Genomic DNA, 144,179 nt, shown 5'->3' on the forward strand with positions numbered 1-144,179 from the left:
ACGAACGAGGAGTTGCTCACTGCGGCGAGATCGCTCGATACAAAGAAAGCCCCGGGGCCAGACGGTATTCCGAACGTAGCTCTAAAAGCGGCTATAATGACAAAACCGGACATGTTCAGGGAGGTCATACAGAGATGCCTGGACGAGCGTATGTTCCCAGACATTTGGAAAAGGCAAAGATTGGTACTATTACCGAAACCTGGGAAACCCCCAGGGGTATAGACCAATTTGTCTGATCGACACTGTCGGTAAGCTCCTTGAGAAAATCATCCTCAACAGGCTAGCCCCCTTCATAGAGGAGGCAGGAGGACTGTCCAGCCAACAGTACGGGTTTCGCAAAGGCAGGTCGACGGCGGACGCCATAACATCGGTGGTAACCACGGCGGAGGTAGCTATACAGCGCAAACGACGAGCAATCCGCTACTGTGCGGTAGTAACGCTAGACGTTAAGAACGCGTTCAATAGTGCTTGCTGGGCAGACATTGCTGATTCCCTACTTCGACTAGGAGTACCGGAAGGGCTGTACAAGATTCTGGAAAGCTACTTCCAGAACCGAGTATTGCTCTACGAGACCGACGAAGGCACACGTAGCACTCCAATCACGGCTGGAGTACCACAGGGATCTATCTTGGGCCCGATCCTGTGGAATATAAAGTACGATGGAGTACTGAGTTTGAGGCTCCCTCCGGGTGTCAAGATAGTCGGGTTCGCGGACGACGTCACGCTGACAGTCTACGGCGAATCCATCGAAGAGGTCGAACTGAGTGCATCACACTCAATCTGCTTGGTGGAGGACTGGCTGCGTAGCAACTCGCGCACCACAAAACAGAGGTGATGGTGGTAAACAACCGCAAATCGGAACAGGAGGCGTTGGTACACGCCGGAGATTGCGTGATCCCCTCCAAGAGATCACTGAAGCAATTGGGTGTGATGCTTGACGACAAACTCAGTTTCAGCAAGCACGTTGAATACGCCTGCAAGCGTGCATCAACAGCGATCGCGGCGCTCTCCCGTTTGATGGCCAACAGCTCGCCTGTGCGCTCCAGTAAACGAAGGTTACTGGCAGGAGTGGCAGTTTCGATCCTCAGGTACGGCAGCCCGGTATGGGCGTCGGCACTAAATGTGGAACGCAACGCACAGATGCTGGAGAGTACGCATAGACTGATGTGTCTTCGCGTAATCAGTGCATATCGCACTGTATCGAGGGATGCGGCCTGCGTGGTTGCAAGTATGATGCCTATCGGTCTGATAGTGAAGGAAGACGCGGAGCGCTATAGCATGCGAGGAGACAGGAACGCCCGTAGGGCCTCCAAAGCCACTTCTCTACGCAGATGGCAACAAGAGTGGGACAGCTCAACCAAGGGCAGGTGGACACATCGGCTCATACCTAGGGTCTCGAGTTGGTTAGATAGACCTCACGTAGAAGTGAACTTCGGCCTGACGCAATTCCTCACAGGTCACGGGTGCTTCAGATGATACCTCCACAGGTTCGGCCACGCGACATCCCCTGTATGTCCTGGCTGCCCAGACGAGATCGAGACGGCTGAACACGTCTTGTTCGCATGTTCCCGTTTCGCGGCTCAAAGGAGTGAGCTACTGGAGGCATGTGGCATGGACACCACACCGGAAAACCTGATCCAGAGAATGTGCCACTGCGTAGAGAACTGGAACGCAGTGTCGACCGCGGCATCCCAAATTGCGAGCATATTGCAGCGGAAATGGAGTGCGGATCAACAACAGGCAGCCGCGACCGCTAGCCGCGTGCAACCGTAGTAGGCTCAAGAGGGATCAGCGAATAAACGTCGGTCCGGGAGAACCTTCTTCGCCGGGAAGCTCTTCGTCGGAGTAGTCTAGATCCATCGTCGGGGACTAGACGAGTAGTACGTAAAACTGCTAGGATCGTCAGGGCGCCTGTGAACCGGAAGTTACCCTCCAGCCGGAATCACTGGACCGACCTCGTCATTCAACTGGTCGATCCCTCGAGAGCAGGATGCTTATCCCCATTCTGCATAAATCTGGGGAGGCCTTCCACCCCGAAGTAATACCTAGCGGTGGTGCCGGGGAGGTAGGGTTGGAGATCCAAGGTGTTTTAGTGGGAGTTCCAATCAACAGTTGGGTAGTCCTGTGGAGAGTCCTACACTCCGTGCGTAAATGCATTTCACCTTGTAAAAAAAAAAAGACCACCCTTGCTTGGAGGTTGTGTTGTGCTGTGTGTTGTCGTTGACTGCACGGGCACGTACGCGGAAAATGCGTTGTAAACATATACGGTACACGCACCACCCGAACGCATGCACACGTACGCACTCACGGAAAGTGATTGTGTTGTGTTGTGTAAGTGTGTGTTTACTGTTGTTTACATCGCAACAAGGATATGGTACCACTGAATGATAAACAAATGAGGATACATACGAAACAGGTGAGATTATTGTCGGTTGCAATGTGATGCCACCCGGCAGTGTGGTCCCATGACCAAGACCGAGTGCCATGCAATCAAAGAGCGGGCCACATGCACGCTGCTGCCTACGACGGGGTGGTAGGTCAGCAGTGCACAGTGGTATAGTGTGCAAACCGGGTTACTTGACCAAGTTCCCATCTGTTGTTGATCACATCGACTCAGTGAAGTAAAGTTTTGGGTAAAGTATATGTCGTAAAAAAATATTAAGTGCACAAGTGTTTAAGGTATTCGATTGAAATTGGTGGTGGTAGAGGTTGATTGGTTGGTTGATTGAAAACGTATCGATGGCTAACAATACCTAGCAGCGTTGCACATACAGCAAACCGTTTCCGTATACATGCCCGTAGTTAATGTATACAGTGTGTTAACCGTTAACACATATCGATGCGGGCATAGACAGCGAACCGCCCATATACGTCTCCATGGTTGATGGTTCGTACCGAGAGGCATTTTTTTAAATCGTTGTCACGGCTTACTATGGTAAACGAACGTAACGACACATGGTGCGTTTTGGTAGTTTCGGGACGTACTTTCACAACGTGAAGTCCGTTTTGGAAAATCTGCGCAAAAATTTTTTGCTCCATACAAATGTGACCAAGTGGCAACCGGCCAACCAACGGCTGCATCATGCACGTGCAAAAGCAGCGGAACCACCTTCTACGCTACCATGCTAGGGTTCGCATGGAGGGGTGCCACAAAATGTTCTCGAATTTTTGCAAGATTCACATCCGAATATCAGATCGACATGAAATTTTAAAATTTGGGTAGACCTGAAAAAAAAATTTTTTAGCTGTTAGAGAAAAAAATTTTTTTTTTGGTCCGACATCATCGACATCATCAACAGTCACGCAGTATATATGTACCGTCGGCCGGTGTGCCGTGTCACGTAATGAGACTGGTTAACGCCTATCCATGCAAACACAAACCTCGTAACCGTCCATAGACGTTCCCATAGATCGGCTGCATAGAATGAAGGAATAAAGGAAACAGAAAAAAATTAACCCCCGTCACGCATGCACATCCATGGTACCGTACAAGGCGGTTCGGTCTCTAGCGTACACATCGCTTCGCATTGCGGACGCAGTGACGGAACCGTAGTGTACGTTTCGACTGGTGTGCTGCGTGTGATCGCATTATTTTTTCTCGCTACCTGATAAAGTCGGCCAGTTTTGGCCACCAATCTACCTATAGGGAAAGTTTTGGGTAAAGGTGGTCAGGTGTGTCAAATGTTAACTGTTGACTGTTGTCATATATGCAGTGGCTCGAAAACACCTAACTCACTCGGAAGGCGGTATTTTGGAATTTTTCTTTTCGAATGCCTGCCTTGCAAGCGCCAACCACGGCACGGTCCACTACGTGTCCGTAGGGTGAGCTCGCATCGGGTGGGTACGCCAGCCGAGCCATGGGACGGTGCACTACGTGTCCGTCAGTGGGCTCTGGTCGAGGGGATAAATTTTCGAACTAGTAGGTCGATGGTCGATCGGTTGGTTACGGATGAAGGAAGCGTGTTCCATCGGTTACGGATGATGGAAGCGTGTTGGAGCCGTTGCATGGGATTATCGTACAATAATTTTGGAATATCTTCTGTCTGACCCATATCTGGGAGCTCAAAATTGGACAGAATGTAGATCAAGTATTACAGAATAAGAATTTTTATATGTGGAGAATGTGTTTTTTGTAGTCGCGAACAACTTTTTTCCATCCACTTATTCGTTCCCATGACCACCTTCACTGATTTCATATTGATCATCGAATATCTTCCGTCTGACCCATATCTGGGAGCTCAAAATTGGACAGAATGTAGATCAAGTATTACAGAATAAGAATTTTGATATGTGGAGAATGTGTTTTTTGTAGTCCCGAGCAACTTTTTTCCACCCACTTATTCTTTCCCATGAACATATCCACTGATTTCATATTGATCATCGAATATCTTCCGTCTGACCCATATCTGGGAGCTCAAAATTGGACAGAATGTAGATCAAGTATTACAGAATAAGAATTTTTATATGTGGAGAATGTGTTTTTTGTAGTCGCGAACAACTTTTTTCCATCCACTTATTCGTTCCCATGACCACCTCCACTGATTTCATATTGATCATCGAATATCTTCCGTCTGACCCATATCTGGGAGCTCAAAATTGGACAGAATGTAGATCAAGTATTACAGAATAAGAATTTTGATATGTGGAGAATGTGTTTTTTGTAGTCCCGAACAACTTTTTTCCACCCACTTATTCTTTCCCATGAACATATCCACTGATTTCATATTGATCATCGAATATCTTCCGTCTGACCCATATCTGGGAGCTCAAAATTGGACAGAATGTAGATCAAGTATTACATAATAAGAATTTTTATATGTGGAGAATGTGTTTTTTGTAGTCGCGAACAACTTTTTTCCATCCACTTATTCGTTCCCATGACCACCTCCACTGATTTCATATTGATCATCGAATATCTTCCGTCTGACCCATATCTGGGAGCTCAAAATTGGACAGAATGTAGATCAAGTATTACAGAATAAGAATTTTGATATGTGGAGAATGTGTTTTTTGTAGTCCCGAACAACTTTTTTCCACCCACTTATTCTTTCCCATGAACATATCCACTGATTTCATATTGATCATCGAATATCTTCCGTCTGACCCATATCTGGGAGCTCAAAATTGGACAGAATGTAGATCAAGTATTACAGAATAAGAATTTTTATATGTGGAGAATGTGTTTTTTGTAGTCGCGAACAACTTTTTTCCATCCACTTATTCGTTCCCATGACCACCTCCACTGATTTCATATTGATCATCGAATATCTTCCGTCTGACCCATATCTGGGAGCTCAAAATTGGACAGAATGTAGATCAAGTATTACAGAATAAGAATTTTGATATGTGGAGAATGTGTTTTTTGTAGTCCCGAACAACTTTTTTCCACCCACTTATTCTTTCCCATGAACATATCCACTGATTTCATATTGATCATCGAATATCTTCTGTCTGACCCATATCTGGGAGCTCAAAATTGGACAGAATGTAGATCAAGTACTACAGAATAAGAATTTTGATATGTGGAGAATGTGTTTTTTGTAGTCCCGAACAACTTTTTTCCACCCACTTATTCTTTCCCATGAACATATCCACTGATTTCATATTGATCATCGAATATCTTCTGTCTGACCCATATCTGGGAGCTCAAAATTGGACAGAATGTAGATCAAGTATTACAGAATAAGAATTTTGATATGTGGAGAATGTGTTTTTTGTAGTCCCGAACATAATTTTTCATTTTTGATTTGGTGGGGGAAATCCGGCTTAGTTAAAGAAATCACAAGAAGATGGCGTTTCGATAGAGCCGTTGCATGGGATTATCGTACAATAATTTTGGAATATCTTCCGTCTGACCCATATCTGGGAGCTCAAAATTGTACAGAATGTAATCAAGTATTGCAGAATAAGAATTTTGATATGTGGAGAATGTGTTTTTTGTAGTCCCGAATAACTTTTTTCCATCCACTTATACTTTCCCATGACCACCTCCACTGATTTCATATTGATCATCGAATATCTTCCGTCTGACCCATATCTGGGAGCTCAAAATTGGACAGAATGTAGATCAAGTATTACAGAATAAGAATTTTGATATGTGGAGAATGTGTTTTTTGTAGTCGCGAACAACTTTTTTCCATCCACTTATTCGTTCCCATGACCACCTCCACTGATTTCATATTGATCATCGAATATCTTCCGTCTGACCCATATCTGGGAGCTCAAAATTGGACAGAATGTAGATCAAGTATTACAGAATAAGAATTTTGATATGTGGAGAATGTGTTTTTTGTAGTCGCGAACAACTTTTTTCCATCCACTTATTCGTTCCCATGACCACCTCCACGGATTTCATATTGATCATCGAATATCTTCTGTCTGACCCATATCTGGGAGCTCAAAATTGGACAGAATGTAGATCAAGTACTACAGAATAAGAATTTTGATATGTGGAGAATGTGTTTTTTGTAGTCCCGAACAACTTTTTTCCACCCACTTATTCTTTCCCATGACCACCTCCACTGATTTCATATTGATCATCGAATATCTTCCGTCTGACCCATATCTGGGAGCTCAAAATTGGACAGAATGTAGATCAAGTATTACAGAATAAGAATTTTGATATGTGGAGAATGTGTTTTTTGTAGTCCCGAACATAATTTTTCATTTTTGATTTGGTGGGGGAAATCCGGCTTAGTTAAAGAAATCACAAGAAGATGGCGTTTCGATAGAGCCGTTGCATGGGATTATCGTACAATAATTTTGGAATATCTTCCGTCTGACCCATATCTGGGAGCTCAAAATTGTACAGAATGTAATCAAGTATTGCAGAATAAGAATTTTGATATGTGGAGAATGTGTTTTTTGTAGTCCCGAATAACTTTTTTCCATCCACTTATACTTTCCCATGACCACCTCCACTGATTTCATATTGATCATCGAATATCTTCCGTCTGACCCATATCTGGGAGCTCAAAATTGGACAGAATGTAGATCAAGTATTACAGAATAAGAATTTTGATATGTGGAGAATGTGTTTTTTGTAGTCGCGAACAACTTTTTTCCATCCACTTATTCGTTCCCATGACCACCTCCACGGATTTCATATTGATCATCGAATATCTTCTGTCTGACCCATATCTGGGAGCTCAAAATTGGACAGAATGTAGATCAAGTACTACAGAATAAGAATTTTGATATGTGGAGAATGTGTTTTTTGTAGTCCCGAACAACTTTTTTCCACCCACTTATTCTTTCCCATGACCACCTCCACTGATTTCATATTGATCATCGAATATCTTCCGTCTGACCTATATCTGGGAGCTCAAAATTGGACAGAATGTAGATCAAGTATTACAGAATAAGAATTTTGATATGTGGAGAATGTGTTTTTTGTAGTCCCGAACATAATTTTTCATTTTTGATTTGGTGGGGGAAATCCGGCTTAGTAAAAGAAATCACAAGAAGATGGCGTTTCGATAGAGCCGTTGCTTGGGATTATCGTACAATAATTTTGGAATATCTTCCGTCTGACCCATATCTGGGAGCTCAAAATTGTACAGAATGTAATCAAGTATTGCAGAATAAGAATTTTGATATGTGGAGAATGTGTTTTTTGTAGTCCCGAATAACTTTTTTCCATCCACTTATTCGTTCCCATGACCACCTCCACTGATTTCATATTGATCATCGAATATCTTCCGTCTGACCCATATCTGGGAGCTCAAAATTGGACAGAATGTAGATCAAGTATTACAGAATAAGAATTTTGATATGTGGAGAATGTGTTTTTTGTAGTCGCGAACAACTTTTTTCCATCCACTTATTCGTTCCCATGACCACCTCCACTGATTTCATATTGATCATCGAATATCTTCCGTCTGACCCATATCTGGGAGCTCAAAATTGGACAGAATGTAGATCAAGTATTACAGAATAAGAATTTTGATATGTGGAGAATGTGTTTTTTGTAGTCGCGAACAACTTTTTTCCATCCACTTATTCGTTCCCATGACCACCTCCACGGATTTCATATTGATCATCGAATATCTTCTGTCTGACCCATATCTGGGAGCTCAAAATTGGACAGAATGTAGATCAAGTACTACAGAATAAGAATTTTGATATGTGGAGAATGTGTTTTTTGTAGTCCCGAACAACTTTTTTCCACCCACTTATTCTTTCCCATGACCACCTCCACTGATTTCATATTGATCATCGAATATCTTCCGTCTGACCTATATCTGGGAGCTCAAAATTGGACAGAATGTAGATCAAGTATTACAGAATAAGAATTTTGATATGTGGAGAATGTGTTTTTTGTAGTCCCGAACATAATTTTTCATTTTTGATTTGGTGGGGGAAATCCGGCTTAGTAAAAGAAATCACAAGAAGATGGCGTTTCGATAGAGCCGTTGCTTGGGATTATCGTACAATAATTTTGGAATATCTTCCGTCTGACCCATATCTGGGAGCTCAAAATTGTACAGAATGTAATCAAGTATTGCAGAATAAGAATTTTGATATGTGGAGAATGTGTTTTTTGTAGTCCCGAATAACTTTTTTCCATCCACTTATTCGTTCCCATGACCACCTCCACTGATTTCATATTGATCATCGAATATCTTCCGTCTGACCCATATCTGGGAGCTCAAAATTGGACAGAATGTAGATCAAGTATTACAGAATAAGAATTTTGATATGTGGAGAATGTGTTTTTTGTAGTCCCGAATAACTTTTTTCCATTTACTTATACTTTCCCATGACCACCTCCACTGATTTCATATTGATCATTTAATATCCTCCGTCTGACCCATATCTGGGAGCTCAAAATTGGACAGAATGTAGATCAAGTATTACAGAATAAGAATTTTGATATGTGGAGAATGTGTTTTTTGTAGTCGCGAACAACTTTTTTCCATCCACTTATACTTTCCCATGACCACCTCCACTGATTTTATATTGATCATTAAATATCTTCCGTCTGACCCATATCTGGGAGCTCAAAATTGGACAGAATGTAGATCAAGTATTACAGAATAAGAATTTTGATATGTGGAGAATGTGTTTTTTGTAGTCCCGAACAACTTTTTTCCATCCACTTATACTTTCCCATGACCACCTCCACTGATTTCATATTGATCATCGAATATCTTCCGTCTGACCCATATCTGGGAGCTCAAAATTGGACAGAATGTAGATCAAGTATTACAGAATAAGAATTTTGATATGTGGAGAATGTGTTTTTTGTAGTCCCGAACAACTTTTTTCCATCCACTTATTCTTTCCCATGACCACCTCCACTGATTTCATATTGTTCATTGAATATCTTCCGACTGACCCATATCTGGGAGCTCAAAATTGGACATAATGCTGATTAAGTATCATAGAATGAGGATATTTCTGGGTAGAAAATATTTTTTTAATGGTAGCGGGCGTATTTTTTCACATTAACCTTTTTTTTGTTAGGATTAATACATTTGTTTGCATACTTACCGATAAATTTGCAACATCTGCGAAATTGAAATAACGAGTAGGTGTCATACAATATTGATTAAATGTGATTTATTATCTTTCTATTATACGGCACAGTGAAACTGCGAATCGAAGTATGTTCGTACGTATGGTAGATTTATAAAGTTATTAAATATAAACACGCTTGTAGTTATGTTTATTTACTCGAGAATTTATTTTCTGGTTTTAATAATTGTTCAACATACTGATAAAATTCATTAAAAGGACCATTAGGTGGCGCATCGACAACGATTTAAATTAATTTTTACTGAATACCTCCCTTAGCTGGTGGGGGAAATCCCAGCTTTTATTTATCAGAGGTAGGTGGCGCTTCGGTAGCTGTTTAGCAGGTATTCTCCTGAAAAGGTTCTTGTCTCGGACTGGTGGTTCAGCCAGCAGGTGGGCCGTTTCACGGCGGTAGCGTATACCAGTTTTAAATTTGACAGTAGAACTGTTCGAATAAATAAAACTAAAACGGCTTGCTGGGGATTCGTTTGTTTCAGTTTCAGTTATATTATAGACCAACCCATATGAATCGTGCAGCTGCTGAATTTGCTCTTAGGAATTCGAATAGTTTTAGTCAATGTCATCGTATGAATCGACTTACTACTTATCAGTATATTTCCCGTAGAAACCTAATTAGAAAAGCGTTTATCTTTTTATTTTATCATTAGGAAAATGCCCTAGTCCGAGAGACTCCAGCGCCCGGTAACCATTGTCTCCAAAAATAAACCTACTTATATCTTTGTAAAAGCATAAGCAACTGCTTGTAGACTACCTCGGGTGCGTCATTACCCCACAGGAAATCGACGTGATTGAAGTTGTCATTCGGTACCCGGAACATACCGATCGAGGTTCGTGACAGCCGACTGAACAGGTTTGCCACATCCATCGGACCGGCCAGCCAGTCATTGTTGGCGTAGAATAGGGCGATCGGAGTAGTGATGCTGTTCAGGTCGTAACTTGGAGGTTTTGGCTGCCCGTAACGCCGTTGGTTTTCCGCTTCACCATAGTCAAACTGCTGGAAATTCCCGTTCTCATGAATCTCCTGGGCGTAGTGTACTACCGTTTTGGTTGACGTTCCGGCCGGGGTGTGACCAAAAATTACCGGCATCAGAGTGGCGTTGTATTGTTCCTTATCGAAACCGCACAACACAAACACGGTGTTCTCGCAGATGTACTTTTCGGCCTCGGTAAGCTCACAGCCGTATTTGGCCAGGTACCGGATGATTTTACTCTGCGGCAAGAACTCGTTGCTTCCGAAGAATTTCAGGATCATCTGTGGATGACGGGGTATGCAGCAAACGAACCGTTTTTATTCATACGAACACAGACGGGATGCGGGATGGATCAGGGTTTATTCTTTTGTACCGTAGCGAGCTCTAGTGTGGTTCCGTTACCAATAGAATAGTAGTACCTAAGTTACGGGATTGTGAGTTTTTTTTATAGAAGAATGGAAGAAAATAGATCTGCAAGTCATCAAGTCACCAGCGTGGGGATAGGAAATTGTGAGACAGCGAAGGTAGTGTTTTGGTTTTCTTTTTTCCTATTATTACAGAAACGAACTCACCAACAGACGCAACGATAGCCGCTTGAGGATATCGTTTGCGAACCCGTCTACCCAGTTGGGAATATGAAGACTTGGAAACTGATCAAGTGGTATCTTCAGGGATGAACGACGATGATGATAGATCGAGTGGGTGAGTTGGAAAGATGGATGCGGTTATCATTGTGTGTGTGTTTAGCGGTAGCATTTGAAAGCATTTGATTGGAATTAGAATTACCTCGATATCGTTGGAAAACGGAGCAAGTAACCGGATGGGACTTTTCACGTGTCCCATGAATGCTACCGGAGCCATGGCAAATACGGCCTCTATTCGGTCGTTGTACTCCGGTCGACTGGAAAGCAAAACAAACGCCATAGTGGTTCCCATAGAGTGACCAACGTAGAGTAAATTCCGTGCAGTGTAGTTATGTTCAAGCTCTGAAATCGAATCCAATGATTGACCACCAATCCCGTAGTTTACAGTTCCGGAATCTCACTTACCCTTCATACTGTAAATGAAATCAATTTCGGCCGGAATGTCGAACAGTGCCATCTCATGCCAGCTAAAGTCCCAGAAGGCCGTTTCGTCGCTGCTCATCGAGATGTGCTTCCGCGAGTAGGTGTTCCCTCGGGCATTCCCCAGCCAAACGTCGTATCCCGCGTCGGCCAGCATGAACGCTAAACCCTTCTCCGGCCCACTGAGCAACCAATCAGCCGAACTGGACAGTAGTCCGTGCTGTAGGAATATGGGCTGACCGGTTCCCTTGCCACTGCCCGTACAACCGACTCGGCCACACGGTATTCGGTGCAACGTTAGCAGATAACCATCTGCCGTTCGGAGCGTGTGAGATTCCGCACTGTATCCGTGGCGGACTGCGATTTCCGGCTGAAGGGAAAATAGAAAAAAAACAGTTCAGTGGGGTTTTGGCCTTGTCAAGAATAATTCCTAAAAAAAATGGAAACATGTTTTTGCATGCTTTCGAATTATAATAGTCGTGTTGCGTGTTCTGGAATGAGAATGGCTATTAATTGTCAAGGTCAATCACACCGGATACCGTTCCAAATTACCGTTTTCAAAGTACCCTGCACGGTTGAGCGTAAGACTGTGTACTAAATTGCCCCCCTCCAGTGGCTATTGTTAAAGTACAGCAAGGTAGCACAAAATTTTCCCACGTTCGAAAGATGAAACGAAACCGATTGCAGAATAACTAAATCGATAAACTGCATTAAAAATGTACAAACCAGTTGTCCTGGGTAACGCGTGTTTAAGCTGTTTGTAAACAGTGCATTATGCACAACTTCATGGCTTACTAGTACCGTTACCATAGTCTGGTTCCATTTCGTTGAAATGAATAGTAATCAATGTAAATCGGAAAAATGTAACGAAAATTCATAACCACAATTTTATTCGTCTGAGACAGTAAATTTTCGTTGTGCTGTCAGCAAGCAAATTGAACAGTTATCAGAATTTATTGCAATGGTTTGTTATATGTCTTGTTGGCTACTAGCAAACGGTGCCAGTGACCTTGTGCGACACCCGTTCCCCAAGGCGCAACCCGTTGCTGGACAGGAACCTAAGTTTCTTTTGCTACTAAACCACCCGACAGTTCTATTTTTATATTCGTTTTGCGTGATTACGACCAACAGGCAGACACACCAAGATTGTGTGCTACTTAGAAAACCTCGGAATGGGTTTGTTTTGTCAACTTTCGCTAGACTTCTTTACGCCACTGTTTGGCGTCGTCAGTTCCTGAATGGATATTTATTTCTATCGTTCGACGGGGAAGTGCTTTCAATTTAAATTGAATCATCGCACAGTGGGAAAAAATCTATGAAAATCCGCGAAGAACTCTGCAACTCATGAACTAATTGAGATAGGTCAACAAACTAAACCGTTTCTTATGTAAAAATGCCGAAGAAATTCAATGGAATGGTTTACAATGGCCGCACGAATCGCAATCCTGCTCGTTTTACCCCAAATGTATAGCAGTTTTGGGGTTTCCTATAACATTCGCTCTGTAACATGAATAGAAGTCGAGTGCGATATTCTGGAATAGCCTACTTTCATGTAAAAAAGTCTGGAGAATCGATTAGAAAAACCCACACTGGCCGCACGAAACGCTAACGGTGGCTATTTTACCCCAATTCCTCCATTTTATGAGATCCTTATTGTAAATCGGTCTTAAATCATGGTAAATCTTATTGGAAGTTTGCTAAATCTTGCTTATTTTATGTAAAAAAGTCTGTAGAATCGAATGGAAGAACCTACACTGGACGCACGAAACGTTTTGATGACTATTTTACCCCATTTCCTTCATTTTATGGTATTTTATTGTAAATCGGTCTTAAATCATGGAGAAACTTATAGGAAGTTTACTAAATCTAGCGTATTTTATGTAAAGTCTGTAGAATCGAATGGCAGAACCTACACGGGACACACGAAACGTTTTGATGACTATTTTACCGAGATCTAAGGACGATTTACAATAAGATATCATGAAATGGAGGAATTGGGGTAAAATAGCCACGTTTCGTGCGGCTAGTGTACACTCTTCCATTCGATTCTTCAGACATTTTCACATAAAATCAAGCTATTTCAGTAGACCGCACTCGATTTCTTTTCAAGTTACAGAACAAATACTACAGAAAACCCTCAAACTGCTGGGTATTTGGGGCAAATCGAGCAGGATGGCGAATCGTGCGGCCATTAAAAACCATTCCATTGAATTTCTTGGATTTTTTTACATAAGAAACACTCTTGTTTGTTGCCTTTTTCCATGGTTCCCAATTTCTTTGCGGGTTTTTTCCCACTGCGCATCGGTTTGAATCATACGAACGTGGAAATGTTACCCGAGTAGAAATCTACACTAACGTTGTTCTCACATCGGAGTATAAATTTGAAATTAAAATAGACTTTTGCACGGTTTCATGTCGATTGGAAAAAAGGCGAGTAGGTAATGCCACAGACATAACTGGAGAACGTGAATATACGAATAGAACTGACATGCTTCTTTCACATTTCCGAATATAGATAGTACTAGCTGACCCGTCGAACTTCGTCTCGATCAAAAATTATTTGTTCGAATTTGTTTTTGAACAGCAAAGTTGTCAAACGACTAAGTGGTTAACGTTTATCTCCATAATTTTTCTGATTACTAAACCTACAATCAAAAGAATTCGATACACATTCGCTTTAGCCCAAAAAAGAAATATCACCAAAAATTAATGTGATAAGGAGAGGGCTATTCTCACACTTCAAATCTGATTTTCTCAGAAACGGTGACGAATATCAAAAAACCCAACTGACAATCTATCATAAAAATAGTTTAGATTATTCTGTGAAAATTTCAGAACGATTCATTGGCTTTAGCGGTCGGGAAAGTCTGTTTTCTGAAGGAAGAATTGCATAGCTGAAAACGCCGTTTTTCAATTTATTCAAAGAATATCTCGCCTTCAAGGGCATGCATAAAAAATCTATCCTGACAATGTCTAGATAATTTAATTTAGATACGATTAGTGTATGTTGTCGCGATAAAAATGAAGTGAATGTTATTTTTGTGAAGGTAAGTCAATTTCTATGGCGGCGCCATTCTTTCTGTTCCAGTTTCCTGGTAACGTAACGAAACAGAAAGGCTGTCAAACAAGCGGTAGCTTTATTGGATTTTATGTGATGTAGTCAAATTTGTAACCGAAAATATCAAAACTGTCGTGGCTACCTGGCCCATCGAGAATCATTTTGCACATATGCGAGAGAGCAGGGAGAGAAATGTAATACGCAGAGCGAGCCACGTGGATGGTTTACAATGGCCGCACGAATCGCAATCCTGCTCGTTTTACCCCAAATGTATAGCAGTTTTGGGGTTTCCTATAACATTCGCTCTGTAACATGAATAGAAGTCGAGTGCGATATTCTGGAATAGCCTACTTTCATGTAAAAAAGTCTGGAGAATCGATTAGAAAAACCCACACTGGCCGCACGAAACGCTAACGGTGGCTATTTTACCCCAATTCCTCCATTTTATGAGATCCTTATTGTAAATCGGTCTTAAATCATGGTAAATCTTATTGGAAGTTTGCTAAATCTTGCTTATTTTATGTAAAAAAGTCTGTAGAATCGAATGGAAGAACCTACACTGGACGCACGAAACGTTTTGATGACTATTTTACCCCATTTCCTTCATTTTATGGTATTTTATTGTAAATCGGTCTTAAATCATGGAGAAACTTATAGGAAGTTTACTAAATCTAGCGTATTTTATGTAAAGTCTGTAGAATCGAATGGCAGAACCTACACGGGACACACGAAACGTTTTGATGACTATTTTACCGAGATCTAAGGACGATTTACAATAAGATATCATGAAATGGAGGAATTGGGGTAAAATAGCCACGTTTCGTGCGGCTAGTGTACACTCTTCCATTCGATTCTTCAGACATTTTCACATAAAATCAAGCTATTTCAGTAGACCGCACTCGATTTCTTTTCAAGTTACAGAACAAATACTACAGAAAACCCTCAAACTGCTGGGTATTTGGGGCAAATCGAGCAGGATGGCGAATCGTGCGGCCATTAAAAACCATTCCATTGAATTTCTTGGATTTTTTTACATAAGAAACACTCTTGTTTGTTGCCTTTTTCCATGGTTCCCAATTTCTTTGAGGGTTTTTTCCCACTGCGCATCGGTTTGAATCATACGAACGTGGAAATGTTACCCGAGTAGAAATCTACACTAACGTTGTTCTCACATCGGAGTATAAATTTGAAATTAAAATAGACTTTTGCACGGTTTCATGTCGATTGGAAAAAAGGCGAGTAGGTAATGCCACAGACATAACTGGAGAACGTGAATATACGAATAGAACTGACATGCTTCTTTCACATTTCCGAATATAGATAGTACTAGCTGACCCGTCGAACTTCGTCTCGATCAAAAATTATTTGTTCGAATTTGTTTTTGAACAGCAAAGTTGTCAAACGACTAAGTGGTTAACGTTTATCTCCATAATTTTTCTGATTACTAAACCTACAATCAAAAGAATTCGATACACATTCGCTTTAGCCCAAAAAAGAAATATCACCAAAAATTAATGTGATAAGGAGAGGGCTATTCTCACACTTCAAATCTGATTTTCTCAGAAACGGTGACGAATATCAAAAAACCCAACTGACAATCTATCATAAAAATAGTTTAGATTATTCTGTGAAAATTTCAGAACGATTCATTGGCTTTAGCGGTCGGGAAAGTCTGTTTTCTGAAGGAAGAATTGCATAGCTGAAAACGCCGTTTTTCAATTTATTCAAAGAATATCTCGCCTTCAAGGGCATGCATAAAAAATCTATCCTGACAATGTCTAGATAATTTAATTTAGATACGATTAGTGTATGTTGTCGCGATAAAAATGAAGTGAATGTTATTTTTGTGAAGGTAAGTCAATTTCTATGGCGGCGCCATTCTTTCTGTTCCAGTTTCCTGGTAACGTAACGAAACAGAAAGGCTGTCAAACAAGCGGTAGCTTTATTGGATTTTATGTGATGTAGTCAAATTTGTAACCGAAAATATCAAAACTGTCGTGGCTACCTGGCCCATCGAGAATCATTTTGCACATATGCGAGAGAGCAGGGAGAGAAATGTAATACGCAGAGCGAGCCACGTGGATATTCACCACCTGCTGGGCTTCGACGGGCAAACACTAATGCAACTCGTTATGCGCCAAATATCTATCGATGATCTAGCAAGCATAGGCGACTTTTTCAACGGAAGATTCCATTGTCCATACAAAACAACTTTATGGATTTTTCCGGCAAATTTTTCTAATTTTTTTAGTGTGCGAACCCGGTAGGGGTGAAAACTGATCGAACAAAAATAAGAATCATGTAAATCCGTCCATCCGTTCTTCATGATGCGATTACAAAGGATGACCTCTGCATTTTTATAGATAGATATTGATATAGATATACAGATAGATAGATAGATTACACTAGGGGAGACCGGGGCTAAGCCGGAGACTTCTGTAAAATTCAAAAAAGCATTCATTTCGCGGTTTTACCCAATTTATCGATACTGTTGTGTAGCTTTAACCTTCAGTTACAATTGCCAAATAGTGGTTTGGAAAAATATGCATCAGTTTTTGTATCAAGTCATCATGAAATGACCAACCCAAACTCCAATATTTAGGAACCGCGGGACTAAACAAATCTTAAGATAACTTAATGATTGAAGACTATTCGATTGTGTCGCTACATATTATCAACGTTTTGATTTAATTTATAGTAAATCTAGTTTTAATAAAAGATAAGAAGTAGAATTGAAATATAGATAACAATAATTAGGTATGTTTCAAGAAATCGTTACGAATTTAAAGTCGGAAGATATAGGTCCGATTGAGTCCCACTTTTGACGTAAAATTACCTTACTCTTTACTATACGGGGCTTGGTGTCAATTAAAAGTTTCTAAAATAGCTGCGTTTCAAAAATAGCCAATCACATTCGCAGTCACAGTGCGTCAATGATGTCATCCTCTCGTCCGATTTGCGCAGTATGAACTATCACAGAAAAGCAAATCTATTTGCCTTCTAACGACAGTTCGACAAATCGAAAAAAAAGTTCAAACGATGATGTTTTCGAATGAATCTGTCAAATAGAATATAGGAATGTTTTTGGTCCAGTGAATTTTCTTTATTTGCGGTTGAAATTCGAATGATCGAAGAATAACAGTTCGGCTGAAAAGTTCGTATCGTTTAATAGAAACTAGTGATGGGCGAGCGCTCACGAGCCGTTCATTTGAGCCGACTCGTAGCAATGAGCGAACGAACCACGGCTCTTCAAAATTGAACCGCGGCTCTCAAGCAGAGTTGTCATTTTAAAATCTGCGTTCCAACTTGGAAAATCTGTGTGCCTGTGTACGCCCAAATTTGTTTGCGTTGTGGTTAAACGATGATGTTTTCTAATGAAGCTGTCAAAAATACATAGGAACATTTATTCAGCAGTGAATTTTCAAAGAATTCTGTCGTAATAGAAGAAAAATAGATTATTTTTCAAATGGAATTTCAACTTATTTATTTCAATATCCCGCTTCCTCGCACACAGACATCTCTAGTGGTGAAACACAATTTTAGATCGCCCATACCGCTCATGCATTTCCGTGGCTCTCACACTCACTCTCTCGAACCGTTTCTCCACATTGACGTTTATTGAAAAAGAGCCAATGAGCCGTTCAATTGAACCGGCTCTTACGAAAGAGCGTTTGGTTCAGATCCGCTCATTGAAAAGCCGTATTGCCCATCACTAATAGAAACACACATTTTTTTTTGCCAAAATTCGTTTTTATTATTCAACATAATTGCCATCAGAGGCGATACAGCGATTATAGCGATCTTCCAACTTTTCGATACCATTTTTGTAGTACGATTTGTCCTTTGCCTCAAAATAGGCCTCAGTTTCAGCGATTACCTCTTCATTGCTTCTAAATTTTTTACCAGCGAGCATTCTCTTGAGGTCTGAGAACAGGAAAAAGTCACTGGGGGCCAAATCTGGAGAATACGGTGGATGAGGGAGCAATTCGCTCAATTTCAGCATGGTTTTCATCGACTTGTGACACGGCGCATTGTCTTGATGAAACAAAACTTTTTTCTTCTTCAAATGAGGCCGTTTTTTTTTAAATTTCGTCCTTCAAACGCTCTAATAACGCTATTATAATAGTCACTGTTGATGGTTTTTCCCTTTTCAAGGTAGTAGATGAAAATTATACCATGCGAATCCCAAAATACAGTCGCCATAATCTTACCGGCCGATTGTTGAGTTTTTCCACGCTTTGGGTTCGGTTCATCGCGTGCAGTCCACTCAGCTGACTGTCGATTGAACTCCGGAGTGAAGTGATGGAGCCATGTTTCGTCCATTGTTATATATCGACGAAAAAAATCGGTTTTATTTCGATATAACAGCTCCAAAAACTGCTCAGAATCATCAATTCGTTGTTGTTTTTGATCGATTGTGAGCTCACGCGGCACCCATTTTGCACAAAGCTTTCTTATATCCAAATATTCGTGAATAATATGTCCAACACGTTCCTTTGATATCTTTAGGGTGTCAGCTATCTCGATCAACTTCACTTTACGGTCATTGAAAATCATTTTGTGGATTTTTTTCACGTTTTCATCGGTAACAGCTGTGTGGGTGCAAACGAGTTTATAATAACTAATGTATAGTATGCCATGACAAATTGCGGTAGACATCATTGCACCAGGTCAAGCGAGCTGTAACAGAATTGCTTTGCACATTTCACCACGAACAACCTTACAGGTAAGAAGTGTACCGCTCTGGGTGATTCCGTTTCCGATTAATAGTTATAAAATGCACAATGGCGATCCTGCCAGGAGTTGCAATTCAAATAGCATAGTTATTAAAAACGGAAACGGAATCACCTAAAGCAATAGAAAATTATTTTTTTTTGTTTCAATTATAGAGGTTTTAACATCTTAAGGTCATTCGCCTCTTCGGACCAGAAAATCTTTCTGGCCCTATGTGCGGGGTTGGGAATCGAACCCAGGCGGGCTGCGTGATAGGCATCGACTATCCCATCACGCTATACCCGTCCCCCAGAAAATTATTCAAATATTTGGCACAAAGATTTTCATTTTCAAATGAAAAAAAAAGAAGCGTCGGTGGAGATTACGTAACGTTGAAAATAACTGGAACAAGCGGATCATTATGGTCGCGCATCATAAGCGGACCAGGAAGGTCGCGCATCATAAGCGGACCAAGAAGGTCGCGCATCAAAGCGGACCAGGAAGGTCGCGCATCAAAGCGGACCAGGAAGGTCGCGCATCAAAGCGGACCAAGAAGGTCGCGCATTAAAATACATTTAAAAAAATGTTGACGATTTTTTTTAATTGAAAAAGGCGGATTCATAAAATCGCGCATCACATAGCGGATCTGGAAGGTCGCGCAAATATTTAAATATAAACGAGCGAACCGAAAACGTCGCGCATAAAGGGAGCAGGCAACGTGGCCGTGCAAATGAAAAAAAAAAAAGAAAATTAATGAGCGGATTTTCAATAATCGCGCATCGTAAAGCGGATCGTTAGATCGCGTACATTTCAGTTATAAGTTATCTCACGCATATATTTTTGTGTATAATTCCAGACCACAAAAAGGCGTTAAACTAAAGTAATATGGCAAACGACGGAAAATATGTCCGATTGGGCAACTCAAAATATATACCAATATTCGGCTACAATCGTACTATCTGGTACGCAGATTTTCTCGTTCAATTGTGAAACGAAAATGGCCGAAGAGAAAATGAAATGAATGAAAAAGCGGATCACTATGGTCGCGCATTATAAGCGGACCAGGAAGGTCGCGCAATTTTAATAAAAATGGCGGATTCTCGAAATCGCGCATCACAGAGCGGACCAGGAAGGTCGCGCAAATATTTAAATTTAAATAAGCGGACCGGAAACGTCGCGCACAAAAGGAAGCAGGCAACGTGGCCGTGCAAATAAAAAAAAAGCGGATTTGAATAATCGTGCATTGCAAAGCGGATTTTGAGATCGCGCACATTTGCTTCGTAAGTAATCTTACGCGCATATTTTTGCGTGCAATTCCAGACCACAAAAAAAAGTGTTAAAAGCAAGATATATGGAGAATAACGGAAAATATGTCCGATGGGTCAGCGGTACGAGCAATGCAGAGAATCAGACGACATTTGACGCATCTGTTGATCAGACTGACGAGGAGTCAACGATTTCAGTAACGCCGTGCAATTTGAGCATGTTATGCTTCAGGTAGTGAAATCGAACTCGAAAACATGTTGACAATGATTTAGAAAATGTACAAACAAATAATGTAGGAGTTTCGCTTCGCCATCATGATACACCCACACAACAGCCTCTTTTGGACGTCCACTGCGTTCATCGTCTTCGGTGCTCATATGACCAGTACGAAATTTTGCAAACCACTTACGAATTGTTGCTTCGCCCGGTGCAGAGTCTGGATAACACTCATCAAGCCATTTTTTGGTATCGGCGGCACTTTTTTTCATCAAAAAGTAGTGTTTCATCAACACACGAAATTCCTTTTTTCCATTTTTTTCACAATAACAAAAGTAGCTTCACTCAAAATGCAATATCTCACAAACTAATAATCAGACAGCTGTCAAATTTATACACGTATCTTTTGAAGGTTGGTACTAACTGAAAATGGTATGGATTTAATTCTAGTGGCGCCCTCTCATAGAAACGATACGAACTTTTCAGCCGATCTGTTGACATTGATTTCTTTGAATTAGAATTTCAATCAATTTATTTCAATAAATAAATAAAACTTACATTTAAATGAAAGGTCTCTCGGTCCCATGGGGTTCTATTGAATTTTATCCCCATTCGAACTTCTGGTTCCGAAATTACAGTGCAATAAGTGAACAATTTTCATTTTCATGAGTATTTTTTCACAAACGATGGCGAAACGAGGTGCAAATTTTCATAAAGTTTACTGGTAAATTAATCTAGTTGGCAGATCTTGTTAGTTAGTGGATATATCACGCGTTTTTTTTATAACGGCCAATAAGCGACCTGTCAACTTCCACCTTCGGAAGAAATTACAGGCGACCTATGAAAAATAGAGTGTTAAATTTAACACCAGACGAAAGAGAAAATTTTTCTCTGCCGTTTACTATTATGACTTACTCTTAGCTAGAGTGACTATAATCAGAGTGGCGACAGCTGCTCGTTTGGAATGACAGCTCCCAGTTCCAAACGAGCAAACGACCTGTCAATTCAATGTAAAGCTAATGGAATGTTTCGAATTGTTGCCAAAATTACGGATGAGATGTCGTCACTCTGGTTATAGGCACTCTACTCTTAGCAAGTGCCGAGTCATTCGAAATTACTCTTCAAAGTGAATGTTGATGGATGGCTTATTGGCCGTTATAAAAAAACGCGTGATATAAACCTACTTTGGGACTACTAGTTCCCGGTTTCCGCTTCCAAAAGTACCGATAATGGTAAAAAAAAAGTTCAAAGAAAAAACGGAGTTTTTTCAGAAAATTACTCTGAAAAGAAACTCACTCAATTTTCTCAGAGATGAGTTGATCGATTTTTACAAACTTATGCTCAAATGAAAGTTCCTATAATCTCATAGATTGCTGTTCAATTTTATCCGAGTCCGGTTCAGGAGCTATAAGGTGAAGTGTGTTTAAAATTTCAAACCGCCATTGTGCGATGATGCAAAATGTAGAAAAATTCTTAACTTGACATAACTGTCTACAAATTGAAAAGATTATGTTATTTATACCCTAAGAAAGAAAAATTCTTCACTTCCAGGTAAGCTACCTACAACACCTTCCTTGAACCAATTATTTCCAATCCAATTAGTAGGACGAAATTATAGTTTACTTCTACTTCAACAGTCAGCAACTCGTTTTACCGGAAGAACACATAACACAAAACTCTCTCTGGAATATCTCAAAACGATAAAACTGGAAAACCCCTTTTTGTGATTTTCGAAAATCGTTACTGAAAACTATTCAAAAGAAACCTAAATCGTTCCGAATTTCTTCAGGATGGAGATTGTGGTGCATCTTTCATGAGCCAGTTCCAGTCACCTCTGGCTAACTAACAATGCAATGTGTCTCTCTTGTAGAGATGGGCAATTCGCTCCTGAGCTGTTCCAGTGAATCGAATCATTGAAGTGAGCTGACAGCTCACAGCTCTTTTCAAAAGAACCGCAGCTCACCAGCTCACTAATGTGCTACCGAATTCACTGTATTATGACGAAGGGAACACGCAACGAGCTGATCGGATCTTCGGCTCTTTGAAAGATTCAATTTAGTCGACATCAATTAAAGATAAATTAATTCGCATTGCATTCATTGCATCATTGCAAATCAATGATTCAATTTCGATCATGCATATGAAAGAAAACCGGTGCATAAGAAAAACGGCGCACAAAATGAACCTTAAGTTCAAACTAAAAGAGCTGATGAGCTGATACATCGAATCGATTCCCTTTGGTGAGCTGATCGGTTCGGAGCTGTTCACCAAAATGAGCTGTTATGCGCACCTCTACTCTCTTGAGACAACACTTATTTTTTATCAGATTATGTCCCCTCGCGGGGCTGTCAAAAATTGCCATAGCGGACGGTATTTCACGTCCTCAAGGCGGGGTATTGGTATTAGTTTTCAACTAGCAATAATCGCACCTCGGTTGTACCTCATTGGTTACGATATCGCCACTGCGCAAAGCTAACGAGTCATCCGCCGTTGAACGCAGTACCGCTCGACACGACATTCTACGCTAGCGATACATGCATGAACGAGAGTAGCAAAGAGCAACATCCCGAATATATACCACGCGGGGTAGAAAAATAATGCGTCTTTTTCTCACCCTCTTCTTGTAAACCGAAATAAAATCAGCAATCAGCGCGAGTCCGGTCCGTTGTGCCGTAAAAGCGGGGTGGCTTCTTCGTTCTTTTCTAATGGCGTTTTCGTTTTTAATTTGCACTACACCGGTGCAGTGCTACACTGAGGCATAAATAAACGAACAAAAATGACGAAAACATAAACAGTAACCATTGACTACAATACACGATTCCATTGCACAGAGCTACACCAAACTTTTGATGAGTGCTACACCAGTGGTATCGGTGCAGAAAAAGTGTAGCACTGGTGTAGTGCAATTGGTAAAAACGAACGGTTTCAGTGCAGCTTTCGCTACACCAGTGTAGTGCAATTTAAAAACGAAAACGACATAAATTCTCACCATGCATGACGACGGGTTTGTTTGACTCATGCTGTCCTTCCAGTGTAGCCAAAATTTTGCTTTCTGCACAAAATGTGTTCGTGAATTTTTTTCACAAAGCCATATGAAATGGATAAGAAACGATTTTTCGTCGAATGTGAATGGTGCTAAGACATTTAACAGATTAAATTGAGTATGTCTTTAAACTAGCTTTTCATTAATTTCAGGGATACTTTCATCACAAATAAGACAATTTTGGTGAACTGATGAACCATTTTTTACCATTTCGAAAGTCTGATAAAAATTTTAAAAGTATTTAATTGTAACTATAGTTATGATACTTCACAAGATATGGACAACAAATCACATTCTATTGTTGGTTCCCCCTGGTTTTATTTGAGTTACATTCCGGCTGACCGGCCGTTTACCTGCGGCGCTCAGCGTTGCCAGGTATACCGATTTATCGGTATTAATACCCATATTTACCCTCTATCCAGTAATGTGCTCCTAAAACCCACTGAGAAAGCGGTTAGATCAAAGATAAGATTACAATGTCACATACGAATTATTGAAAAATGGTGGGGTAGTAATCGTGAACCAGTAAGCTCAGTAATCATGTAATTCAACCGACCCTTCGTTAATAAGCGTCGACTAGTTCAGGCAGAATGCCGTGGAAACAATACAAGTTAGAAAGGAGCAAACATATGTTTACATTCAGCACATAATGATTTCTTGCCACAACTGACTTTAATGGTTCATAGGGATGAGGCAATAACAAACTAAATAAATTCTAGGCAATGGTTCTAAGTTGTTTCTACTTACTTATTGTAAGAATCACTGGATATAAAGCTAAATTGCTCAATATCGTTCATACTGTAACTTAATATTTTTCCAAACATAAACAATCATTGTCATAGTTACGACGCATCTAGGGATCAGACGCTTATTGTTTTGATTCAAAAGACTGAAACTGACAGTGAACCGAGGGGTCCTATTCAAATCATACATAAGAAATCGCAGACTACTCTATCTTTGGTTAGATCTTGTTGGTTGTGGAGCGTTTGTTGAACGACATACTAAACCAAATACCGTTCAGTTTGTGGGAACGATTTGTTGTTTTCTTTCCCACAAAAATAGTGTAAAAATTGAGTGTTTTCTTCATAAAGAAAAGAAAATGTGTTGTTATTCTACGCGAATTAGAAGCAAATGCAAATTATAATACGGAATGCTTCGACAAATTGTCAATGACACATTTTACAACGTGCGGTACATTGTCGAGGTACACTGTAAGAGTGACAATGTACTTCAACGAATTGATTATTGATTTTAGAACTGAAAAATAGCAAAATTTCACAAAGAATTTTGAAAAGGCAACTTGAAATTATAAAACTTCAGTCGAAATAACAGATAATTGAAAAAGTTTCAAATGAATTGCATCAGCTTTTCATCATTTTTTAAATTGCTTGCACGCTGCGGGGTCATGACTTTATACATTAGGTTTTGTGATGAAATAATAATGAGTTGAATACATTAAAATGGGTATTATAACAAATCGTTCATTTTCTAAGGTAACTGATGTTTAAAATGCTAGTAATGGTCAACTCTGTTCAGCTCAATGCATTAATGCTGCTCTGTGTTGTAACTTCATATAAGAGATATTACTTCAGGTTGTAGCGAAACTGAACCTAAACAGGTAACTGAATGAAATGAATACAAGTCAAGTATTATCATTCATTTAGAACATTCATATAATCTGGTGCCAGACTCACAATTCAAAAATACATACGTTTATGTAAAATGTCCATTACGAATCAATAAGAGCCAAAATAACGTGTGCTAAGCCAACTGTGCTCAATCACAGAAAATAATCCTGGTTTCTATGTGTCGGTTTTTCCTGTTATGCTTTGTGCGACGATTTGGTCAACTCAAGCAATTGAGGATCCCAAACAACTGAACAATATTCCAGAGTAGAGCGAACGAGTGAACAGTAAACATTAAATATTCGTAAAATGCTTAGCCATTCTTATCACGAATCCAAGACAGCGAGAAGCTTTAACCACAATGTAGTTGGTATGTTGCTTAACTGTTCGTCAAGCAAAACGCCCAGATCATGGATCCCTCAATACAGTATTCGAATTTTAAAGGCACTTTTTTTCTAGCAAATGTAAAGATCGAGTTAGGTGATTCTATTTGCACCAATCCGAAAAGATTACCATTCGTCGCTGAAAAAAAGTAACATCCTCCTAGCTGCGAAAAACTTGGTACGCCTTGAGGTCATCTTTAAAAGATATCCGCGACGTCTTTAAAGTACAGCAAGAGAATCAAAGGGCCAAGATGGCTTCCCTGCGGAATTCCAGCTGATGCAAAATATTCTTCTGAAACACAATCGTCAATTTCAACCACAATATATGATTGTATCCATCGAGGGACGTTTGTACCAAAACCAAATCAATCCAATTTTGCTATTGTGATGTCATGGGAAATTTTATCGAAGGTGGAGTAAAGATTCGTCCGCCTGAAAACCATTTGACATGGCGTAGGTCACGTAAGATGTAAAGAATAAGAGATTGGTGGAACGCTTAGGCATCAACACGTGTTGGGAATCATCTATATACTGCTTGCAATGGTTGAAAATTGGAGTCAGTATTACTTTCCCGGACAGCTTGGGGATAACGTTCATACAAGTAATGCCACGGTAGTTGTTTATATCTATTTATATTTTTCTTGTGGACCGGAAACATAAATGAAGCTTTCCATACGTTGGGGAATACTCCCGTAGCTAGTGACATATGAAATAAACGGTAAAGGTGAGCAATTAACCTGCAGAGATGGAAACCTTCATACCAACGATTGCTGTTTGTATCAATTTCTTGTCTATATCGATCGAGTGCAAAGCATAATTGAATACAGAAACATTGATCGCCGCGCGTTCTGTTTCTTGCAGAAATAGAAAAGCTCGCGAGAACACTTGCGAACCTTTCCGAGAACAGCTGGCAAATTTCCGGAGTAGACGAACCAATACGATGAACTCTTCCCTCAATGTTTCAATACTCAGTTGCAATATTTAAAGCCCCGAACGCTTTTTTTTTTTTGAAAAATGCAGACTCAAGTTACCAAGCCAATTGGATTGACGGTATTGACATTACTTCGGATTTGGCAATAATATTAGGGCAACTATTAGGTGAAATCAAAAAAGTACAGGTGTGTAATGTCAGAGACATAACTGGATGTCGTGAATACTAATAAAACTGACACTCTTTTTTTATACTTCCGAATATCAATTAGTTGTTCGATTGTGTGAATTGTGCAAGTTTTGCCCTTTTACACTACTAGAATTTGAAACGATACACCTAAACTACAGTACAGATTAGTTACATTAAACATTCTGACACACAAATATTACGAAATAACCAGTATAGTTCTTTATGATAAAATAATGGTGGTTCTGAAAAGAACCTTTTATGAAGGCGTTCGTGATGGAGAGTGACGAGTTGAGTTCTACAGCTACAACTGGTTGAAAAATGGGCCGTATACAGTATAGTGAAGTGAAATTTCGCATAATTCTTTGGGTATGAAATTATGGTTCTAAATGGCATCGTAGAGAATTTTGATGTCGATTATTTCATTTCGGATTTCAAAATTTTAGTAAAAGAAATTATCAATCATGTACGGGATTAATTTCTGGCATCCCAGAACGGCCAAATTGTATAATTCTTTAAGATAATAAACACTGGTTGGATAAAAACGATTTTATACACTGTTGAGAATTTAGAACTGTGAAAATTGCAAAAAAAACTGAATTTGATCATTAGATTTGCACTACACTGCTCATTTTAATTTTCGATTTACAAAGAAGCAATCTTTATAGTTCTTTCAGAGCCATTAGAAGGCCTGATTTTGCATAATGTTCCACATTGTTGTCCATTTTCCGTTGTATTTTGCTCCAATGCAAAGACCACCAACGAGATGATGTAATCGATCTTCTTCGAAGGGAAACTGGCTCTGCGACCTGAGCGTTTGAGGTTTTGTACAACGCTAAAGGTCTGCTCTCATTACTGGCGACAGCTCCACCTGACGACCGAAGTCCAAATGAATGCATTGCCGACTGCTCCACCTGACGACTGAAGTCCAAATGAGAGCACGACCTGAGCGTTTGAGGTTTTTAACCACGCAGAAGGTGCACTCTCCGAAGCTGCTGGTTGATTAAATCATTCCCACGACGTCTGGTTCCATCCCAACGCACAAAAAAAAATGATCGATTTTCGACCACGGTTCCCCTTTTATACGCAGTCAGTTGAAGATATGTGCCTGACTACCTCAAAATCGTCGTCCTTGCACGAAAAAGCCAGGCAAAAGTAAAGAGTTTTCAAAGTTTGAGAAAATTTAATTTTTGAGTTATTTGTGGTTATCTCACACTGTTCAAAATATTATCCTAAATTCCTGATCATATTTTTGATGAAATGGTGAAAGAATTATGTTGCTGCCGTTAATACAGGTCGAGATATTCACGATTAAGTTCTGCCCATTCTTCCATATGGTTAATTTTGAAAAGGCACCCCATAGTAAAGTAAGTCGTATTCACGACAAAACTAAGTATCTTCTTTTCATATTTTAATTTTTAGTACCCATTCCCAGTTAAATTTTTGTCGACAATTTAGACAATAATTGAGAGTTATCAAACTTAGGATTGCCGAGGTTCTTAGGTGGCCAAAAATTGCTGATTTTTAATTTTATTTTTTTAAGCCCTAACCCGCACTTACGAAAGTACCCGTGCAGCATCAATCATTGTAACCCATGAGTCAGCAATCAAAATTTGACAGCTCTATCAGTCTCAGTATGGCAAACCATAAGTTTTGAACCGATGGAGAGGTCAATCCGACTCACGACTGATTTTAAAAAAGGGCATATGTAAATCTTCAACGAGAACTTGAAATTTCGAATATATCTGCAAATTGTTTTAGCTGTAACTTCTTCATTTTTCAAAAGGCACGGATGAGATAGCCATCAATCTGTAGGTTTTAATAACAGCTTTAAAATAAAAATTATCAAAAAAAAATTAAAACCCTGATTTTTTTTATTTAACTTTTTCGGATTATTTTGTAATTATTGAAAAAAAATTTTTTTTCCAGTGTATAATTTTTTTAGAGTGCCCAATCGATTCCCCACAACTTCTACTTGAACGCCATTTTTGTAAAATTAACGATTTCCGAGTTACAACGATTTGAAAAAGGATTTTTTTGTGAAATGCAAACATACATACGCCCTTTTTAAAAATCAGTCGTAAGTCGGATTGACCTCTCCATCGGTTCAAAACTTATGGTTTACTATACTGAAGCCATGTGCAAAGGTTCATCCAAATAAAACATGCAGTAGATTACTTGAAACCCCAATTTTATACAAGTTACAAATTTCACAACGATTGCAAAACTGTCGAGCGGAATTCAATTTAATTAACTGTTTTTTTCATGTGCCTTCAATCAAAATCTGTTTATGAAGATATAAACAATAAACAATGAAATAACCCTATGTTCAGAATGTTCAAAATTAATCCAAGAAGAACGATTTCTCAGTATTTTAAATTCATATACCATGAGAATTAGTGAAATACTCGTAGTTACGATCAGTGTTGAAAAAAAAACACAGCATTTGACAGCGAACTAGATACGTCACTGCAACACTTTTCCAATGGTTTGAAATCAAAGGAGAAAATTAAAAATCCAACACCCAAATCTCTTTTCAAATATTTCACAGTTAGGGATGTCAGAAATTTCGAATTACTCGATTATTCAATAATCGAGTATAATTTTGAAACTAATCGATTGAAATTTATTCGATTATCTGCGTTATTATTCGATTACTCGATTATTCATTCGATTATTACTATGGGATTTTTAAAATTATTCGATTATCTCAATAATCGAATATTAGTTTTATGCTATTCGATTGAATATTACTCGATTATCTGGGTTATTACTCGATGCTGTTTCTATAGGATTTCGTAATGACTCGAACCCCAGAATTGCAATTTCTACTCACCGTAGTCAAATCTGTATCCGGATTGTACGGAATCGACACCGTTCGCGGTTTCAGCCAGTTGAACGGATTCCAGAAGGGTTTGGGTTGTTCCGCTGCAATCGTCGAACCGATGGCCTTCGCAGTGCCATGCCCGACCAGTGGCGATCCGGTTGTCACTTCCGTTGTTTCGGCCGGGTCCTTCACATCCCGATCGCTGTAGCTATCCAGGTAGTTTTTTGCAGTTTCCGCCGTCGACACTAGACCCGAAATCAGATTATCGAGAATGCTTTCACCTCCCTCGCCGCTGGCCGTCACGGCCGCCGTTGCGTGGCTCGATTGATCGGCAACTATCAGCAGCATAAGTAGGCCACTGATGGTGAGCAGCATCGCACAGCCGGTTGCTTTGACCAAGGTCATGGTTTTATGCAGTCTTGCTTTGGTTTTTTTTTCGGCCGGGCGGGGGGACCGTGAGACCGGTTATTTTCTTTTACTCCTCAATAAGCCGGTACCACGCGGGGCTGTTTTTGTTTTTTTTCTTTATCGGTCCGGTCTTTCGGTACTCTTTGTGTTCGCGCGAGTTATTGTTTTGTTTTTTTTTGTCTGTGGAAAGAAGGAAAGTCGTTGACAAGTGTTTTGGAATAACGGGAAATGCTAGGCACTATTCAAAACGAATGTTGCCTTATATAGGCTAGCAGGTCGATCTTTATGGTCTGCCAGAAGAGTTTGATTACTACAAATGAAGCTGTTACACTATCAACAACACAGTCTTAGTCATTCATTCTACATTTTAATTTTTTGCGATAACCTTTAACAGCTTCACAATAAAAAAAACGTGACCCAATGAATCATCCTATATCAGTAGAGCTTCTTTTGTTTTCCATGTTGAAGTTGATTTAGCTTGAAAACGGTTATCGGCATGTTGTCATGCGTCATTCACCAGCATCCCGTACCAAAGTTCAACATTTACGTTCATATCGGCTAGCAAAACAAAAAAAAACTGTAAAAAGCAATCTAACAAATCAAAACAAGCCAACATTCAACCAGGTTTAAGGTGAAAACTTTCATTTCTGTCATCCGTATATCACTCAAACTGGGGATATCTTCTAACGTTGCTGCCACCTGCGGATTGGCTCTGTACTTGGTGTGATGATACTTTGACGGAATGTGATAAATGACACTTGAGCTTCGTACACACGTTTCACTTGTGTTATTCGGTTTATAGTTTAGTAACAATCAAAGCAACCCAGTCCAGCAAAACACGTTGTTGTTTTTTCTGTGCACAAAACTGCGTCACCGCAACATTCAGCGGATGAAATCGCTCAGTAGGCATTGAATCGAACCTAGCCGAGATATTTCCGATCGTAAAATATATGGAAAAGCACTGTTTTTTTTTTCAAGACTGCGTACCTTCCAGAGAATTGAATGGTTCGCCCTTACACAAAATCCCGCACAGTTTCAACCGGATTCACCACCGTCCGTCTTCTCACGTTCGTATCTCGGAACCAACTAACTGGAAACAGGGTTGCCACATTTAAATCTGCATTTTTTCAGAAGAAAAATCTGTAAATCTGTATCGGGAGCTCAAAAACCTGTATTGAAAATCTGTATATAGAAGTGATAAGAAATCGAAGCACAACGGAATGAAAAAGTCTTTAGAACCCAAATTTAAAGAAACCAAAACTTTTCTTAGTCTGAATTTTATGATTTTGTAGTTGAAAAAACGCTGGAAGATGTTTTTGCGTTGGAGCCTTTATTAGCAGATAGAACATCTGTATTTACTGTCCTTAACATACTTTTTTATATTTAGTTTTATCCTCTTTTTTTTTAATTAACACACAATCAGGATAATGTTTTCACTTTCAAAAAATAATCAATACCATTATTTAATAATCTTTATCCATTTTTTAATCCACGCTATCAAAAATCTGTACAAATTTGTATTTTTTGCCAAAAACCTGTAATCTGCATATACAGAATCTTGGTCACAAATTTATCAGAAAAATCTGTAAAATGCAGTTTAATCTGTATATGTGGCAACCCTGACTGGAAAATCGAGAGCTTCTTCATTCAGGCCGATCGGTAAGTTTCGTTCGGTCGTGTGTCCTGGCCAATGAACATCCCATTCATTTGACTCGGTGGAATCCTAATCGCACGGTTCGATTTTGTCCAACACAGTGTCGGCCGTTTGATTCATGCCGTATAGGGAGAGAGGGAGCTGTTTCTGTGTTAAACGCCGAGAGAAAGTTGCGTGAAAAAAAAACTGAGAGGCTTTCTCCTGTTATCGGTGTATGTTTGTTTTGGCCAAAGGGCGTATCTCTTAGGCGAAGACTGTTCTCTAGTGTGAAAAACTCACCGACAACGCTTTTGGACTCTACCATAAGCAGATCGTTGAAACATCTGAATTCGAACTGAATCTTTTGATTAAACTAATGGATCGGGATGTGCGCGTACGCACGTCCCGACTACCAAAAATTGCGCATACGAGTTATCCACATGAGGGATAATCGCAGAGGTCAACCCAACCGTAGTGCAATGGAAGGGCCTCGCCCTGGGGGAACCGCCTTTTTGATCACGGTAACCCCTATGTAGGGATGTCGCAATATCGATCGATTAATCGAGTAATCGATTAATAACCCAGATAATCGAGTAATATTGAATCGATTAACTTAAAACTAATATTCGATTATTGAGCTAATCGAATAATAAAAAAAATCCCATAGTGATAATCGAATGAATAATCGAGTAATCGATTAATAACCCAGATAATCGAATAAATTTTAATCGAATGGTTTCAAAAATATACTCGATTATTAAATAATCGAGTAATTCGAAATTTCCGATATCCCTACCCCTATGCCAGGTAAGTATTAGAGATGGGCAATTCGCTCCTGAGCTGTTCCAGTGAATCGAATCATTGAAGTGAGCTGACAGCTCACAGCTCTTTTCAAAAGAACCGCAGCTCACCAGCTCACTCATTTGCTACCCAGTTCACTGCATTATGACGAAGGGAACACGCTACGAGCAAATCGGATCTTCGGCTCTTTAAGAGATTCAATTTAGTCGACATCAATTAAAGATAAGTTAATTCGCATTGCATTCATTGCATCATTGCAAATCAATGATTCAATTTCGATCATGCATATGAAAGAAAACCGGTGCATAAGAAAAACGGCGCACAAAATGAACCTTAAGTTTAAACTAAAAGAGCTGATGAGCTGATACATCGAATCGATTCACTTTGGTGAGCTGATCGGTTCGGAGCTGTTCACCAAAATGAGCTGTTTTGCACACCTCTAGTAAGTATGCTTTGCTGACGTTCGGTCGAACCTCCAGATCAAAGCAGGCTCTGTCGTGCTAGCGATTGCCGGTACCGGCATTACTTGATGCCGGCAACAAGCCGCGTACAGCAGGAGAACGAAGAAGAATGCGAGAAACAGCGATGTCAGATTCACGGAAATCTCCGTATGTCTACTGGTTAGAAAATTTTCCTCGGATGTATGGATTCGTAGATAAAACGGAAACTAGAATATTTCTACGGATATCTACGGAAATTGGTATTTTTATACGGAAACAGTTTTCCTGACAACCAGAAAAAAGTAGTTTCAGAGGATAATGTCAATCTATGCAAACGACACTACAACTCTCTGGCATCGCTGGTGAGAAAATAAAATTCATCGCTCCCTCGTGTTTTCAATTCACGGTCAGGGTTATTATATCCGCATGTTTTCATGGAACGAAAACTTTACTTTCATTTTAACTTTTCAATACTAGTTATAAATTCGTTTTTCACACAAATTATTTCCAGCTTTAAAAAGAATTTTTATATTTAAAATGAACATTTATGTATGAAGTTAAATGAAATTGAAGAAAAAAAAGTTTTTTGTTTGGGTGGAACTGATTGAGGTTAGGTTTTGTGATCATAACTTTACACAAAGCAGTTTTGCATTTGTGGCTGTCAATGAGCAGTCAACATGACGCCAAAAAGAATGTTTTATTTGGTTCCCTGAGTGCTGGCTGTATACAATTGTTTCACGCTAAACGCATTTGTGCAGACGGGAAGAAAATCTGTTAAAAGCTACTGCATGCAAACAATTCTTTAGATGAGCTTTCTGCAGTGATGCCAGTTAGTTGTAGAGTGTCATTTCCGTTGATCGAAATTCTCCTCGCACGGAAAATAAAAACTACCTATTATTTGACTTCTTTTTACTTAATTTTGAGTACTTCCTTTCATTCGCTCCTTCAATTGTTGTCAAAATACAAAGAGCAAAACCACCCAACAGCGAGAGTTTCGTTCAATAAGCTAAAATTAAGTAAACCGTATTAACTTGCAATTGAGTCAATATGACTCAACTATAGAGTAAATATAACTCATCTTTGAGTATTTTTTGCACGTGTCTTACGAAAACTACCTAGAGCCACTTTACCTAAAATTAGGTTATTGAACGAAACCCCCAAATTGGGTGGAATGTACTTAAAATTAGGTTGATTTGCGGTTCCGTGCGGAAACTCTTATGCCCCGTTTACACTTCTGCTGGCTGCCAGCATGCTGGTGTCAGTGTACTGCCTTCTTAGGAAAAAACGTTCAACTGTGGTCCAATGATCCAAAGTATTAGACCAACAAAGGACCACCGTTGAACGTTTTTTTTCCTAAGAGGGCAGTACACTGACGCCAGCATGCTGGCACCCAGCAGAAGTGTAAACGGGGCATTAACGGTGCAAAGCAGGCAACGACTTTTTCTGGTCGTCCCGCATACGCCTGGCTGCCAGATGGCTGACTAAACGCTGCCAGCTGGAAAAATATGGCTGGCAGACATTCTGGTCACCAACTGCCACACCGCTGCCAGATATACAACTCAAACGATACAACCGTATCCACCAGGATTTTTCCACATTGAAATCTTTGACATTTCCAGCGAAGGTGAGAAGATGAAAACGCTCGGCTAACTTAGATACAGGCGACTTTGTTTTGTCAAATTGGATTTGACAACCGTCACTGAATCAATTTTGGTAGCCGTCTGGTGGCCATGGGTGCACAGGTAGCCAAAACGCTATGCGGGGTCAGGTAAACAGTTTCCGTATAAAAATATCAATCCTCGTCAATATCATCCGTAGAAAACCTCCGAAATCGTAGATCTACGGGGATTTCCGGAGATTTTCCGTAGATCTCGGTGGCTTTCAGTCTTGATGTGAGTGTTTTCTTTCTGGTTGTAAATTCTGACTGGATTTTTGAAATCCACGGATAGGGATGTCCAATTTTTTTAAATTACTCGATTATTCAATAATCGAGTATAATTTTCAAACTATTCGATTGAATTTTAATCGATTATCTGGATTGTTAATCGATTACTAGATTAGTTATTCGATTATTGTTATAGAATTTTTCGAAGTATTCGTTTAACTTAGTAATCAAATACTAGTTTCTAGCTAATCGATTTAATATTGTCCGATTATCTGGGTTATTAATCGATTAATCGATCGATATTGCGACATTCCTACCCACGGAGTTAGTTAAAACCGGAAATTTTTTATGACGTAATGTAGATTGGGTTGACCGGCTCTTTTTGCCAAAATTTTAGTTTTCTATGTGACGTAGTTTCTAAGAAAACAGTATAATTAGTTACAAACCGCTCTCTGATGTTAGGTTTTCGTGCTCCATCTTTTATTATCATTCAGTTATGGATTATATAACAGAAATTCCGTATATTGTTTTACTTAAATACGAATAAAATGGATTGTTGAACTGATCATCGAACCTACACACTTAGATTTTTTCCCGAATCTCGGCAAACATTAAAAAGCGAACTTATCGGTGTTCAAGCATGTGAGCTAATGCCGATATTTCAAACAATCAATTGAAATAAAATTTGAAATATAAAATAAATATGTTCCAGTTAAAACTCAATATCATTGATTTATTTATTTCTACATTATGTTGGCTGTTTAGCTAATAGGCTAGGAAATGCACTGATCTCAGGAACTGGATTCTGGGCGGAAGCTGAATTTTAGTTACTGAATTCCGGTCCAGGATTCAGTTTTAAACTCGGATCCAAAATTCCGCGCCGAAATGCAGTTCTGGAAACCAGATTCGGAGCTTTGTTCAAAGATCTTCAAAATCCAGCTTAGGAGTTCAGTTACTCTTCTAGAAATGTGAAATTAAATTTTGGAACCAAGTTTTAGACCGACATTCTGAAGTTGATTTCTGGAATGCATTTTAGAACTGAACTCTGAGAATCCAACAAAATGTTGTTTCTGAATTCTGGTCCTGGATTTCAGTTTTTTGTTCTCAAACTTCAGATTCAAAACTCAGTTTCAAAATTCGGAACCTGATTTCTAAATCTGAATTCCGGGCTGAAATTTTGGAACTGAACGAGCAACAAGTCCATTTCTAAACAAGCGGATTGGAACCTCTTTTGACAGTTCAAACATGTCTCCGCTGATCTCTGGTTGTAGGGTCATTAGTTAAAATGGTTCATGGCTTCGATGAATCAAACGAAAGTTTAATTAATTGAAGATTGATCATTTTTAATACCCCCATTGGGTGTTTTTATGATTGAATCAATTTGTAGTAATGATATAAAATAAAGTATCAGTGTTTTCATCGGTGTGTTTCTTTCACGAGACCTAGTGCTTGTGTAATCAGTAAGGTTCAGCGATCACTTCAAGGTTGTTGATCGTATTTCCGGGCATTGATATACTAAAATGCACATAAACTATGTCGATCGATCCACAGTGGAGCAAATGAAAATGACCTGAGGCCGACGTGAACGTCTGTTCTCTGTGATACTAGCAATTAGTGCAATCATCTCTATCTATTTCGTCGATCTGAGTACTTGCATCTTTTTCTTTCTGTATAGCGATGCCCGGTACAGAACGCAGAGGATTCCATAGAACGTGTCATTCGATGTCGGCTACTTACAGTTAATCCTGAATCCCCGGAGCGCGTGGTTCGTCGAATGTTCGGTGGAGAAATGTTGCTTACAATGTTTGGTCCGGTACTGCTGCTGTGTTCAGTTGTTCCATTTGTTCGATCTATCGGGAACAAATCGCATTCGTTTCTGGTTGATGATGAGGACGCTCTACTGACGACAATGAATTGACGAACCTTGAATCGGTTAAGTGATATCGTATTGATCCAAATTTCTGTTCTTGCTAGCCTCAACTGATCAGGAAATATGGTTACGAAGTGGAAGAGCACGAAGTTAGAACGGAAGATGGCTACCTTCTTGCGATGTACAGAATTCCACCGCGTCACCTCGGTTCACGACGATATCCGATTTTCTTGATGCACTCATTGCTCAGTACCAGTGCCGATTGGGTGTTGATCGGAAGGAATCACGGTTTGGCTTATCTACTGGCGGATCTCGGTTACGATGTGTGGATGGGAAACGCTCGAGGTAATCGCTATTCGAGGAAACATGAACGATATGCCATCACTTCTGTAGAGTTCTGGGATTTCACCTGGCACGAAATTGGACTGTACGATGTACCGGCTTTTATTGACTACGTCCTGAAGCAGACGGACTCGCGGAAACTCCACTTTATTGGCTATTCCCAAGGAACCATCGTTGTTTTCGTAGCGCTGAGCGAACGACCCGAACTGAACGAAAAGCTCGTACAGATGCAACTCCTTTCGCCAGCCATCTATTTGAAAGAGTTCGATAGCTTCCTTTTGAAACTCATCGTAATGTCCTGTGACGAAATCGTAGCCAGACTTACTGCCAGCCAAATATATGAGTTTACTCCATACTTCGAATACCAATACTTCTTCTTCAAAAGGCTGTGTCCTTCACCGGCCCAAAGAGTGTGTCGACTAGTGATCTTCGATGTGGTTGGTGGGTACCCGGAGAATTTGGACGTGGTGAGTTTCTGTCAGTAGGGCAAATTAGCCATCAAAACATTTATTGCGTTATTGTGCTACAGAAATTGCTCAGAATACTACTGGGACACTTTCCGGCGGGTGTCTCCGTCAAGCAGATACATCATGTGTGTCAACTTTTTCGGGATGGAATCTTCCAGCAGTATGACTACGGTAATCCGGAGATCAACTTGCAACGGTACGGCAGTACGCAAGTTCCCAAGTATAACGTGTCGCGAGTCAAAGCTCCGGTTAGATTCTACTACAGCTACGGAGATCGGGTGGTCAATTACCGGAATGTTCTACAGTTGCAACAGGAGCTATCGAATCTGGTCAGCAGCTATCCGGTGCCGGATAAGCTATTCGGTCATGCTGATTTCGCCTATGGTCGAGATGTAAAGGAAGTTTTGTACGAGGAAGTTTTGACTAATTTGGAACAGGCTGATGGTGCTGAGTCGTTCATTTCTTTAGAAATTTTGGTTCCTTGGTAACGAGCTATTTAGTAGTGAATGCCGTAGACTTTTTTTTGCAGGTGTTTAAAGTAGCAATCATTCACTTTTGTGCAGTTTTTCAAAGGTCACTGAATGTATACAATTTCTACTGCAGAACCTCTTACAAACTACGACCGTTTCGAAATATACAGTTATGAATTCATTTTCTCACAGCATTCAACAAGTTTTATTTCTTTTCCAAAGGCTAAAGAACTGTCGTTCTTCAACCAGTTCCAGACGAACTAGTTCTTTTGCACCATCTTTAGTTCTACTGGACAGGTATAAAAGGTAAACTTTGATTGAAGTTCGTTCATTTTTCTAGTGCTACGCGAACTTATTTGTCTTTATTCGATGTCATCACAGTCGACTAAGTTGTATTATACATTTTTGAGAATTGCCGTATTAGCAAACATCTGCAAAACATAATTATTATGTCACATTCGTTGAATATCTGTAAAAGTGGCATCCCTAGCTGTACCTTAGCCTACTGAGTTCGAGGTAAGATTTCTTACTCACGATGTCTCATTTGATCCGTCAAAGAAGGCAAGATGCACGTTTGGAAGAACGAACGAATGTACGTGGCTGCACCCATTTCTTCACGTTTAGAAGTCACTCTTCAAGATCCGTTAAACTCGTAGCAAGGTTCCCTTCTTCACAATGCGGTGAACTAAATAGCAAATAAATGAGCTGTAGCTCTTTTAAAAAGAGCTGTAGGCCGTGAGCAGTGATGCCACTTTTCCATGAGGTCAAATCCGTAGATTTGGTTCCAAGTGTACTTATAGTACTAGTGGACTTAACAGCTTAATTGAAATATCATTAAAATTCATTCCCGTTCCACACTATTCATTTTACTCTATCACAAGCGCAATCAGTTTTTTCATCGCTAAATTTATATATAAACAGGTTCATGTGTGATTTTACACCTGAAGAAATGCGTTCAGAATAATTTGACTGGAAAGGTGCTGCTACCAGCTGATAACTTTGGTGGTGTGACACATATTTTTCCATTACAGCCGGCCCCCTGTCACGACGCCATCTTGATGAGATCAAAATCGGAACTTCAGAATCAGCTGATTGCAACGCAAACAAACAAAGAATAATGCATTTGTTTAACGCGTTTACCTTGTTTAGTGCACGAAAATTAGTGAATTTTGTGTCGACTCTCTCACAATAACTTGTCGATTTACCTAAAATACAGCAGACAGTGTTTTAGGCAGCCATCTGACACCGGTATGTGAGCACCAGCCATTTGAAAGTATACCGATTACGTTGAGCCCCTCGCGTTTCGAGCCCCAAACACTGCGATGTTTTGATACTCATGGCGACTCTCAAATTGAGAAAATTATCTCCACTTAATGTCCCAAAACACTGTCTGCTGTATTTTAGGTAAACCGACAAGTTATTGTGAGAGAGTCGACACAAAATTTATTAATTTTCGTGCACTAAACAAGGTAAATGCGTTAAACAAATGCATTACTGTTTGTTTGTTAACGTTGCAATAAGCTGATTTTGAAGTTCCGATTTTGATCTCATCAAGATGGCGTCGTGACAGGGGCCGGTTTTGGGACATTAAGTGGAGATAATTTTCACAATTTGAGAGTCGCCATGAGTATCAAAACATCGCAGTGTTTGGGGCTCGAAACGCGAGGGGCTCAACGTAATCGGTATACCTTCAAATGGCTGGTGCTCACATACCGGTGTCAGATGGCTGATTACAGAAAAGTACACAGCGATGCCAGATCGTGCGCACTGAATTTCAATATTCCATCTAGTGTCGGGGTGTTGGTGGAGGAGAAAAAATCTGTATAAATCCTTATAACTTATTTTACACCGATTAAATCTTTTTTATAACAATTATTGCGTAATTTATGAAAGGTTATTTATTATTTAATACGAAAAAAATAGTTTTGTGTACGCTATACGACCGATCATCATGACATTAAAATGCAATTTTTAAACTCTCCCATTAACATATTTAAATTTGAAAAATAGACAAATAATTGTGGAACATTATGTAAGATTATTTCTTTATACTTCTCCGCCCAGTTTTTTCCAAATTTATTAATTTATTTATTCGTCAAACAAATGTAGACTACAGTCAAAAAAAGTAAAAAAGGTTTCTTATTTACTATACATTATTTCTACGATTTGGTCTCAATTTTTCTGTTATTTGTTTCCTGGATATGATTTGATATTTTTTCCAAGGTTATTTGACGACTCCTAAGATGACGGCTAGGAGAGTAAAATATTAGTTGTGAAAGCAATGATTCAGTACTTGTTGAGAAACAATGTCGTTGAGAAAATAAAGCATTGTAGCATTGCGACGTTCTTCGAGTGTTTGTAAGTTTATGAGCTTACAACGCCCCTTATTATTGGAAGAGGAAATGTAGTCCAGTTGAGTCTACCAAGCGCATACAGTAAAAATTGTTTTTGGACCGATTCGATGCGTTCTTCGTGTACGGATGTACATGTTCCATACTTTACTGCAGTATTCCAAAATTGTGTATGTGTCCTGAAAATTATGACTGAAACGTTTAATGAAGCCTAACATACTATTTGCGTTATTGACAATTGTATTGTAATGCTCCACGAAAGTAAGTTTTGAGTCTAAAATTACGCCTAGACCTTTAATAATTTTACATTTTTCTACTGGTTGGTTTTTCAAATATATATCAAATTGGACATGGTTTTTCTACTAAACGATATTGAACTAAAGCTAATTTTAAGAAGTTAGAACCTTCAGTTACTAATACATCATGAATTGCACATATTTATGAAAAATAAGTATCTATGATTATCTTTATAACACATATTTAAGCTGAGTCCATTAGCAAGCCACCGTTTCGCTCGAAATTTGAATTTCTCGTATACGCACGACCCCATCGACAAATCAATTAATTTTTAAGTTACAATATTCAAGCAATGCTTTCGAATCAAGTTAAATGTGGCAAATCCATCAACAAATCACCGAGATGCAAGCGCTTTAAATTAAGTACGAAATATCTTACACCGATAGTTCTAAATTGGCCTGCTAGTTACTGAATAATCAACAGCTGATCGGTATTCAATATACTCAAGCGAATACGCAATGCAGCAGACGTGAAATGGCATCCATACAGCGCGTAAAAGTGACTATCCAGTGAACGAATGGATGTAATTCTGTTTTGTAATCCACTCACTAGACAAGCTACGTGTCTCGTTCGCAGGCAGCCAGCGACTAAAGTTATTAAAGGATGACATCATTTTGGCATGCTGTGATTGGCACGTGTAAACATAGATCAATTCAAACCAATTTACTTGTTGTTTACTGTCAATTTGTCAATCCCTCGACAAATGACTTAGTTATTATCGTTCAAAATTATGACATGTACTACAAACTTTAGGTGCATTATGGAAGTTCAAAAGTTAATTAGCTCTACTGAGTTCAACTTGCGTATATTTTCAATGATTTAACCCAGTGAAATTTGTCGGCCGGAATCGGTCCGATTGTCCAACCGATTATTCACGTTCCTCTATCATCATATAATGGAAAAACAGACTTCCTTAAAAATCTGTATGAAATCAATAATTTTTTAGAAATACGTATAAAATTCAGTAAATTTTACCAAATCAGTAGAATCCTGAAAAATCCGTACATTTGGTAATCCTGCACTTACACTCCGAATTTATATGTTCAGTGCAACCAGTTTATCAAAGGCGCGCTTACAACTTAATTTCAAACATTCTATTTTTTTTCCATAATATGTGCTCAAACAAATGTAAGACATGATTTCATATTCAAATTTTATTTTGATCAATATTTCGTCGATATTTGATGGAAAATTGCATACATTCTTAATTTTCGATTTTTTGTTACATATTGCTACACTGCTTCAGTGTATCTGTATTGGATTGCGCTTTACAAAATAAAGAAAAATGAACATGCTTTGTGAAAAAGCGCTTTTGCGAAAGAACAAAAGGATTTTTTCAACAACATACCGCATTTATTGCCTTTGGCTTTTGCGAGCAAAGGTTTCTAGTTCGCTGGAATTTTAATAAAAGGTATATAAATCTTTATTTTGAAGTGAAATCTAAGAGAGAAATGTGTTAGTTACTAATGGAGTATTTGGTAGTACAAGGAAACTGAAATTATTTTTCACTAGCAGTTTTCAGCAAAATGGAAAAGGTTTCGTTCAAAGTTTCTACTTTTCTTGAATCGCCAGTCCAGGCAAAAACAACTGATTTGTTTCATTTCTAACTATTGTTTTATCTGATCGAATTCGGAAAAAGATTATGGAACTCGTTTTTACGCACACATTATTGACATTACCTAGGTGTCTTTAGACATAAAATCCATAAAGGCAGGCTTCCAACGATGATTGATTGGTGCCTAATAGATGCATGATTACTGTTCTAATTGGACAAGCAAAAAAAAAGGGAGATTATATGGAGTTGATGCAACAATATTTAATTATTTTCCATTGATATCTAGAGATATAATGGGGGTTAAAGGTGCACGATATTCCGGAAGGAGAGACAAATATCATATCAATCTGTTTCGTATCGGCAGTTTGATTGACTTAGCACTGATCGTCACAAGTCAGGTGACTCCTATTTTTAGCGGAATGAGGAGGAGGATGCGTGCAGAGGTGATACATCGGAGACGTCTGGATAGACATTGCACTTCGGTGCAAAAAAAGTGCGTTGTAAATAGCAATGACTTTACGTCTGCTTGGCGGATTAAGTTGATCCGCGAGGTGGCATTAGCAGTCCAACATAATCTGCTAATGCACTGATGGGCTGAATGCGAAACGTAAAACAATAAAGTTTAATTGGGAACTAAAAGATTCCTAGCTTCGATAATGTAACGATTCAAATTATCAATTGCTGTGTCGATGTCCGCAGAATTTTCTAAAATAATTTCATGATCCACATGATTTTCAATGTCAGATCTGTACTCAAACCAATTAGCTGTATGATATTTGGATAGAGAACTAATTGGAATAATTATAGCTTCGTTGGAAAGTCGGAATGTTACAGGAAGATGATCTGAGTCAAAGTCGACATGTGTAATCGGTTCATTACAAATGTGACTTTGATATGTTAGAACCAGATCAATTGTAGACGGGTTTTTCACGGAAGAGAAACAAGTTGGATTACTAGGATAAAGAACTGTAAAGTAACCAGCAGTGAGTTGATTATGAAGTGTGTTTCCATTACGGTTATTTTGCCTACAATTCCACTGGACATGTTTTGCATTTAAGTTCCCTATTACGAAACAAATCGGTCGATATCTTGTGAATTTTTGTAAATCGCCATTGAAGAAATTTAATTGTTCGCCGGTGCATTGGAATGGCAAATATGCTCCAGCGATGAAATAAATTCCATGAATGGTTTCAACTTCGATTCCCAAGCTTTTAATAACTTTAGTATTGAAAGAAGGTAAAATTCGATGTTTAATTTGCCGTCGGACAAAAATGGCAACACCACCACCCATTCCAGTAAACCTGTCAAATCGATGAACCACATAATGTGGATTGCTTTTCAATTTGACATTTGATTTCAGAAAAGTTTCTGTCACAATGGCAATATGAATTTTGAGAACTTTGAGAAAATTAGAAAATTCATCTTTGCTCGATTTTAAAGATCGAGCATTCCAATTTAAGATGCTTAAATAAATATTAGCCATCATTGTTGAATTTCAAATTCATGATAATATTATTGACGAATCGCCACCCACTTCGAAATGTTTCAAAAAGTGATGAAATCGAGTTCATTGGGATGATCATTTGAAAAAGCAGATCTTGTAGGTAGGTATCGTCTAAATCGACTTCGTATAAAGAAGCGAATGGCATTGATGGAATACTGGTAGATAGATGTCTACCTGTTACGCTAGCGTAGCTGTCATTGAAGGAAGATGATGAAGTAGCCGATCTACTTGTTAATAAATTGTTTTTTTTTCTTTTAGAAGACGAATTGGAAGGCGTACCTGTTTTTTGTTTTACATTCGAAGAAATAACAAGACTTAAGCGTGGTATTTGCATCGTCTTTTATTTTCAGGTGTGTTCTGTAAATTTAAGGTCGTTGATTTGACTTGAAAGCGTCATTACTAAAAAGTAATGCCATTTTTAATGAGCGAGTGAGGGTAGTAATGATCCACTTATCAGCGGAATCACGCCGGAACTCTAATCATCAATGCTGTATCAATGGATTTACGCCGATGAACTAATAATGAGTCCACAAAGAGTTTCTCTTCTATTGAAAAAGTTTCATCGCAATGGATTTATCGGACCACTAAACATCTTTGACTCATGAAGTATGTGTCATGGTAAATTAAAAATAACCATTCTGCTATGGACATTAACAGTAAAATTTGTAACTTGAAGGAATTAATGAAGAAAATTTTATAACAAAACCAGGTGGCCATTGTATTAGCCTAAAAAAATATATTGTTAAACAATGAAAAAAGAAAAACATACTGATGAATGCTACAACAAATTGTGCGCTAGCGAACCCCTTAGAAAAAAAGTACGGGTGTGTAATATCAGAGACATAACTGGACGTCGTGAATACGAAAAAAACTGACACAATTTCTTTACACTTTCGAATTCGAATTGATAGTTGATTGATTGTGTGAATTGCGAAACTATTCCCCTTTTCACTACTAAAATTTTCAACGATTTTTGACGTCGATTAACTAATTTCGGATTTGCATATTTCATTGAAAGAAACTATCAAGGTGCTGTACAGGATTCATTTCTGCCTTTTAGAAGGACGAAATTGTGGAATTCTCTACGATATTTAGCATAGTTCGAAACATTTATCTCGAACGATTTTCGCACAGCGAAAAGTGCACGAAGCAAATCAAATTATTTTGGATTTTTACTAAACTGATGATTTCTACCTTCGATTTGCAAATAAGTAATCGTAATAGTTCTTTAGATAACATTTAGAGCCATTAGAACGGCTAATTTTATATAATGCTGTCCACTTTTCGTTTCTTGTTTTCTTTCTCTCCGATGCAAAGCACCAGCAGCTGATACAATCGTTCTTGCTTGAATTGAAACTAGCTTTGCGTACAAACCGACACATCCGCACGCAGTGCCAAATGATGCAAAACAGGTTTAATGCGTCTTCTCGCGTTGACGACCGGAAGGCGATTGAGAAATACGACCTGAGCGTTTGAGGTTTTTAACCACGCAGAAAGTGCGCTCTCCGATGCCGCTGTTTGAATGCGTCTTCTCGCCCCGACGTCTGCTTCCATCCAACGCACAAGAAGAAATGATTTATTTTCGACCACGGTTCCCATTTTATACGCATTCAAAACCCAAGCGAAAGTAAAGTTTTCCGCGTTGTTTTCAAATTTTAAGAAAACTTAATTTTATAGTTGTTTGTGGTTATCTCACACTGTTCAAAATATTATCCTAAATTCCTGATCATATTTTTGATGAAATGGGGAAAGAATTATGTTGCTACCATTAATACAAGTCGAGATATTCACGATTAAGTTCTGCCCATTCTTCCATATGGCTAATTTTGAAAAGGCACCCCATAGTAAAGTAAGTCGTATTCACGACAAAAAGTGACAAGTGGCGATATGTACTAAAGTACTTTAGTTTATTAGGATGTTTTCGAAAATGATCACAATTCATTTGTTGAACTGAACTGTCTTAACTCTCGAATCGAACTGTTCGTGAGATCTGACTACCTGACCCTAAACTGTTGTATCAGCGGTTATCCTGTCCGAACAGTTCGAAGTCGTCGATGCGACCTGGTGGTTTCAGCAGGCGCAACCACGATGGCCGGATGTCTGTGTAGGGTTGTATCGACGACACGACCTGCCATTCGCGATTCAAAACTGTATCGCAAATTTAACTACCCCTCAGTAACTGGTAATGTCAAAACGAAATTGCTTAAAAAAAGTTTGGAACTGGCAACACAAGTTGATAAATTGTTGATTTTGAATAACAATTACTATAACCTTTGTTACAGTGTGTTAAAGGCATGAGAAACGTAAACAAAACAAATTCCGAATCGTTTTGCGATTCGCGGAAAATTAAATTTGGATTTATCAACTACCTCGAGTGGAAGTATTCTCATAGTACTCTAGTCATGGGAACTGCGCTTATCATTGTCGATTAATATGGAACCCGTTTGAGGCCACTCACTCTAAACCCACTCAAATCAGTGGTAGAGTGCTGGGGTGAATCTGGTTAGTTACAAATAAAGAATAATGTAATACAAAAAAAAATACAAAGATGTAATTCATTGAGTAGGTAATATTGACGGTATCGTATTGCGCGGAAAAAATGAATCTTTGATTGCCACGAAATGTTTTCAGTTGGACGTTAAACTGATATTTTCTCACTAAATGGAACCACTGAGTGCAGCTGCTCTGCCGGCAAATACTAAATTTACCCTTTTAGGAAGCTCTGAACCAAAAGCACCAAAATGACTAACTTTGTATGTAATTAATAACTCGATCGAATTACAGAATAGGGGTGATTACAACTATCCTTAAAACACTAATCAATTGATTCACTTTTCAAGCTAGTTATGCAGACATGTATCTGTTGCTCTATAAAATTATAGTTTATTTATTCACGGGCTCCATGGTAACTTGTTCGTAGTAACTTGAACAGTGTTGCTCGAGAAGATTATTTTGATCATTCTCGAGGGGTCGCTATATTTGTGTTATACCATGTTCACATTAGCGCTGATATCACTTGATATACCGAGATGATATGCATATCATGTCGAACTGTTCACATATGATCGGAATGATATCGTTTGACAATCAAGTTGTCATATTAAATGTTCCCATTAGGAGTAAGATCAATAATATTGCTTTTCTCTCCTACAATTCATTCAATAATTGAAGTTTCCCTTTTATCGGTTTCCGAACGCCAATATTCGTTGATAAAATCAAAATTATAATGATTGTTTATTGTCACTCTCAAAGTGACGTTCATAAATGAGTGCGTTCAATGCCATTATCCGTGTTGCTAGTTGCGATTTTTGACAACTCGACATGATATCGTACATGATATCCCGGATATCATGCTAAAATGGTGATACGCGTTGACATCAAATTGTATGGGATATCAAGTGATATCGCACATGATATCATCGGATATCAAGTATATCCCTATATCACTTGATATCAGCGATAATGTGAACATACTATTAATTAGCGGTGAATCGTTACCGGACAATTTTAATGCCGATTTTTCTTCGGATTACCTGGTCGTGTCGTCGGTTGTATCGTGAATAATATTAATGATAGTAACGATGATAATAATAAACTGAACGAATTGAACTCGAAACAAACGCTATTATATTCGTGAACAAAGAATAGAAAATTCTTATTTCAAAAGAAGAAAAATGTCTCTGCTGGACAATATTTATTCATACCTTATTCAGCTGGAAATAAACTAGCGTACGTAGCAGGCGAACGATGCATATTCTACGGTTGCTGAGGTAACCAGAACGGAAAAAGCTAAGTAGTAGTACGAGGAAATCGAACTCATTCTAGCTAGGACAGGACCAGACAACTGGCTTCTTTTTCCAGAAAAATATTTCTCTTCTTATTCCGGTAAATTATAAATGCCTCGCGATCACTGTTGCCAGTAGAGATAATTATTCATTCTGAAAACTTTCTCCCCTTATAACATGCAATTATTTATCATTTGAAAACACTTAGACAAATGATATATCGGTCAAAAATATTGAACAATCCAATCAGCGTGGTCACAACGAGATAGCGTTATGGTGATTGTTTTGACATATCCCATGTATTTAGAAAAATTTTTGAACAATTTTGCAATTTACTTGAGTTTAAAAGAATGCAGATGGAAAAACCTTACAAATATGGGTAAGAAAAACGATTATTCACGTGTTGTCATCAAATATATGATTTCAAATTGTCCTATACTCTTGACAATCTCGGATGAAATTTGAAATTTTCAGTTCACATACAGATTTGATTAAGATGGTAAAACATGAGTAAATAGACTAGTCTTAAAACTTTTGATCATAATTTATCAATTAATCTCAAAATCCAACCCAAAAAAACAAAGAATATCCCAGATATGAACCCAACCTCACTCCTTCGAATTTGGTATTTCATGTTACGATTTCTCCATAAATATCAATCAAACATACCACGGAAAGTTACTGAATCATAAATGATCGATTTTTTTACCAAATTTTCACACGTTTTTGTATGTTAGTATTCGAATCGTAAGAAAAAAAATAAAAACCCTGCATTTTGTTCGAATCTTCAAGCAAAATCTGAAAATTATCACCATCGCTTAGTTCAAAGCTTGCCACTCGGGCAGCGCAGCGATCGCAAAAGAGTTGGTTGGATTCTTCAATAGCTCTGGATTTATTTTGATCAGATGTTTGTTTTGAAGAAAACGTTTAGTTGAAACAGCTTAATAAAATTTTTCTAAAACACTCAATTTTGGGTAATTAATTTTTGCAGCTTCATTAACTAAAATATTCAACATATTCTATTTGAGAAAAATAATAACATACAGAATGATCCAAAGATTCGGTGCTATTCTCAACCAACATAATCAATATTCTCGTCCATATCACACTTCGTGATTTAAGGCTTTCTCTTTGTATCATCCAGTGATTGTTAAATGTACTCGTATACTTTCCGCATTGACAGGATTTAAAAACAAATTGAACTTAAATCCTATTGAAATTAATAATTTGATTGACCCAAAAAATAAAATATCCAATATCATGCTACATTGTTACCGACGATACTGACAACACTTTTTCTACCACCCTGCAGTAATCTTGATTTCAACAACTTGTACTTGCTTATGTCAATTTCAACCAATCACGAGCTGGTCCGAAATTGGTCCTAAAAGTGGATTAACAATTGTCAGGTCCTGTCCTAGATCTCTACATTCTACATTCGAACAGTGAAACGAACGGACCCGCATAGCGTTTTGGCTACCTGGGCAGCCATGGCCACCAGACGGCTACCAAAATTGATTCAGTGACGGTTTATCAAATCCAGTTTGACAAAACAAAGTCGCCTGTATCTCAGTTAGCCGAGCGTTTTTATCTTCTCACCTTCGCTGAAAATGTCAAAGATTTCAATGTGGAAAAATCCTGGTGGATACGGTTGTATCGTTTGAGTTGTATATCTGGCAGCGGTGAGGCAGTCGGTCACCAGAATGTCTGCCAGCCATATTTTCCCGCTGGCAGCGTTTAGTCAGCCATCTGGACTGGACAGCAGCAGAAAACACGGGAGGGCAACTGGATCAACAATGCATTCCGCACGATCTAGTTTTCTGGTGCGCGGGAATCAGCCACGTTGCTAGGTGCAACCGCGCGTGTGTGATCGACGAAACATTCAGCAATTGTTTTCATTACTTGCATCGATATTCGAAAAAATATGCTGATGGACTGGTTAGTAAAAAAAAAGTATTTATGAGAGATTTATTTCATCCAATATCATCTTTCGATAGACGGTGTGATTCGTGAAACAGATAACGGTTCATCATTGTTACCCAGTGATGTATGTGATCCGCGCCAAAATATCAAGGAATACGACAGCGGTTCGATAATTGGAGCAACAAGCCAATTCGACAGTCCCACGACCGAAGGGCCTAACTGCAAATGAGTGCCTCTCTTCGTTTACTTTTTTTCTTGATTATTACGGAGCATGTTACTGGTAATCAAAAGTTTGTGGTTTCAACTTGGATGTTTTGTGAAAAGCAGGGCGTCAAATATAAATTCAATTTTTTCATGGGACTTGCGAATTGTAATCAAGCAGAATGGAACCGCTTTTTGACAGTTTAATTGTAATTATAAACATGGCTTCGCTGATCTCTGGTTGTTGTAGGGTTACTAGTTCAAATACGACAGCTGTCATCGATGAATCAAACGAAAATCATTTAAACTCTCGAAATTGAGTGTTTTGATGATTGAATAAATTCATAAAATCATTCGAAACCGTATCAGTAGCAAACTTTCTTCTTTCTCAATCGTAACCGTATTTGCATCGGCGTATTTCATTCGCGAGACTTAGTGCGTGTGTAAGCTGTAATCAACGATCACTTTAAGGTTGCTGATCGTATTTTCCCGTCTTTGATAAAGCACCCGTTGAGAGTGAAAAGTGTACTTGTTGTTGCACGTGACTTGAGGCCGACGCGAACGTCTGTACTCTGTGATACTAGCAATTAGTGCAATCATCTCTCTATCTCGTCGATCTGACCTGCATATTTTTCGTTCTGTGTAGCGATGCCCGGTACAGAACGGAGAGGACTCCAAGAGAACGTATCATTCGATGTCGGTTACTTACAGTTATTCCTGAATCTCCGGAGCGCGTGGTTCGTCGAATGTTCGGTGGAAAAATGTTGCTTAAAATGTTTGGTCCGGTACTGCTGCTGTGTTCAGTTGTTCCATTTGTTCGATCTATCGGGAACAAATCGCATTCGTTTCTGGTTGTTGATGAGGACGCTCTACTGACGACGGTGAATTGACGAACCTTGAATCGGTTAAGTGATATCGTATTGATCCAAATTTCTGTTCTTGCTAGCCTCAACTGATCAGGAAATATGGTTACGAAGTGGAAGAGCACGAAGTTAGAACGGAAGATGGCTACCTTCTTGCGATGTACAGAATTCCACCGCGTCACCTCGGTTCACGACGATATCCGATTTTCTTGATGCACTCATTGCTCAGTACCAGTGCCGATTGGGTGTTGATCGGAAGGAATCACGGTTTGGCTTATCTACTGGCGGATCTCGGTTACGATGTGTGGATGGGAAACGCTCGAGGTAATCGCTATTCGAGGAAACATGAACGATATGCCATCACTTCTGTAGAGTTCTGGGATTTCACCTGGCACGAAATTGGACTGTACGATGTACCGGCTTTTATTGACTACGTCCTGAAGCAGACGGACTCGCGGAAACTCCACTTTATTGGCTATTCCCAAGGAACCATCGTTGTTTTCGTAGCACTGAGCGAACGACCCGAACTGAACGAAAAGCTCGTACAGATGCAACTCCTTTCGCCAGCCATCTATTTGAAAGAGTTCGATAGCTTCCTTTTGAAACTCATCGTAATGTCCTGTGACGAAATCGTAGCCAGACTTACTGCCAGCCAAATATATGAGTTTACTCCATACTTCGAATACCAATACTTCTTCTTCAAAAGGCTGTGTCCTTCACCGGCCCAAAGAGTGTGTCGACTAGTGATCTTCGATGTGGTTGGTGGGTACCCGGAGAATTTGGACGTGGTGAGTTTCTGTCAGTAGGGCAAATTAGCCATCAAAACATTTATTGCGTTATTGTGCTACAGAAATTGCTCAGAATACTACTGGGACACTTTCCGGCGGGTGTCTCCGTCAAGCAGATACATCATGTGTGTCAACTTTTTCGGGATGGAATCTTCCAGCAGTATGACTACGGTAATCCGGAGATCAACTTGCAACGGTACGGCAGTACGCAAGTTCCCAAGTATAACGTGTCGCGAGTCAAAGCTCCGGTTAGAATCTACTACAGCTACGGAGATCGGTTGGTCAATTACCGGAATGTTCTACAGTTACAGCAGGAGCTATCGAATCTGGTCAGCAGCTATCCGGTGCCGGATAAGCGATTCGGTCATTCTGATTTCGCCTATGGTCGAAATGTGAAGGAAATGTTGTACGATGAAATGTTGGCTAATTTGGAACAGGCTGATGGTCTATGAAATGTGTGGTAATAAATCATGTGCCAACAATCCCATGAAAAGTGGGAAGTTTATTTGAAAAAAAAATAACAACTTTTAACGTGAATAAGCTTCGCCCTGCGAAAGAAAGGGTAGAACTTAATCGTGAATATCTCGAGGTGTACTAAACATAGTAACATAATTTCGTTTTACATGCCATCAGAAATATGATGAACAATTTGTGATGTGATCTACTGGATTCAGACGCTCAGGTCGCATTCCGGACTACTCCATATTTTGAAAATGATAATAAACAACAAACACCAATCAATAATAATTACCAAAGAACAATAAATATCAATAATGAGCAATATTTTAGTAAGTGATAAATTGTTTCGACAAACAAGAAAAAACAATGAAATTTAATACCTATTACGAAATAACACGGTTTAATTAGTTAACAAAAGGTTCAAATCTGATACGCGCATGGGGGTGTGAACCCCCGTGATCTAACACGCCATCGCGGTGAATCGATTAAATTAATTATCGGTTAGATTTGAATCTTCGGGGCACCTCAGCTCTGGAACTACGAGCAGGCGTTCTAGGTTGAAGTCGATCAGGTTAATAATAGGTTAAAAATTAACTGTCTTGGTAAGGGCCAGTGCTCTATTTCCATACTATTAGTACAAACAATGAGTGAATGAGTTCTGAGTGCTAGCATGACGGACGATAGTGAGAAATTATGGTTACCAGATTCCAAGATTTTTCTCTTCGTGATCTTCTAGTTCATAGGAACTAGTTCCGCGTTTGTCTGACCCGGTCTGTTTACTATCTGGTGCTTTTCTACACGGTTTCTTGTTTGACTGAATTACTACGGCGACACGACGGAATAAAAAGTGTTCATAAGAGATTGACCACCAATAACCACAGTATTGAGTGTTCCCTTGAAAATGATACAAATAATCTTTTTGAGCAACACTGTTTTGGTTGCTACGAAATCACCTTCGTCGCCATGCGCCTCGAATAAACAAACAAGCAAGAATGGAAGTGGACCTTCAGGTAAAAGTTACAATTATTGCAATAATTGTTTTAAATAATTTAACATTTTACTTATTTTCTTGCCAATGTTCTTACCGTTTGTGCAAATATTAATCTGCTCAGTGACGGAATATTTCCGTCACTGAGCAGATGTCTTCGTTGGAATATTTCCAACAATACGTAGTGGTCTAAGAATACGATGATGAAAATCTGTGCTTATAGCTTGCGAACCACAATTTTGGTCTTGATACGATTAGCAATAGGAATAAAGTCGACATCATGAAATGGATTTAGGTTGGGAGTAAATGTAGATAAATTGCTCCTCTGCGAATCCATTCCTAGCAAATCCACTGGTTCTGTTCTACCTGAAACCGGTACTGAACTTAATCGAACTCTTCCGTTAGGTCCTGGTATCCTTCACCTCATTACTTTGAACATGAATAATATCTTACAGCGTACCTGAACCAAACTGTGAAATGTTTTAAAATGATTATTTAAGCTATTGTCACAGTTTCCTATTGAAAGAAATGGTTTTAAATTCTTCGGTTATTGTTTTTTTTTCATTTAAAACAAACTCACTTTTCAATTTAGGACACATTTTCGGCTCAAGACTTTCAGTTCGTCATGTTTCTGAATATCTACTGATCGATTCGTCTCAAGACATGATCACTAGTTCGCACAATTACACTACTTTTGAATGCTGGATGACTTCATAATTAGTAAATGATCACTTGCCACTTGTTTAATTAACGATTAAAAACTACCCGACAAGCAATAAAAGTTTTTAAAAATATGAGATAAAAGTTTTTCACTTAGTTCACTTGATTGCGCTTTTTTTCATCTCATTTGGTTTCGTAAAGTTGCCAAGTTTTTCTCATAATGTTACAAAAATAAATATTTTTTTTTCTTTAAATTATCATCAACAAGTTCTTTTTTGGTATCCGTGACATTAGTTTAATTACATTATTGATATTTTTATTTCAATAAAACTGTTTCAGCTTCGAATATTACCAGAAAGAGCGTGTTGAATACTAATGAAATAACCGTTATGGCAAATCTAGTAGCCCTGGTTTCATTCCGCTGTATGTCAATATAATGCTGTTAAGTGTGTGTGTGTTTTATCGGTTGTGGACAGAGATGCCAGGTATTTTTAGAGAAAATATGCAAAAACAGTCTATATTTACTCTGTCTGTTTTCACTAATAAAATGAAATTTCGATGATAAAATGATGTTAAAAGTTACTTCTGCATATCTCCCTAAGTTATTACCGCACTCACTAGAATATTCAACAAGGAAATTTTTTATCAATAACAGTTGAAAAAAATGTGTTCATCATCAAATATCTGCACAAAAGATTTCCATATTAACATGTGATTTGTCCGTTGATTAATAAACTTCTAAAGAATCACTGCAATCAAATACTAATAGATACTCAGAGAGAGGAGTCTAATTTTTTACTTCACACCTGTTCAAATCTTTATTAAATTTAGGAAATCCATAGAAAAACTGTACTCTGATACAAATCAGTATGCGAACGCAACAATCTATACAATACATATAAATCTGAATGAATGGTATCTCTGGCTCTGCATTTTGTTTTTAGAAGGGCTAGCCTGAATGGTAACAATTCCTTTTTTGTTTTTTGTTTGTTTAAAGTTTACCAAATTAACTTTACAGTACAATTTTAAATTTAAAACGAAAGGAAACGAAAACGACCGAAAAATTTTTAAACGTCGAAATGATTCCAAACTGGTTCTAAAAATATCGTGTGTTGTCCCATAGTTGGCATTAGGCCCTTTTTAAGAAAAATTTAGATATTTTGAACCTAAGAGTGTAATAGTGCAATATTTTGTTTTGATTACTGTCGCCATTGCTAATTTATAGGACCAACGATAGGATGAATAAAAATCCATTGAGATGAAATTAGGAGTACAGTAGTGAACATATCAGAAGTGTTTTTTAGCGGAACTTTGAATACCAGTTTGATTTCTAACAAATGTGAATCAATTTCCAATGTGGAGCAAGGCGAATTAAGCAGAAATGTGAAATAATTTTAATGATTTTAGTGGCGAAATCTGGTTTTTGAGGTAACGTCCCTACAAATGAGATGAAATAGGGTGCCGTTACCCTATATTTCAGATTTACTTACCCATTTTCCACCGATTTCAATCGTCCGTTTTGACATTTTCAGCGAAGGAGAGAGGATGAAAACGCTCGGCCAACTAAGATACAGGAGACTTTGTATTGCGAAATTAGATTTGACAGCCGTTTGGTGCCCACGGCTAAGGTAGCCGTGCGTATATTGTATATTGTATACAATTGACTTGAAATGTCAATCTTCTAAGATACATTCCGTGAGCCTTTAATTCAATTTCGAAACAATTAAAAAATACAACCTAATCATCACAGTACAAGTGAAATAATAAAAAAAATGAAAATTTTCGATGTTTTCATCTGATAATAAACTCTTCAATTTAGTACTAAATTAGTGCTCATTCCGCAAGCGGCTCATTCCACCGGGTAATCAGTTCGATGACGCGGTCATACAGCAAACTCCTGGCACTGATGGCGTACGTAAAATCCAAATGATTCCAACGCGCGTCGGGAACTCGAAACAAGCCAGCCGAGTTTCCGAGTTGTCGCTCCAGCTGCTGGACATCTTGGACCGCCGCCAGCCAATCGTTTTCGCCGTAATGCAGAAAGACGGGTACCGTAATGCGTTCCAACGGGTAGCTCGGTGGAGACCACGACCCGTAACGGCGCAGGTTTTGCATCATACCGTAGTCGAACTGTCGGAAACGTCCCGAGTTTACACTTTGAGCGTAGTGAACAAACTGCGTGACCGAAGCTCCCGCTGGAGTGTGTCGCAGAACCTCGGGAAGGACGGTTCGATTCATTTGCTCCGAATTGAATCCAGCGATTAGAAAGAGTACACTGGCACAGACCTCCTGGAAGCGGGACTCGTCGTTGCAAGCCTTTTGTCCTCCAAGAACCATCATTTCGCTGTTCGGTAGGAACTCGTTGATTCCCAGCATTCGCATCAATCACTGAAAATTGTTGAAACACAGGATATTAGAAAAAAAAAGTACAGGTGCGTAATGTCAGAGACATAACTGGATGTCGTGAATACGAATAAAACTGATACTTTTTCTTTATACTTCCGAATATCAATTAGTTGATCGATTGTGTTAATTGTGCAAGATTTCCCATTTTCACTACTAGAATTTGAAACGATACACCCCAACTACAGTACAGATTAGTTACATCAAATATTCTGACACACAAATATTAGAAAATAACCAGTATAGTTCTTTATGATAAAATAATTTTAATTTTCGATTTACAAAGAAGCAATGTTCTTTAGGTAACATTTGGAGCCATTAGCAGAGCTGATTTTGCATAATGTTCCACATTGTTGTCCATTTCCCGTTGTATTTTACGCCAATGCAAACGACCACCAACAGGGTGATGTAATCGATCTTCTTCGAAGGGAAACTGGCACTGCGACCTGAGCGTTTGAGGCTTTATACTACGCAAAAGGTCTTCTTTCATTGCCAACTGCTCCACCTGACGATCGAAGTCCATATAAAAGCATTGCCGACTGCCTGACGGCTGAAGTCCAAATGAGAGCACGACCTGAGCGTTTGAGGTTTGGTACCACGCAGAAGGTGCACTCTCCGAAGCTGCTGGTCCCATGACGTCCGCTTCCATCCAACGCACAAGAAGAAATGATCGATTTTCGACCACGGTTCCCCTTTTATACGCAGTCAGTTGAAGATATGTGCCTGACTACCTCAAAATCGTCGTCCTTGCGCGAAAAAGCCAAGCAAAAGTAAAGAATTTTCCGCGTTGTTCTCAAAGTTCTAGAAAACTTAATTTTTGAGTTGTTTGTGGTTATCTCACGCTGTTCAAAATATTATCCTAAATTCCTGATCATATTTTTGATGAAATGGTGAAAGAATTATGTTGCTACCGTTAATACAAGTCGAGATATTCACGATTAAGTTCTGCCCATTCTTCCATATGGCTAATTTTGAAAAGGCACCCCATAGTAAAGTAAGTCGTATTCACGACAAAAAACTATTCTAGATGAAGTAACAAGATGCCCGACTGACCTCGATCTGGTTCACAAACGGAGCCGTAGCACGAACAAACGGAGACTTCAGGTTGCCCATGAAGGCCACCGGAGCGAATGCCTGCATCGAACGAATCTTCGGGTTGTACTCGGGTCTCAACGAGGCCATAACGAAGAATGCCGTTGTTCCCTGCGAATGTCCAACGTAGTGCAGAGAAACTTCACCGGTCTTACCTAGCACATAATCGATCATGGCCGGAAGATCGTACAATCCGATCTCGTTCCAGGTATAGTCCCAGAATTTAGCCGTAGATGGATCGTCTCGAATATGCTGCCGCGAGTACGTATTTCCTCGAGCATTTCCTAGCCAAACGTCATAACCGGAATCCACCAGCAGGTACGCCAAAGAGTTCTCTGGACCCATAATGATCCAATCGGTCGACGAGCAGAGCAATCCATGCTGAAGGAAAACCACAGGTTTTCCCTGTCTCGGTGGATTCAGCGGACTTCCGGCAATGCGAAACACGGTTAGAACATATCCATCTTCGGTGACCACCGAGTGTTGTTCCGCCAGGTATCCGTTCCCGGTAATTAGATTGGCTGTAGTTACGTTACTTGAAGCAGCTTCCACCAGGATCCGGCTACAAGCGGCGCAAAATATCAGAACAGCAATCGCTCTTCCGTGCATTCTATGGACCGTCCAAATCATTACTGAATTACCGACCGAGTTGATGACCATCGGCTTATCGACACTCTCAGATAACGTATCGATTCTGAAGAAGTCAATTGTTATTTGACGGTCGTCATCCACATCGGTTTCGAACGAGATCCGATCAACCAATTTACGGTTTGTTTTTGTAATTTATTACCTAAACCTATCGGCGATTTCTTATCTTGTTAGAATTTATAGGATAGGCTTCCGGATAATCCGGATAGTTCCGTAGCAGAACAAATGGCATTGGCCTTCTCAGTTAGCCTCCTATTCAGACAAGGTTGAACAATGTACGTTTGTTTTTGTATCGATTAGAGGCAAGATAACATCGAGTGTCATGCAATTGAACACTAATTCAACACTTGGACACAACGAGGTATAGAGTACTCAGAGAGCTATTTTAATGACTGTAGGTAAGATTTTATGTGGCGAAGAGCTAATTGCAACCACAGTGACGAGTTCTTAACTTCCTCGAGACATTCAAACCACGCTTTCTGTCAGTTTGCAGCAATGCAAGAATCCAGTCAAATAAATCTAGTAGTCTGGTAATACAGAAATACAGCAAGGTTTGCAAAAACGAAAAACGAAAAAGATGTAAACATAAATAGTATCCCTTGACTACCAATACCCTTTGACTATCAATGACGATTGAATCGGTCTTGGGCGCGCGAAGGGCAAAACACTCGAAAAGGTGACATAGGGGAGAGTAGACAGCCAATTATATTAATTTATATAAATTTGCCATTCTACTACTTTTTCCTTTCTTATATAGAAAGGCTATACAATCCCTATATAATTCTACTTTGAGACTACTAGACCCCGGTTTCCGCTTCCGAACGCACCGGATTTTCACAAATCTTGATTCAAATTAAAGCTCTCATTATCTTAAAAGGTAGTGTACAATTTCACCAGATCCTACTTTCTGTAGTGTGGGACTTTGTATTCGGATTTTAATAATCTTAAGACACGTTGACAATCCCGTTTTATTAGGCAGCTTAATTTCGCGTCCATTCAGCCTTTATTTCGCTATACGCAGCCAGTCGTTTTCTATCGGCATAAAAGGCTATCCGCATCGGCATAAAAGGCTATCCGCATGTTGTCTGGAAATCTTCTTATATTTTTTCCAGTGCACAATAAAGGAGACAGGGAGAATATCGACAACTTTCGCTGTATTACCTTACTTATTGCAATTCTTAAGTTGTTCTGAAACTAATTTTTAATCACTGTAAGCAGTAGGGTAACAGAGGTATTTTGGCCCGCTTTAGGATCGATTTTATTTTGGCCCACTTTGTAAAAATATCCACCAAATGTTTTAATATCTTTGAAAAATCCTTCCGCAATAGGTAATTTAATGTGATTAGCTTCAAACTGATGCAACATGGGTTACCTAAGATCGATTGAATCCATATAGTTTGTTAGGTGGGCCAAAATATATGAAGTGGTCAAAATACCTCTGTTACCCTACATCGTAGAAACTCAGTACGGATTCATGCCGAAACGCTCCACCGCTACAAATCTATTAAGCTTTACGACGTTTATAACAGATGCTATGTCAAATGGTCTTCAAACAGACGTTTTATATACGGACCTCTCCGCTGCTTTTGATAAAATAAATCACGCTATTACCAAATACAAATTATAATACGGAATACTTCGACAAATTTTCAAGGACACATTTTGCATTGTGCGGTACACTGTCATGATACACTGTCAGAGTGACAATGTACTTTAAGGAGTTTTCTATAAAACTAGCAACACTGAAGGGTAAGAACAAGTTCACCATAGTTACTGTTTATTATAGTGAAAAATAAATAAACAAACAGTTTTTATCTGATAATCAAGATCACAAGCGAAATGTAAGTTAAACAATAATCTAGAATGGTTAAGCCACCATGAATATACTGCTAGCTGTATTGATATTTGTAGATTCGTGGGTGTTTGTGTTCATTTTTTATCTTTTGTGCTAGTGCAGGTAATATTTAGACTGATGGTTACAGTTTAACACAGCAACGATAAACATAAACAAACAAGTTTGTTTTGCACCGTAGCAACTAGCATAAAGCGTTGCCAGAAATTATCTCCTTCCACTTTTTCAAACTATCGCAATGAAAGGGAGTAATTTGCTAGGCTTACTTGTTCAGGCTGTGAACCAAACATTGGCGGTTCGTTTGTATGGGACTTAGGGGTATTATTATTTGTATTTGGTGCTACTGCGGAAAAGGAAGGAATGTTAGTCCGATACTCGTTGTTTCTAGAGACCGCGGGTATCACTCCACGAGCATAACGAGATAGGAGATTTGTTAGTAGGGAGGGAAAGGGATCCGGATATGTTTTGGTAAACAATATGATCTCAACAAAACCTGATTTTCGATACTCAGAAGAAATATAATAAGTTAGAAAAATAAAATATCTCCAAGGAACGATCTCACCAGTATCCCTTTTCTCCCACTCACTCTGCTGTCAATAACGAAAGATGAAACAAGACCACCGAAAGAATAAAATAAAAACACTCGCGAATGGGTCCGCTGCAGACCAACCCTAGACCTTCAGTCTGAATGACACGATCGACTTGTAAACTTTCACACATTCCATAGAAATCCGACAACACCGACAATGACATGCAGACGGCGCTTCGATCGGTTAACAGGTTAACATCTCTGAGTTTTCTGGCGGTAAATTCTCAGTTTCCGCCACTTAAGCATCTTTAATTTCGCGGATCAATATTATTCAATAAATTTCACTCTCACTACTAAACACACACTTGCTACACCTGCAATATCACTCAAAACTAACTATTTCAACCCAATTTTCAACTATACGCATCAAACAACACATTGAAATTATACTTTTTTGAGAGCAGCACCAGGACACCGCATCGCTCTCCCAGTGATGCCAACTCTCCTCAGCTGTAAGATATCTTCTTGAACAAAAATAAATTACAATCGAAATGAAAATTAATAAAAATGTTTTTTTTTTATTTAATTTGTTCAGAAACAAATGCTCCCACTTTAAATGGCATATTACAGATCTCCCATATATAAGCTCCAGCTGATGAATTTTCTTTTAGGGCATCTTGCATAAAAATCAGGTTACTAAACGGAACACCAAATTTGATTGACACAAAATTAAAATTATCGACTTTGCCACTTAATACCCCTCACAATTCATTTGTCTGTCAAATCTATTTGGCTCCTAATGTTGGGATTTACTTATTTTAACATTTGAGTCGAAATTTGAATGTTTTACCGAACACAAAATTTACAGTCCATGGAATGGAAGATTTCGGAAAATTTAATGTTTATGGCAGTGAATGTTTTTATAATGTGCGACAGGCGTAAACAGCAGTCTTTATTCTCCTATTCTGTAACCACTTAATCCTAACGTTAGAATAATGGCATTAGTAGATGCCGTATACCTGAGCATTGTAATTAAAGTAACTGGTTTGGAATGCCTGAATGACAATCTGAATGTAACGTTGACCAATACCACCTGCCACTACATAGCCCTGTCCCAGGTTGGAGCTTTGATTCACTACCACCTGGACGTAGCTTACCACGGCGCCAACACCCGAAGTAGGATAGGTCAAGGTCAGTTTTACATCCTGCAGTGTAGCCCAGGACCATCCATCTTGGACCGAGGCAACCAATTGATCTCCTACACAATGATAGAAGGGTCAAAGAACACAGGCAAAAGTCTGGCAAAACTAACGGAATCGGAACATACCTGCAACCCTAGATCCGACGGTGTAGAGAATCTGCTGCCGTGGACTTCTAACGGATTCCATCGGTAGGAGTTCCAGTTCCGGATGGGCTGCTTTAAAGTCGGAGATGTTCTCCACAATCTGAATTTTGGCCTCCATTCCGTTCGGTTCCGGGTCGGTGGCTAGAACTGCGTTGGTTAGAGCCAGTACGGCAATTGCCAAAGAAATGAATTTGATCATTTTCAAAAGTCTAACGAAAACTTTTTCTAACTGACTGAAAGAATTGCTAATCGAATCTAGAGAAACGGTATAAGTGAACTGATGACTTTCCAATTGATTGCTGGATATATATAAGCGAACTAATCTATGACTTCTGTCTAATCTATGCTTATCTGTCATGGCAATTATCTTATTGTTGGCGAAATGTGTGTCAATTGATTCCAAGAAAAACGGAAGCGACGCAATTGACCCCAAACAGATTTATTGCAACAATTGTTATTCAGTGATTGGCACTTCCGAAGGTAGATTAGGTTGCAATCAGGGCATGTTAGTAAACAAGATGTTGTCAATTTTGTGAGCCGTATACTCATAGCAAGTCACGTCTGCCAATTTCGTTTCGTGTTCGTTGGTTTGTAAAAAAAGTACAAACTGCACTGTTTACAAAAAGCAAAGTGATTGATTTATAATCCTCAATCAATGAGTAATCTGAGGCTGACATTATGTTCTCTCGAGCCCCGAAGATCTTTCATGTACTTTGTCTTGAACACATTGAAGTCAAGTCCGATCCGTCTGGCTTCAGCTGTTAAGTCCGATGTATGTTTCTTCCATCTTCCCAAAGTTGCATGCTATAATATCAATATCATCTAACGGACGAAAATAGAAACCATTCTGCGATATTTTTTAGAGCTAACAAAATAAATTCAAATGTTTTGCACAATACAAAGCAGCATTCGAACAATGTTTTGTAATTTTTTTCGTTGAAGACGAAATAAGAATCAGTTATCAGAAGTTAAAAAAATCAAAGCGACATAGTTGTAGTGGATGTTATTCTAGAGCCCAACGTTTGTATTTTTTTTTCACTTTTTTGAATTTTTATTGGTCGTTTAGAACCAAAACTGCGAAAAAAACCGCCATTTTGTAGCTGTAAAACCTCCTCAAAATAATAAAAAAAAAAACGAAAAGGAATACGTTGGGGTTGGGTTTTTTGTATGTAGAAAGTGTGTGCCACGTTTGAAAATAATTTTGAATGACGATTGACAAGGACACGGATATTGACGATAAGCAAAACCAATCGGTCAGAATACGATCGCCGAAGCTGAACATAAGATTATGATGAAATTTGATGGCGTGATGCCGACAAATTTGCTAGAAAATTTATGATTTGGCAGGGCATTTGCAGCTGGGGCAAAAAAACGAAAGTTTTCGTTACAAATAAGACAATGACATCGGATCTATACCAAAAAGAGTGTCTCCTAAAACGAATTTTGAGAAATACAGAGCAATCACGAAGAGGAGACTCAAGGCAAAGGGAAAGGTTGTCGAAGACATCAATCAGATGACGACCTGGTGGAATAAGATAGCTAAAACGATGGACGAAGAAGGTGTGCGCCGCCTAATGAGCCGTGTTACAGGAAAAATTCGAGAATTCCTTCGAAACCGTGACGAATAATCTCATCCGTATTTTTTTTCAAAAGTATGAAGAAAACGATACATTTGTATAAAAAAAGATCTAGAATTCAATAATAAATTACTGAAATACAGGCAATTGTCTTTGTTCCAATTCTATCTGAAGCAAGCTTTAATCCTCACTCTCAGGTGGAACAATATTTATGCTCAAGAAACTTGTGGAACAATTCCAGCAAACGTCTTTTTGCGATGTCGGGCAGTTGATTTTAGTTCTGTTCAATCCAGGAGCATTATTGTTACAAGACAAGAGTTCTATAGAAAATTCCATCATTGAAAAAGGGGCTATCATTTGAACCATTATTTGAGGTAGACTCGGGAATAATGGTCTGCGCAGGAACAAAATCTGGACAAACTTTTCTAGCAAAGTCGGTTCGAGTATTCCTCACTCTCATTTCCTACGTTACGATTCTTCAGTCGTCTGACCGTGTTCCAAAGAGTACTCATCGGGGTTCCTCTTGACAAACTCTTGACTTGAATTCAATAATAAATAACTGAAATACAGGTAATTGTCTTTGTTCCAATTCTATCTGAAACAAGCTTTAAAACCGTTTGCCAGAATTTTCTTCATCACGATAATGCAAGCTCTCACACGTCGGATCAAAAAACCGATTATTCGAGTACTCAAAATGTCAAATTGATGAGCCACCCGCCGTATAGTCCTGACTTGGCACCTAACGACTTCTATTTGTTACCTTTCGTGAAAAATACACTGCGTGGAGAGCGATTCAATACTTCTGAAGACAAGTAAATAAAAATAGTGAATAAAAATAGTTCATAACTTATAAATTGGAAATCATTAGTTTGATCATGAAACTTCATAATGCTACTTTATGAAAAGATATGAAACTAATGAAACTTAATTCTGTAAAATTCACAAGGCAAATCAATGAAAAGCTTACCGAATCATTGTGGTTAAAAAACACAATGCAAAAGAATGAATATCGCTAGTTTATTTTCTGTCTGAGTGACTACAAGTTTTTTCATGAATGCGTTTATTTTAAAAGGTATTAGTTTTTCTTCGCCGTAGCATTTTCAAGGGGATTGCATAACTCTTCTATACACGAAAGGTCAAACTGCTTCAATTTCCCTTAAAAAAAAACTCGAAATAGTCGATGTTGTTCTCTCTATCTTTTTGTCTCTGGACACCAAGCAGAGAGGCGTAATTAATACTGCAGCCTGGGAAGAACTGATTAAATAGCAAAAAAGGGCGAAAACGGAAACAAAACGGACTTATGGAAGTGGAAATGGGTTGACTTGATTGTGGTTGACTAGCATTTCTTATCTTTCTCACCGCCTACTAGTTCTCCTCCTGACATGTTTTCACTCCTAGGAAGCTGTCATCCTGATGAGTGAAATCGTTCCCAAATGGAACCACCCACGACGCCTGATCACGTGTAGATTGTTTATGTGTTTCCCTGGATGAATTGGTCGAGTCGAGTATCTCGTATCGTATCCCTACGTTAGGTCACACAGTTAGTTCACTTGTATTTTCATTAATTAGTGCGCTGGTAGTGAAAGAAAACTTGCTCCAGTCAACTCATCCTGCCCTGGTACCGGACGACACTAATGAGTAAAATGCTATAAATCATGGTCGTTAGGAGGGGCCATTAATGTCAAACCGTTAATTAATTTTGGTTTGGTCAGTAATTAAAACCCAAAGCCTCGCGAGGATGGGAGCGCGGGCAACGAAGGAAAAAAGTACATACATTCTGACAAAACTTTTACTCATTTAGCACCGGTCTAAACAGGGTACCATACGGAACGAGATGCTCCGTAGTCCAAGCCGGTCTGATAAGACTTCCAGTCGGGTTTTGTTTCTTATCAGCACGTTCGAGTAATTAACGAAGTCGAACCGCAATGCATTCAGCACACTCTCGGATTCGGACTGACAGTCGAAGTAGGCGTGAAATGATGATCATGAATTTGAGTTATTTAAGCCGTTGCTTAGGTGATTGTAAAATTTTTAGTGACATCCGGACTCTTCCGGAAACTCCTACGGGACAGTCGTCATCATTCAACAGATCGGCAGATGCGACGCTCAAAACCGACCAGGAGGTATAACGAAACCGTCTGACAGAATGCCTCCGAGAATGGAGTAATTAAAAATTTTATATCTTACCTCCAGCCCTTGCCTCTACTGTACCCTTATCTAGCGGCTCCCTTCTTGGTCTGTTTGTTTTAGGTGCCCCCACTCGCATTACACCATCTTTATCGGAATCAAGTTAGTTAGAAAAAGGTGACGTTTTAAGATGTGTAACTTATTTCCAAAAAAAATATTTAAAAATGAAACATTATTGAAGATGGTCAAATCACAAATTGTTAGTACCAGCATCACCCGTCATCCAAGCCGTTACCTTCTCCAATCAATAATCTTGACATCATCGCAATGATAGAAATAGAACACGCAGTAGTCTGCGCTTTTCGGGTTTCTCTGCCGTTAATTAATTTATGGAGTGGTAGGGGCTTTGTCTTGCATGCTGTCGTCGACCGTTTCATCGGCAAAGTGAGAGAACGAATACGAGGGGGTCGTCCTAAGCTGACGAAATGTCTCGTTTGATTGAATTTTTTTATGCAATGACATTTTTTTCAGAAAACTTCTGTTAATCGATGTGACAACAGTAACTTATTTTGAATTTAGAATATTTTTAACAAATTTTTATTTCCACTATTTCACTCATCAGTCCAGTAAGACTAAGCTCAATACGGTTTAGACGACAACACGACCTGCCATCAAGGGGCGGGTCGCTTAGAGCAGTATAACCTGCACTGCTAATCATTGTTATGCCAACGGTAAAATAAACATAAGTGAATTGAAATTTTTGTATGTAAATTTCGCACTGACTAGTCTAAGACGAAACGTAAAGATAATGAAATTGGTTATGTACCCTAGCACGAACAAGGTCAGTTCTTAAATTCGTGGTCCTTTTGGGTCCCATAGAAACTATGCAAAATTTTAGCTCGATTGGTGAAAATATATTTTCGCGCCCGAGGTAGGACTGAATAGGATTTAGTATGGGAAAACTGATTTATCACAAAAAAATACCGTATAGATTCTAAATTATTATTTTGTTTGCATAAAATAGCATAGTCCATATCATCTAAACTAAATAAGATAAAGGGTGAGGGAAATCTATTTCTAGAAAATTCTGCATAAATTCCAGAATGAAATTTTAAAGGAGAATTGAAAAAAAGTTAAATAGCATCAAAAGTGTAAAAACTTCAGAATGTTATAACCTTCACTTAATACTAGAAAAATAAATACCCAAATATTTCAAAATTTTCCTAAGCAAAGTAAAACTCACTGAGCATTGTGAATCTGAACTCAAATAAACTCTCCTTCCTTCCAATTCGAAAATTTACTTTCCCAAAACCTACTGGTCCAACCTCCAAAACCTTCGGTACCGTTTTCAGAGAGCTTCCTAGTCAATCGTTCATCCCAAACTTTGACAAACGAACAAACAAATCTCCTTAATTTGGAGTTAAATTATGTGTTACTTCTTCCAAAGTTAATCTTTAACAAATTATCCGGCCCGTACCCAGGATTTCGTTTCGTGAGGGGCCCTCAGATAAAAAAAAATGCTACTGACGGCTTGTGAAGATGCCATATATTCTGAGAATATTTACACTCCATCTTTAAATGTCAATTCACTGCATAAAGTAGGACAGCCGATTTGTGGATAACGGAAAACATCCTCTAAATTTATAGGTCACATTAGTAGATGGTCATACAAATTCACTTTCACTGGTTTCGGCTTCAGGTTCCGGAAGAAGTGGTCTGAAATTCCAAAACGAAACCCACCTAAATTTCTCAGAGATAAATTAACGTTTGAGTACAGACAATAGTACAAGAAAACTAAATCATGTGAATGAGGGTGATGCCCAAGTAATTAAACCTAAACGCGCATATTAACGCTTGTAACTTACAAACGAGTAACGCTTCGTAACGCCTATAACTTACAAAAAAGTAACGCATATAACGCTTCGTAACGCCCTTAACTTACAAAAAAGTAACACATGTAACGCTCGGTAACGCCTCTAACTTACTAAAAAGTATCACATGTAACGTTTCGTAACGCCTATAACTTACATAATGTAACGCATATAACACTTCGTAACACCTATAACTTACAAAAAAACGAACATATGTAACGCTTCGCAACGCCCTTGACTTACTAAAAGTAACGCATGTAACGCTTCGTAACGCTTATGATTAAAAAAAGTTACGCATGTAATGCTTCGTAACGCTTATAACTTACAAAAACGTAACGCATGTAACGCTTTGTAACGCCTATACCTTACAAAAAATTAACGCATGTAACGCTTCGTAACGCCTATATCGTACTAAAAAGTAACGCACGTAACTCTTCGTAACGCCTATAACTTAAAAACGTAACGTTTGTAGCACTTCGTAACGTCTTTAACTTATATAAAAAGTAACACATGTAACGCTTCGTAACACCTAAAACATACATAAAAGTAACGCATGTAACGCTTCGTAACGTCTATAACTTACAGAAGAGTTACGCTTCGAAACGCCTGTAACTTACAAAAAAGGAACATATGTAACGCTTCGTAACGCATTTGACTTACAAAAAGTAACGCATGTAATGCTTCGTAACACCTATAACTTACAAAAATATAACACATGTAACGGTTCGTAACGCCTATGATAAGCGATTTCCAATTCCGCACATAGAGTCAAAAAGATTTTCTAGCCCGAAAAGGGGAATGACCTTAAGGCCAAAACCTCTGTAATCGGAAAAATTATTTTCCATAGTATCTTTACTCAGGTGTTGACTTAGATTGGTCTCAAAAAACTTCGTAACGTATAAAGCTTCAAAAAGTAAACTACTATTATAAGTATTTTATGTATTGATAAAATTGTAATTTATTTTACCCCGAATCAACTTATATGTCGAAAATATGTTCAGCAATATTTGATAAGATTTTCACTAGTATGAGATTATTACAAATAACTCAAAATCCAAACACCGTTCATGCGGGTAACGTAAACGTAGGTTCCTAAAATGGCTTATAAAAAATATTTGTTGGTTTCATTTTGGTTCAATTGTGTAAATTGCTTGTAACTGAAAAATATTTTACCACTTCCCATAAATCTCTGAAGCAATAATACGAAATTGGTAGATTTCTGTTGTTTGTTATGAATATTGCTATAAATAGAGGAAGATGTTCGGTTGCCGGCACCCCACCGTAACTTTTGACAGAAAGCAGATAGCGTCATTCCGACAAATATATTGTGTGTGTGTGTGTGTGTGTGTGTGTGTGTGTGTGTGTGTGTGTGTGTGTGTGTGTGTGTGTGTGTGTGTGTGTGTGTGTGTGTGTGTGTGTGTGTGTGTGTGTGTGTGTGTGTGTGTGTGTGTGTGTGTGTGTGTGTGTGTGTGTGTGTGTGTGTGTGTGTGTGTGTGTAATAGCAGCACGTTCTTTTTGTGCCAAATGCCAAAGCAAACAGACGCTTGTACTTTTTGCTGCGCTCAAAACAAATTTTAATTGCGTGAAAATCAACACAAAAGTTTGTTATGACTTTTTTATAGTATCATAAATTGAAAAGCATCAATCGAAAAGGTGAGTGGATTGAATATTTATGAGGTGAAATCGATCTATTTCTTGATTTAATACCAGATGCTATCAAAATTTTCGCAAGCAAAGTTGTTTTTCGTTATTTTAAAAATGTCTGCCGATTTCGGTTACCGGCACCCTAAGCTCAGTTACTGGTATTCAATATTTTTTCGACAAATCTCAAAAAATTTTCAGTGATATGCAGAAATGCCAAGTCTTGTAAATTATCAATTTTTTAGTTAACATGTAAACCTGGATAAGTCTAAAGACTTTTTACAGACTTTTGAAAACTCGATTGTTTGCAGACATTCGTCAGAAATGACAAATTTTTGAAAATTGTCGCGATCTTTTCTTTTTGCTAACTAAACTTATTATATTACCTGGCATCTCTGGTGATATGCAACACGTGGACAACTTGACGGCTTCGATACATCCGTCATAAAAGTAAAAATTTTGGGTCTCGGGTTCTGATATCCATGACGACTTCAAAAAAAATCGTCCAAGACAAGGAAAATGAACTTGAATGCACTGATTAATGCCATTAAACGTTGCTTAGTAGATAAGAAGCTAATAAATTCGGCTGCAGGAACGTATTCAATCCCGCGAAGCCGTTGGAAGACCGGACCAATCAACACCAAAGGTGCCACAATCCAAATCATCGGCCAAGAGAGCCAATGCGAAGTTATCACCAGACAATGAAGATTTTGGTCCAAAACACCTCCGAAAAGAATAAATTCCGTTTTTTTTCTTTGAATATTTGCAGTCTTTACTTATATTTTTCCATTTTTAGCGAAATTTCTTGGGGTGCCGTGACCGAACATCTTTTTTGAAATGGCCAAAATTTATCACTTAACTAAATTGATAATAAATTTTTTTCAATCGATTGAATCACCTTAGTTTCTTATGCAGTTGTAAGATCGGGTGTTTAGCTTTCCCTTGATGTATATATGTTCATATAATGTGCACTTAGTTAGAAGTTATAAGCTTAAAAGAAAAGGGTGCCGGTAACCGAACACTCTCCCCTACTTTTTCATCGCGCTTGCTGAGTGGAATATCCATGATTTGTAGTTGTAGAATTCTTAACATTCAAGATGCCGACATTCGTTTTCTCACTCGTGCAAGGCAAACGGCGCACAAAATAAATCCATACAACGTGCACTTACTGTACGGTAGCATGAACTGCACACGGTACGAGTTGGTTCTGATACTGATTTACACATTGAAGAGCGGAATCCCAATGGAAACCGTGCAGTGATGTATAAGAACCGAGTCGATACGTAGAGATATTTCTAAGCAATAGATGTTACAAACCTGATTTTCGTTCATACGGTTTCATTTTTCATCAAAACAAGATATGTTCGAAGAATTTTTTTTCTGTCTGATTAAGCGAAAATAAATATTGATTTAAACATTACAATTTTCAAATAGGTCCCGGTAATTAAATCTCGAGTTAGTCCACTTCAAACAAAATAAAAATAATATGATATATTTAGCACAAAAAAAAAACCATCCAATTCTTGTCATCATCCACGGTCTCACCCCCACCGATTGGAGCAGACTCCAGTGCTTGCTGTGCGCCTAAATGAAACACACGCACTGGCGATGATGACTGCTATTTCGTCTCTATCGTCGTGGATGGGGGGAGTCGAATAGCTCTTCGTAGTTTTCACTCATTAAGCTACTGCGATACCAGGCGACCAGACTCGACAAGGGGAGTAAGTCGAGCCCAGAGTTGGTTTCCCATCCCACGTGGTGTCCCGGGCGGGAGTCGGAGCGTAATTTCCTGGTCCAAAAAATAGCGATGCCGAAGACAACAACGGGACGGCATCGTCATCAAACGGAACCGAAAATACCCCAACCGTGTACGGACAGAGCGAGAGATAACCGAGTAGCAGAGCAGCGGTGGCCAAACCGAACCATACCGATACATAGAACAGGCAGCGGAGAACCACACGTTCCGGTACTACCAGGGGTTCGGTAACTATGGCATCAGACCAGGGGAGCGCAGGAGGCAAGAGCAACTCTTTTAATTACTCTCCCTTTGCTGAATGTTGCCGGCTGTGAGAAGTACATACTGTGCTGTTGTTGCTGATGATAAAAGTAGAAACACGTAGAAATAACACATTGATAGGGAACAGAAAGAGAAAGTACTCTTCTTCTCTTGCTGATAAGGGATCCGATGTAATAAATGGGCTTTCTAACTAGGGGGCGATTTGGAACTTCCACAGGTGTGGATATTTCTCAAAAAGTTTCAATGTTTACGTTGCGTGTGTGTTACGCAAGTTTGTAGATTATCTAACCCTGAGTAATCCGAGCAACCGTGGACATTAAATTTTTTACGATTTCAGCTTTGTTGCATGAGTTACCAATGTTACTGAAATTGCTGGCCTACTATATACAGACGTTAATTTAAACTATTCAATTAATCGGTTCGTTTGGCCAATTTACAGTCGAAATTGTTCCAAACCGCATGAAAATAAATACACCCTTTTCCTTATACCATAGCTGAACATTATTGCGCTTTTTCTTTCACATATATTCGAGTGAAGCAAAATAGCATTAGGGCCTTGGAAGGAACTGCTGCGAGGGAGTTGTTAATTATACTTATGACTATAAACATCTAAAATGCTGCAAATCGCAACCTATTATAAACAAAAAATTAGGTTGTATTACCTATCGAAGTGATTCTTTAATCACAGACGGATATCAAATAATCATCTTTCGATCCATTAGCAAAAATCTAAAATCTAAAATCTAAAATCTAAAATCTAAAATCTAAAATCTAAAATCTAAAATCTAAAATCTAAAATCTAAAATCTAAAATCTAAAATCTAAAATCTAAAATCTAAAATCTAAAATCTGAAATCTAAAATCTAAAAACTAAAATCTAAAATCTAAAATCTAAAATCTTGAATCTAGAATCTTAAATCTTAAATCTTAAATCTTAAATCTTAAATCTTAAATCTTAAATCTTAAATCTAAAATCGAAAATCTAAAATCTAAAATCAAAAATCTTAAATCTAAAATCTAAAATCTAAAATCTAAAATCTTGAATCTAAAATCTTAAATCTTAAATCTTAAATCTTAAATCTTAAATCTTAAATCTTAAATCTTAAATCTTAAATCTTAAATCTTAAATCTAAAATCAAAAATCTAAAATCTAAAATCAAAAATCAAAAATCCAAAATCTAAAATCTAAAATCTAAAATCTAAAATCTAAAATCTTGAATCTAAAATCTTAAATCTTAAATCTTAAATCTTAAATCTTAAATCTTAAATCTTAAATCTAAAATCTTAAATCTTAAATCTTAAATCTAAAATCTTAAATCTTAAATCTTAAATCTTAAATCTTAAATCTTAAATCTTAAATCTTAAATCTTAAATCTTAAATCTTAAATCTTAAATCTTAAATCTTAAATCTTAAATCTTAAATCTTAAATCTTAAATCTTAAATCTTAAATCTTAAATCTTAAATCTTAAATCTTAAATCTTAAATCTTAAATCTTAAATCTTAAATCTTAAATCTTAAATCTTAAATCTTAAATCTTAAATCTTAAATCTTAAATCTTAAATCTTAAATCTTAAATCTTAAATCTTAAATCTTAAATCTTAAATCTTAAATCTTAAATCTTAAATCTTAAATCTTAAATCTTAAATCTTAAATCTTAAATCTTAAATCTTAAATCTTAAATCTTAAATCTTAAATCTTAAATCTTAAATCTAAAATCTAAAATCTAAAATCTGAAAAACTCTAAAAAGTCTGAAAAGTCTGAAAAGTCTAAAAAGTCCAAAATGTCTAAGAAGTCTAAAAAGTCTAAAGTGTCTCAAAAGTCTAAAAGAAGTCTACAAGGTCAAAAAATTCTAAAAAGTAAAAATTCTAAAAAGTCCAAAAAGTCTAAAAAGTCTTAAAAGTCTTAAAAGTCTAAAAAGTCTAAAAAGTCTAAAAAGTCTAAAAAGTCTAAAAAGTCTAAAAAGTCTAAAAAGTCTAAAAAGTCTAAAAAGTCTAAAAAGTCTAAAAAGTCTAAAAAGTCTAAAAAGTCTAAAAAGTCTAAAAAGTCTAAAAAGTCTAAAAAGTCTAAAAAGTCTAAAAAGTCTAAAAAGTCTAAAAAGTCTAAAAAGTCTAAAAAGTCTAAAAAGTCTGAAAAGTCTAAAAAGTCTAAAAAGTCTAAAAAGTCTAAAAAGTCTAAAAAGTCTAAAAAGTCTAAAAAGTCTAAAAAGTCTAAAAAGTCTAAAAAGTCTAAAAAGTCTAAAAAGTCTAAAAAGTCAAAAAAGTCTGAAAAGTCTAAAAAGTCTAAAAAGTCTAAAAAGTCTAAAAAGTCTAAAAAGTCTAAAAAGTCTAAAAAGTCTAAAAAGTCTAAAAAGTCTAAAAAGTCTAAAAAGTCTAAAAAGTCTAAAAAGTCTAAAAAGTCTAAAAAGTCTAAAAAGTCTAAAAAGTCTAAAAAGTCTAAAAAGTCTAAAAAGTCTAAAAAGTCTAAAAAGTCTAAAAAGTCTAAAAAGTCTAAAAAGTCTAAAAAGTCTGAAAAGTCTAAAAAGTCTAAAAAGTCTAAAAAGTCTAAAAAGTCTAAAAAGTCTAAAAAGTCTAAAAAGTCTAAAAAGTCTAAAAAGTCTAAAAAGTCAAAAAAGTCTAAAAAGTCTGAAAAGTCTAAAAAGTCTAAAAAGTCTAAAAAGTCTAAAAAGTCTAAAAAGTCTAAAAAGTCTAAAAAGTCTAAAAAGTCTAAAAAGTCTAAAAAGTCTAAAAAGTCTAAAAAGTCTAAAAAGTTTAAAAAGTCTAAAAAGTCTAAAAAGTCTAAAAAGTCTAAAAAGTCTAAAAAGTCTAAAAAGTCTAAAAAGTCTAAAAAGTCTAAAAAGTCTAAAAAGTCTAAAAAGTCTAAAAAGTCTAAAAAGTCTAAAAAGTCAAAAAAGTCTAAAAAGTCTGAAAAGTCTAAAAAGTCTAAAAAGTCTAAAAAGTCTAAAAAGTCTAAAAAGTCTAAAAAGTCTAAAAAGTCTAAAAAGTCTAAAAAGTCTAAAAAGTCTAAAAAGTCTAAAAAGTCTGAAAAGTCTAAAAAGTCTAAAAAGTCTAAAAAGTCTAAAAAGTCTAAAAAGTCTAAAAAGTCTAAAAAGTCTAAAAAGTCTAAAAAGTCTAAAAAGTCTAAAAAGTCTAAAAAGTCTAAAAAGTTTAAAAAGTCTAAAAAGTCTAAAAAGTCTAAAAAGTCTAAAAAGTCTAAAAAGTCTAAAAAGTCTAAAAAGTCTAAAAAGTCTAAAAAGTCTAAAAAGTCTGAAAAGTCTAAAAAGTCTAAAAAGTCTAAAAAGTCTAAAAAGTCTAAAAAGTCTAAAAAGTCTAAAAAGTCTAAAAAGTCTAAAAAGTCTAAAAAGTCTAAAAAGTTTAAAAAGTCTAAAAAGTCTAAAAAGTCTAAAAAGTCTAAAAAGTCTAAAAAGTCTAAAAAGTCTAAAAAGTCTAAAAAGTCTAAAAAGTCTAAAAAGTCTAAAAAGTCTGAAAAGTCTAAAAAGTCTAAAAAGTCTAAAAAGTCTAAAAAGTCTAAAAAGTCTAAAAAGTCTAAAAAGTCTAAAAAGTCTAAAAAGTCTAAAAAGTCAAAAAAGTCTAAAAAGTCTGAAAAGTCTAAAAAGTCTAAAAAGTCTAAAAAGTCTAAAAAGTCTAAAAAGTCTAAAAAGTCTAAAAAGTCTAAAAAGTCTAAAAAGTCTAAAAAGTCTAAAAAGTCTAAAAAGTCTAAAAAGTTTAAAAAGTCTAAAAAGTCTAAAAAGTCTAAAAAGTCTAAAAAGTCTAAAAAGTCTAAAAAGTCTAAAAAGTCTAAAAAGTCTAAAAAGTCTAAAAAGTCTAAAAAGTCTAAAAAGTCTAAAAAGTTTAAAAAGTTTAAAAAGTTTAAAAAGTCTAAAAAGTCTAAAAAATCTAAAAAGTCTAAAATGTCTAAAAAGTCTAAAAAGCCTCCAAAGTCTAAAAAGTCTTGAATGTCTTAAAAGACCTATAAGTCTAAAAAGTCAAAAAAATTTAAAAAATCTAAAAAAGTCTAGAAAATCTAAAATATCTAAAAAGTCTAAAAAGTCTAAAAAATCTAAAATATAAAAAAAAATCCTAAATATCTAAAAAAGCCCTAAGAATCTTGAAAATCTAATAAATCTAAAAAATCTAAAAAATCTAAAAAATCAAAAAAATCTAAAATCTAAAATGTCTGAAAAATGTAAAAATTCTAAAAAATCTAATATACCTAAAATATCTAAAAAATCTAAAAAATTTTAAATATAACAAAAAAAATTCAAAAATCTAAAATAATCCTAAAAATTTAAAAAAATATAAAAAAAGTGTAAAAAAATCCAAAGAATTTAAAAAATCTATAATATCTTTAAATTCTGAAATATATAAAATATAAAAAAACACTTAAAAATCTTTAAAAAAATCTAATGAATCTGAACACTCGGAATAATCTTAATAAACTTAAAAAAGCTAAAAAAAATCAAAAAATCTAAAATATCTAAAAATTCTAAAAATATAAAAAAATTTAATAAAGTCTAAAATATCTGAAATATATAAAATATAAAAAAAAATCTAATAAATCTAAAATTAGATTTTTATCCAAAAAATTTAAAAAATCCAAACCGGGAATCAAAGTCGAAATCAGAAATCGAAAAACGGAAATTGATAATCTAAAATTAGAATTGGAAAATCGAAAATCGAAATTCATTAATCGAAAATCAAAACTAATAAATCAGAAATATAAATTTCTGAAAACAAATTTGCATCACTCCGGTAAAAAAAAAATACGTGTCATGTAATGTTTTGCAGTTACATTGCCAATAACATTAACTAAACTTTTGTTAATATGTTATAAATAGTTAATTTATTCCAACAATGAAATCTGCCGGAGCAAAACAAATTTTTCGTTGACCTTAATCAGAATTTTGCTTCAAATCAAACAGATATCACTGTTGATGTTGAGGGTAGAAATTGGTACCAAACAATCACATTTAGTTCCATTAGAATGACGTAGAATTTTTGAAAGCTCAAAACATTGAATTAGTGGATCATCCACCGTATAACCCTGATTTGGCCATCAATTACTCTTTATTATTTCCACTCGTCCAAGACGTTTTACGAGGCTAGCGTTTTCCGACGTTGGATTATTACCCTCAGGATTGTTACGAGACACACTTTTATAGTTTACCTGAATCCATCTGAATGAATCTACCTAAATTTGTGTCCAAAATTACCTTACTGAAAAGAATGAGACTTTTTGAGTGACAATAGAAAGATGATATTACACTAATATGTGCATTAATTAGGATGAGGTTTCATTTAAAACAAACTGTCTAGTAAGATCTGTTTTAGAGAGCCTTTTTTGTAGTTTTGTCTTTACAAGTTCGTTTCGAGCAGGACCCTTCTTGTCACGTTAAAGTTACAATAACATGACTGAGCAGAAATTCGCAAAACCGAATACAGTTTGATAAAGTAACTCGGTCGCGTTGATTTAGTACTCGTGATCAACTCATTGAACCGATAAATATTATATACAGTCGTGTCAGTCGTGTGCGGTTTGCTAAGAAATCCAACCATAAATTACACTTTATTGTTGTTATTGTATTACCTGTTGTTGTTGTAAACAATCACCCTGTGAAACATTTCATGCGCTCCCGCTTCTTTGGAGAATTGAAATTTCGTAGTGTTCAACCACTTGCCTATTTATTTATTTATTTATCAATATTAGTAGGCGACGATTCGGTTCACATTTCTAGTCGGCAAACGCGCGTACGCATGCGTCACTCAGTTGAGTCGCATGAGTTGAGAACAAAAGCCGGTGATGCCGGTCATGGCCTCCTGGATGGTAGTAGTGAGAATGGAGAGCTACTTTCAGTCATTACTCTGAATCAGTTCGTTCGTTTCTCAAGCTATCCCGACTACTGCCAATCATCAATGTGAACCTGAACCGTATGGGATATGCGTTCCTGGTAGAGAACGAACAAATACGCATGTAGTTTTTAAGTTCACTGTTCGGACTCAACAATTCGTAGTTGATTCGATCGTTTCTAAGAAATCTCGCTTGTCACGTGTCATAGACGAATCAGTCGGCATGAATTTGCAGTGCAGTAGCACCACTCACGGCTATTACTACCAGGAATCAAGGGATCCCAGGAGTAATAGCAAGACCGTTTTTAATTCAGGCGCAGTGTTTCGGTCGAATACTGAGAAAGTTTTGCGAATTTACACCTCGGAGAGCTGAGCCGTAATCGCTCACTCACTGGCTGTAAACTGTATCTCTCATTGAAGTGTTCCCGTTTGGCCAAAGTTTTTGGTCTGTTCGGAATGTTTGAGAAATTCGAAAACCAGACAGCCATCATAAAAAAACAATCAGGTTTGATAATTTGGTAAACACCAATTTTGATTTGATTTTACGTTTCGTCTTTGACTCATCAGTGCGTAACAGTTCATGTTGAACTGCTAACGCAACCTAACATACATTTTAAGGGGTGTACGCCGACACTTGTTTCATCCGAGACGTCAGTTCAGACATTCCATTCCGGTGGAAGAGTGAAAGTAGTGTTTTGCAACCTTTCCGTTTGCCTTGCGGTTTATGTTGAGCCGTCAGGTCGCACTAGCAGTTCAACAAAAACTGATACGAACTGATGAGTCAAAAACGAAACGTAAAATCATATCAATGATTTTTGATTTCCAAATTTGAGTTTTTGAATTTTGATATGTGATTTTCATGTTTATATTTTAAATTCACAATTTGAAATTTTGTAATTATCATTTTAGAATTCATAATTTAAAATTTACAATTTACGAATTATGATTTTCGTTTTTCAAATCTTTGAATTGTGATTTTTGAAATTTCATATGATTTTGAATTTAATATTTTAAATTTTTAGCTTACAGTTTTTCCTTTTAAATTTTTTGTATGATTTAGAATTTTCAATTTCGATTTTAGATTCTTGATTTTTGATTTTCGATTTTTTTTTAGTTTTGGTTTTCGATTTTTAGTTTTTATTTATGATTTGTGGCTTGTTTGATTTAAAATTTTTTGATTTCCGATTTTGAATGTTTGGTGTTTGATTTTTGACATGTGATTTTCCATTTTATATTTTAAACTCACAATTTACAACTTTCTCTTTTTAATTTAAAATTTATGTTTTACCATTCACAATTTTCAATATCGATTTTCGTTTTCCTATCCTTGTATTGCGATTTTAGATTTTCATCTTCGACTTTTGAATTTCGATTTTTTATTTTTATTTTCGATTTTTAGTTTGGATATGTGATTTTCGAATTTTATATGATTTTAAATTAAATATTTTAATCCTTTAATTTGAAATTTACAATTAACAATTTACAATTAACAATTAACAATTAACAATTAACAATTAACAATTAACAATTAACAATTAACAATTAACAATTAACAATTAACAATTAACAATTAACAATTAACAATTAACAATTAACAATTAACAATTAACAATTAACAATTAACAATTAACAATTAACAATTAACAATTAACAATTAACAATTAACAATTAACAATTAACAATTAACAATTAACAATTAACAATTAACAATTAACAATTAACAATTAACAATTAACAATTAACAATTAACAATTAACAATTAACAATTAACAATTAACAATTAACAATTAACAATTAACAATTAACAATTAACAATTAACAATTAACAATTAACAATTAACAATTAACAATTAACAATTAACAATTAACAATTAACAATTAACAATTAACAATTAACAATTAACAATTAACAATTAACAATTAACAATTAACAATTAACAATTAACAATTAACAATTAACAATTAACAATTAACAATTAACAATTAACAATTAACAATTAACAATTAACAATTAACAATTAACAATTAACAATTAACAATTAACAATTAACAATTAACAATTAACAATTAACAATTAACAATTAACAATTAACAATTAACAATTAACAATTAACAATTAACAATTAACAATTAACAATTAACAATTAACAATTAACAATTAACAATTAACAATTAACAATTAACAATTAACAATTAACAATTAACAATTAACAATTAACAATTAACAATTAACAATTAACAATTAACAATTAACAATTATCAATTAACAATTAACAATTAACAATTAACAATTAACAATTAACAATTAACAATTAACAATTAACAATTAACAATTAACAATTAACAATTAACAATTAACAATTAACAATTAACAATTAACAATTAACAATTAACAATTAACAATTAACAATTAACAATTAACAATTAACAATTAACAATTAACAATTAACAATTAACAATTAACAATTAACAATTAACAATTAACAATTAACAATTAACAATTAACAATTAACAATTAACAATTAACAATTAACAATTAACAATTAACAATTAACAATTAACAATTAACAATTAACAATTAACAATTAACAATTAACAATTAACAATTAACAATTAACAATTAACAATTAACAATTAACAATTAACAATTAACAATTAACAATTAACAATTAACAATTAACAATTAACAATTAACAATTAACAATTAACAATTAACAATTAACAATTAACAATTAACAATTAACAATTAACAATTAACAATTAACAATTAACAATTAACAATTAACAATTAACAATTAACAATTAACAATTAACAATTAACAATTAACAATTAACAATTAACAATTAACAATTAACAATTAACAATTAACAATTAACAATTAACAATTAACAATTAACAATTAACAATTAACAATTAACAATTAACAATTAACAATTAACAATTAACAATTAACAATTAACAATTAACAATTAACAATTAACAATTAACAATTAACAATTAACAATTAACAATTAACAATTAACAATTAACAATTAACAATTAACAATTAACAATTAACAATTAACAATTAACAATTAACAATTAACAATTAACAATTAACAATTAACAATTAACAATTAACAATTAACAATTAACAATTAACAATTAACAATTAACAATTAACAATTAACAATTAACAATTAACAATTAACAATTAACAATTTTCAATTTTCAATATTGGTTTTTGTTTTTCGATCCTCGTATTATTATATTTTATGTTCGAATTTTAGTTTTGATTTGTGGTTGGTTGCTTTTGATGTTACATTTTTAGTTTTTGATCTTCGATTCTTGACATTCATTTTTGGAGTTTTGATAAGTGATTTTAAATTTTTTGTTTAAAACTTTTAATTTTCCCTTTTCAAATTAAAATTTACAAATTTCGATCTTCGTATTTCGATGCTTGATTTTCGATTTCTTAGTTTTGATTTTCAATTTTCAGTTTTAATTTTCGATTTATTAGTTTTTATTTATGATTGCTATTGGTATTAGATTATGTGATTTTTGAGTTTAGATGTGATATTAAATTTTATAATTTGAATTTTTAATTTACGATTCACAATTTTCAATACACAATTTCCGATTTTTGAGTTTGGATTTCGATTTTGAAATTTTGATTTTCGATATTTTTGCTTTGATTTTCGATCGCCGTTTTTCGAATTTTGATTTTAGATTTTCAATTTCCGTTGTTCGATTTTTGATTTCGACTTTGATTCATAATTGCAGATATAAGATCTTAGATTTTAGCCAACACATTTCGGTTTATAAGTTTTTAGTTTTGATTTTCCATTTTTAGTTTTTATTTGTGATTTGTGGTTTGTTTGATGTGAAACTTTTGTTTTCCAATTTTCGATTTTGAATTTTTGGTGTTTGATAATTGAGTTTTGATGGGTAGTTTTCAATCTTAAATTTACAATTTTTTCAATTAACAGTTTACAGTTAATAATTTTCAATTTTCACTTCACGATTCACGAATTTTGATTTTCGTATTTTCAATCTCGAATTCTCGATTTTTGATTTAAATTTAGTTTATGTTTTGGTTTCGATTTGTGTTTTTAAATTTTTATTTGATTGTAAATTTAAGATTTTTAATTTATAATTTTCATTTCACAATTTTTTCCTTTCAATTTGCAATTTCCGTTTTACAATTTTCAATTGCGGTTTTCGTTTTTCGATCCTCGTATTATGATTTTTCATGTTTGATTTTTAGTTTTGATTTGTGGTTGATGGCTTTCGATGTTTGATATTTAATTTTTGTTTTTTCTATTTTGTTATTTTTGAGTTTTGATATATGATTTTAAATTTTTAATTTTCTTTTTTCGAATTAAAATTTACAAATTCCGATCTTCGTATTTCAATGCTCGATTTTCGATTTATTAGTTTTGATTTTCTTTTTTCAATTTAATTTGTGATATATGAGTTTTTATTTATGATTGCTCTTGCAGTTAGGATATGCGATTTTTGAGTTTAGATGTGATATCAAATTTTATAATTTGAATTTTTAATTTACGATTCACAATTTTCAATTCACAATTTCCGATTTTTGAGTTCATTTTTCGAATTTTGATTTTAGATTTTCAATTCCCGTTGTTCGATTTTTTATTTCGACTTTGATTCATAATTTTAGATATAAAATTTTTGATTTTAGATCAAAATTTTCGGTTTATGATTGTTTAGTTTTGATTTTCCATTTTTGGTTTTTATTTGTGATTTGTGGCTTCTTTGATTATCAGCTTTTGTTTTTCGATTTTTTATTTTTGGTGTTTGATTTTTGAGTTTTGATGTTTTTTCAATTTTATATCGTAAATTTACAATTTTGCAATTAACAATTTACAATTCGTAATTTTCAATTTTCCCTTTACGATTCACGAATTTTGATTTTCGTATTTCAAATCTCGAATTCTCAATTCTTGATTTCGTTTTGGTTTTAATTTTTGGTTTCGATTTGTGTTTTTTTTTAAATTTTTATATGATTGTTAATTTTATATTTCAAATTTATAATTTTCAGCTTACAATTTGCTGTAAGTAGTTTAAATCAATATCATTATAGAATTGTTTTCCACTCAAAAGTGCTGCCATCTTTGCCACCATCCTGTTTACGCATGTCATATTCGAACGATTACGTTGCCAAAAATGAACCGTGCTAAAATCGATCCGAGGCAAAATGTCATGAGAAAAGATACTGTACACAGTTTTTATTTGGTACTTAGAAACAATTGCATGTAAACGCTTTATCGTACAGCGCTCGAAATTCCGACTACCGAGAAGTCGCTTTAACAAAAGTATCGATATTTTTGTTATAAATGGACGTCTATCGTTTACAGTTTTCCTGAGTGGCTTAGACCATGTCCTGCTTTACAAATTTAATTACTTTTTAAGTAAATTCCAGTGTTGGTTTTCCGATCAGCTCGACAGTAAATTGTACTACATAGAAACATGGCTGCAGGTTTCCAGGGGGGATGGTTTTTCCGGGTCATGCTCTCCCAATACTGCACCGATGACCGCCGAGCCGCTATTGGTTGCTGATTTGGTCGGTCACACGAATGCAGGCATTACTGCATCGATAATGACATCGATCTGCTTTCGCTATAATTTGTCAATGCAATCGTTGGAGCTCGTAGCAACCGCGCTCGTCATGGCCTCCTGTGCCAGTGAAAATCTACCACTCCAAAGTCGGGGAAGAGTTGAGTGCGAGAAAAAAAAACTGTACGGTTTCCCCTCCTGAAAATCGCTTCTACGGCTGTTGGTAATTATTTAATGGGCAACGATGTATCAATTTTAAACACATGAATAAATGCGGATGCGATTCGGAAAAAAACACTATCGACAAGCCTAATTAGCAATGTATCTCCTGCCGTTTGCTTGGCTCCTGTTCACCGACGGAATATCCACGAATTTCGAACGCTTCTTACCGCGACCAATCACTTGCTTTTTCCATGGTTATAAAGCCTGCCTTATCAGCGAATCACAACCATCTTGATCTTCTGATTGGTTGCGAACCAGAAAAAAATGAATGCATTTTTTCCGACGGAATGTCAAGACGTTCGCCAAGCAGCTGCAATCAGACGCTCATGATTCGGAGGTACCATTCGAGCATATAAACAATCGTAGAAAATGTGACCAAAATTATTAACCCTGGCCCCGTTGCGCCGCCTCCTCCTTCTCCTCCTCATCCTCCTCATACCATCGTCATCGTCATCGTTCGACGGAGCAGCGCGCGTCAGGAGCCAAACATTACAATAATATAAAATCCAAGTGATTGCCAAGCCCCGGAATGGTAGCGAGCAACAAACGTTTCAATTAATTCGCAAACATATACATAAATTAAATGCTAATTTCGTCGTTGTATGTGCCGTATCGTACCGCGTGTTTGCGCCGCCTACGAGATAGGCTATACGCGGGGCACGTTGGGACTGTTTGCGCTTTTCGTTTGATTGTTTTTTTTTATCAGTACAGCCGATTTTTCTCCATTGGAATCGTTCTTGAGAAAGTGAATCATAACAAAAAAGGCATAATTGCTTGTGACCTCAGCAGTTGCCAAAAAAAAATCGTCTAATTTTTTTCGTGATCAAAGCAACCATAGAATCTATCGATTGTGCCCCAACTCGTACTACAATCAGCTCCGACTGTGCAAGCATTCACCTACGCATGTCACACAAGTTGCATAATTTCCGGACCCCATTACAGATGGGATGGAACGCGATGCATTTTCTGACCCGTTTCTCCCCTCCGCCTCTGCTGGGCACATATTATTATTGGTTCGCGTTGGTGTTGGATGATGCGATGGATGCACTCTCATCGGCGGCCGGATGCAACAATTATGAACGCTAATAACCCCGTGGCAGCCACTCGAACAGAGAGACCTCTTCGCGCAACATTGGCGCCCGTTAGCCGACGAAACTAATGAGGCGTTCGGGTGAGTCGCCGTATTGTCTTATTAAAATAATTTGTTGATTGTCATTATCTTAATTTCCGATAGCGTGGATTATTTTTTCTGATCGCTCGCCCATTATTCACAATATAAGGACATACATACTTTGTATTCTCCGAGTACTCCGGGGTAGCATTCGGGTGGATAATAATTAAGTAGCCATTTTAACGTAGTTGTGACAGGAATCGTCACCTACGCCCCCTCCCCCTTCGTGTCGCACGGGTATCGATAATGAGTTTAAATTGTCTTCACACCAAGATAACCTAGCAGGATCGCATCGCCAAATGCCGACCGACCGATTGCATACATTGCAGGTGTCACGAGCAGCACCCGAATGTATGCAAACGAGGTTCCATCTCGCGGATTTCACCTCTTCGCAGTGCTGACCGTCCGGGAATGGTTTTGATTGTGTTAAAATTTATTTTTCGCATCTCATAAATAATTGTTACAATCATTATTTGTCGTTAAAATTTTACGGAAATAAACCTTGAAAAAGAACGTGACGACCCGAAATCGGACCGCAACCGCCGAAGGACGTTCTGTTGAAAGTTACCGGGAACGCAGGACGGTTATGACATGATGGCGCACAGTCCGACGACGACGCAAAGTGCCGGAATGCACCGACACAACCGAAGCCCGATCCCTATGACGGGCGGGACCCAATGCACTCGAGGAGGCAATTTCCAACCTGGTTTCGTGTGCGCTCTCACTGAAGGGAGAACGAATTTGGAGATGCATTATTATCGATGATAATGGCAGCGATGATGATGACGATGATGACGGTGATGACGATACTGATAAAATGCATCTCGATGCACTTGCTTGCACCGGGAAATGCAATTTCATCAATGGAAGCTGCTGACGTTTGGATAGCAAAGTTAAAATGTTTTGGGGGGTTCAACAATTTATCAGCATGTTGTTCTAGCTTGAATCTTGATTATGAGAAAAGTTGCCATTCACTTTTAAAATAAAATTTTACACGACACTATTCTTCCTGTGGACAGAAGTGGGCCTCTCGAGTGTTTTTTTATTTCAATCCTAGTGACATCTATCTCAAACCGTACGCACACTAGTTATCATCAGCGATGTCAGATCTACGGAAATCTTCGTAGATCTGCGGATTCAAAGAATTTCTACGGATGTACGGATCCGTAGATAAAATCAACGGAAATTGGAATATTTCTACGGATATCTACGGAACCCGCTTTGCACCACTGCCGTTTTCGAGGAAAATGTCAATAGTACAACTATCTGGCATCGCTGGTTATCATATTTTGACGTTGTAAACCTGCTCTCGCACCGTTCGGGGTGTTTCGGTGCAGACAATTTGTGATATCATTTTCACAGCGCAATAAGTCAGGTAAATATGCAAAACAGGTTCGAGGAAGACGACACTCGGAAACGATTTGATGCTAGCAGTAATTTGGCAACGATCTTGGATGGACTTTAAGCAGTTATGATAATTAAACATTGAAAAAAAACCTATAGCTGGTATTTGATGAAATGGTGTAAGTCGTCTAGCTTTTTACACTAACACATTCATAAAATGAGCGAAATATCAGTTACAATTATTAATGTCTCTGTCAATCGGGTTAATCGAGCATCCAGAAACGAGCAGTCGATTAAGAATTCAATGCTCATTCCGTCATTTAGATAACACACACACATTTTTTTGTCGTTAAAATTATTGTTTAATCGCATCGTAGAAAAATCATCATCGGCAACGAGCAACCCTAGTCCGTCAACCGGAAGTCATCAAAAGCGTGCCGAACGTATCTTCTTTCATTTGTTAAATTAAATCAGAGCAGGCCGCGCCTATCCCGCAGGTCACTTGCAATTTCGTTTGGCGCGCTTCATCGGTTACTAGATTCATACGTAGGTAGGTAGAATCTCGTCATGCTTTCTCGCTCTCTTCCGTGGGAAGCGATGACTGATCGCATACTATTACCCCGCGCTCATCCTCAGATCCGTCAGATGAGATGTTTACTTTCTAGTAGAATAAACCTTGGAAGGGCAAGGTTATAATCGCAATATGGAATTGATCTTCCGAGTTGCCGCAGGTCGCCAGGTTCGTGTGTCAAATGCAGTTACATAGAAACTGATCGAACTGCTCAGCTGAGGATAGTTCTGATCAGAACGTAGCTCCAACAAGACTCGTACGTAGTCCCGGAAATCGGTCACAAAAAAAATGGCAACTATCGGTTGGTGTTCTTTCTTTGCCTGTATTCTTTGGGCCCGAAGTGCACCGGCTTCGGAAGAAGATTTCGACAGTAAGAAAAGTGAAAATGATATCGGGATGAAGAAAGTGATCAAGTGGTTCACTGGTGATTTAGAAGATAGAGATTTACTAGTTGTAAGTTAGACTGCGCTCAGGAAACGAGTTCGAGTGTAAATGATATCGGATCTTCTTGATTTACAGCCGCAGTTGATTGTCAAATATGGTTACCAAATGGAAAGTCACATGGTGACAACCGAAGACGGTTACATATTGACAATGTTTCGTATTTTACCGCGACAACCCTCAACAACGAAGAAGCTTCCTGTCCTGTTGGTTCACGGATTTCTCAGTAGTTCAGCCGATTTCGTGGTCAGTGGTCCAAACAATAGCTTAGCCTATTTGCTGACCGATAATGGCTACGATGTGTGGCTAGCGAATGCCCGCGGAACATTTTATTCCCGGAACCATACAACGTTGCTCGTTGACACTGATGAATACTGGGATTTTTCCTGGCACGAGATTGGCTACCACGATCTACCGGCAATGATCGATCACGTGCTGTTGAACACAACTGCCCCGAAGTTTCAGTACGTTGGATTTTCACAAGGCTGTACAACCTATTTTGTAATGACCTGTACTAGACCAAAGTACAATAAGAAAATTGCTCTCATGACAGCACTGGCCCCAGCCGTTGTTATGAAGCGGGTTCGTAGTCCGCTCGTTCGGCTACTGTTCCAGGTTCAAGACCAAGTGAAAGAGGTACTGGATGTTCTGGATGTTCACGAAGTACCGCACTTTCAAAGTATCCAACAAATTTTTGATGTATTGTGTCCGACAGCGGATAAGGAGAATTTTTGTGCTCAACTGACCGAAGAGATGGCGGGGCCACACCGCGAGACGTGGGATCAGGTTAGTTGAATTCTCAACAAAAGATAACTCAAACTCCCGTCCATCCCCCAGGAGCTGAATCTCGTCTACATTGGCCACTTCCCGTCCGGCTCTTCAACGAAGCAGTTATATCATTTCGCACAGATCGTTAACAGTAGACTTTTCCGGCAGTATGATTACGGCAGGGAAGGAAACTTGCAAACATACAGCAATTGGAAACCTCCGATCTACAACCTGACCGTCTCGTCCGCACCGGTTCAGATCTTTTATGGACTCAACGACTGGTTAGTGCACTTCCGAGGCGTCAAACAATTGGCCACGATGATCCCTCGGCTGGTGGGGGCCAACGCCGTTGCCGATGAAAAATTCAATCACGTTGATTTTCTGCTGGCGAAAAATGCCCGTTCGCAAGTTTACGATAAGCTACTGCCCGTACTGGAGCGCTGCAACGATAATCATAATAGCGATTGATCAGAGCTTGAGTGTGGGATTTAATAATAATAATAATAATAATAATAAAAATAATAATAATAATAATAATAATAATAATAATATAAATAACACCGCGTTTCCAATGATTCCACCTGTTCAAAACAGAAAGTCAGCATAGGCCCCGCCTTCATGGATGGAGATGTGTTATGACGCGCGAATATTTAAAGAGAACGGTCGCACGGTATGGCAATTTTGATACCTCGTAGTTCATCCGATGACACGACCAGCTATTTGGCACTCTAGGTATATGCTATAAATTATGGGAAGATGTTCAGTTGCCGGCACCCCACCGTAACTTTTGACAGAAAGCAGATAGCGTCATTTCGACAAATGTCATGTGTGTGCGTATGTAATAGCAGCACGTTCTTTTTGTACCAAAGGGGCTGTCCATAAAAGACGTCACGCCGCAAGGGGGAGGGGGGTGTTTCATAAAACGTGACCTTTTGTGACAGGGGGAAGGGGGGGGGGGGGAGGTTTTTGGAATGTGACGTCCAATATTTTCAATGAGGGCATTTTTGAAATACCTAATTATATTACTGCTTTGCCCTATTTCCTAAAAAAATCTCCACAATAAACGTTTACATTTTATAGGGAAACGTGTATTTGTTGATGTAAAAGCTTCTTCTTGTAAATTCAGAAATGAATGATGCAGGAAATCATTTCTGTTGTGATCAGCAATAGTGCACGGAGTGCACGTAAAAAAGAAAAAGATGCCTTCAAACGGTTTAACTTAAGTTATGCACTGACAATTTTTTCAGTAATTTGATTTTCTAGCATTGATAATAGCATATCTTAAGAATTTATCTTATCTGATTCTGATGCAGTTAATTCAATTGTACTCCATTTGAAAAAGGGCGGGAGATTTCAGACGTAGATCATGTTATGTCTTATCTTGATCATATGTGATTTTCCTCCACCAACATCAAAGGTTATCGAATCATCCAATGATTGAACTCACATAAATCAAGAATCATTTTAGCTCAAAATCACTACCCATTGTGTGACGGAAGATCAGTACCGATATTGATCGATGTGATTTAAAATTCACTGATCAACTGATCATGAAAAGATTGTCCGGCAGTGATCTCGTTTTGATGAGGTTTTGGTCTTTATTTTCTCAGCCCTGTATGCTGCACTAAGGAAATATTATTCTTTACCTAAAACAATAATATATCTGTGTACCCCTAGGAAGAATAAAACAGATGATTCAAATGTTTCATCAATTTCAACCAAATACTTTTGTTAATTTATATAATTGATATTAACATAATTCTTCCGATGATTTTGTAGTTTTAGGGATATTTTTTAATCTAATGACAGCATGTAATAAATCCATTTTTCCCTCATATTTGTATGGTTTGTCATACATATTGAGAATGTATTGAAATGAATTTTATTTATTTTGAATTCATGACATGTGACATAGGGGGGATGGGGGGTCTTTGCTTCTGTGAAAATTTGTGACAAAGGGGGGATGGGGAGTCAAAAATCGTCCAAAAAAGCGTGACGTCTTTTATGGACAGCCCCAAATACCAAAGGAAACAGACGCCTGTACTTTTTGCTGCGCTTAAAACAAATTTCAATTGCGTGAAAATCAACACAAAAGCTTTTTCTGACTTTTTTTTTATCTATCTATATATAGTGGAAAAAGTGTGTGTAGCTAATGTTCTCTGGCATGCTTGGACCGAACTACTAATGATTTCTTTTGTTCGAAAAATGACGTTTATGTGGAGGTTTAAGGCTATAGTGCATAAGAAAAATCCTTCGAGAAAGTAGAGAAAAACTAGAAAAATTTTTCTATGGACTTGGAAATTTTCCATTCAATGCATGCTAGATCTCCGATGATCCGATGATTGTTTGGCGCGTATTCCCGCACGGATTTTTGGCTACCTGGGCAGCCATGGCCACCAGACGGCTACCAAAATTGATTCAGTGACTACTGTCAAATACAGGGTCCGGCACTCGAAGTGTAACCAATTAAAAAGGCCATAAATTCAGTTTGGAAAATGACTTTTACTTAATTCAAAGTACAAAATGTGTAAAAATAATACAAAATTCAGAATCAATTCACTTTTGCTCGATATGACCACCTTTTGCCTTGACTTGATGACTTGAGAGAGCGAAGGAGTTGCTTCGTTTGGCCGAAAGCGGTCAATTTCCGAACATTGTATTTTCTGACGAGAAAATTTTTCCAATTGAGCAATTCGTAAACTTTCAAAACGATAGGGTTTACTTCACCGACCGTTCATACGAGAATTTGAGTCATCGATTGGCCACCAGGAGGCAGCACCCGCAACAGATAATTGTTTGGGCCGCTGTAACCGCAGATGGGCGCTCTCCAATCGTTTTCATCGACCCTGGCGTCAAGGTAAATGCGACATATTAACGGGAAAGTATTCTGGAGGTTGCTTTGAAGCCGTGGGCAGACAAACATTTCGGTGGCAGAGCATGGACGTTTCAGCAGGACTCGGCGCCGTCTCACAAAGCTCGAGTGAACCAAGAATGGCTGAAAAACAACGTTCCGAACTTCATCACGTCCACACAATGGCTCTCGAATTCACCAGATGCGAATCCAATGGATTATTCTCTTTGGGCCATTTTGGAGAGCAAAGTCCGAACTAAAAGATACACCAGTCTCGAGGCGCTGAAAAAAGTTATTGTCCGCGAGTGGGCCAAAATACCTGCAAGTCACATTCGGCCAAACGAAGCAACTCCTTCGCTCTCTCAAGTCATCAAGTCAAGGCAAAAGGTGGTCATATCGAGCAAAAGTGAATTGATTCTGAATTTTGTATTATTTTTACACATTTTGTACTTTAAATTAAGTAAAAGTAATTTTCCAAACTGAATTTATGGCCTTTTTAATTGGTTACACTTCGAGTGCCGGACCCTGTACAATTTGACAAAACAAAGTCGCCTGTATCTAAGTTAGCCGAGCGTAATCATCTTCTCACCTTCTCTGAAAATGTCAAAGATTTCGATGTAGAAAAATCCAGGTGGATACGGTTGTATCGTTTGAATCTGGCAGCGGTGAGGCTGTCGGTCACCAGAATGTCTGCCAGCCATATTATTCCCGCCGGCAGCGTTTAGTTAGCCATTTAGCAGCCATGCATATGCGGATTGAGTTGTGAAATGCTATCCCACTCCCGCATACGCATGGCTGCCAGATGGCTGACTAAACGCTGCCAGCTGGAAAAATATGGCTGGCAGACATTCTGGTGATCGACTGCCTCACTGCTGCCAGATATACAACTCAAACGATACAACCGCATCCACCAGGATTTTTCCACATACTTAGATACAGGCGACTTTGTTTTGTCAAATTGGATATGACAACCGTCACTGAATCAATTTTGGTAGCCGTCTGGTGGCCATGGCTGCCCAGGTAGCCAAAACGCTATGCGGGCTGTAGAGTAAAATATGAATACTAGACTATTAATAAAATCGTTCGGCGCGCAATGAACTGTTATATGTGAAAATTTTACTCAGCCTACTTGATTCACGTGTTTCTTTATTTCGAGCTACATGTTAAATCAAATAGGGGGGGCAAATGAACAGTGTTTCCGTTTTTCGATATATAGGGTAAAAGCTCCCTAATTCATTTTAGCTCCAATTTCCATCTCATTCCTTCACCTCATATCTTTGAACATTAATCATATTTTTAAACGTACCTGAACAAAACTGTGGAACGTTTTAAAACATTTATTCTAGGTTTTGCCACACTTTCCAATTGAAAAATTTAGGAACCACTTTCGTCTGAAGTTTTACAATTCATCATGTTTCTGAATATTTACTCATCGGCTCGTCTCAAAACATGATCCCTATTTCACATAATTACACCACTATTAAATGTTGGATGACCTTATAGTTAGTAATGTTCACTTTCCACTTGTTTAATCAACGATTGAAGACTTCTTAAATTACCTGATAAGCAATAAAAGCTATAAAAAATATGAGATGAAAAATTGCACTTAATTCACTTGATTGCGCTTTGTTTACATCTCATTTCGTATCGCAAGGTTGCCAAGTTTTCTCATAATGTTAAATAAAAATTTTTATTTTTTCTTCTTTAAATTATCATCAACAAGTATTTTTTGGTATCCGTGACATTAGTTTAATTATATCATTGATATTTACAGGGTGATTTTTTAAGAGCTTGAGAACTTTTTTAAACAATAAAACGCATAAAATTTGCAAAATCTCATCGGTTCTTTATTTTAAACGTTAGATTGGTACATGACATTTACTTTTTGAAGATAATTTCATTTAAATGTTGACCGCGGCTGCGTCTTAGGTGGTCCATTCGGAAAGTCCGCTTTTTTATCGACAAATTTTGTTCAGCGATGAGGCTCATTTCTGGTTGAATGGCTACGTAAATAAGCAAAATTGCCGCATTTGGAGTGAAGAGCAACCAGAAGCCGTTCAAGAACTGCCCATGCATCCCGAAAAATGCACTGTTTGGTGTGGTTTGTACGCTGGTGGAATCATTGGACCGTATTTTTTCAAAGATGCTGTTGGACGCAACGTTACAGTGAATGGCGATCGCTATCGTTCGATGCTAACAAACTTTTTGTTGCCAAAAATGGAAGAACTGAACTTGGTTGACATGTGGTTTCAACAAGATGGCGCTACATGCCACACAGCTCGCGATTCTATGGCCATTTTGAGGGAAAACTTCGGAGAACAATTCATCTCAAGAAATGGACCGGTAAGTTGGCCACCAAGATCATGCGATTTGACGCCTTTAGACTATTTTTTGTGGGGCTACGTCAAGTCTAAAGTCTACAGAAATAAGCCAGTAACTATTCCAGCTTTGGAAGACAACATTTCCGAAGAAATTCGGGCTATTCCGGCCGAAATGCTCGAAAAAGTTGCCCAAAATTGGACTTTCCGAATGGACCACCTAAGACGCAGCCGCGGTCAACATTTAAATGAAATTATCTTCAAAAAGTAAATGTCATGTACCAATCTAACGTTCAAAATAAAGAACCGATGAGATTTTGCAAATTTTATGCGTTTTATTGTTTAAAAAAGTTCTCAAGCTCTTAAAAAATCACCCTGTATATGTAAATAAAACTGATTCGGATTCTAATATTACCAAATAGAGCGTGTTAAATACTAATCAAATAACCATTGTGGCAAATCTAGTAGCACAGGTTTCTTTCCGCTATACGTCACCATAACACTGTTAAATGCGTGTGTGTGTTTCATCGGCTGTGCACAGAGATGCCAGATATTTTCATAGAAAATATGTATCTGCTCTATCTGTTTTCACTAATAAAATGAATCAAATTCAAACTCAAATCAAATTCAAATTGGTTTTAAATTTTAATATAAATGTTTATCAGTGTTCATCATCAAACAATTGCACAAAAGATTTCCATTTTAACATGTGACATGTCCGTTGATTAATAAACTCTTAAAGAAGTACTGTAATCAAATACTAATAGATACTTAGAGAGAAAAGTCCAACGTTTTACTTCTCACTTTTTATGAACCTTTACAAATCTGTATTAAATTTAGAAAATCTGTAATCTGATTTAACGAATGCGAACGCAAAAATTTATACAATACAGATAAATCTGTATGAATGGCATCTCTGGTTCTACATTTTGTTTTTAGAAGGGCTAATACCTAAATAGTAACAATTCTTTTTTTGTTTTTTCAAGTTCTCCAAATGTTAAAATTTTAAATTTGAAACGAAAGTAATAAAAACGATCCCAAAAATTTCAAACATCGAAATGTCTCCAAACTGTTTTTTTAATATCGTGTATTGTGTCATAGCTGGTATTACGCCCTTTTTAAGGAAAATTCTGACATTTTTGAACCTGACACTGTAATAGTGCAATATTTTGATTTTGATTGCTGTCGCTATTACTAATTTATGGGGTGAATAAAGAACCAACGATAGGATGAATACATAATATTAAGTTAATTATTAGTTAACATATCAGAAGTGTTTTTAGCTGATTTTTTAATTATTATTTTAATTTCCAAGGAATGTGAATCAATTCCCAATGTGGAGTAAGGCGAATTAAGAAGAAATATGAAAAAATCGTAGTGATTTTGATGGCTAAATCAACGTTTTTAAGGTAACGTCCTTACAAATGAGATGAAATAGGGAGCCGTTACCCTACATTGTGTTCAATGCCGTCAAAACAAGTTATAGAACGATTATACAAGAAAAGAAAGTGATTAACAAGAGCACGTTTTTCATAATTCGTTGTTTTCTAAAAACTCCAGAAATGTGAATTCTATCTTCACGTTAGACACAAATATTGCTGTCACAATTCGCTGAATTTTTCATTCAGAGACAACAGGATTGGGGTGTGCTGCCACTTAAAATTAACACCGTTAACTCAAACACCAAAACTGCTTGGCTCCCTACTTTATGGATCAATTCCATAACATAACATATCGATTCTCGTCAAATTATATGAAATTTTATATATTTGTGATGTTTTTTTTTTCATACTCAGATCAGAGTATGCTGTGCGTTTGGCTGTCAGCTTTCGTTTGTTTACTTGTTTGTGCGGTTGAAATTCTGCGTTCTCAAAGTGTCGCGTATTGAAAATGGAAGGGAAAATTAAGGCTAAGTGAGAAGGGTATTTATTACTATGCGGAAATTGGCGAAGCGAGTTGGAATTCATCATGTCAGTGTTAAAACCATCATTAATATGTTTGGAGAACACTATTCTTTGGATGAGCTATCAGGAAGAGACAGAAAACCCGGTTCTTCAAACCCGAAACTGGACCAGAAAGTGGTATCTCTAATCATGAAGAACAAATCAATGTCAATGCGTGATTTGGTCAAAAAATCAGGAACGAATGTCGGAATGATCCAGCGTATCAAGAGGCGAAATCACCTGAAGACCTACAAGAAGCAGAAAATCTCGAAACGAAGTGTAGAACAGAATAAACAAGCAGCAACAAGGGCCCGGAAATTGTATTCGCGTCTTTTGCAGTGTCCGGATGCAAGCGTTTTGATGGACGATGAGACTCAAAAACCCTTCCAGGTCCACAATACTTTACTGTCGTCGTTGGGGAGGATGTGAGCGATGCGGACAGGTCGATTCAAGTGGAGAAATTCGGTCGGTACTGGTATGGCAAGCAATATTTTCCTGTGGTTTGAAGTCAACCATTTTTTACACTACTATAAATGCAGAAATCTATTGATCTGAGTGTCTCCAGAAGAGATTGCTGCCTTTATATAAGAAGCATAGTACACCATCACTGTTTAGGCCGGATTCAGCGTCGGCTCACTGGTAAGGAGATCAGAATAATTTGGGCTCAAGCGTCCATAAAATGCGTTGCAACACTTGTCCGGAACTTGATGAAGAGCGTTCGAACAAAAGTTCGATAATTCGTGAAGGAATAACTTAAATTTCATCTCTGCTGAACTCAGTACTTTCGGAACTGCGATAAGAATGATTTGGCACTACTGATTGGGGAAAGCCCCCAATCGGTATCAAGCAAACCTACTTCAAATCCCAGTCATAGGCAAGCTAATTTTGGACGTATGCCGTTTTGGCAATCCGAGCATCGATAACACGGGCATTGATTAGATAATATAAATAGTAACCGAAGGGGGTTTAAAAAATGGTATGTATTTCATTCCTTAATGTTGAGTCATGCAACCGTAGGAAAATCCGGTCCAGTGCATCTATTATGCGTTTGCTTGAAGATCCGCGAGAAGTTCGTCGTATAGCAGCGACCGGACGTTGATGGCCCACACGAAGTCCATATGGTTGAATTCGCGCATTCGAACCAGATACGTTTTGTGGACATTCGGTAACTCTTGGCGAAGTAGTTCAACGTCTTCCGGAGCCGCCAGCCAATCGTTGGTACTGTGATACAGGAAAGTTGGGGCCTGGACGTTCGAGAAATCGTACCGCGGAGGAGTTGGTTGTCCATAGCGAATATTATTGATCGCAATCCCATGGTCGTACCGTCTGAAGATACGTGACCGCGTTGTCTGGCCATGATGAATCATCTGCATAGCGGATGCTCCAGCTGGTGAGTGAGCGTGGATAACCGGTAGCATTGTCTATGTGGGAGGAAATCGGTTAAACTCCGGAACGTCTTGGTTTTAGCAGACGAGTACTTACGAAGTTAACCTCCTGTGTGTTAAAGCCAGCAATCAGGAAAGTATTTATCGTACACATTTGTTGATTTGGTGCGCCATCATGACATTGTTCCAGTCCACCTTGAATATCCATTTCGTTGGTCGGAGCAAAGTAATGTGTTCCCATCATTTGAAGCATCAGTTCCGTAGTGTACAAGAAGGTAGCCAAAAAGATTACATACGGACTTCTGGTGTGGTGCATGTAGGCTGCAGGTGCAAGCATATGGGCACTTTTGACACGGCGATTGTAGTACGGATGTTCAGACATCATAACCCAGAACACCGTCGTTCCCTGCGAGTGACCGACGTACTGCAACTGCTGCTGACCGGTCTGTGCCAGAATGTAGTCAATCATGTTCGGTACATCGATACTGCCGACCTCGTGCCAGGAGAAATCCCAGAACTGCTGCGTCTCGTTGTTTCTGGAGCGATGACGATTCGAGTAACGGTTACCACGGGCATTTCCCATCCACACGTCGTATCCGGCATCGGCCAACATGTAAACCAGACTAGTCTGCGGGCCCATCAGAATGTAGTCCGCCGACGAACTCAGCATTCCATGCTGTAGCAGAACTACCGGTTTGCCAACCGCTTCCGGAGATGCGGGACTACCCGGACAACGGTGAAGACCCAGCAGGTATCCATCGTCCGTTTCGATGATGTGCTCTTCTGCGGGATATCCGTACTTGCGCAGTAATCCCAGCGAATCTAAGTGAGCATCCTCTATGATATCCGGGTGAATGTTGGCATTAACTCCGAGCACGAGAAGGACGAGAGCAATAAACAATTGTTGCATTCTTTAGAAATGTAATTCCACGAACTGAATCACGAATATCCACGGGACCCGTATTTATAATTCTCTACTAATCGCACACTATGTACTGCGTCATTCTGATTCGGTACATGAATTTCCTCGATAAGATTATGGGTGTCCAATATCGGTGTCAAACATTCGTTGGGATTCTGCTTATCACAGTTGGTTATAGACGTTGAGATATCCTGAACGCGTGATTTGGTCTTTCTTTTTCTTTTTAAATCACGGAACCTTACATTGCTGCACTAAAACAAGTCAGATTACATTCACAGCAATGAAAGAGGGATTGACAAGCGAACAGCCAGGATAAAATTCACATTGAGAGATTGAAGATGTGAAGAAGGATTTAGAACAGGTCTTCAACATGAACAATATTTCATTACGCACTGAGTTTATAAATAATGGGAAAATACTTGATCGAGTCTAAGCCAAGAAAATTAATAAAATAAATATAATATGAAATTGATTAAATTAAGCCGTTGTGAGAGATATATATACTGGACTACACAGACAATTTAAGGGACAAAACCAGAGCCGGTGAAACATATTAAGCCCAGGTGGGTAATTATTCGTACCGGGGAGAACGACACACTATTTTGAAGTATTATTTAGTCGATTTTTAAATAATATTTTGATTCGATATAACTTTGCATGAGACGCGTAAATTCGAAGCTTGAAGCGTTTTCGATATTTTGTTGTAAAACAAAATTGTGCATTTAAGGGTTAAATACAATATCAAACTACAAAATTTCTGCCAATATTTGTTTGTAATGTTAAGTCAGCAGTCTTAACGTATAAACTTATTTGTGTTTGCAAATTTTCGAAATTATTTCTTTGAGAATTTTGGTTACCCTGATCGTTTATTTGGTTGGGGTTGATGGTGAAAGATGTCTCGCATGAATCGAAAGCAATCTCTTGGCATTACACTCCTTCTATGGAATTTGGCTTTTCTGTTTCAACAGACTTCGCAGCCGATTCTTAGCATACAGAATCATTTTATGGCTAGTACTACGATCCTACTGATACTATGAATCATTCCACGTCGGGGCTCGAACATATGACAACTGGCTTATAAGACCAGTGCCGTATGCATTGAACCGCAAACCCGGGCGAATCGAACGGTGCACAAAACAAATCCAGCCGCTGATGTGCATAGCACATTGTTAAAAATCGTCAATCGCACCACAAACACAAAACTTGCCGTCATATAAGTGACGTTACTTTTTGATTTACGAAAATTTAAAAATAACGAATTCCGTTTATTGATAAAACATTGCTTCCTATAAGGAAAAACCGGGCAAGTCCAGCAATGGTTTAAGAAGTGTTACCCGCACTCAGATTAAAAACAAAGATTCATGGTAATCTGATTTTAACGTGACCAAATTAAGCAGTCATCCGGAAAAAATGCGAGCAAGTTTTGATAATCGTTATGGATGAAATCCGGACTGAACTGGAAGTGCTTTTATGGTACCTCGTTCGCTCATAATCCATCAAAAGCAACAACCCATCAACAATCCAGAGAGCTGGTCGGCACTGCTTAGTCGCAATAAAAAGAATTTCTTGCGTTGGTATGAAACAGTGGACGAAACATGGATCTATCTTTTTTCTCCGGAGTTGTTTCAACATTTAGACGGGGAAAACGCAACAGGTAGCTGCAACAAGTATGGCGTCAGTTTTTAGACTCTCGAGGTATTATTAACGTCGACTATCTTGAAAAGAAAGTACCAACAAAAGTTTTTAGTTATTAATGCGTTAGGAGTTATTAATGCGTTTGAAGTATGGAATCTAAAAAAACGGCCTCATATGGAGCAGAAAAAATCATCCATATTCTCAATAACCTAGCCCCCAGCGACTACTTGTCATTTGATGATCTGAGAGAGTCATCGCCGCAACTGAAGCCTATTTAAAGGCCATGGACAAATCATTCCATAAGTATGATATAAAAAATGTAGATAATAAGTAAAATAATTTTGCTCAAGAAATGTTGTTTTCCTAGTTAGTTCCTGAACTTTTTGGACGATGTGGAAGCAACCTTCTCTACGGCAGTATCGAACCTCACGGAGTGCAAGTCGACTCGACACTGAATTTGGTTTTCTGTGAGTAATTTTCTCAAATGTGGAAACCGTGAACTTATGTATACGAAACCGTCATATCAAATAGAGGAATGACAATGGTTTGAAAAACATGGAGAATTAGACATTGTTCGTCATTGAGTTGTAGATGTTCAAAACCTAACCACTGTCTATATGGTTTTACTTCTACATTTTGAATTTGTACCCCGGTATAGAAAACAAAGGCGCAATCCTACGTCAAAAGATTTTGAGTGATTTCATTTATGTGAAGATAAAGAATGGAAAGGCGAGATGTGACAAGGTTGATTTTAGCAAGCTGAAATCTTTTACTAACTTAACTTTCGCAAGAGGAGTTGAACTTAAGCATCTCATCAATGCAAATCACTCGAGTCTCTGGAATGCCGGAAAGTACCGAAAAAGGCTTTTACCACTTACTATCCGAACCGACAAAAGAATAGTTATCAGAAGTTGTTACTTTCTACTTGCGGCTGCATTCTCGTACACAATTAATTCTCTAATAGTGAAAAAGTAAAAATAGCATGATTGGTTTCCATGGCGATGAGTGCAGCGCTACTGAATACCGCTTACAACCTAGGCTAAACAGCCAGCACGCTGTGACTCTGGGGGCATAAACAATAGTTCGAACAAACCTTTCATTCTGATGTTCAACTAGCTGTATAGAGATTGAGGAAAATATCCATACAGTGAAGAACTCAATGTGTATAAGAATGCTGTCGCAAGTAGAAACTGACAACTTCTGGTAACTTTTCTTTTACCGGTTCGTATAGTAAATGGTAAAAGACCTTTTTCGGTACTTTCCGGCATACCAGAGACTCGAGTGATTTGCATGAATGAGATGCTTAAACTCGGCCCCTTTGGTTGAAGATAAAAATTAAGTCACTAATAGATTTCTGCTTACTCAAATGACCATTGTCACACCTCACTTTTTTGTTGTATATCTTCACATCCTTGCTCTACCTTGAGTACTAGCATTTTATAATTTTGATTTTATTTATTATTCTCAGTTAAAATAAAACTATTTTTATTGTTATAAATGATACTAATATTACTACTATTTTTCGTTAGAAATTTCAAGTGGGTAATTACCCACCTTTGAAATTTTCGGGTGGGTAATACTCCCTACCGTACCCACCTCTTTCACCGGCCCTGGACAAAACTACTCTATTTTGCAAAAAAACTAACAGTGCTCATAGTGACAGAACGAAGTGTTAGAACCACCGGAATGAAAGTAGGTAGGGAATCGAGTTTCACGTAGGTTTCGTCGTTCATAATTATGCAGTTCAAATTTCCAGCAAGAATCGTATTGTACAGCTTTCGAACCCTCGGCCTGATCGATGCTTCTTGTTTCGGACTACGTTTTGGTTGTTTCTGCTTTTTATAGGTTCGAAGATTCAAACGTTCTTTAGCACTTTTTTGGCCACATCCCGAACTGAAACCTGCTTCTTTTGCTCGAACGCCTTCAGTATACGTTTATCCAACTGAGGGTTAGCAGGACCTTTTTTGTCGACCCGTTTTCGGTTTATCCGCAAAGGTGTTATCCTCACCGAACTTCCTGATTGCATTTCGCACGGCTTTTTCACTTACTGCTTCCATTTTTGCTATCTTTCTCAGTGACAGTCCGCGTTCTGTGCACCATTTGTACACAATTTTTCGACGTTGTTCTGCTGAAAGTCCACGCATTTTGAAACAAACTAATGAAAACGAATAAACAACTATGTTCACACTATGAGTTAAAACGAGTTTTAACTCTGATTTCATGTTTTAAGCGAAATAACATGTTTCAATTTTACTTCATATTCAAAAACGTCACATTACAACATGTTTTCCCTAAATAACATGATATAATTGTCAGTAAAGCACAACCCTGCTAGCTTTTTCCGTCACTTTTCGACTGTCAATTGACAAGCTGTTCAACAACAGCAGTTTTCCATCAAAGTAGCCATGTAATCATAATAAAACAAAACTGGAAACTATATATTCTATGCCAGCTAGATGAAATTACCAGTAAATTTTATAAAAATTCGCACCTCGTTTCGCCATCACTTGTGAAAAAATACTTATGAAAAAGAAAATTTTTCACTCACAAATCTCGGAGAAAGGTAAGTGCATATTTACATCACATTCACACGCAGCAGTTTTGCGATTTCGACAAACTCAAAATGAAAGGTCTTGAGGTCTCATAAAAAATTTCTAGACTTTATCCAGATCCGACTACCGATCCTACATCCTACACCTACCGACCCACAAAGTGCTATGAGTAAAATAAATGAAAACATGTGCACTAATTTTGCTCGGATTTTCTCAAACTTTGTTTCAATTTGTCTCAAATTTTGCGTATGCATTCCTCATGATCAAAAAAGACAATTTGCATCATCAGCCATTTTAACCCTTGAAAATTTTCAATGATATATGTTTCTAAAGACTGTCCCAGAAAGTATGGACGCAACCAAAAACCGCTGCCATTTCGCAGTGGTTCATAATCTGTCAATTTTTATGGCTGCGTCCTGTTGTTGACACTCTTCTCTAACCACTTGTGCAGTTATTTCTTCGTTTTCATTAGTTTGTTTCGAAATGCGTGGACTTTCAGCAGAACAACGTCGAAAAATTGTTTACAAAAGGTGCACAGAACGCGGACTGTCACTGAGAAAGATAGCAAAAATGGAAGGAGTAAGTGAAAAAGCCGTGCGAAATGCAATCAGGAAGTTCGGTCAGGATAACACCTTTGCGGATAAACCGAAAACGGGTCGACAAAAAAGGTCCTGCTAACCCTCAGTTGGATAAACGTATACTGAAGGCGTTCGAGCAAAAGAAGCAGGTTTCAGTTCGGGATGTGGCCAAAAAAGTAGGCACTTCGAAGTGAAATGTTCTTCGTGCTAGAGAACGTTTGAATCTTTGAACCTATGAGAAGCAGAAACAACCAAAACGTAGTCCGAAACAAGAAGCATCGATCAGGCCGAGGGTTCGAAAGCTGTATAATACGATTCTTGCTGGAAATTTGAACGGCATAATCATGGACGACGAAACCTACGTGAAACTCGATTACAAATCCTTGCCGGGACCACAATATTATACGGTGCGTGAAGGGCAAGTGTTAAATCAGTCCGAGACATCGATTGAAGTCGAAAAAATTGGTAAGGTCTGGCAAGCAATTTGTAGCTGCGGTAAGATTTCGAAACCCTTCATCACCACTGCTTCAATGAACAGCGAAATATACATCAAGGAATGTTTACACAAACCGACTTCTACCCATGATTCGAAGCCACAAGGATGCTGTTGTCTTCTGGCCAGATCTTGCTTCGTGCGAACATTACGAAAATATCCTAAAACAAGTATTCCGACGTTGGCAGTGGAAGTTGCTGACAATATTCAAAGGTCTGTTAGTGCCGATACCATCAGACGCGTAGCGCATAGGCATAACATAATTTAAATGGCCGAGTAGCTCGGGAAAAAAAACCGCTACTCTCCAAAGCCAATATCAAAAAAGCGGCTGGAATTTGCGAAAGAACATGTGAACAAGCCTCAAGATTTTTGGAACAATGTAATTTTCACTGACGAAACGAAAATCTACCTGTTTGGATCGGATGGAAGACAAATGGTATGGAGCATGCCAAAAGTGGAACTAGTGGAACTGGTGCTATGGAGTTTATTGAAACGAATATGAACAAAACGGGTTATCTAAACATCCTAAAACGCAATCTTCAACCTTCGGTGGAAAAATTAAAATTACCACAGGATTATTACTTCCAGCAAGACAATGATCCCAAGCACACCTCCTACATAGTACGTGAGTGGTTGCTCTAGAATGTGCCGAAACAACTCAAAACTCCTCCTCAATCACCCGATTTGAATCCTATTGAGCATTTGTGGTGTGAGGTGAACCACAGGCTAAAAAATGTTTACCCAACAAATGAGAAATAACCTCAAAACGGCAATTCAAAATATTTGGGAAAATATTCCACTAACAGTGACCAAAAATCTGATGGAATCGATGCCGCGTTGCGTACAAGCCGTGATACATGCCAAAGGAGGACACACCAAATACTGAATAAGATTATTTATGACTAGCGAAATAGAGTTATTGTCAAACTATAATTAATGTGTTTAATTTCTTGTAATCCCTTTAAAAATGAAAATTACTAAAGAAACTATATGTGTGCACTCAATTTTGCCACTGACTGTACGATAAACTACGAGGTATCAAAATTGCCAGACCGTGCGGTATCATTTCATCACTGGAGAATTGACAACTGCGAGAAACGGTTCTCTTTAAATATTCGCGCGTCATAATACATCTCCATCCATGAAGGCGGGGCCTATGCTGACTTTCTGTTTTGAAGAGGTGGAATCATTGGAAACGCGGTGTTATTATTATTATTATTATTATTATTATTATTATTATTATTATAAAATCCCACCCTCAAGCCCTGATCAATCGCTATTGTGATTATTGTCATTGTTGTAGCGCTCCAGTACGGGCAGTAGCTTATCGTAAACCTGCGAACGGGCATTTTTCGCCTGCACAAAATCAACATGATTGAATTTTTCATCGGCGACGGCGTTGGCCCCCACCAGCCGAGGGATCATCGTGGCCAATTGTTCGACGCCTCGGAAGTGCACTAACCAGTCGTTGAGTCCATAAAAGATCTGAACCGGTGCGGACGAGACGGTCAGGTTGTAGATCGGAGGTTTCCAATTGCTGTATGTTTGCAAGTTTCCTTCCCTGCCGTAATCATACTACCGGAAAAGTCTACTGTTAACGATCTGTGCGAAATGATATAACTGCTTCGTTGAAGAGCCGGACGGGAAGTGGCCAATGTAGACGAGATTCAGCTCCTGGGGGATGGACGGGAGTTAGAGTTATCTTTTGTTGAGAATTCAACTAACCTGATCCCACGTCTCGCGGTGTGGCCCCGCCATCTCTTCGGTCAGTTGAGCACAAAAATTCTCCTTATCCGCTGTCGGACACAATACATCAAAAATTTGTTGGATACTTTGAAAGTGCGGTACTTCGTGAACATCCAGAACATCCAGTACCTCTTTCACTTGGTCTTGAACCTGGAACAGTAGCCGAACGAGCGGACTACGAACCCGCTTCATAACAACGGCTGGGGCCAGTGCTGTCATGAGAGCAATTTTCTTATTGTACTTTGGTCTAGTACAGGTCATTACAAAATAGGTTGTACAGCCTTGTGAAAATCCAACGTACTGAAACTTCGGGGCAGTTGTGTTCAACAGCACGTGATCGATCATTGCCGGTAGATCGTGGTAGCCAATCTCGTGCCAGGAAAAATCCCAGTATTCATCAGTGTCAACGAGCAACGTTGTATGGTTCCGGGAATAAAATGTTCCGCGGGCATTCGCTAGCCACACATCGTAGCCATTATCGGTCAGCAAATAGGCTAAGCTATTGTTTGGACCACTGACCACGAAATCGGCTGAACTACTGAGAAATCCGTGAACCAACAGGACAGGAAGCTTCTTCGTTGTTGAGGGTTGTCGCGGTAAAATACGAAACATTGTCAATATGTAACCGTCTTCGGTTGTCACCATGTGACTTTCCATTTGGTAACCATATTTGACAATCAACTGCGGCTGTAAATCAAGAAGATCCGATATCATTTACACTCGAACTCGTTTCCTGAGCGCAGTCTAACTTACAACTAGTAAATCTCTATCTTCTAAATCACCAGTGAACCACTTGATCACTTTCTTCATCCCGATATCATTTTCACTTTTCTTACTGTCGAAATCTTCTTCCGAAGCCGGTGCACTTCGGGCCCAAAGAATACAGGCAAAGAAAGAACACCAACCGATAGTTGCCATTTTTTTTGTGACCGATTTCCGGGACTACGTACGAGTCTTGTTGGAGCTACGTTCTGATCAGAACTATCCTCAGCTGAGCAGTTCGATCAGTTTCTATGTAACTGCATTTGACACACGAACCTGGCGACCTGCGGCAACTCGGAAGATCAATTCCATATTGCGATTATAACCTTGCCCTTCCAAGGTTTATTCTACTAGAAAGTAAACATCTCATCTGACGGATCTGAGGATGAGCGCGGGGTAATAGTATGCGATCAGTCATCGCTTCCCACGGAAGAGATCGAGAAAGCATGACGAGATCCGAGTAACCGATGAAGCACGCCAAACGAAACTGCAAGTGACCTGCGGGTATAGGCGCGGCCTGCTCTGATTTAATTTATCGAATGGAAGATGACACTTTTGGCACGCTTTTGATGACGTCCGGTTGACGGACTAGGGTTGCTCGTTGCCGATGATGATTTTTCTACGATGTGAGTAGACAACAATTTTAACGGCAAAGAAATGTGTATAAGAATTAAGTCTTTGTAGGGTTGTGTCGTATTTTTGTTTTTTTTTTTCGAATTCTCGCAATAATTGATATCAGTTGCAGATCGTAATTAAATTAACAAGGTTGTATGGCGCACAGTATACTCAACAGTGTCTATAAAAAGGATTTTCATTTTTCGACTTACAAGTAATTACACTGTCAAGTTACGCATGTGGTCGATTTCATGGCTTTCGAGTTATGAAGTTTTATTCGGAACTACTTTTCAAATCGCTCGCATTTTTAGATAAGACTGCTGAGGATTCTGGGGATCTTTTTCGTATACTTACGTATGTAATTGACATAAAAGTTATTTTGCGCTCAAATTCATTCAGATATCGAGAATAATATCAAATTAACACCTGACATCACTAAAAATACTATAAAATTCATTTCATACCAACATACAAATTTGATTAGAATAGAACAGAATTAGGCTGGCAATAATCAACTCCGTACTTCATCATCACTGAGTTCAGCTCACCTGCCAATCGGTTTCGGAAGCATCACTGAGCGAGTTGAGTAACTGAGTAACCATTTGTGTATAGAGAAAACATCGTCTCAACATCGTAGTGTCAAGCAATGAGCAGATGAGCGCTGAGTGTACATCAAATATTAGCACCCACTGAGAGACGTTTTGTGAGTTGTGGCTTGATGTGTTTGTACATCAACACATTGAATCAGATTCTTATGACACTGTCTCCCTTGTATTAGGTTTTTTATCGTGACGACACAAATGAACAAGTATTCATCCTTGACAGTTCAGCGGTACTGTTTACAAACAAGCTTAAACAAAAATCGAAGAGCACATCTAAAACAATCATCTTTACACTTTGCAACTAGTCACTTTTATTTAATAAATATCAAAAACAAACCGTATTCAATCGTGAACAAATGTTTTAAAACTTTATTTAGGCAATACGGACCGTAAATGGTCTGATCCAATTTGTCAATAAACAAACAAAAGAAATTTCTGTTTACAAACAGTACTGCTGAACTGTCAAAATGTGTTCATCCGATTGAGGTTAGCAGTGACTGTAAAAAACCTAATTGCCCATCCACCAGAGTTGCCATGGGCGGCCAACGTTCGAATCGATGCCGTTTCAATCCAATTCTCAACACATGTTCTCGTATGCTGGAAAACGCATTCGGTTCAGTAGCCAGTTGTGTTTAGCTCGAGACATGAAATTCAATCGTTTATGGTATACATCACGCTACGGTTCGACTTTTGTTTCCGTACATTAATGCTCGTGCTCGTGCTTTAATACCAGCAAAAACAAACCGAAAATCTGGAAATCTTGCAATTTTTCACATTGATAAAATCATTTTCTCGGCTAATGTAATATAATCGGCGGTATGATTAAAATTTGAAAACCGGAGCACTGATCATCTTTTTCTTAAATTGGTGGCGTGTGGAAATTATCGGCGGCGGCGCACAGGTCTAGTTAAAGCACACACGAATTTATTTCCAGACATGACAGTCACGATCTTTTTTTTTGGCGCACATCTACGGTCCTCCATGAAACTGGCAACAATGGTGATAAACTGGTTGCACTGTTGAGTTCCCATCATCACATTTATAACACAAATGTCAAACCGTGAGAACCTTTCGATTCGTTAGCTCATTTGTATATATTGAGATGGCACACTTAATATTTTGTTTGTTTTAATGTAATCAGCTAACACCATGATCTCTCGTGTATTTAAATTAATAGCGAGAGGACAGTTGACAGCAGATATGAATCATAGCAGTTAAATGGGAGTTACTTTCATAGCAGTTAAATGGGAGTATACTTTTCGCGTTGGAAGTAAAGGTAGCTCGGAAAGCTCGGAATTCCAAGTGCTAACACAGTAGATTTCCGACGTTTCATTATGTACTACGAAAAAGTCAGAGTAGATTGCATAAATGTTAAAAAATCTAAATCTACGGTTCACGAGTATATGGAAAAAATTAGCATGACGACCTGGCTTTGGATGCCCATTTTTCGTGCTTTTCCGTTTTTTTCGTTTTGCGATTTGTTTTGCTTATCTTCTTGGTTATTTTTAGCAATTGTCTTTTAATATTATGGTATCGAAATGAGTGACAATGTTGACATTTGATTCTGCTCTACTCATGGCACACTTTAATCGAAATGATAACAATGCAATTAATCTCGCGCTCCACCAAGCGGTGAGTGCGGTCATTTTAGAAATTCTCTTTATTATTTATCTTTATTATGTATCTTTGGTTAAAGTATACATTTTGGGGACTCGGATAAATAATGCTTCATATCTCGACACCAATCCATTTTAAAGATTTCATGCTTTCGGCGTGTTTTCGTGTAATAATGTGGTCTACAACTTCTCCGAAGAAATGAGTTCTCTAGCACGCAATGTAGGCAAATTATAACAACAGTGTGGTTGTCAGAGTAAATAACAAAAGCACCGGAGTACAAGTTTAAAATATTTTCTATTTACGTGACTCTTCTATATTACGACAGTTGTCAGACGATTGCATCAAATCCGCGATGAAACCAGCCTTGTTAACATTATTTCTAAACAGACAGCACATCCAAACCAATTAGCGAATCTAATGAGTTTCCGCGTTGAATGGCTTCGATACGATCGATGTCAATGTTGATGATAGTGACCGACATGATTCTTGAAGTCAAGTTTGTGGTCAAGAATAATTCCCAAGTCATTCTCGAACGGTTTACGGATGTTACGGAACATCTAGAGGCATTGATAGTCGGAAGCATTCCGCTGTGAAGTTGAGGTCATTAAGATAAAGTAAAAATATAAACGGTCCTGAATGACTTCCTTGATGCTCTACAGAGTTATTTTTCAAACTTTGTTGCACACGATGTAAACAAGTGTGGTGTAAGATTCTGTTTAGTCACTTACAGTGACTGTTAAGATACAAATAAAGAGATTTCAGCTGGAGCGATTCAAAGCTGACCAGTTGACAAACGGAGTCGGTTTAGTGAGCTAGAAATATACAGGGTCCGGCACTCGAAGTGTAACCAATTAAAAAGGCCATAAATTCAGTTTGGAAAATTACTTTTACTTAATTCAAAGTACAAAATGTGTAAAAATAATACAAAATTCAGAATCAATTCACTTTTGCTCGATATGACCACCTTTTGCCTTGACTTGATGACTTGAGAGAGTGAAGGAGTTGCTTCGTTTGGCCGAAAGCGGTCAATTTCCGAACATTGTATTTTCTGACGAGAAAATTTTTCCAATTGAGCAATTCGTAAACTCTCAAAACGATAGGGTTTACTTGACCGACCGTTCATACGAGAATTTGAGTCATCGATTGGCCACCAGGAGGCAGCACCCGCAACAGATAATGGTTTGGGCCGCTGTAACCGCAGATGGGCGCTCTCCAATCGTTTTCATCGAGCCTGGCGTCAAGGTAAATGTGACATATTATCGGGAAAGTATTCTGGAGGTTGCTTTGAAGCCGTGGACAGACAAACATTTCGGTGGCAGACCATGGACGATTCAGCAGGACTCGGCACCATCTCACAAAGCTCGAGTGAACCAAGAATGGCTGAAAAACAACGTTCCGAACTTCATCACGTCCACACAATGGCTCTCGAATTCACCAGATGCAAATCCAATGGATTATTCTCTTTGGGCCATTTTGGAGAGCAAAGTCCGAACTAAAAGATACACCAGTCTCGAGGCGCTGAAAAAAGTTATTGTCCGCGAGTGGGCCAAAATACCTGCTAGCAGACCCTGTCAGCTTGGAGCGAAATCAATTTTCAGTTCAGCAACGCCATCGCACGGCATCACATTCAACATATCATGTCAATTGTATGGGTGCGCAGTGCTGCTATTCTGGCGCGCACGAGTTTGACATTTCTCTCCCCTGCTTCTATGTACGAGATTCGATGCGGACACGCCTGAGGGCACCATGTTCGCGAAAAAGGATGTTGCCAATGATTTGTTCTGGAAATGTGAGAGCTGGATATCTTGTTAATATGGTGTCTTTGCTGCAAGTCACATTCGGCCAAACGAAGCAACTCCTTCGCTCTCTCAAGTCATCAAGTCAAGGCAAAAGGTGGTCATATCGAGCAAAAGTGAATTGATTCTGAATTTTGTATTATTTTTACACATTTTGTACTTTGAATTAAGTAAAAGTAATTTTCCAAACTGAATTTATGGCCTTTTTAATTGGTTACACTTCGAGTGCCGGACCCTGTAGATCACAGCCATTGGTAGCCAAGTTGGACAAAAAAATCTGTTCCAATATAAGGTTTTTCAAGACACGTACCTTTGAATAAAAACAAGAAAGGTTGTTTGGTCAGTCTGCATGTACATCCAAAAATGAAAACGAGTCTTGAGACCAGATAGAGGAGACCGGGGCTGGCTGACCGAGTGGCTTTTCTGAAAAGGCTATTATGTGCAGTGGCGACATCTGTAATGATTTTGTTGGAGCAGGTTTCTATTCCTGGTGAAAAAAGAACGATGACCCCAGTGAATAATCGGTTGCCAATATATTTCGTGATGAAAACAAAACAATTTGTAAGAGCGATTCACGCGTGACATCAGCCAACTGCCACTGGATTGGCTTTCTTAAGAAGACACACAACGTCAACGACACGGAACATTTCGACGTCCGGTACGTGATTAATATCCGGCTTAAGAAATTCTTAAACTAATCTCGACGCACCGACCGAAGTTGAAGGAAATTAATACTGGCATTTCCGGATGCAAACAAACCAATCTCATTTGTAGTTGTGATTGAAAATGAACTGTCATAAAGCCTAATTGCTCAACAGAACTTCCTAGACCCAGTGCTAAATAATTGAGGAAAGCTTCAGTTGCTTCGTAATGGAAACGAAAGCTTGAGGTAAGGTATTTCGTGATAAACATAAATGAGCTGTCAGGAAGACTAATGCTAAATGATTATCGTGTGTTTTCTTTTCAAACTAAAATTACAAACTGCAACACTAACCGAAAGGGGGAAAAAATCAGCCGATCGCCGCCGACGTCTTATGCAGGCCCGTACCCAGGATTTCATTTCGGGAGGGGCCCAAAGACTAAAAATAATGTTACTGAAGATTGCTTATGAACCCGGCGAAAGACCATAGTAAGGTTAAAACCGGGTATAAATAAACTTAAAATTAATTAAAATTAAGATTGCTTATGTACCTAATTCTTGGTCTCACATGTCTGTCACATGTCACATTCTAAATAATTATATGTTTTTGGTTTCGGGAGGGGCCAGGGCCCCTCGGCCCCCCCCTCTGGGTACGTGACTGGTCTTATGGGTATAATTCAGAGAACCAGTTACGTTCGGCTTTTGGGACCTAATGGACGTCGTTTGTCACACAGTGCTGTCCCCACGAATCTTTTATCCCAAACAATCTGTCACGCGATGTGTGTCACTTGGAAGGCACAATCGAGATTTAATGACCTGAACTGTACCGAGTGTCGATTAGTGACTGGAAATGAACAAAAATTTGCAATCTTCATTGTCCCCACTTTCGGTTTTGTTTTCGTTAGTCATGACTTGGTACATTTACCAAAGCAATTCACGTGCGTTCTTTTGGGATTACCGTGACTTTCGATAAGCAATTGAGTGAGCAGCACCATATCTGACGGAGCATCGAATATAGCGCACCTCTCTGATAACAAAAGCTAGTTCGATTGAAGGCCAAACGGGTTCGTCGGACCACTTTCCCAGTTCTCAAATTATCAAGACAACGGTGACTTTTTTATGCATCCAGTCTCCGGTTTTATCGTCCAAAATACTGAAAGCAAGGTCGACTGCCACTCGAGACGAAATTTATACAAATTTTAAGCACTGAGTTCGCTAGTAAAATCCGGGGACGATTCGATCACCACGTGAATTGCCTTCAACGAGGATGAAAGAGTTATTACATGCGGTTATGTCCGACAGTTGTACGGAGCAGCTTCGAAACTGTCAGTCTAGATGAGTTTCGCATTTTTTTTCGGCATCGCAGTAGGTTGTGGTTTTTACATTTCACCGACCTAAAACCTCCCCGGTGCACAGTGGTTCAAAAGCCTAATTTCACGCTCTTAATTGATAGCTCATTAAAACGTGATTTTGGAAGTACAGTATCTTCAGCAAAGTTGCTAAGAATGATAGACGCCATCTTTTGGAAAATTTTATTTCTGTGATTTATCTCCATAAAAGTGAGATAAAAATATCAGTTTAGCTCAGGGCCAATATAGGGGGGCTAAGTTACTTCGACAAAGTTGTGCAGTTGCAGTTGTGTTTATTTTTAACAAATTTGCAGGAGGTGACTTGAGTGCAATTCGTGATATAATGTATTTTCTGAAAAGGGTGTCCTAAAACCAGTTCTTGTAAGAAAACATATATATTTTCAATTTATATGAGTTTTTCATGTTCTACAAAATCTTTCATCATTAAAAACTACACAACTTTCTCAAAATACTATGCTGCTATCATTTCAGTTTTATAAAATAGAGCCAATTTTCATGTTTTTTTTACAAATTTTCAACTAGTATATCATCAAAAGGCGCAAAAAGGTGCAGATGACACTACTTACATATTAAACTACTTCAAAAGAACTTTCATACCGTGGTTGAATTACTCGTCTGCGGGCGAAATATGTTCTTTTCAAATATCCTTGTCCTTGACATTTACAATGTATTGTATGTCAGATCAGATTTCAATATATATATATATATATATATATATATATATATATATATATATATATATATATATATATATATATATATATATATATATATATATATATATATATATATATATATATATATATATATATATATATATATATATATATATATATATATATATATATATATATATATATATAACAGTTTGGCTGAAAAGTTCGTATCGTTTCTATGAGAGGGCGCCACTAGAATTAAATCCATACCATTTTCAGTTAGTACCAACCTTCAAAAGATACGTGTATAAATTTGACAGCTGTCTGATTATTAGTCTGTGAGATATTGCATTTTGAGTGAAGCTACTTTTGTAATTGTGAAAAAAATGGAAAAAAGGAATTTCGTGTGTTGATGAAACACTACTTTTTGATGAAAAAGAATGCCGCCGATACCAAAAAATTGGCTTGATGAGTGTTATCCAGACTCTGCGCCGGGCGAAGCAACAATTCGTAAGTGGTTTGCAAAATTTCGTACTGGTCATATGAGCACCGAAGACGATGAACGCAGTGGACGTCCAAAAGAGGCTGTTACCGATGGAAACGTGAAAAAAATCCACAAAATGATTTTCAATGACCGTAAAGTGAAGTTGATCGAGATAGCTGACACCCTAAAGATATCAAAGGAACGTGTTGGACATATTATTCACCAATATTTGGATATGAGAAAGCAAAAAAAATGTGTGTTTCTATTAAACGATATATTATATATTTTTTTTACCATGGTAATTGCCACAACATATGATATTTTTACACATTGAAGTCTATAAATTGAATAGTTTAGTAACTGTTTTAAAAATTAAAGTTATGCATCTCCTGGTCGAGAATATTATTATCAAAACTCATTTTCTATTTATTTGTATTCATTTTATGATATAGCTGACAATGTTCTTAACCTAAAGCTAAAAGACTCTTACCATCGTCCGACAGATTTTTCTTGGACTGTTTTGGCCATCCACGACAGGATCCGATGAACCTAATAACCAATTCATGAGGTTACGATTCGTAAGTGATCTGGACTGCTTGAGTGTAAAATACTCCCGACATCTGTATAAAAGAAATTTCTTAATCGTTATGAACAGCACAATATAGCAAGCGTTTATCTACACTTTAATTTAGGAATAGAGAATATTTATCCGCAGAGCTTTTCTATAGAAAAACTTACCAGAAAATGACATAACGTAATTCGACATGATGATTGCCTTTTTCAAAGTCGTTACTTCTTATCTCACTTTAAAAAAAACGACTTTAATTATTACTAAACTTTTCTATTTGTGGATTTCGATGTCCGTAGAAATTTATTTATTATGAGAGTTACCATGGTAACAAATATATACTGAAATCTGATCTGATATTTAATGAACATAATCATTGCAAATGTCAAGGACAAGGATATTTGAAAAGAACATATCTCGTCTGCAGACGATCGCAGACGAGTAATTCAACCACGGTATGAAAGCTCTTTTGAAGTAGTTTGATATGTAAGTAGTCTCATCTGCACCTTTCTGCGCCTTTTGATGATATACAAGTTGAATATTTGTAAAAAATAACATGAAAATTGGCTCTATTTTATTAAACTGAAATGATAGCAGTATAGTATGTTTGAGAAAGTTGTGTAGTTTTTAATGATGAAAGATTTTGTAGAAAATGAAAAACTCATATAAATTGAAAATATATATGTTTTCTTACAAGAACTGGTTTTAGGACACCCATTTCAAAAAAAATATTATGAATTGCACTCAAGTTACGGGCATAGTACCTTCTGCAAATTTGTTAAAAATAAATTTCTGCACAACTTTGTCGAAGTAACTTAGCCCTATAGTGGCCTTGAGCTAAACTTATATTTTCACTTTTAGGGGGATTAATCACATAAATAAAATTTTCCTAAAGATGGCGTCTATCATTCTAAGCAACTTTGCTGAAGATATTGTACTTCAAAAATCACGTTTTAATGAGTTATCAATTAAGAGCGTGAAATTGGGCTTTTGAACCACTGTGCGGTGACACGTTCGTCATCTGCATCTAGTTGGCTTGTAGCCGAAATTTTTGGTTCTGTAGTTCTAGTTCGCTGTCAAATGCTTTGTTTAAGCAGTGTTCACATCTTTCTTCATGCGGTTGCACCAACATATAAGGAAACGATTTCGACGGAATATAATCAAACTATGATAAACCATAAATTTCTTTTCTTATTCAAAAAGAATTCAAATAACTGGTTATAGAGAATACAAGACTAGAGTTATACTTATATCGGGTTCGACTAAATTAACTTTGGACACCAGTGCGATTTGATTGTATTTTAGGTTTTGGATGCATTGTAATATCGGATGCGCTTCGCATTTTGTTTTCTCTTGCTTGAATTTTCAATGAAAGAGTGATTAAACTGAGTTTCCAGGGATTTGGGCATTGAACAACAGTGATTTAAAAGTATTGCTGAAAGTGACAGTAAAATGAAATGTGCTATTGCCAGTTGCTATGCAAATTTTTCGAAGCCTGAGTCAAAAGATGGCATTTTCAGCCACAGGTAATTATAAGCAAATCATTTCTGCTAGCAATGCATCAAATCGAAGGATTTGTGGGCGGCATTTCAGACCGAAAGAAATAAATGTAGTTGGAAGTTGGATTCGCTACCAGTGGTTTTTGCTAAAACGAATCCTTATAAAACGTATGTTTTATTCAATATTAACATTAGGCGCTTGCTAATCGTTAGAGAACATTCACAGAGAACAACTCGAGCTTTTATTCCCAAGTTACCGGTCTCAATGCTTCGAAAAGTTTGTAGTTTTTGTAAAGTATTGTTCAATGTTAAAATCTCATTAATACGAGGTCTGTTCAAAAAGTTCCCGGAATTTTTTAATTGCGCGCGTCTGGAGAGTCCGGTGGTCAAAATTTATTTTTTATTGTGTTGGTACATATGTCCCTAATGTATGGTGAAATTTTCAGCTGTATTCATTGTTTACATTCTGTCTTGTAGACGTGTTTTTTGAGCTCGGCGATTTTTGTCTTGGTGACGTTGGGTGCTTCCACGTGGACGATTGTGCTTTTGTTTCGACATCATAGCTGTACAACCATGTTTCATCACCAGTTATGACCCTTTCAAGTAAATTTGGATCGTCGTTGACGTCGTTTAACAGCTCCTGAGCGATGGTAATGCGTTTGTTTTTTTGATCAAAATTCAGCAGTTTTGGAACGAATTTTGCTGCCACTCGTTTCATGCCCAAAACATTTGAAAAAATATGATGGCATGAGCCAACTGATATGCCAACTTCATCAGCAACTTCTCTAATAGTGATTTGGCGATCATCCATAATCATTTTTTTCACTTTTCCCACATTTTCATCGATTATTGACGTGCTGGGTCGACCGGAGCGTTCGTCGTCTTCAACGTCTTCGCGGCCATCTTGGAAACGCTTATACCACTCGTAAACACTTGTTTTTTTCATAGTAGACTCACCGTAGGCTCTCTGTAACATTTCGCACACTTGGTTACACTTTATTTCATTTTTCACGCAAAATTTAATACAAATTCTTCAATTCTTCCATTGTTTAAACTATCAAAAATCGCCGAGCTCAAAAAAACACGTCTACACCAGCCGCTACAAGACAGAATGTAAACAATGAATACAGCTGAAAATTTCACCATACATTAGGGACATATGTACCAACACAAAAAAAAAAAATTTTGACCACCGGACTCTCCAGACGCACGCAATTAAAAAATTCCGGGAACTTTTTGAACAGACCTCGTATTAGATTCAATGTGCGAACGTTTTTCTTAAACACCATCGAGAAGAATGAATGTTCGCTAGTGAGCTTTTCACTGCTGATTTTGAGGCATATGAGAGCAGTTTCAGTGAGAATCGCGTTTGCAAAAAAATCAGCAGTGAACTTTTCTTTAGTGACAATTCGTCTTTAGTCACAATTCGTTGATTGAAAATCAAGTATTACCCAAAATACGACACTAATTAGATGACTACTGTGATACGATATAAGTGCAATTAAACACTTTTTATTACAACATATACAAGACAATAACATAATATTACCCAACGGTTGCCGATAACAAAAACTCTTCGACTTTTAATTTTTCTGCTCCGGATTGAAAATTTTGAGATTTTCAGTATAGTGCCGAATTTCTATAACTATATACTGTGCGTATCAAAATGGTATGAACGTAGCTTAACCTATTGTTGGCAACAACGCCACCGAAGCAAACTATGTTGGTTTCAGGACTCAGCTTCCATAACAGGGAGGTGCCTGAAACGGTTCGTCATATCGTGTAGACAATACTCCCTTCTGTCAAAGAGATTATTTTCATTATTTTTGCACGTATCACTTTGTAATTCCGGAACCGGAAGTCAGATTCGAATGACATTCAGGAAGACCTTTCATTTAAATCTAACACACACACACACACTGTGTGTGTGAAAAGCTGAACAGAACATTCCGGCTTATGGTCATACGAGTCACGATCGCCTACAGGACAATAACGTCGGAAGCAGCAAACGTTATCGCCGGAATGATCCCAATCTGCATCACCCTGGCAGAGGATATCGAGTGTTATCAGCGTAGAACCACCAGAAACGTGCGAACGATGGTTCGAATCGATTCGATGGCGAAGTGGCAGCAGGAGTGGGACAGTACGGAGAAATGTAGATGGACTCACCGGCCGTCGCCGTGGATGAATAGACAACACGGAGAGGTAAACTTCTACCTAACGCAGTTTCTATCTGGTCATGGTTGTTTCCGGAAGCATCTGCATCGGTGTGGTCACGCCGCGTCTCCATTTTGTCCGGAGTGTGAGTATGTTGAAGAAACACCTGAACATGTGATTTTCGATTGTCCCCGGAAATGTGTCGTGAAGATGGCACGTGGAATGCAGTAAACAGAGTGGTAACACAGATACTCTCGGAGTTGCAGCGAAAATGGAGAAGGGATCAGCGAGTAAGCGTCGACTCGAGAGAACTTCCTTCGTCGGGGAACTCTTCGTCGGTGTAGTCTTGATCCGTCGTCGGGGACAAGATGAGTAGACCACGTCATTGCATCGTAAGGATCGTCGGGCTACCAGGGAACGCCATCTCCCAACCGGAACCACTGGACCGACCTTGGCATCCTTTCGGTCGGGTCGTATACGGGTACCGAAAACGTCGGTTTCGGGAGAACTTCCATCGTCGGGGAACTCTCTGTCGGTGTAGGCTAGATCCATCACCGGGGACTAGTCGAGTAGACGCCACAACACCGCATCAGCGAACCGAAAGCCATGTTCCAACCGGAATCGCGGATCCGACCTCGCCACTCCTTCGGGTGTCCCGCGTAGCGTAAAAGGGGATTCGGTGCCGGGAGAAATTCCTTCGCCGAGGAACTCTCCGTCGGGGTAGTCTAGGTCCTTAGTCGGGGACTAGACGAGTAGACCGTAGCGTAGTACCGTTAAGATCGTCGGGGCACCAGTGAACCGGAAGCCATCCTCTCCGGGAAACTCTCCGTCGGTGTAGGCTAGATCCATCGTCGGGGATCAGTCGAGTAGTCTGGCGCGACGTAGCGGCATTGGATCGTCGAGGCGCCAAAGGTGGATCGAGATGGATAAAGAGAGAAACGCAGGGGCTCATTTTCTCCCAAACGAAGACGTGCACGAGCACAGCCTCCCCCGAAGTATTGAGCTTAGCTTAGTTCCGGGGGAATCGAGGCAAGATGTCCAAGGTGTTTTAGTGGGTAAGGTTCAGTCAGTCTCACTCGCTGGTTCACAATAGCGGTAGCTTGACAGCTACCGAGCGCGTGAGCTGGGAAAGTACATAAAGTATTTCACCTTGTAAAAACACACACACACACACACACACACATTTTGCGTACTCGAATGCTATATTTGAGAAAGACAAAAACCACTGACTGACTCGGTTTTCAGTTCAACAACGTTGGAACTAGGTTCGAAACTAGCTTCAAACAAACTTTAAAGCAGTTAGGGTGGAAACTGGGTTAGGTTTGACATCAAGCAAAAACGACATTAATAATACAGAATACCTGAAAAAACGACTGCAGCCTTTTCTCAAACGACGTAAGTGTTTCGTTTTTTTTGCTGGATTTGGTATCTTACCGTTACTGAGAGGAAGAAAAAATCCAGCACGGAACCTCAGAAACCACGGCAACTGGGCATTTTCGTTATGCTGTATAAATTGAACTTGAAAATGAAACAAGATTCAACTTTTTTAATATTAAAAAAATTGACCGAATCACACACATTCTCGTTTAACGTAACACAACTTTTCATTTGAACACATTGTTTAATCAGTCAGAGGAACCTATATTAGTTAATCTATGCTAATTCATAACATCACAACATTCGTAAGATTGTGACTTGGATTCCTACGAATGCACTCACTCAAAAAACTCTATCACTGGCACATAATCGACTACTCTACACTAAACATTAGGCATTTGCAAGCGTCGCCAAACTAATTTCAGTAAAAATGCGCACGATTCCTTTTCCACCTTCTCTCCGCATTTTCAACGTTTTTCACCACTTTGTCGTTTAGCACTTCCTTTATATTGGACGCTATGGTAAAATCGTAATGGCCGAAGCGCTTATCCGGCACCGCATAACTTTCCACCACATTCGGTAGTTCCTGCTCCAACTGCTGCACATTCAGATAATTAACCAAGTGATCGTTGTATCCGAAATAGGTCCGGACCGGAACCGTTGCCCGGGACAGATTGTACCAGGGAGGCTGGGTGCTTCGGTACCACTGCAAATTCGTGATCGGATTACCGTAATCGAACTGGCGGAAGATGCCGTCACGGATGATCTGGCCGTAGTGTTGTATCTGCTTCAAGGAAGCACCGGACGGATAGTGACCCTGGAATATCCGGAGAGTTTTCTGTAAACCAAAAACAAAAACATACACGTTTTGGTAACCATTTACTTCACTTAGCCTACCGCATCCATCTGGGCCGGATTTTTACCGCCTAGGTCGTACAGTGCCGTCCTGCAAATAGTTTGGTCCGGTGATGGGCATAGCCATTGAAAGAAATGGTATTGCTTTTCAGCGTTCGGCAACAGCTCGTACACTTGGATTGCACTTAGAACGTCCCTCAACCGCGGAATTGTCGACGCAATGAGATTCATCAGAACACTTAAACTACGGTACATGTACACGGCAGGGGACAACGCCTGGAGTTCGATGATCTTCTCGTTGTACCCAAAACGATCACTGAACGTTATGAAACATGTCATGGCACCTTGCGAATAGCCAACATAGTGCAGCTGGCGGTTTCTGGTATACTCCAGGACGTAATCGATCAGGGCGGGGATGTCGTAGTAGCCGATTTCGTGGAAGCTGAAGTCCCAAAATTTCGGCGAACTAACACTGTAGCGCTCGTGCCGTCTGGAGTAGCGAGAACCTCGTGCATTCCCCATCCAGACATCGTAGCCACGGTTTGCCAGTAGATAGGCTAACCCATGCCTCCGGCCGACCATAATCCAATCGGCGCTACTGCTGAGCAGCGAGTGCATCATGAACACCGGATGTTTGCGAAGTCCCGGTATCCGAGGTGGAATTCGGAACATTGTCAGCAGATATCCGTCCTCGGTTCGTACGAGATGTTCCTCCAAATCGTAGCCATACTTTCGGATCAGCTGAGGCTAGTGGGAACAGGAAACAGGGTATCAATTCGGCGCAATCACTTCCTGGTTTCAGGTCTTTGTCCGAGTGAAAACGAGAAGCTCGACTCGAATTCGGTAATACTCGCAGTAGGCGACGAGAGCTTCTCACTTTCGTTTCGGGCAAAAATCCCTAGCATCCGTCGCTCTAACTCACCACCGTCAACAGGGCATCCTCGTCTCCTATCAGAAATGGTGAAGAACTGTTGCGTACACTACAGGAAACTATTATGAAGGCTGAAGAAAACAGCAACCAGTATCGGATGGGTAGCATGGTAGTTTTATTGTTTCCTGTTCTCCAAAAACTTGTAAATGTAAAATTTTGTTTTTTTTATTACATTAGCTACGAAAAGCGTAAGCACATAACCCGCCCCGTCCACGACATTATAAGCTATGATTTCACACGACGACGAGACACCAGCAGCCAAAGCATAATAAGCACTCGGCAAAAAAATTAAAAACAAAAATTCACCCGTCACAGAATGTGGCCACACCGGACTGCGATCCGCCTGCGCGCACTTGGTTTCATCGACTGTTAAAACGCAGTCGGTGCCATTTGGCGAGCTTAATTTCGGTGGGTTTTCTGTTTTCCTTTTTCAGTTTTCTCAGCCACGAGGAGCCTATCCCCACCGGTAGATTTTGTTTTGCCGTGCAGTGTGCGTGTGCGTGTGTGTGAATTTCACATTAGCATTTCTTCTGCTAGACCGGCGGTGTCTTTGGCGCTTTGGTCTGGGTCATTAATTAGCATTTCGTGCTTCTTATTCTACCCCGACGTAGGCTGCTGTCAAGTCAAAAATTCTGTCATGCGGTTTTATAGCCTAAACAAAGGTTATCAACATCTAGTAGGCCGTGGGGTTAGAGACAGTGCTTGACAGTTGCGGACCTGCTGGACCAGTTTCGACAGCGGGTTTTATTCATAAACAAAAAAAAAAAAAACAACCATTCATAAGTGTAATACTGTTTGTAGTCAAAACAATGAATGAAAATTACCGTAACACCTTTCGACAAGCTGAACGTCTATCATTATCCAATCGAAAACGTACTCACCTTTAGTGATCTTCAATTGAACAAATTTCTCTCAATATCCGCGCCGTAAAGATGATACGGTTGCAACGTTGCGTGGTTTCGTTTTCTCATTCGTGTGTGCTTTCAATTGCAATGACCTGTCTGAGGTGGAGCCGTCGTATACTGATCACATCATCATCATCACCACAACATCGTACCAGTTGCTCAGTGGACCTTTATTCGGTGCCTCATCATCATTAAATTGTAAATTAGTGACAATAAAACATTTTCTCTATTACAGGTAGAAAGGTTAGTTCACGGTTTTTTACTAGATACTAAACTTCGCCCTTCTTGGGTTGGGTTTTGGCCGAAGGATGAATAAATTAATTGTTCGTTAAGGCTGGAAGGCACATCAAAACTTCAGTTTTAATCGAGACATTCAAACGATTCGGAACTAGCCACACTTTGAACACAAAAGAAAGAATGAAAGCTGTTGCTATTAGAAAGAAACTATGATATGGTAAGCAATATGTGAGTGCGGTAAAATCTGTGATAAGTGTTAAAATATGCGTGAAAGAATGGTCCACTTCCACTGATTCGTCAGCATGCTAGTTTGTTTGGCCCGATTTGGAAACCTTTCACTTTTCCAGGAGTCCGTTTTTCATCCTAAAGAAGCAAAATATCACATTCATAGCAGAGGAGATAGAAGCTTTTCTGGCCAGTTACTTTCCGCTTTATGCCAAACCTAATCCAAATTTCACCCTAACTGTTGTCACACCGCTCGTTTGAAGCTAGTTTCGAATCTAGTTTCATGATATGCAGTTTCGTGAAAATTGTTTGTGTAAAACAAATGACCCCGGGTCAGTTCCAGGTTTCTCGAGCGAGCACCTTTGCTAATGTGAAAAATTGATTCAAATTCCATTTGAGATTTTTTTTAACTACGAAACAATGAAAGCGTTTGATTCCAAGTTTATGGAAGTCGGTTTGTTGGTTCCTGAAAAAATCGAGCGCACCATTTTGCCATTAATTTACGAAGTCGGATCCGGTCTACTTCTAAAACTTAAAAATGACATAAAAAAGTACTCCATAAACAACTACTCTTACAAACTGCTCGAAAAAATCTTCTCGAAAAACTGCACGAAGAAATTGTTCTAAAAACTGATCGAAAGAACTGAGCAAAATTGCTTGTCAAACCTACTCGAAAAACGGCACGAAAAGACTACTAAAAATTCTGCTCGAGAAAACACATCACAGAACTGCTTGAAAAACTATTGAGGAACTTGAAAAACTATTGAGGAAAACTTCTTGAAAACCGCTTAAAATTGGCTCTAGTACTTGTCGATAAATCTATTCAAAGAACTGCTAGAAAAAACTGCACAAAATAACTGATAGAAAAAAAATACTCGAGAACTTGCTCGAAAGAACTACATGAAAACCTTCTCTTGAAACTTTCTCCAGTATGCAACTGGAAAAACTGCTAAAAAAACTACTTGAAAAAAACTACTCGAAAAACTGCTCGAAAAAGCTACTCGATAACTTTGCTAGAGAAAGATTACTTGAAAAATCAACTCTTAAAACTCAACAAAACTGCTCGAAAAAAACTGCACAAAAGAACTGCTTTAATAAAAACTACTCGAGAACTTGCTCGAATAAGTTGCTTGAAAATTTTACTCTTAAAACTTGCTAAATACTACAAAAAAAAACTACTTCAAAAAACTACTCGACTAATCTGCTTGAAAATTTGATCGAAAAAACTACTTTGATAGAGAAAAATTACTTGAAAAAATAAACTCTTAGAACTTGCTACCTGCTCAAAATATGCTCGAAAAAAAACGTTCCGAAAAACTGCACAAAGCTTTCGAGTAGTATTTCCAAGCAGTTCGAAAAGTTTTTTAAAGTAGTTTTTCCAGTATTTAGCAAGTTTTAAGGATTCTCGTTTTGTTTCTTAGCAGTTCTTTTGAGCGGTTTTTTTTTTCGAGCAGTATTTTTGGCGAGCAATATTTAAGGTCATTTTTTTTCGAGCATTTTTTTGAGCAGCTACCAAGTTTTAAGTGTTGATTTTTGAAATAACTTTTTTTCTAGCGAAGTTTTCGAGTAGTTTTTTTAATTACTTTTTAGTAGTTTATCCAGAATTTAGAAGGTTTCAATAGAAAAAAATTTCAAGCAGTTTTTTCGTACAAGCACTTTCTCTCAATTTTTCAAACAGTTTCTCGAGCAATTTTCCAAACAGTGTTTCTGAACAGTTTTTTTATCACCTTTTCAGAGCAATTTCTTCTATCAGTTTTTCGGAGCATTGTTGTCAAACAGTTCGTTCGATCAGGGTTTCAAACAGTTTCTCGGGTCGGATTTTTCGAGTATTTTTTTTAGCAGCAAGTTTTAAGAATTGATTTGCAAATAACTTTTTTCTAGTAAAGCTTTCGAGTAGTTTTTTCGAGCAGTTTTTCAAGTAATTTTTTTCTAGTAGTGGTAAAATTTTCAAGTCAAGAACTTGCTCTAAAAAACTGCTTGAGAATTTTACTCTTAAAACTTGCTAAATACTGAAAAAACTACTAAAAAAACTAATTTAAAGAAAATATTCGAAATTCTGCTCGAAAATAATACTCAAAAATTAAGCTAGTGAAAAATTGGCTTGAAAAATCAACTCTCAAAATTTGGTAGCTGCTGAAAAACAGGCCCGACATAAACTACCGAAAAAACTGATCGAAAGAAGTGTTTGTTAACAATACTTTGAAAACCTTAACGAAAAACTGATGAAAAAAAAGTTACTCCGAAAAACTGATCAAAGAACTGCTCAAAAACACTACTTGGAAAATTACGCGAAAAGCTGCTCGAGAAACTGTTCTAAATATTTCCCAAAAAACTATCGAAGAACTTTGGGAAAACCTCTTGCCGAAATACTGCACAAAAGTACTGCTTAGAGAAAAACTACTCGAAAACTTGCTTGAAAATTTTTGTTGAAAATTTAAAAATACTGGTAAAACTATTTGAAAAAAACTATTCGAAAATACTACTCGAAAACTTTACTAGAAAAAAATTACATGCAAAATCAACTCTTATAACTTATTAACTGCCAAAAAATGCTCGAAAAAACCGACCCGAAAAACTATTTAAAAAACTGCTCGGAAAAAACTCCTCGAAGAAACTGCACAAAAGAACTGCTTAGAAATGAAACTACTCGAAAAATTTGCTTGAAATTTTTACTCCTAAAACTAAAAAATACTGGTTGCTTTAAAATGTTGCTTTTAAAACTTGCTAAATACTAAAAAACTACTCGAAAAACTGCTGTAAATACTACTCAGAATCTTTGCTAGAACAAAATGCTTGAAAATTCAACTCTCAAAAAATGCTCGGAAAAAACCGACCCGGAAAACGATATGAAAAACTGCTTGAGAAAAATTGCTCAAAAGAACTGCCTTGCAACTTATGCCGTTTTTTTCATTGAAAAACACGGGTGGCGTGGATGGCTCTGGTTTTGCACTTTCGAGCAGAAATGCAATATTCTGACGGTGTTTTATTGCCATTTCTGCTCGAAAGTGCAAAACCAGAGCCATCCACGCCACCAGTGTTTTTCAATGAAAAACGCCATAACAGTTTCTCGAGCAATTTTCCAAGCAGTGTTTTTGAGCAGTTCTTTAATCAGTTTTTCAATCAGTTTTCCGGGTCGGTTTGCAAGTATTTTTTTGACCAGCTAGTCTGATTTCTTTTGTTCTCGGAAGCGGCTTATAATTGCTTTAGAAATGTTACGTGAAAATGTATGGAAGTTACGTGTTTTTTCGTCATTCACAGCTCAATTAATTGGCTCGTTTTTAAAATCGTCGCGTCACCATATTTCGTATGGGAGATCCAGTAGTAATAAATCTACAATTTATGCGCTACCAGATAAGATAATTGAAGACCCTAATTCATTTTAACTTTTCTTGTTACTCGTGAAACAAAAAAAAACATAACGGCAGTACGGCTAAGGTCAACCATCGTCTGTTTCCTATATGTAAGCACGATGTGGCACCTCTTGGACGTAACCGCCTTCAGCCTCATCTTGTTCATCCAACCGTCATATCTCGAGCTTTAACACTGATAACCAAACCAGAAAGAAGCGACCTATCGAAAGTGTTTTTGGGTATAAATAAATACTATAAATTATTCATTGTCTGGTTTAACAATTTTCTTTTTAGCGCTTTTAAGTGTTTTTTTTTCTTTGTATAAAAATGAGTGCCATCGTGAGTTAGCTTCAAATTTGATCAGTATCTAACGAGGAAAATTGATTGGAAAAATAATAGGCGAATGTATCAGGAATCAGAACAAATTGGCTCAAATGGCACGTTCCCCTTGATATTTGAAGATTTGTGCCTTGCCATCAATTTGTTTTTAGCATCATTTTCCCGATATATAAGAGGGAAGGATTGAAAGGAAATGGTAAGGGTTGGACTAGGAGGATGGGAAAAATTGACGACACAAAAACACATAAAAGCAGAAGTAAATTCTGCTGTGCTGAACAATCTGCTGAGGATCACATTTAGTGGAAGCAGAAGTAAATTCTGAACCTCTACGAGGTCCCGAACAGTCTGCTGTTAATAAAACCTCCAACCCCCGAGAGGATTTAGAGATCTTACAAAAGTGACACCATTCTGCACTCCCGGAAGAATGCAGAACGATTCGCAGTATGTACGAGCAGAAGTAAATTCGGTACCCTCTAAAGGATGCCAAACAATCTGCTAAACCCTATTTAAGGTGAATCCAGAAGAGATTCATTCACTCCAGGAAGAACGATGAACCCTTCTGACTATAGCTCCTTACCACATTGGGTAAGAAACGAGAGAATATCCTTCAATTTTAGCTCCGCATACACAGACTCAACCATGTAACAGTTCGGCTGAAAAGTTCGTATCGTTTAATAGAAACACACATTTTTTTTGCCAAAATTCGTTTTTATTATTCAACATAATTGCCATCAGAGGCGATACAGCGATTATAGCGATCTTCCAACTTTTCGATACCATTTTTGTAGTACGATTTGTCCTTTGCCTCAAAATAGGCCTCAGTTTCAGCGATTACCTCTTCATTGCTTCTAAATTTTTTACCAGCGAGCATTCTCTTGAGGTCTGAGAACAGGAAAAAGTCACTGGGGGCCAAATCTGGAGAATACGGTGGATGAGGGAGCAATTCGCTCAATTTCAGCATGGTTTTCATCGACTTGTGACACGGCGCATTGTCTTGATGAAACAAAACTTTTTTCTTCTTCAAATGAGGCCGTTTTTTTTAAATTTCGTCCTTCAAACGCTCTAATAACGCTATTATAAGTCACTGTTGATGGTTTTTCCCTTTTCAAGGTAGTCGATGAAAATTATACCATGCGAATCCCAAAATTCAGACGCCATAACCTTACCGGCCGATTGTTGAATCTTTCCACGCTTTGGGTTCGGTTCATCGCGTGCAGTCCACTCAGCTGACTGTCGATTGGACTCCGGAGTGAAGTGATGGAGCCATGTTTCGTCCATTGTTATATATCGACGAAAAAAATCGGGTTTAATTTCGATATAACAGCTCCAAACACTGCTCAGAATCATCAATTCGTTGTTGTTTTTGATCGATTGTGAGCTCACGCGGCACCCATTTTGCAAAAAGCTTTCTCATATCCAAATATTCGTGAATAATATGTCCAACACGTTCCTTTGATATCTTTAGGGTGTCAGCTATCTCGATCAACTTCACTTTACGGTCATTGAAAATCATTTTGTGGATTTTTTTCACGTTTTCATCGGTAACAGCCTCTTTTGGACGTCCACTGCGTTCATCGTCTTCGGTGCTCATATGACCAGTACGAAATTTTGCAAACCACTTACGAATTGTTGCTTCGCCCGGTGCAGAGTCTGGATAACACTCATCAAGCCATTTTTTGGTATCGACGGCACTTTTTTTCATCAAAAAGTAGTGTTTCATCAACACACGAAATTCCTTTTTTCCATTTTTTTCACAATAACAAAAGTAGCTTCACTCAAAATGCAATATCTCACAAACTAATAATCAGACAGCTGTCAAATTTGATGAATAAAAAAAAAAAAAATGAATAAAAGCTGTCAAATTTATACACGTATCTTTTGAAGGTTGGTACTAACTGGAAATGGTATGGATTTAATTCTAGTGGCGCCCTCTCATAGAAACGATACGAACTTTTCAGTCGATCTGTTACATATCAGATGATATGAAGTACCGTAATCGCATTCACACAAATCACACGAATAATACTCAGCACGCTGAATAGTAGCCATGTGATAATTGAGTTTGCAATGTCCAGTCAGAGCTCTGACCAGAATACTGCAATGATGCTTGGAGAAATGCAGTAGACACTTTGACATTTTCAGATTTGAATCTGGTAGAAATGCTTTTGTCTGAGCGCAAGTTTGCAAGCTGCGCCAGTAGCTGGCATGTTTGGATGCAGCCCAAGAACGAATCTTGTGCTTTATCCAACTAGTTGAAAGTGGTAAAGCTGGTTCAGGACCAACGAAATCATTCGTTGCACCAGCTCTAGCCAACTCATCAGCCCATTCATTTCCAGTAATACCAGAATGGCCGGGTACCCATAAGAAGTAAACAGCATTTGAAATGCTGAGGTCTTCAATTTGAGTTCGACATGCGATCACTAGATTCGACCGTGAGTCATTCGAACTGAGTGCTTTTAAGGCTGCCTGACTGTCGGAACAAAAATAAATTCGTTCACCACAGATCCTCTGCTGAAGTGCCGATTGTACTCCACACAGAATTGCGTAGATTTCTGCTTGGAACACAGTACAGTATCTACCAAGTGAATGAGACTGCTCCAGCCTCATTTCACGACAGTAGACACCAGCACCAGCACGACCATTCAACAGACAACCATACAACCATTCCTCACGAAGAGGATAGCTCACATTGAATGTTTTGAAAAGAAAACTGCATGTGAGAGTTAGGTCACTAGGAGCGAGTAAATACTCATCCCACGTAACCATTTGAGACCACAAGCGAGTGTGGCTGGTAGCATAATGTAATGGGTTACTGTTCCAAAGCCCTGTAACCTTAAGACGGTATGCACAAGATAATGCTTCTTGTTTTAGGAACACATGAAGTGGTTTAATGCACAGTAGCGCCTCTAGAGCAGCAGTAGGAGTTGTCGTGAATGCTCCTGTCATCGCCATCAGAACCATCCTTTGGAGATGATTTAGCTTTGACTGAACTGTCGCGACTTCTCCTTTCTGCCACCATACAAGACATCCATATGCTAAAATTGGTCTAACAATAGTTGTGTAGATCCAATGAATATATCTGGGTTTGAGTACCCATGATTTTCCAAAAGCTCGTCTGCATTGGCCGAAAGCCATGCAAGCTCTTTTAATCCTGAAGTCAATGTGAGCAGACAAATTCAGTTTTGAGTCAAGAATAACCCCGACGTATTTAACTTGTTCGACCACAGTCGCCTCTGAACCAAAGAACTGCAACGGACGAACTCCTGTGATTATCGTACGATGAGTGAAAAGCACCATTGATGTTTTGCCCGGATTTACAGATAATCCAACCTGACAACACCATTTTTCAACAGATCGCAGGGCTTGTTGCATTAAATCAAAGAGAATGTTAATGCTTATACCGGTCATCAATATATGATAATCGTCGGCAAAACCATAAGTCGGAAATCCAAGGTTATTAAGTTTCCTCAACAAACCATCAGCGACTAGGTTCCATAAAAGTGGGGATAGTACACCACCTTGAGGACACCCACGGACACTCAGCTTTCTAATCTCTGCTTGCCGAAGCGATGAACAAAGAAGTCGATTGCTAAGCATTGCGTGTATCCAATACGTGATACTTGAAGGTATGCCATGACCACGGGCTGCTTCCAGAATTGAATTGAAAGACACGTTATCAAAGGCACCTTCAATATCTAGGAAAACTCCCAAGCAAGATTGCTTTTGTGAGAAAGATTTTTCAATGTTGTACACAACATCATGTAACAGGGTTGTAGTGGACTTTCCGCGCTGGTAAGCATGTTGCATTCCATGTAGCGGATGCAAGCCCAAACTAACATTCCTGATATAGTGATCTACTATGCGTTCCACTGTTTTAAGAAGAAATGAGCTTAGACTGATAGGCCTGAAACTCTTCGCTTCCTCATAAGTGTCGCGACCGACTTTGGGAATAAATTTGACAATTATTTCCTGCCAGGCTCTTGGAATATATCCTGTCGCAAGACTAAAAGTAAGTATTTTCTTCAAAACATGTTTGAAATGTTCATACCCTTTCTGCAGTAACACTGGGAAAACTCCATCCTTTCCAGGAGACTTGCACGGAGCAAACCTCTCAACTGCCCATTTGACCGATTCAATCGTCACAACGCTTCGAGCAAGGGCCCAAGAATCGTAACTACCGGAAAAAGTCTCGGGAAGAGCTGTCGGTGATGGATCCATACATCCTGGAAAGTGAGTGTTAAAAAGATAGTGAAGTACATCACCTTCATCAGACAAGTGTTCACCATCTGAAGTTCTTAAGAAACTGACATTAAAGTCCTTAGACTTCGAAAGTAACTTATTTAATCTGCTAGCCTCGTTGAGACTAGAGACATTTGTGCAGAGGCTTTTCCAACCACTTTGCTCAGACGATCGAAGAGCATTTTTGTAAGCCCTTCGAGCCGACACGAATGCCTCCGACCCATTTCTGCGTCGGTGGTTCCAAGCTCTTCTGCATAGTTTCCTTAGTCTAGCAAGTTCAGCATATCTAACGAGGAAAATAGATTGGAAAAATAATCGCCCTTATTCTGAATAACGACGTATTGATTTTTCGATCGAATCATAGCTACCTTTGATTTTGCTAGCGTTATGTGGAATACAAATGAAATACGAGGGAGTATGTAATGAAAGTCGCGAAAGTGCTACCGCAGAAACGGGACTCGAACCCGTAGCTAGGCTCCTAACCGGGGAAATGGTTTTGCCAATTAAACTACCCTGCATCAGAAAACACATGAAGAATCAGCCCAATTGACTAGAAGAACCAAGCATGCTTCGCTTTATTCGTTCGCCACAGCGTTCCATTATAGTCCCTATCTCTATGGAAACCCATCCAACAGAAAACAATGAACACACCGAATCGCAAGTCTATCTTGACTTTCTGCTTTGCCGTAAGACGCTGACGCTGGTACAACTGTTTCTCTCTGTTGAAGCTGGTGAATAAAACAAACCTAGCTACCTAGGGATCTAGCAAAAAAGAGCAAATTTTTCGAATTCCCTCGATTAGTTTTTTTTTTTCGAGTAGTTTTTTAGAACAGGCTTTCCAAGCAGTTTTTCGAGTATATTTTTTTATCAGTTAGCAAGTTTAGAGGTTCGACTTTTGAAGCAGTTTTTTCGAACAAATGCTCGAGTATTTTGATCAAGCAGTTCTTCGATAAGTTTTTTTTACCAGTCTTTTTGGGCAGTTTTTCTACAATTATTGACGAGTAATTTTTTTAGCAGTTCTTTCGATCAGTTTTTTAAGTAGATTTTCAGTCTGTTTTTAAGAAGTTTTTCGAGCAGCTTTCGATTTCGTATTGAGCAGTTTCCCGAGCAGTTCTTCGATAAATGTTTCCTCGAGTTTTTTGAACATATTTTTTAGTGGAACAGTTTTCGAAGCTGTTTTCTGAGCTATTTTTCAAGTAGTTTTTTTGTTAACATTTTTGTTTTAGCAGTTAGAAAATTTATTAGGCAGTTTTCTCGAGCAGGTTTCGAATAGTTCTTGCGAGAGATTTTCCTAGGAATTTTTAAATAAGTTTTTTCGAGTAGTTCTATTGATAATTTTTATCAGAGCAGTTTTTCAGTTCTTTTTATAAAAGGCTTTTCGATCAATCTAGCAGCTCTAGTTTTTGCGAAGTGCTTTGGAAAATTTTGTCGTGAAGCTTTAGAGCAGTTTTTCGAGCAATTAATCAATTTTTTTCGAACAGATTTCTCCATTCGTAGTTCTTAGATAATTTTTTTGAGTTTTTCGAGTAGATCAAATAGTCTTTTCATGCGGTTTTTGAACCTCTATAACAAACTATTTATAGGATCTTTTAATCAGTTTTAGAACAGTTTTTTGTGCAGACTGGTTTTCCAAGCAGTTTTTAGCGGTTTTTCGAGCATATTTTTTCAGTTGACAAGTTTAAAAAGTAGACTTTCGAAGCAGTTTTTGATTGCGTGCAGAGCATTTTTTTCGAGCAGTTCTTCGATAAGATTTTTCGATCAATTGCTTTAGAGTTTTTTGAGCATATTTTTTAGCAGAACAGTTTTTCAAGCAGATTTTATGAGCTTTTTTTCTAGTCTAGTTTCTAAACAGTTTTCTAGCAGTTTTAAGAGTAAATTTCTGAAGCAATCTTTTCGAGCCAATTTCGAGTATTTCTTTCGAGAAATTTTTCGTGCATTTTGTTAAAAGATTTTTCCAGTAGTTCTTTCGAGCATATTTATCAGAATAGTCTTTTCGTACAGTTTTTTCGAGTAATCTTCAGCAGTTTTAAAGATATTTTGGCTAAGGGCTTTTATAAATTTTGTTGTGTAGCGTTTAAAGGGCAGCTAATCGATATGTTTTTTCGAGCAGATTTTTTAATTGGCCTTTTCGTGTGGTTTTTCGAGCATTTTTGACGTGCATTTTTTTTGTTGTATTTCTTTCAAACGATCTTTTCGTGCAGTTTTTCGAGTGTATTTTCGTACTCATGCAGCTTTTTGGGCTTATTTAGAATTTTTTTCAAGCATTTCTGTGGTAGTTAGCAAGTTTTTCAAGTAGATTTTTCATGCAGTTCGTTTCGACCAGTTTTTCGAAGAATTCCTCGGTGGGTTTTTCTAGACCATTCTTTCGAATTTTTCTATCAATTTTCTAGCAATATTTTCGTGCAGTTTATCGAGCAGTGACAACGAACAATTTATTTGAACAGTTCCTTTGATTAGTTTTTCTAGCAGTTTTTTCAACCACTTTTTCGAATAGTATCCGAGTAAATTTCTATGCAGTTTTTAGAGCAAGTATTCGAGTAGTTTTATCGAGCAGTTCTACGATAAGTTTTATAAGTTTTTTTAGCAGTTTTTTCGTGCAGTTTTTCGAACATTATTGACGAGTAATTTTTTGAGCAGCTTTTGCGACCAGTTTTTCTATCAGTTTTTTCGAGCAGTTTTTCAAGAATGTTTTCCCAACAATTTTTCGAGCAGTATTTTCAAACAGTTTTCCAAGATGTTTTTAGATTGATTCTTAGTAGATTTTCAGAGCAGTTTTTGATTTCGTGTAGAGCAATTTTTCAAGCAGTTCTTCCATAAGTTGTTTCGAGCAGTTGTTTTCGAGGTTTTCAAGCATATTTTTCTGTTTTTTTTTAGTTTTATGAGCAAAAATTTTTCTAGTTAGCAAATTTTAAGGTTTTTCGAGCAATCTTTAGCAGTTTCCAAAATGTTTTGGCAAAGTACTTTGGTAATTTTTTTCGTGTAGCTTGTAGAGCAGTTTTTCGATAAGTTTTTTTCGATTGGATTTTTTATTAACCCTTCCGTTCAAGTAGTTTTTTCGAGCTTTTTTTAAAGTATTTCGAGTACTTTTATGTAACAATTTTCGGCAGTTTTTCGAGTAGTTAGCAAATTTTAAAAAGAGATTTTTTGAGCAGTCTTGTCGAGTAGTATTTAGGAGTTTTATCGAGCATTTCTTTTGTGCACGTTATCGAGCAGATTCGGGCAGTCTCTCGATCAGGTTTTCCGAATAGAGTTCTCGAGCAATTTTCAGAGGTTTTAAAAAAGTTTTTTCAGTTCTTCGATAAGTTTTCGAGCAAGTTTCCGAGTAATTTTTCGAGCAGTTCCACGAAGTTTTATGAGTATTTTTTCGATTATTTTTAAACAGTTCCTTCGATTAGTTTTTCAAGCAGTTTTTCGAGCCATTTTTTTTCGAACATGTTTTTCAAGATGGTTTTCGAGCTTTTCGGCAGTTTTCGAGTAGTTGGCTAGAAGATTTAAAATTAGATTTTTCAAGTCTTATCGAGTAATGTTTGCGAGTTTTTTGAGCATTTCTTTCGTACATTTTTTCGAGCAGATTTTTAAAGTCTCTTCGTGCAGTTTCTCGAGGAGGTTTTCAATTTTCAGAAAATTTTTCCAATGTTCTTCGATACTTGTTTTCGAGTAGTTTCTAAGCCGTTTTTGAAGCAGTTCTTTTGTAAATTTTCTCAAGCAGTTTTTTTTTTAGTTTTTCGAGCAAGTTTTTTAGTAGCCTATTTTCAATTTTTTCGAACAATTTCTTCGTGCAGTTTTTTCGAGTAGGTGTTCCGAAATCATGGGCTGAATTGCAAGAGTTTTTTTTTTCGTATATAAAAAGAAAATATTCAAAAGTTTCCAAATTTTCATATTACAATCAGATTATTGACGATAAAATGACCTCCATCAAAAGGCTTCTGCATCCGCCTTTTCCACGTTGCGGACAACTTCATCATAGAGCACCTGTTTGACATTATTAGCAAGAATAAAATCAATATGGCTGAACAGTTTGTCCGGCACCGGATAGCTTCCCACTAGGTTCGGTAGCTCCTGCTGCAGCTGCAGCACATTAAGATAGTTGACCACGTGATCGTTATATCCGTAGTACGTTCTCACTGGAACCGTTGCTCGAGATAGATTGTACCGGGGAACTTGAGGACTTCCGTATCGGTTCAAATTGATAGCCAAGTCGCCATACTCGAACTGCCGGAAAATTCCATCCCGAATGATTTGCGAGTAGTGTTTTACCTGCTTCAGCGATGAACCCGCCGGGAAGTGTCCCAGGAAAATTCTTAGCGTTTTCTGTCAAAATATGAAAACTATAAGCCGATACCTTAGAGACGCCGTCTACCTCAAGTAACTCACCACGTCCAGCTGGTCTGGATTCATACCGACAACATCGTAGATCAATGTCCGACAGATAGTTTGGGCCGGTGCTGGACATACCGCTTGATAAAAATTGTACTGCCCTTCAATGTACGGCAAGAATTCGTACCTTTGAATGAACTCCAACGCATCCGTTAGTGGTCGAACAACGGACACTAACAGTTTTATGAAACCACTTAAGCTACGGTGCATGTAGACAGCAGGTGAAAGAGCCTGTAGTTCGATTATTTTATCGTTCATTCCGTAACGGTCACTTAGGGCTATGAAACCTGTCAAAGCACCTTGCGAAAACCCTACATAGTGAAGTCGATGGCTTCCGGTGTTTGCTAGAACATAATCCACAAACGCTGGGACGTCATAAAATCCGATTTCGTGAAAGCTGAAGTCCCAAAATTGCGACGAATTGACACTGTAGCGCTCGTGTCGTTTCGAGTAACGCGAACCTCGAGCATTGCCCATCCAAACATCGTAGCCACGATTTGCCAGTAGATAGGCTAACCCGTGCTTCCGACCGATCAGAACCCAATCGGCACTGCTACTGAACAGAGAGTGCATCATGAAAACCGGATGTTTCCGTAGTCCCGGTTTTCTGGGTGGAATTCGGAACATTGTCAACAGATATCCGTCCTCTGTTCGAACCCGATGTTCCTCCACCGAGAAGCCATTCTTCCGAATTAACTGGGGCTATGGGAACATAAAAAAACGAACGTTAACGACTCAATCACTGTAACGTGTGTCGTTTACTACTCACCACCGTCAACAGAGCGTCTTCCTCCTCCATCAGAAATGGTGCTGAGCTGTTGCGGAATCCACATTGGACAAGACAGACATGGACTGAAGACAGCACCAGTAACCAAATAACACGCACCATAGTAGAAAATTGAACTGCACCACATCAAAAACCGTAACTAACTGGTGGTAGAACTCAAAGGAAAAATTCTTAACGGTCAACATTCTGAACCCCGCCCTTTTACGCGACCACAGGACAGGATTTCTATTAGCGAGTTGCTAGTTTCCAAGAATAAAATATGGCAGTTACTGATTTTCCGTTGGAAAAAAAATATACTGCAATCAAAGCAAGCCATGTATGTTTATTCTGAAAGCTTAACCACAAAGCAAGTAACCATAGATACCTCACTACTGTATGACGGGAAACACATGAATCAGCGTGTAGTAGTGAGAAATGGTTGTGAAGGCGCTTTCGGTGGTGTCACTGACAGTTCCGTAAAATTACAGCAACCTTCGCGGCTCCGGTAGAAGTGTAGAAGTCATTACAAGAGGTGTTATTTTGTGGTTTCAATTACACCTGAGTACCCGTTCCGATTGATTCATGCCAAATGCAGCAGCTCGGTGCTGCCTTATTTCACTTTCGTCTTTGAACGACACCGGCATGCTCGGTATGTAATTTTCAGGCCGAGGAGGGTTCGATTGACCCATCGCTGAGTATATTGACGTTTGATTGTTTCAAAATAAAGAAACGGCGCTTTTGTTTTAAATCGTTGATTGAATCATGCTAGAATTGGTTTTTGTCGCCGTTATTACAAAAACATCGTTCAAATCACTAGGGATTTATTGTTTCCATTTTTTTTTCTATGCATAGCAGAACCAAATACAAGTTATAAATTTATAATACGGAATGCTCCGATGAATTTTCATGAACACGTTTTTTTGCTATGAGGTACACTGTCAGAGTGACGGTGTACCTTATTGAATTTTATATAAAACTGGCAACTCTGATAACCGGAGGGCCGAGTGTCATATACCATTCGACTCAATTCGTCGAGATCACAAAATGTATGTATGTGTGTATGTGACAAATAATGTTGCTCAATTTTCTCAGAGATGGCTAAGCCGATTTTCACAAACTTAGATTCAAATGAAAAGTCGTATACAGCTTTCCTTAATTTCATTTGGATTCGACTTCCGATTCCGGAATTACAAGGAAATATGTGCAAACTTATTAAAAAATGCGCACTCAATTTTCTCGGAAATTCCGTAACCGATTTTCACAAATTAGGAAGCAAATGAAATTCATAAAATTCTTCAAAAAGTTTTCGAAAAGTTCATCCAGATTCGACTTCCGTGTTACAGTGCGATTAGTGAACATTTTCAATTTCATGAGTATTTTTTACAATCAATAGCGAAACTAGGTGCACATTTTTACAAAACTTACTGCTAAATTCATCTATTTGATAGATCTTGTTAGTTAGTTCTCGGTTTCCGCTTCCGAAAGCACCGATAACAGTTAAGGAAATTTCCAAAACCGGAACTCACTTGGATTTCTCAACAACGGTTCAGCCGATTTTCACGAATCACGAATCATGACGATGCATAACTGGTACGTGCAGCTTTGCTCCGTTCGCAGCGTGCTTCGTTCAATCTCGTATAGCGCGCAGGATTGCCACAATAAAATTAATATTTTTCAGGTGAAAAATATGTAAATTTCTAATCCTTTTATTCAGTTTGTACCTACTTGTTATTGTTATTACAAGATGGTCGTCAAATGGTGAGATAACTAAGTCCTCACAAGTCCCTATCTCATGCCTCCCCGAGCGTCTATGATGACATTTGGTCAATAGAACGGCGTCGACTGGGTGCTATCGCCTTCTGCGTTAGTAGCAGAATGAGAGGGTGCGAAATGGCTTGTAGGTTGGAGCCCATCCTAAAGTGCAATGTTTATCATAGTATATTACAACATATAATTCTGTTGTTTATTACATCATCTATTATTATTATTATTATTATTATTATTATTAGAAGAGCGTAACTTACACTGCGACATTAACTGTTATATTGTATCATAGCATATTGTTTCATATATTATCGTCTTACACTATTTCATGTTATGATATACTATGTTGTATGGTATTATACTGCATTGCATTATATCATATTATATTGTATTATATTATATTATATTTTATTATATTATAGGGTTTATTATGAGTAGTACTACGTACCTCTGCGCAAAATATAAATTTGTTTTCCTTATAAGTTATCATTTTTAAAGTAATCTTCTAACTAACTATCAAGGTCATCACAAGGCGAGCTTGATCCTCACTGGTTCCTGTTTCATGTTTACACGTGTGTCTGTGGTGATAATTGGTCGAGGGAATGCGTTGATGGCAGAATGAGAGGATGAGAAATGACATATAAATTCAAGTAATATAATATCATAGCATATCGCAACATATCATTTCATTCATTCTGTTATTTATTATATATTTCATTGTACTATATTATTTTGTTTTTTATTATTATTTTCATTATATTATTTATTGTTATTATTATTAATTTGTCATCAATAATAATAACATATATTATTTTTATAGATGTGGATATTATTGTTATTAGAAGAGTAATATTCTACTTCCTGCAGTATTGCGAAGATAGAAGAGCTTAACTGACACTCTACATTAACTGTTATTTTGTATATTGTTTTATAATATATTATATTATATTATATAACATTGTATTATATTATATTAAATTAAAATATTTTATGTTATATCATGTTATATTATACTATTTTGTAATCTATTATATCATTTTATGTTATATTAATTTCATCACACTGTGTTTCATTGTATTTATCAATATAAAACATTTTGCACGGGGCGTAAAGGGGAGGGAGCATCAGGGCATCGAACGAATTGATGACTGGACGAGGGATTGTGGATAGCCAGCCCAAGTCACTTGAAGGAAACTTGTTTCCTTCTGAAGGTTTGAAATGAGTCTGACGCGCCCTTCTCAAACAAACCATCAGGCGGGTTCAAGCATGTATAGCGATATGCTTCATCCATGCACTGGATATTATGGTTGGAAGAGCATCTTTTATTCCCGCGGAATACGAGTAAGTGACTCTACTTACGTATCCGCCCAACCCTTTTTGTTCGCTTTTCGGTAACAGCAATAGTAAGAAGGTGAATGGATGAGTCATATCGGGGCTACTGTAAGTCTACCCGCATCCACTGGCAAGTCCTTGAACTGATGGTGGCTTCACTTCACATCACATCACATCACATCACTTGTTATTGTTATTACAAGATCATGATAACGGTGATTTTCTATAAAAGTACACTTATTGCCTTTCTCGTATAGACAGTTTCTGCAATCTCTTGAAAAATTGACCCAGAGGGCTAAGTGTTTTATGTCATTCGACACAGTTCATCGAGCTTAGCAATGCATGTGTCTGTGTGTGAAAATGTGTCAAATAATATCAAACTATCCTGGGAGTCTATCCAAAATTGTCCTACCAGCAGTAAGGGATGGTTCCTATTCTGTTAAACACCTTTTTTGAGTTCGTCGATCGACATTATCCTAGCCCCTTTATAATCGCAGTTTCTGTGTATCATCCGAAACTTCATTTCTGAATCGTAATTTTCCTGTTAATCGAATGCGAAATTCAGTAAGCAGCACTCCCATTCGGGGAACGTCGCGCCAGGTGTCCGGGTAAAACGATTTCTCTAAAACATACATGGGCTGAGAAGTTTGATCGAGACATTTATGTGGAATACTGTGATAATTCCAATTCATAATCCTGTAGAGTCTGAGAGAGGACTGTGAAAAGATTACGGTAGAGAGTAGAGTTTAGTTGACTGTGAAACGTGTTACCGAGCGGTCGAATAAAGTGACATGGAGTTAAATAGAAATTTGTGTAGTGAGTCGTATGAAATTCCGAAAGGCCTAACCGCACGGATTCCACAGAACCATAACTCAAAAATATGAAAATAACAAAACTAATGAAACCATAGCAACTTCAAATAAGGTTGCCAACTGAAAACATTTTCACCTGCTCTACTTTTTCAAAGCTGAATGGAAGAACAGGCTAGGCTAACTTGTTCATTTGTTGAACCAAACATTGGCGATGCGTTAGGGCATGTTCAGGAGTGTTCTAGTTCTAGATGCATAATTTAAGTCAGTTTTAAAATTTAAATCTTGAAATTATAACAAAATAAACTGGCAACCCCAGCAGCGTTTTATCTGTGTTTCAAATATAGAAAAAATAGAACGGCAGTGTATACCAGTTTCAAATTTGACAGTAGAACTGGTCGAAAAAATAAAACTAAAACGGATTGCTGGGGATACGTTTGTTTCAGTTTCATTTACATTATAGACCACCCATATGAATCTTGTAGCTGCTGAATTTGCTCTTAGTATGAGACCTAGGGGTATAATTATTTGTATTTGACAGAACCTAGAAGAATTTTTTTTTTTTTACTTTTTTATTTATGACTTCTGGTCAGTCAGTAATTTTTACTTTTTTCGGTATTTTAACGATATCAAACTAACTAGAGATTATAAGAGGAGAAAGAATATGAAATCATAGAGCCATAGTACTCAAGGAAGAGCAAGGATGTGAAGAATAAAGTGCGGAAAAGTGAGACGTGACAAGGGTCATTTAAGTAAGCAGAAGGCTTCTCGTATCTCAACTTTTACCTTCTACCAGAGGAGTCGAACTTAGGCATCTTAAAGATACGAGTCATCCGAGTCTCTGATATGTCAGAAAGTAAAGGTAAAGGTCGTTTGCCATTTACTGTCCAAGTAGAGAATTCAACCTTTTTGAAAAAAAATGTACTAGCTTGGATGTCTGTTCCCTGTGGCAAAATGGTATTAATGGAAACCCTATACAAAGATTCATTTTAAGTAACATTTTAAGTGTTCTAAAACTCACTGTAAAGATACAAAACAGTATAACTTTGAAATTTGTAAAAATAGGTGATATGTGATGATGGTATGTAATTTTAATTTTGTTAAGTTAAAGAAATGGTTTTTATCACCAGTAATCAGGATTATTTTAAATGTAAAAAATATTTGTTTATTCAATGGAAATATTTGTTAAATATTCAAATCTATTTAATGAAAACAAATTGCAACTTCAACCAGCTCAATTCATTAAAGTAAACCAGTTATTTTGTAACTATTTCAATTAAATAAATTGAAACTGCCTGTACCTAATTATTCGTACAACATTTTACATTATGCGTAAAAAAACTACGTACAAATATTTGCGTGCAGGTATGTCACAGACTAACAGACATGACACTACACAGATAAAAATATTTTGTGATTTTACATTTATTTTCATGCACATATTTGGAGCAGGCAATTGAATGGAAATTTACATTACAAAACGAAGCGGTTTGTAAATATACAGTCTTGTTCAATGAAAAACTAAATGAATTCTAATGTAATTTTACATCAATCATGGTTTTAAATCAGATTTTCGTTTCAACTGATGTCTATTTCATAGTACTATCGGTTTACATGTTGTGTAAGTGTCATCTTTTCTTTCTGTATATGAGTAAATTCTTCTAAAACTAAATTTTCGTGGGACATTAGTTCCAGCTAGATTGAACTGCGCGAACTATTTAGTATCGGTACACCCCTTGTGTTATGTAAACGTTTTTTTACTAGTTGGCTTCCCCCCATTTGTCAACAAAGATCAGCTGCGCGCAGGGATGCCAGATTTCATCGAGCTTTGTATAATATTTGAAAAAAAAATCGCAACAAATTATGGAATTACGTTTTTATATATTCAACTTTTTAAGCGATGTTTGAAAGGAACGATTCATTTTTCTCAACGTTGTTCAGAAAAAAATGACTTCTCAGGTAGATAAAACTTATTATTGGTTTGTGGTATATGTTTATTCGTTTCAGTTAGTTTTTGGCACGGAATGTTAAAAACTTTCATTATCGGGCCCGATGAAAAATGAACTTGTAGTCATCTAACAGTTCGGCTGAAAAGTTCGTATCGTTTAATAGAAACACACATTTTTTTGCCAAAACTCGTTTTTATTATTCAACATAATTGCCATCAGAGGCGATACAGCGATTATAGCGATCTTCCAACTTTTCGATACCATTTTTGTAGTACGATTTGTCCTTTGCCTCAAAATAGGCCTCAGTTTAAGCGATTACCTCTTCATTGCTTCTAAATTTTTTACCAGCGAGCATTCTCTTGAGGTGTGAGAACAGGAAAAAGTCACTGGGGGCCAAATCTGGAGAATACGGTGGATGAGGGAGCAATTCGAAGCCCAATTCGTTCAATTTCAGCATGGTTTTCATCGACTTGTGACACGGTGCACTGTCTTGATGAAACAAAACTTCAAATGAGGCCGTTTTTTGAAATTTCGTCCTTCAAATGCTCTAATAACGCTATATAATAGTCACTGTTGATGGTTTTTCCCTTTTCAAGGTAGTCGAAGAAAATTATATCATGCGAATCCCAAAATACAGACGCCATAACCTTACCGACCGATTGTTGAGTCTTTCCACGCTTTGGGTTCGGTTCATCGCGTGCAGTCCACTCAGCTGACTGTCGATTGGACTCCGGAGTGAAGTGATGGAGCCATGTTTCGTCCATTGTTATATATCGACGAAAAAAATCGGTTTTATTTCGATATAACAGCTCCAAACACTGCTCACTGCGTTCATCGTCTTCGGTGCTCATATGACCAGTACGAAATTTTGCAAACCACTAACGAATTGTTGCTTCCCCCGGTGCAGAGTCTGGATAACACTCATCAAGCCATCTTTTGGTATCGGCGGCACTTTTTTTCATCAAAAAGTAGTGTTTCATCAACACACGAAATTCTTTTTTTTCCATTTTTTTTCACAATAACAAAAGTAGCTTCACTCAAAATGCAATATCTCACAAAATAATAATCTGACAGCTGTCAAATTTATACACGTATCTTTTGAAGGTTGGTACTAACTGAAAATGGTATGGATTTAATTCTAGTGGCGCCCTCTCATAGAAACTATACGAACTTTTCAGCCGGCTATTTTTGATTGTATTGATTATTCTCACCCGGCCCACTGGCGGCAGGCCAGAAGCAAGTAAATATCGTAACAGAACATGGGTTCGATTTTGTATTGCGTTGGATTAAAAGAAGTAGACAGAAATCTGTATTTAGTTTTGGCAATATGTATTAAATCTGTATCCTGCATGAAATCCGCATGGACGTATGAAAATCAGTACATTACAGATAGTTCTGTATGAATGGCAACTCTGTTGGTAAATAAAAAAAATAAACACAGTCTACTAATAGTACTGTTGTTGTACCGTTGAATTCCACTATGTTATATCACGTCATTACACTCTCACAAAGTCACTATTTTCACAGTCACTATTTTTTCGAAGGTGTATCAAACGTTGTAATACAGATACGTATTTCGGAATGCTATTTGCATCCTTCTTCAGTGTATCGGTTTTATAAGTTTATTGAAAGAATGCTGCAATGAAGTTCCTTTTATACAAACTTAAGTAGGTAGAAACGTAAGTAGGTAAACCACAAAATGAAAGGTAAAAACAGGTAACAGAAAACTGGAAGAGTTAAGTGTTTTCTATGTTTGTTTTTATCTTGGATATGGGTAGTAACTGGAAAAGCCAAGAAGATCTATTCCCTTGGTCTCGGTTTAATAAAGAGATGGAGTTATTTTTGAAAATTTCTAAACTTTCTGCTGAATCTAATTTCCATGGATTGGAAATTTGTCTTAAGATTTTTATGTCATTAGTAGAGAGTTCATGATCTTCAAAAAAGGCATGTTCTGCTACTTTTGACTTGAAGTGATGTGGTAGTCCCTTTTCCAATTCTTTGGATGCTTTCGCTATTTCTGAGATATGTTCCTTGAAACGAATGTCCAGTGTTCTCTTTGTTTGTCCGATGTATATTTTATCGCAATGAGGACACGAGATTTTGTATACCCCAGACTTTTTCAAATTCTCTGTAGGATCTTTTGTAGAACCTAGTAGAGTTTTCAATTGGTGGTTCATACTGCTGAACACTAAATCTAAACCAAATTTTCTTAGTTTTGATTTTAGTGGGTGTGAAATGTTTTGATTGAAGTCCACTGATATTCTTTTAAAATTTTCAGAAGGGGGGGTCAAAGTTGTAAGTGATTGTTTTTTCAACAGTCTTAATTTTTTATCGAAGATGGTTTGAATTGTATGCTCTGGATATCCATTGAACTTTCCAATTTCGAAAATAAAGTTTTTCTCTTTTATCGCAGCATCTTTTCTAAGGGGCAAGGATAGCATTCTGTGAATCATATGGTGGAATGCTGCCATTTTGTGTTGATGGGGATGATTAGAAGTATTTGGTATGACACGGTTCGTATTGGTTGGCTTCCTATATATTTCGAAAGTTAAGGATTTTGCCTCCCGGACAATAAGAATATCCAAGAAAGGTAAACTGTTGTCTTTCTCTTCCTCATAGGTGAATTTAATATTTTTATGTAAATTATTAATTATTTCTAAAAAGTTCGATAAATCGTTGCGTTTGATGATGCAAAATATATCATCTACGTATCTCCACCAGCGATTAGGTAATAATCCCTGCTTATTTAGAAGTTCTTCAAGGTTTGCCATGAATAATTCACATAAAAACGGGGAGAGTGGATTGCCCATTGGTGCCCCTTGTAATTGTTTATAAAATTCCCCTCTGAATTTAAAATAATTTACATCCATACAAAGCCGGGTTAGAGTAAGATAAGACCGTACTTTGCATTTCCATAAACTACTACTATTTTGTTGAAGTAACCAATCTTCCAACAGATTGATTGAGTCCTTCACTGGGACACTTGGGAATAAGGCGGTTACATCGAAAGATACCATCATTTCGTCATCTTTGATATCGCCTGAATTCTGAAGTTGAGTAACGAATGTCTGTGTGTTAGGAACTGATTTACTGAAGAATTTTTTTGGCATAGATTGGAATTCTTTTACTAGCCATTTGGATATTTTTTGAGTTGGGGCCCCTACTGAAGAAATGATTTCCCTTATTTCGTTACCAGGTTTATGAACCTTTGGTAGTCCTTTTATTTTGGATAAAGAAGGGTTAGAAACTTTGAGACTACTGAGATTGATATCGAAGTTTGGGTTGCATTCATGAAGAGTTTTATCTACTTTTTTAATAATATCTGGAAGGGGGTCGGCTCTTTTTTTTCCTATAAGGGCCGTCATTGATACACCTTCGAAAAAATAGTGACTGTGAAAATAGTGACTTTGTGAGAGTGTAATGACGTGATATAACATAGTGGAATTCAACGGTACAACAACAGTACTATTAGTGACAACATTCTACTAACAGCTCAAACAGAAATTTAGAAACACAGTCTAGATCATTTAGGGGTTAGCCAAATTTTGTGCTAGGGCACATAACTGTTTTTATTATTTTTACGTTTCGTCTTTGACTCATCAGTGCAGAGCAGTTCAAATTGAACCGCTAAGCAGACGTAAAGTTTCTGCTATTTACAGAGCACTTTTTGTTTTGCAACGGAGTGCAATGTCTTTTCTGACGTGCCGAACGGAAACGTGTTTTCGACTATTTCTGGCCGACTATTTCAGCCAGATTACAAAACTCGTTATCGTACAAAGGGATTAGTTTTTTTCAATTCGATGCCAGGACGAATCAAGCGGACTGCAACATTGAGGGAGTTAAAAAAAATTGTGTGTTTCACACGTAAAATCTATTCTGTAATTAGATCTTAAATGAATTAGTGCAATTTGATTTTTCCGAAAATTGTGTAAAATGACGAAGATTGTATTTATTTTATTTATTTATTTTTGTCGTAAATACGACTTACTTTACTATGGGGTGCCATTTCAAAATTTACCCTCTGAGAGAGTGATAAGTTTTTGATCGTGAATATCTCTTGTTGTATCTAACGAATCAACATAATTTTTGCTTAATGCCATCGGGAATACGATCACAATTTTATGATAAAGTTTTCAGTTGTGTGACATAATCTCAAATAATTCAAAATTAAACTTCTCTGAAATGTTTGGTATAAACGAGTATCAAAGAGGATAATTCATAAGGCGCGTTTGCCTTTCTCGCATTTTTAAAGCTCATAGCTCAGTGATCTGTGAAAGGATTTCTATAATCTAACTACCAATAGAATCGAAATTTTTCAACTTAAACGTGTATAGCAAAAGCATTGAAGTATTTCAATAGTACACTATTGAAAAACCTGTCTCATTTGACCCATGTCAACACCAGCCAATCAGAACGCGTTCTGAGGAAGAGAACAAAAGCCTTCTTTGTTTTAGCGAAAAATGTTCCACAGTTTAATATCGTAGAGAATTACGCAATTTGACCCTTCTGAATGCTAGAAACGAATCCCTACAGCATATTGATAGTTTCTTTCAATAAATTATGCGAATCCGAAATGAAATAATCGACATTAAAATTCTATATGCGGCTATTTTTATAGCCGTTAGGACCGCCCATTAGTGAAAAAGCTACAAACGAAATCAGGTAAAAACAAGCCTCTCAACAAAAATTGGATCAGTTTGGATTCTATCGCCACTGCGAGCAGATGTATTTTGTGTCGTTTGCAAAACTAGTTTCGCTTTCGACAAGAGCGATTATGTCACAGCCGCCAGTCATTTGCATTGGTGACAAAGCAACGGTGGAGAGCATTACACAAAAGCAGCCGTTCTAATGGCTCTAAAAAATTTCTAAGCAACTATTAGGATTTCTTGCTCTCAATTCGAAGGGAAATATCCTCAGTTCAGTGCAAATCTAGAACTGTTTGGTAAGATTTGTGAACTTTTCGCTGTGTGAAATTCACAGTAATCGAGATCAAGTGAAGCCTTCTTTGTTTATGCGGAAA

The 144,179-nt window shown here is 37.8% G+C and overlaps 10 protein-coding genes, 2 non-coding genes and 1 pseudogene across 13 annotated transcripts; 4 read left to right on the plus strand and 9 right to left on the minus strand.

Moving 5' to 3' along the window:
• Nucleotides 1–10,116: 10,116 nt before the first annotated feature.
• LOC131433993 (lipase 3-like) lies at nt 10,117–31,346 on the minus strand. Of its 2 annotated transcripts, XM_058600615.1 has the most exons (6): nt 31,219–31,346; nt 29,833–30,411; nt 11,561–11,945; nt 11,298–11,497; nt 11,084–11,176; nt 10,117–10,792 (listed from the first exon to the last, which is right to left on the minus strand). In XM_058600615.1, the coding sequence occupies exons 2-6, from the start codon at nt 30,226–30,228 to the stop codon at nt 10,247–10,249; spliced, it is 1,620 nt and encodes a 539-aa protein (XP_058456598.1). In that variant the 5' UTR covers nt 30,229–30,411; nt 31,219–31,346; the 3' UTR covers nt 10,117–10,246. The 2 variants fall into 2 exon arrangements, with proteins under 2 accessions (XP_058456598.1, XP_058456602.1); XM_058600619.1 differs by lacking the exon at nt 11,084–11,176.
• Nucleotides 23,162–23,302, minus strand: LOC131426781 (U4 spliceosomal RNA). The gene has a single exon (XR_009229198.1). It is a non-coding gene; the product is annotated as a U4 spliceosomal RNA (small nuclear RNA).
• An 899-nt stretch (nt 31,347–32,245) lies between the features above and the next one.
• LOC131426778 (U1 spliceosomal RNA) lies at nt 32,246–32,408 on the minus strand. Its single transcript, XR_009229196.1, has one exon. It is a non-coding gene; the product is annotated as a U1 spliceosomal RNA (small nuclear RNA).
• Nucleotides 32,409–36,791: 4,383 nt separating this feature from the next.
• Nucleotides 36,792–38,325, plus strand: LOC131426020 (lipase 1-like). Its single transcript, XM_058588454.1, has 3 exons — nt 36,792–36,803; nt 36,965–37,669; nt 37,732–38,325. Exons 1-3 carry the CDS (start codon nt 36,792–36,794, stop codon nt 38,155–38,157), a joined length of 1,143 nt encoding a protein of 380 aa, XP_058444437.1. The 3' UTR covers nt 38,158–38,325.
• Nucleotides 38,326–50,347: 12,022 nt separating this feature from the next.
• LOC131434005 (lipase 1-like) lies at nt 50,348–53,624 on the plus strand. The gene is made up of 3 exons (XM_058600628.1): nt 50,348–50,636; nt 50,702–51,406; nt 51,469–53,624. The coding sequence occupies exons 1-3, from the start codon at nt 50,502–50,504 to the stop codon at nt 51,856–51,858; spliced, it is 1,230 nt and encodes a 409-aa protein (XP_058456611.1). The 5' UTR covers nt 50,348–50,501; the 3' UTR covers nt 51,859–53,624.
• A 1,498-nt stretch (nt 53,625–55,122) lies between these two features.
• LOC131434014 (lipase 3-like) lies at nt 55,123–57,626 on the minus strand. The gene is given in 2 exon segments (XM_058600635.1): nt 55,123–55,901; nt 56,970–57,626. Coding segments are annotated over 2 exon segments (1,203 nt in total). The 5' UTR covers nt 57,618–57,626; the 3' UTR covers nt 55,123–55,346.
• Nucleotides 57,627–60,952: 3,326 nt separating this feature from the next.
• On the minus strand, nt 60,953–61,650 carry LOC131430450 (uncharacterized). Its single transcript, XM_058595495.1, has 2 exons — nt 61,365–61,650; nt 60,953–61,295 (listed from the first exon to the last, which is right to left on the minus strand). The coding sequence occupies exons 1-2, from the start codon at nt 61,579–61,581 to the stop codon at nt 61,039–61,041; spliced, it is 474 nt and encodes a 157-aa protein (XP_058451478.1). The 5' UTR covers nt 61,582–61,650; the 3' UTR covers nt 60,953–61,038.
• Nucleotides 61,651–85,594: 23,944 nt separating this feature from the next.
• LOC131426096 (lipase 1-like) lies at nt 85,595–86,983 on the plus strand. Its single transcript, XM_058588576.1, has 3 exons — nt 85,595–85,759; nt 85,826–86,533; nt 86,585–86,983. The coding sequence occupies exons 1-3, from the start codon at nt 85,595–85,597 to the stop codon at nt 86,981–86,983; spliced, it is 1,272 nt and encodes a 423-aa protein (XP_058444559.1).
• A 7,604-nt stretch (nt 86,984–94,587) lies between these two features.
• Nucleotides 94,588–95,936, minus strand: LOC131434021 (lipase 3-like). Its single transcript, XM_058600645.1, has 2 exons — nt 95,110–95,936; nt 94,588–95,048 (listed from the first exon to the last, which is right to left on the minus strand). Exons 1-2 carry the CDS (start codon nt 95,920–95,922, stop codon nt 94,668–94,670), a joined length of 1,194 nt encoding a protein of 397 aa, XP_058456628.1. The 5' UTR covers nt 95,923–95,936; the 3' UTR covers nt 94,588–94,667.
• Nucleotides 95,937–102,461: 6,525 nt separating this feature from the next.
• LOC131426168 (lipase 1-like) lies at nt 102,462–103,856 on the minus strand (annotated as a pseudogene).
• Nucleotides 103,857–115,503: 11,647 nt separating this feature from the next.
• On the plus strand, nt 115,504–115,935 carry LOC131426217 (uncharacterized). Its single transcript, XM_058588831.1, has one exon. It carries the CDS (start codon nt 115,504–115,506, stop codon nt 115,933–115,935), a length of 432 nt encoding a protein of 143 aa, XP_058444814.1.
• A 1,338-nt stretch (nt 115,936–117,273) lies between these two features.
• On the minus strand, nt 117,274–119,223 carry LOC131430525 (lipase 1-like). The gene is made up of 3 exons (XM_058595616.1): nt 118,859–119,223; nt 117,979–118,683; nt 117,274–117,919 (listed from the first exon to the last, which is right to left on the minus strand). Exons 1-3 carry the CDS (start codon nt 118,973–118,975, stop codon nt 117,503–117,505), a joined length of 1,239 nt encoding a protein of 412 aa, XP_058451599.1. The 5' UTR covers nt 118,976–119,223; the 3' UTR covers nt 117,274–117,502.
• A 12,854-nt stretch (nt 119,224–132,077) lies between these two features.
• Nucleotides 132,078–133,428, minus strand: LOC131426292 (lipase 1-like). The gene is made up of 3 exons (XM_058588952.1): nt 133,309–133,428; nt 132,537–133,241; nt 132,078–132,473 (listed from the first exon to the last, which is right to left on the minus strand). The coding sequence occupies exons 1-3, from the start codon at nt 133,426–133,428 to the stop codon at nt 132,078–132,080; spliced, it is 1,221 nt and encodes a 406-aa protein (XP_058444935.1).
• Nucleotides 133,429–144,179: the final 10,751 nt, after the last annotated feature.

This window comes from Malaya genurostris, chromosome 1, assembly GCF_030247185.1.
Source record: "Malaya genurostris strain Urasoe2022 chromosome 1, Malgen_1.1, whole genome shotgun sequence".
Lineage (NCBI taxonomy): Eukaryota > Metazoa > Arthropoda > Insecta > Diptera > Culicidae > Malaya > Malaya genurostris.

Coding starts and splice junctions, on each gene's coding strand:
- LOC131433993 (XM_058600615.1), bottom strand. CDS start 30,228: ATGACCTTGGTCAAAGCAACCGGCTGTGCGATGCTGCTCACCATCAGT. Junction 11,946..29,832: donor CGGATACAGATTTGACTACG/GTGAGTAGAAAT, acceptor TTTTCCCTTCAG/CCGGAAATCGCAGTCCGCCA. Junction 11,177..11,297: donor CGTTTTCCAACGATATCGAG/GTAATTCTAATT, acceptor TCATCCCTGAAG/ATACCACTTGATCAGTTTCC.
- LOC131426020 (XM_058588454.1), top strand. Junction 37,670..37,731: donor ACCCGGAGAATTTGGACGTG/GTGAGTTTCTGT, acceptor ATTGTGCTACAG/AAATTGCTCAGAATACTACT.
- LOC131434005 (XM_058600628.1), top strand. CDS start 50,502: ATGTTCGGTGGAAAAATGTTGCTTAAAATGTTTGGTCCGGTACTGCTG. Junction 50,637..50,701: donor AGGACGCTCTACTGACGACG/GTGAATTGACGA, acceptor TGTTCTTGCTAG/CCTCAACTGATCAGGAAATA. Junction 51,407..51,468: donor ACCCGGAGAATTTGGACGTG/GTGAGTTTCTGT, acceptor ATTGTGCTACAG/AAATTGCTCAGAATACTACT.
- LOC131430450 (XM_058595495.1), bottom strand. CDS start 61,581: ATGATCAAATTCATTTCTTTGGCAATTGCCGTACTGGCTCTAACCAAC. Junction 61,296..61,364: donor CGTCGGATCTAGGGTTGCAG/GTATGTTCCGAT, acceptor ATCATTGTGTAG/GAGATCAATTGGTTGCCTCG.
- LOC131426096 (XM_058588576.1), top strand. CDS start 85,595: ATGGCAACTATCGGTTGGTGTTCTTTCTTTGCCTGTATTCTTTGGGCC. Junction 85,760..85,825: donor AAGATAGAGATTTACTAGTT/GTAAGTTAGACT, acceptor CTTGATTTACAG/CCGCAGTTGATTGTCAAATA. Junction 86,534..86,584: donor ACCGCGAGACGTGGGATCAG/GTTAGTTGAATT, acceptor TCCATCCCCCAG/GAGCTGAATCTCGTCTACAT.
- LOC131434021 (XM_058600645.1), bottom strand. CDS start 95,922: ATGCAACAATTGTTTATTGCTCTCGTCCTTCTCGTGCTCGGAGTTAAT. Junction 95,049..95,109: donor ACACACAGGAGGTTAACTTC/GTAAGTACTCGT, acceptor CCTCCCACATAG/ACAATGCTACCGGTTATCCA.
- LOC131426217 (XM_058588831.1), top strand. CDS start 115,504: ATGGTCATACGAGTCACGATCGCCTACAGGACAATAACGTCGGAAGCA.
- LOC131430525 (XM_058595616.1), bottom strand. CDS start 118,975: ATGCTACCCATCCGATACTGGTTGCTGTTTTCTTCAGCCTTCATAATA. Junction 118,684..118,858: donor AGGATGCCCTGTTGACGGTG/GTGAGTTAGAGC, acceptor TGTTCCCACTAG/CCTCAGCTGATCCGAAAGTA. Junction 117,920..117,978: donor ATCCGGCCCAGATGGATGCG/GTAGGCTAAGTG, acceptor TTTGGTTTACAG/AAAACTCTCCGGATATTCCA.
- LOC131426292 (XM_058588952.1), bottom strand. CDS start 133,428: ATGGTGCGTGTTATTTGGTTACTGGTGCTGTCTTCAGTCCATGTCTGT. Junction 133,242..133,308: donor AAGACGCTCTGTTGACGGTG/GTGAGTAGTAAA, acceptor ATGTTCCCATAG/CCCCAGTTAATTCGGAAGAA. Junction 132,474..132,536: donor ATCCAGACCAGCTGGACGTG/GTGAGTTACTTG, acceptor ATATTTTGACAG/AAAACGCTAAGAATTTTCCT.